General features: G+C 42.4%; 1 protein-coding gene and 1 long non-coding RNA gene across 2 annotated transcripts; one reads left to right on the plus strand and one right to left on the minus strand.

Moving 5' to 3' along the window:
- The first annotated feature begins 18322 nt into the window (after window positions 1–18322).
- On the plus strand, window positions 18323–120433 carry RSPO2 (R-spondin 2). Its single transcript, XM_073329352.1, has 4 exons — window positions 18323–18476; window positions 35983–36126; window positions 39609–39797; window positions 119763–120433. The coding sequence occupies exons 1-4, from the start codon at window positions 18395–18397 to the stop codon at window positions 119870–119872; spliced, it is 525 nt and encodes a 174-aa protein (XP_073185453.1). The 5' UTR covers window positions 18323–18394; the 3' UTR covers window positions 119873–120433.
- Window positions 92390–109845, minus strand: LOC140905858 (uncharacterized). The gene is made up of 3 exons (XR_012156966.1): window positions 109696–109845; window positions 100548–100825; window positions 92390–92491 (listed from the first exon to the last, which is right to left on the minus strand). It is a non-coding gene; the product is annotated as an uncharacterized lncRNA (long non-coding RNA).
- Window positions 120434–144179: the final 23746 nt, after the last annotated feature.

Raw genomic sequence — 144179 nt, forward strand, 5'->3', positions numbered from 1 at the left:
TTTGTATCAGGTGGGTCTGGGGTTAATGACTGTTGGGTGTGGGAGGTGACAGAAATCAGATGGTAATGGGAATTGTAGAGACTGAAGACTGAGTTTAATGGCTGCAGAAGGATGCTAAGTGGTGGGAAGCAGGGGTATAGAGTGGGCATGGGGGAGGTGCCCTCATCTCATGTTAGCTCCTCCCATTAGAGCCCTCTCTGTGAGACATCTCGTGTCTTCCTGTCAGTATCCCGGGCTGATGAATCTCCTCTGCACCATCAGACTGCTGTTCCTGTCTGGAGAACTATAGAGGGTTTGCTGGTGGGAGGAAGCTGTTTGAGCAGTAGGACTAGTGGATCTGCTCGCACTAGACCTTTCAGCACCCAGTCTCCCTGTCTCCTTGCCCCCTTATCAAAATAAGTCTGTGTGTATGTATGTTCGTATACATATATAGCTAGGTATATATAGTAGTGATGCAGGGGTCCTGAGGGCAGAATTTGGATTGCAGTGGAAAACTGTTCTGTTGATCCGTGAGCTAGAATGGATTGTATTCTAGCTCACGGATCAACAGAACAGTTTTCCACTGCAATCCAAATTCTGCCCTCAGGACCCCTGCATCACTACTGCAGGCAATGGGTTTGGAGGAAAATTGTTTATAAAGCACACTAGAAATTTTTCTTCACAGCCCCACCTCCTCAGTGCGTACGCTTTCAAGACCCTATATAGTGAACCTTATTTGTTCCCAATCAAAGACCCATTTACATTTCTAAAAGCTTTAGGCTCAAATCCACTCCTCTCTGCCAGGGCTGGCTCTAGGATTTTTGCTGCCCTAATCAAAAACATTTTTGGCCACCCCCACTTTTTTTTTGTGCCCCCCCAACTCTGCCCCTTCGCAGCCCCTTCCCCAAATCCCGGGCCCCACCTCCTCCCCCGGGCGTGCTGCATTTCCCCCCCTCCATTGCTTCCTGCAGCTCCCCCTCACAACCCCCTGCCCTAGCTCACCTCCGCTCTGCCTGCTCCCCTGGACACGCTGCCGCTCTGCTTCTCCCCCCTCCCTCTCAGGCGAGGGAGAGGCAGCGCATTCAGGGGAGCAGGCGGAGCGGAGGTAGAGGAACTGCTCCCCGCCCCAGCTCGCCGCTGCTCCGCCGCCACCGCCGCCTCCCCCGAGCGCGCCGCCACTTGGCTTCTCCTCCCTCCCAGGCTTGCCGCGTGCCTGGGAGGGAGCGGGGAGAAGCAGAGTGGCAGAGACGCGCTTAGGGGAGCAGGCGTAGGCGATCTGGGGCGGCGGGGGCACATTTCTAGGGGCAGCATGGCCGGTGCCGGAATGCCACCCCTAGAAATGTGCCACCCCAAGCACCTGCTTGTTTTGCTGGTGCCTAGAGCAGGCCCTGTCTCTGCAGGTGGAGGGACCTATGAGCACATCCTTTTGCATAATCATTAATGTATTTAGCTTCACAAAATGCCTGTGAAGTAGGGCAGTGCTATTATCCTCATTGTACAGCTGGGGACCTGAGGCACAGAAAGATTAGATGATTTGTCCAAGGTCACAGAGGAATTCTGTGGCAGAGCAGGGATTTGAACCCACATCTCCCAAGTCCTTAACCACTGGACCATCCACTCTCTCATGTGTAGCTTTTACTTTAAAATGGTTTATTTTTTTATTGTAAACTGAATTTGTATGGGGATTTTTTAAAAAAAACGTTTTACCTGCTGGTTGTGAATTTTTCCACAAAACATTTTTTCATCAGCTGAAAGGCTGTATGAGAATGTTATGGTTTTGACAAACTTCCTTTGGAAACCTGCCTTACTTCCTGACAGCTCACTGGGAACCCCAGGGCTGCCAGCAGGGACAGAGATTAGGAGAGTACGGGGGGACATTACTTCCCCAAACCAGAGGTGATGCATGGGGGGCACAAGGTGTCATGTACCCCCCAGATTTTTGCCTTCCATTTAGCATGCAGTTTTTCTACAAACTGTGTGGCGTGGCTGCCTAAGGTGATGCACCCCACAATTTGAAAACTGCCACCTCTTGCCAGGAGATGGTAGATTAGAAGTTGGTGGGAGCCACCCGGCCCTCTCAGGCCCCTGGCTCTCTGTGCTGAGGAAGCAGGGGCGATGGCTGGCTGGCCAGCAACCCTCCCTGCCATGTTCCCCCAGCCAGACCGCCTCTGCACAGTTGTGTGCTCCTCAGGCAGGGTGGGCGCCACAGCTCTGAGCTGCGCCCCAATCCGCTCTTTCCTCTCCCCCAAAGGAGCCTGCAGAGCCTGGCTGCCATGAGATGCTCCCTGAGGCGCTTGTTCACCACTGCCTTGGCACTTCTGGCTCTGCTGCTGCTCCTGAGAAGCCAGGGCAGCAGTGAGTGAGTGCCTCGGGGGGCATCTCATATAATTAAAATAAGATTCCTGTGCAGAGTCTTGTGTGTGGAATGACATCAACTCTTGAAGCAGACACATACAACTCTCCTTGGATTGCAGCAGGTAAAAAGTTCCCATTCAATGCAACTTTGTTTACTTTAATAATGATTGAAAAAACCTGACCAACACTACACATGCATCTTGTTAATATCTCATGATATATCACTAACAGCTTGGTATTTATGAACCACTGACAAGTGCGCCTAGTGCTGTACAATTGCATGGTCTCTGCTCACAGGAGCTTACAAACTAAGTTAAGTATTTGTATATTTCCTCTATATGCCAGTAACTGTTTATATATATTATACAATAAAAATCTGATGGCACACAATAGTTAAGAATGTGCTTATCATTTTAGTGATACCTAATATTTCTCTGGAAAATGCTGTTGCGTGTGTGTGTGTGTGTGTGTGAGAGAGAGAGAGAGAGAGAGATGCAACTTCAGATTCCAGGTGCGGGATCTATAAATTGTAAAATAGATCTTACTCAGTCTTTCATTTCCCTGCACATATGTCAATACGTGTAGCTAACAGGAGGGAGGATGAAGTCCTTTCTTTCAGTTTATTTTTCTGTTCCTTGCTCTTCGCTATCTTTTTAGGCATTGCTTTGTAATAAAATTAAATGAGAGAGTGAAGAATCACACATCTCTTTGTATGTCATACTTTGTTTCTTTACCTGAGTGTCATGGATCTTCACCTTTTCAGTTTTAATGTTTCAGATAATGTTTTTATCTTCTGTAGTTTGGGTGGATATGGGTTTGGAGCTGTGTTTTTGTTGGAATGCTGTTACTTTGGATCCCTGCAGTTTTCAGGGCTTGGAAAAAGTTAAAACTTACAATAATAGACAAAGTAAACACACTATTAAAGGGGAAAACATTAAATCTCTGTTTGTTCACCTGCATGTTGGAGATGCATCTGTGCACAGCAGCAACGGAAATACTCTAGATATTAAATTGGACAAAAATAAATTTGTTTAAATGCCCGAGACTTTGTTCTGATGGGATTTATGCCCCAGATTGTTGCTGCAAACTAACTTACATTGTGGCATGTAGAATATACGTTGGGGGGGGGGGGGAAGAGAGATAAACATAGATAATGACAGCTAGAATAGAGCTGTTAGTGCATGCGCCTGTGTGCGTGTAATTAAGAAATATGCTGTGACAGCCAGTGCATTTCTCAGTGATTATAGCATGTCTGTGATGTGGAAAGGCATGAGGCTGATGTCCAAGTATTATAACCACCCAAGAAGTGCAGTAATCCCCTAAAAATTACACAGCCTGCAGAGTCCTATGGACAGGCTCCCTCCCCATCTTTAGGATTTTTGGGTCAATGAGATGAGTTGTTGGAGGGTAGGGGGTTGTTGGTTCACCTCCAAGCAGTAACCATTGCTTTATTTAAGGCCTGAGTCTGAAGTGTGGTATATCTCTCTGGAATATCTCTCTGGAAGGAGACCTGCTGTCTCTGCTGCACTAGAAGTGGAGCCTGGCCACTTGCATCAGGGTCCATGTATACGTGACAAATCTAAATATAATGTCAAAGGACAGTTCTCTAAATGAACTGGGGAATTTGGGAACCACCATGTCATCAGCTTTCCCTCTCCCTCTGCTCCACGTTACTCTGCCTCTTTTTTCTGCCCCCCCCCTTTTCCTCCAGCTGCTCTTAAGGGCTGGTGTTTTGTTAATAGGTTCCCCCGTTATTCCCTTTCTTTTGGTTGCCAGTAGGTAGCAGAGCAGGCTCCTCCCCTTGTGGCCATGTTGATTTCCCAGCAGAGGAATGTGGCTAATGTGGCTGCATGAACTGTCAGTGGATGGGAAAAACCTCAGAGTGGCTCTATTACTTTTCTTGCCACAGAATGACTGATGACAACAGGCTTTGTGGGATATAGCATGGGTGTATGTGTGGGGGAGTGTGACTAACCTGGGAACACGAAACCTCTCTATAGCTAGCTTCCAACTTCAACAATTAGTGACGGCAGCCCTCACAAAGACTAGGGCAGGAAACTTTATCAGTGTTGCCAATGCTTGTGATTTTTTCATATTTTTCCTTAAAACCCCAGCTCCTAGAGTCATGTCATTAAGTGAGAATCTGTTGTTTTTTTTAAAGATACGTTTTTAGCCCAGATAGGTGTCTAGAAAAGCTTGAAAATGAAACCTAAATCCCAGAAGCCAGAAGGCAAATAAAAAGAACCAGTGGCATTTAACTGAGATGTGGGAGAAGCTGGGAGTGTTCAAGTCCCTGGTCTGTATCAGGATAAATACCCTAACCACTGGGCTATTGGCTACTGTCTGGTTTTGATCAGAAATTCCATTCTGGACCTGAGAAACCTAGCTGACTCATGTTTCCTCAAAACAAATACATTTATGCAAAAACGTATCTATTTAAAATATATCATCTCATGAGCTTTTTGAGGTCTGCCACATGATTTTTTTAAATGTTGGGGCACTCAGCACTGTATGAATCGTTTTGGGCATTGAAAGGATACCTTTATATACAAATTCATGATTATGAAATCTTCCTTTTCACTGCAATATATACAGCATAATTTAGCAAGATAAGAGAAGATATGATGTGAGCATAAGAAGGATATGACTCTACCCTCCTACTTAAAATTATTTTTTCCTGTCTGGCAAGTATTCTACCTTTCCCCCTATATTGCCTCTTAATTCCCCCTTTTACTTGCCCCTCCTGTATAGCTGGTACAGGAACTCCTCACTTAACGTTGTCGTTATGTTCCTGAAAAATGCAACTTTAAGTGAAATGATGTTAAGCAAATCCAATTTCCCCATAAGAATTAATGTAAATGAGGGGGTTAGGTTCCAGGGAAATTTTTTTCACCAGACAAAAAGACTACACACACACACACACACACACACACACACTCTGTAAGTTTTAAACAAACATCCTGACATTAGCCCCCCCCGACATTACCCCCCCCTTGCAGAGGGCAAGAGCAGCACATGGCGGTGGGGGGGAAGGACAGCTGAACTGCCAGCAATTGATAGCCTGCTGGGCAGCTGTTGCACAGGGAACTTAGGGGAGCTTCTAGGGGGGAGCTGCTAGAGCGGCTGTCGGTCCACCATGGTTCCAACCACCCACCCACTAACTACAATGGGCTGCAAGTAGTGGACAAAACAAGCGACTGCAAAACAACTTTACAAGGGAATAATGCACAACTTTAAACAAGCATGTTCCTTAATTGATCAGCCATGTAACACCGTTAACTGGGACAGCTTTAAGTAAGGAGTTCTTGTACCTCCGTTGATTTCCCCCCCAGGGGCATCTCTGCCAGATCCAAATTAAAAGCTGATGACTATTTATATTGCAGTAACATCCAGAAAGGGGCAAGATCTCATTGTAGTAGTTGATGTACAAAAAACTTAGGAAGAAATGGTCCCACAATCCTTGCCCCCAAAGAGTTTTCTTTCTGAAAAAGACCAAAAACGAAGGTATAGGAATCAAGGATAAAACAAAGGGGTCAGGACGACAACAGGCGCATGTCATGTGAGGTCTTTTTTGGTGGGGTACTGACCCTTACACACTGCTGATTCTCTCTGTTTTAAATGGTCATAACAGTCCTTTTCTAGTTATATTTTTAAGTACTTTGAATATATTTGGCACAGATATAGAATTAAAAATGTCGCTACTTGGTGTCAGATCTAAGTAGAGATGGGTCCAAGCCATTACTTTAACTTTGAGGGTGCTCAAAGTCTAAATGTATGTTTGGTTCTAGTGTGTGAGTACAGAACCACCTTTGCAATAGCTTTTCTTTAAATTGACATGCAAAGTACCCTCTCCTCTCTCCCCTGCAATTGAAAAACACGAGACAAATTTTTCAATGCTCTTTCATTTAAAACAGAGACTCGTGAGAACAGTCATAGAAATGATCTGTAAGAATAGAAAATACTTATCAAGTTGAAAGTAGGGAAGCGTGTGTATGTGTAAACTAACTTAAAGGAGAGGATGTTACTGCTGTGAGGAGCTTACAGTCTAAACCAGGGATCAGCAACCTTTGGCACGCGGCCCGTCCCGGAAATCCGCTGACGGGATGCAACAGTTTGTTTACCTGCAGCATCCGCAGGTTTCCCGCGGTTTGCCGTCCCCAGCCAATGGGGGCTAGGGGAAGTGGTGCGGGCCGAGGGATGTGCTGGCTGCTGCTTCCCGCAGCCCCCATTGGCCTGGAACGGCGAACCGCGGCCAGTGGGAGCTGTGATCAGCCAAACCTGTGGATGCTGCAGGTAAACAAACTGTCCCGGCCCGCCAGTGAATTTCCCTGACTGGCCGCATGCCAAAGGTTACCAATCCCTGATCTAAATAGTAGGGTTGCCAACTTTCTAATGGCACAAAACTGAACACCTTTGCCCTGCCCTGCCTCTGCCCCAAGGCCCCACCCCTTCTCTGAGGCCCATCCCCCCTCTCTCCATCACTTGCTCTCTCCACCTCACTCACTTTCACCGGGCTGGGGCAGGGGGTTGGAGTGCAGGGGGTGGGTGAGGGCCCTGGTGGGGAGTGCAGGCTCTGGAGTGGGACTGGGGATGAGCGGTTTGCTGTGCAGGAGAGGGCTACAGACTGAGGCCAAGCGGCTTCCAGGATCTCATGGATCCTGGAAGCCACTGGCATGTCTCTTCTCCAGCTCCTAGGTAGAGGGGCCAGGGGGCTCTGTGCGCTGCCATACCCGCATGTGCCACTACTTCAGCTCCCATTGGCCGTGGTTCCCAGCCTATGGGAGCTGCGGAGTCAGTGCTGGGGGTGGGGCAGTGCGCAGAGTCCCTGGGGCCGCCCCTGCACCTAGGAACTGGACATGCTTGAAAACCGGATGCCTGGCAACTTTACTAAACAGATAACCAGTGCGAGAATGCACTGAGAGACCCAGAAGATGGTACTAACTTAGATCACGTGTGAGTTTTAGTTTTGTTTTATGATTAAGTGCTTGGACCCTGGAGAGGATGCACATATAAGGTGAGGTGGTGGCCTTGGTGGGGGGGGGATTAGGAGGCAGATGGGAGGGGGCAGAGGGGTGGGGCAAATATGGGATGTGCAAGTAACACCTGTGCAGCTCCACTAATTAGGTGGGTGGCTCTTCATTTTCTCGTGCGCAGCCGTCCAGGCCGCACACCTTAGAGGGCACTATCTGCGGACCACCTGAATGGAGCTCAGTTTGAGAACCTGTGGACTAGGGTATAATTGTGATTGTTCTGTTTTACGGGGAGTTGAAAGGAGACAATTGATGCAGTAAGACTCAGTATCGTTTCCCAAGAAATTGCCCCCATGAGTAAAAATTCAGCAGCAGTAGCAGCAACAAAAGTTGGTGAAAACAAGCTTTGTGACACACAAATCACAGTGCCCCCTTGTATACAAAACACTTGTAAACTGTATTCAGTCACTTAACACCAAGGCAGGCATTCTGTTTAGGTCAGCAGTTCTTAAACACTTTCATAGAGTTAACTATCTCTTTCAATATAAAGATTATAACACATAGCAATAAAAGAATGGCCATACTGGGTCAGACCAGTGGTCCACATAGCCCAGTATCCTGTCTTCCAACAGTGACCAATGCCAGATGCTTCAGAGGGAATGAAAAGATCAGGGCAATTATCGAGTGATCCATCCCGTCATCCATTCCCAGCTTCTGGCAGTTAGAAGCTTAGGCCACCCAGAGCATGTGGTTGCATCCTTGACCATCTTGGTTAATAGCCATTAATGAATCTATCCTCCATGAATTTATCCAGTTTTTTTGAACCCTGTTATAGTCTTGGCCTTCACAACATCCTCTTGCAAAGAGTTCCACAGGTTGACTGTGCATTGTACTTCCTTTTGTTTGTTTCAAACCTGCTGCTTATTAATTTCATTGGGTGACCCCCCTGGTTCTTGTGTTATGTGAAGGGGTAAACAACACTTCTTTATTCACTTTCTCCACACCAGTCACAATTTCATAGACCTCTATCATATCCCCACTGAGTTGTCTCTTTTCCAAGCTGAAAAGTCCCAGTTTTATTAATTTCTCCTCATCTGGAAGCTGTTTCATAACCTTAATCAATTTTTTTTGCCTTTCTCTGTGCCTTTTCGAATTCTAATATATCTTTTTTTAGACCCCCATCATTGTGTATGTATAGTTGGGATTATATTTTCCAATGTGCATTACTTTGCATTTATCAACCTTGAATTTCATCTGCCATTTTGTTGTCCAGTCACCCAGTTTTGTGAGGTCCATTTGTAACTCTTCGCAGTCTGCTCTGGATTTAATTGTGTTGAGTAGTTTTGTATCATCTACAAATTTTGCAACCTCACCGTTTACCCCTTTCTCCAGATCATTTATGAAAATGTTGAACAGGCCCCAGTGGGGGACAACACCATTTACCTCTCTCCATTCTAAAAACTGGCCATTTATTTCTACCCTTTGTTTCCTATCTTTTAGCCAGTTACTGATCCATGAGAGGACTTTCCCTCTTATCCCCTGATTGTTTACTTTGCTTAAGAACCTTTGATGAGGGATCTTTTCAAAGGCTTTTCCAAGTACACTATATCCACAGGATCACCCTTGTCCACGTTTGTTGAATGCCTCAAAGAATTCTAATATATTGGTGAGGCTTTCCCTTTACAAAAGCCATGTCGACTCTTCCCCAACAAATTATGTTCATTTATGTGTCTGGTAATTGTTTACTATAGTTTCACCCAATTTGCCTGGCACTGAAGTTATGCTTACCGGCCTGTAATTGTCAGGATGTCCTCTGGAGCCTTTTTTAAAAATTGGCATCACATTAGCGATCCTCCAGTTCTCTGGTACAGAAGCTCATTTAAATGATAGCTTACGTTCCACAGTTATCAGAGTAGCTCTGTTAGTCTGTATCAGCAAAAACAATGAGGAGTCCTTGTAGCTCCTTAGAGACTAACAAAAATGTTAGTCTCTAAGGTGCCACAAGTACTCCTAGTTATTTATCCCACAGTTAGTAGTTCTGCAATTTCACATTTGAGTTCCTTCAGAATTTTTGGGTCAATACCATCTGGTCCTCGTGACTTAATTTTGTTTAATCCTTTCCACATAGGCTCCTCCTTTTCCCAAAAGTTCCCCAGTTCCTAATAAACCTAAACCCCTCTTCTTTACATCGTCATCTCATCCACGCATTGAGACCCTACAGTTCTGCCTGTCTAACTGGCCCTGCACGGGGAACTGGAAGCATTTCAGAGAATGCTACCATAGAGAACTTTCGTCTGGACTTCAGTCTCTTACCTAGCAGCCTAAATTTGCCCCCCCTAGGACCTCTATCTTCGTACTTATGTGTACCACAACCACTGACTCCTTCTCAACACTGCACGTAAGCCTGTCTAGTAACTCAGTGATCACAGGTTTCAGAGTAACAGCCGCGTTAGTCTGTATTCGCAAAAAGAAAAGGAGTACTTGTGGCACCTTAGAGACTAACCAATTTATCCGATGAAGTGAGCTGTAGCTCACGAAAGCTTATGCTCAAATAAATTGGTTAGTCTTTAAGGTGCCACAAGTACTCCTTTTCTTTCAGTGATCACAGTTCTTCTGGTGATCACAAAGCCAACTCTCTATATTTTTAATGATTGAATCCCAGTTATTAGGAAGAGATAGGTAATAGTCATGGGAGATTCACTCCCATGGAGAAGTATCCTCAGTCCAAGAGAATACAATGACATCATCTGGAAGGAGGGGTCCAACTATGGGATCATTTCCCTCCGTTCTTGTTTTATGTTCTCCTTTGCTGAGACTTTCATCCTCCTCAACAGCACAGAGGCTGTCAGACTGTGGGGCGGTAGGACCACTCTGCTGTGTCCTGGAAAGTCTTATCTATATATCTCTCTGTCTCCCTTAGCTCTTGCAATTCAGCCACTCTGGTCTCCAGAACTTGTACTCTGCCTCTAAAGGTAGTGTAGTGTAATCATACATGCTACATTCATTGTAATAAACTGGATAGCCCCCACTCTGCTGCTGGACTTTTGCTTGCATTCTTTTTGCTCCTGGAGATATTTTTTTTTTTGGGGGGGGGGGGGGGGCTAAATTCAGAGAATGTTAAACAGGTGTATCTGGCTCTCACAGTTCTCTAAAACTCCCTCTCAAAACCCTGTTAGCTTCTCCTGGCTGCTTGCGCCTCTGGTATCTTAGGAGTTGGCTTTTTAAACCCCTGTTCTCCATAGGTAGCCCTGCCCCCTAGTTAACAGTTAATGGATACTAAAGGGATTAGGGATCAAAGTTTCCTTTAGCAGCTCTCAGCTGTGCCTAGCAGACTGCTTTCCTTCCCATTTACTGTTGTGTAACCCTGCAGCAAAAGCTTATGTGGGGAAAAAGTTGGGAAAATATTTAAATGTATCTTAATATAACCTAGAAGCTGAAAGCAAGAAGGAGACTGAGCACCATGTGACTTGCATACACTTCAAAGATCACCAAAAGTCCATGGACTAGTTTGATAATCATTGATTTAGGTGGTAACAAACATTTCATCTCTACACCATAGAATCATAGAATATCAGAGTTGGAAGGGACCTTAGGAGATCATCTAGTCCAAACGCCTGCTCAAAGCAGGACCAATCCCCAACTAAATCATCCCAGCCAGGGCTTTGTCAAGCTTGACCTTAAAAACCTCTAAGGAAGGAGATTCTACCACCTCCCTAGGTAATGCATTCCAGTGCTTCATCACCCTCCTAGAGAATTTTTTTTTCCTAATATCCAACCTAAACCTCCCCCACTGCAACTTAAGACCATTACTCCTTGTTCTGTCATCTGCTACCACTGAGAACAGTCTAGATCCATCCTCTTTGGAACCCCCTTTCAGGGAGTTGAACGCAGCTATCAAATCCCCCCTCATTCTTCTCTTCCGCAGACTAAACAATCCCAGTTCCCTCAGCCTCTCCTCATAAATCATGTGTTCCAGACCCCTAATCATTTTTGTTGCCCTCTGCTGGACTCTTTCCAGTTTTTCCACATCCTTCTTGTAGTGTGGGGCCCAAAACTGGACACAGTACTCCAGATGAGGCCTCACCAATGTCGAATAGAGGGGAACGATCACATCCCTCGATCTGCTGGCAATGCCCCTACTTATGCAGCCCAAAATGCCGTTAGCCTTCTTGGCAACGAGGGCACACTGACTCATATCCAGCTTCTCATCCACTGTAACCCCTAGGTCCTTTTCTGCAGAACTGCTGCCTAGCCATTCGGTCTCTAGTCTGTAGCGGTGCATGGGATTCTTCCATTGTAAGTGCAGGACTCTGCACTTGTCCTTGTTGAACCTCAGAAGATTTCTTTTGGCCCAATCCTCTAATTTTTCTAGGTCCCTTTGTATCCTGTCCCTACCCTCCAGCGTATCTACCTCTCCTCCCAGTTTAGTGTCATCTGTGAACTTGCTGAGGGTGCAACCCCCACCATCCTCCAGATCATTAATGAAGATATTGAACAAAACCGGCCCCAGGACCGACCCTTGGGGCACTCCACTTGATACCGGCTGCCAACTAGACATGGAGCCATTGATCACTACCCATTGAGCCCAACGATCTAGCCAGCTTTCTATCCACCTTATAGTCCATTCATCCAGCCCATACTATTTTAACTTGCTGGCAAGAATACTGTGGGAGTCTGTATCTAAAGCTTTGCTAAAGTCAAGGAATAGCACATCCACTGCTTTCCCCTCATCCACAGAACCAATTCTCATCATAGAAGGCAATTAGATTAGTCAGGCATGACTTCCCCTTGGTGAATCCATGCGGACTGTTCCTGATCACTTTCCTCTCTTCTAAGTGCTTCAGAATTGATTCCTTGATGACCTGCTCCATGATTTTTCCAGGAACTGAGGTGAGGCTGACTGGCCTGTAGTTCCGCAGATCCTCCTCCTTCCCTTTTTTAAAGATGGGCACTACAGTCACCTTTTTCCAGTCATCCAGGACCTCCCCCGATCGCCATGAGTTTTCAGAGATAATGGCTAATGGCTCTGCAATCACATCTTCCAACTCCTTTAGCACCCTTGGATGCAGTGCATCCAGCCCCATGAACTTGTGCTCGTCCAGCTTTTGTAAATAGTCCTGAACCACTTCTTTCTCCACACAGGGCTGGTAACCTCCTCCCCATGCTGTGCTGCCCAGTGCAGTAGTCTGGAAGCTGACCTTGTTCGTGAAGACAGAGGCAAAAAAAGCATTGAGTACATTAGCTTTTTCCACATCCTCTGTCACTAGGTTGCCTCCCTCATTCAGTAAGGGGCCCACACTTTCCTTGATTTCTTCTTCTTGCTAACATACCTGAAGAAACCCTTCTTGTTACTCTTAACATCTCTTGCTAGCTGCAACTCCAGATGTGATTTGGCCTTCCTGATTTCACTCCTGCATGCCTGAGCAATATTTTTGTACTCCTCCCTGGTCATTTGTCCAATCTTCCACTTCTTGTAAGCTTCTTTCTTGTGTTTAAGATCAGCAAGGATTTCACTGTTAAGCCAATCTGGTCGCCTGCCATATTCACTATTCTTTCTACACATCAGGATGGTTTGTCCCTGTAACCTCAATAAGGATTCTTTAAAATACAGCCAGCTCTCCTGGACTCCTTTCCCCTCTCATGTTATTCTCCCAGGGGATCCTGCCCATCAGTTCCCTGAGGGAGTCAGTCTACTTTTCTGAAGTCCAGGGTCCGTATTCTGCTGCTCTTCCTTGTGTCACGATCCTGAACTCAACCATCTCATGGTCACTGCCTCTCAGGTTCCCATCCACTTTTGCTTCCCCTACTAATTCTTCCTGATTTGTGAGCAGCAAGTCTGCCCCTAGTTGGGTCCTCCAGCACTCGCACCAGGAAATTGTCCCCTACATTTTCCAAAAACTTCCCGGATTGTCTGTGCACCACTGTATTGCTGTCCCAGCAGATATCAGGGTGATTGAAGTCTCCAATGAAAACCAGGGCCTGTGATCTAGTAACTTCCGTTAGTTGCTGGAAGAAAGCCTCATCCACCTCATCCCCCTGGTCCAGTGGTCTATAGCAGACTCCCACCACGACATCACCCTTGTTGCTCACACTTCCTAACTTAATCCAGAGACTCTCAGGTTTTTCTGCAGTTTCATACCGGAGCTCTGAGTAGTCACACTGCTCTCTTACATACAGTGCAACTCCCCCACCTTTTCTGCCCTGCCTGTCCTTCCTGAACAGTTTATTTCCATCCATGACAGTACTCCAGTCATGTGAGTTATCCCACCAAGTCTCTGTTATTCCAATCACATCATAATTCCTTGACTGTGCCAGGACTTCCAGTTCTCCCTGCCTTTTTCCCAGGCTTCTTGCATTTGTGTATAGGCACTTGAGATAACTTGTTGATCGTCCCTCTTTCACGCCCTCTCCTCTTGCACTCTCCTGCTTGTGCTTCCTCCTGGTATCCCACATCCCCACTTACCTCAAGGGCTTTGGTCTCCTTCCCCAGTGAACCTAGTTTAAAGCCCTCCTCACTAGGTTAGCCAGCCTGCTTCCAAAGATGTTCTTCCCTCTCTTCGTTAGGTGGAGCCCGTCTCTGCCTAGCAATCCTCCTTCTTGAAACATCATCCCATGGTCAAAGAATACAAAGCCTTCTCTCCAACACCAGCTGCATAGCTATTCGTTGACTTCCATGATTTGATGGTCTCTACCCAGGGCTTTTCCTTCCACGGGGAGGATGGATGAGAACACCACTTGCGCCTCAAACTCCTTTATCATTCTTCCCAGAGCCGTGTACTCTGCAGTGATCCGCTCAAGGTCATTCTTGGCAGTATCATTGGTGCCCACATGGAGAAATAGGAAGGGGTAGCAATCAGAGGGCTTGATGAGTTTCGGCAGTCTCTCCGTCACATTGTGAATCGTAGCTGCTGGCAAGCAGCAGACTTCTCAGTTTTCCCGGTCAGGGCGGCAGATAGATGACTCAGTTCCCCAAGAAGAGAGTCCCCGACCACCACCACCCGCCTCCTTCTCTTGGGAGCAGTGGTCATGGAACTCCCTTCCCTAAGACAGTGCATCTCATGCCTTCCAATCGGCAGTCTCCTTCTGCTCCCTTCCCTCAGATGTATCATCTAGTCCACTCTCCGCAGTAGTACCTGTGGAGAGAACATGAAAACGAACATCTCCCATCTGAGGATCTTAATGCAGTTTACAAATGCTAATGAACTCAGCCTTTCAACAATCTTGTGAGATAAGAAATATGAGCACAGAGAGTTGACTTGCCCTGCCCAGGGTCACTCATGACTGAAAGCCATGAGACCTGGCTCTGATCCTTTCTCTCCTGTCTCCTACCCACCAGATCACCTTAAAGAACCAAATGCTCTGCTAGTTGCCTTCTTGCAACTGTGTACAACATATGAGTGGAGTGCTGTGGTTCTGTCTGGTGCTATTTGGAAGTATGTGCGGGAGGGCAGAAGACAGCGAGGGGAGAATGTGGTGTGCAGATGTGGGAGAGTGAGAGTAAAGCTTATCAGCTACTGGTTCCAGGGCTGTAAGGGTTTTTTCATCTGTTGGTAAAGTCCACCATTGAACAATTTCTATTAATCCTTCTCATAGGATAAAAGTACCTAAGCACATTATGGGCTGGGTGTGGGTATTTTTCATTTTAAAAATTATGGCAATTTAATGTAACCCTCATGCTCCTGGCAAGTTGCCATCGTAGTCTGCTGTGCTGAAAAACGTTTGACACCCCAAAAATCTTTTCCTTCTTTCGCATAATGTTTCTCTTTGCTTTCAGTAAGCCAGGTTTGAACTGGCAAATTTCAGTTAAAGCCTGTGGCCAATTTAATATTTAAAATAGACTTTTCAAGACATTCTCATTTCAGAAGCCTCTAAAGCCATCCTTCCTCTGCTAACCTGCTGTGTTGAATCAGTGCCTGGGAAATAATTTGACAGAGGGTGGTGTTTTTTGTGCAGCTGGAAAGAGGTAGTGATGAAAGCTGGCATGGAGGTAGGAATAGTGCAATAAAGGCATTTCAGAATCATTCTCCTAAGTTGTGTAAGGAGTAGAGATTGAGAACAAGAGGAAGTAGACGTCCATTTGGTCATATGATGCCTTCTTTTGGCATTTAGGCAGGAACTGAGTTGCTAGATTTATTGCACCATCATTTTTATTGTAGAAAAAAGAACATAAATCTGATAAAGACACAGCGGTTGGTAGTGACCTAGAATTGTTACTCTTGAAAGTTGTTTCCTGGCCCATGTGGAGATAAATTGGTTTCAGCCCACTCTGAATAGTAATTAGGAAGGCCAAAAAAGAATTTGAAGAACGGTGAGCCAAAGACTCAAAAAGTAACAGCAAAATGTTTTTAAGTACATCAGAAGCAGGAAGCCTGCTAAATAATCAGTGGGGGCAGTGGACGATGGAGATGGTAAAGGAGCACTTAAGAGGGATAAGGCCATTGTGGAGAAACTAAATGAATTCTTTGCATTGGCCTGTGAGGGATGATTCCCCAACTTGAGCCATTCTTTTTTAGGAGGACAAATCTGAGAAACTGCCCCAGATTGAGATTTCATTAGAGGAGGTTTTGGAGCAATTTGATAAATTAAACAGTAATAAGTCACCAGGGCCAGATGGTATTGATCCAAGAGTTATGAAGGAACTCAAATAGGAAATTGCAGAACTACTGACTGTGGTACATAATCTACCACGTAAATCAGCTTCTGTACCAGATGACTAATGAGCTACTAATTTAAAAAAAACACAACACTTCAGAGGCAATCCTGGCAATTACAGGCTGGTAAGCCTAACGTTAGTACCAGGCAAACTGGTCGAAACTATAGTAAAGAATGGAATCATCAGACACATAGATGAACATGATTTGTTGGGTAAGAGTTAACATGGTTTTTGTAAAGGGAAACCATGCCTCACCAATCTACTGGAATTCTTTGAGGGGGTCAACAAGCATGTGGACAAGGGGGATTGAGTGGATATAGTGTACTTAGATTTTCAGAAAGCCTTTGACAAGGTCCATCACCAAAGGCTCTTAAGCAAAGAAAGCTGTCATGGGATAAGAGGGAAGGTCCTCTCATGGGTCAGTAACTGACTAAAAGACAGGAAACAAAGGAAAGGAATAAATTATCAGTTTTCAGAATGAAGAGAGGTAAATAGTGGTGTCTTCCAGGGACCAGTCCTATTCAATGTATTCATAACTGATCTGGAGAAAGGGGTAAACAGTGAGGTGGAAAAATTTGTAGATGATACAAACCTACAAGATAATTAAACCCAAAGCAGACTGCAGTGAGTTACAAAGGCCCTCACAAAACAGGGTGACTGGCAACAAAATGGGAGATGAAATTCAATGTTAATAAATGCAAAGTAATGCTCATAGAAAAACATAATCCCAACTGTACATATGAAATTATGGGGGTCTAAATGAGCTGTTACCACTCAAGAAAGAGATCTGGGAGTCATGGTGAATAGTTCTCTGAAAATACCCACTCAATGTGCAGCGGCAGTCAAAAAAGTAAACAATGTTGAGAATCATTAGGAAAGGGATAGATAATATGACACATAATATATGGCCTCTATATAAACGCAAACTATGCTCACATCTTGAATACTGCATGCAGATTTGATTGCCCCATCTCAAAACAGATATACTGGAATTGGAAAAGGTACAGAAAAGGGCAACAAAAATTATTAGGGCTATGAAATGGCTGCCATATGGAGGAGAGATTAAGACGACTGGGACTGTTCAGCTTGGAAAAGAGATAACTAAGGGGAGGATATAATAGAGGTCTATAAAATCATGACTGATGTGGATAAAGTAAATAAGGAAGTGTTATTTACTCCTTCGCATAACAGAAAAACTAGGGGTCACCAAATGAAATAAATAGGCAGCAGGTTTAAAACAAAAGGAAGTACAACTTCACACAATGCAGTCAATCTGTGGAACTCTCTGCCAGAGGATGTTGTGAAGGCCAAGACAGTAACGGGGTTCAAAAAAGAACTAGATAAGTTCATGGAGGATAGGTCCATCAATGCCTATTAACCAGGGTGGGCAGGGATGGTGTCCCCTGGCCTCTGTTTGCCAGAAGCTGGGAATGGGTGACAGGGGATGGATCACTTGACGATTACCTGTTCTGTTCATTCCCTCTGAAGCACCTGGCATTGGCTACTGTTGGAAGAGAGGCTATTGGGTTAGACTGACCTTTGGTCTGACCCAGTATGGCTGTTATGTTCTTAGATATTCATGACTCAAAACTCCATCACAACTGGTCATGAATGCAACTATTGTTGAAATTTTCATCAGAGACACCAAGAAGTGACTACACAGAGACTGCGCTACCTTTGTACCCCAAGAGTTGGTCTCTTCAAGCAAGGCAGATGTGTGGGGAAGTTTGCACTGCCCTTATCTGTACTGTACCTGTTGTCTAGATGGAGGATTTCAGTGCCCTCAATATGGACCTTTTCACGAGTCATATAAATGCACGTCAGAACACTGGCATCAGTGTCTTTTTTAAAAAGACACTGCATTGCATTGGCATTATAGAGGAAATGGCACTTGCAGAAGTCCAGCAGGATGAACTCTGTGTGTCTGTTTCAGGATACCAGTCTCTGCTGTGCACTGCTGCTCTCATGGGCTTGCATGCTCAGGTTGAAGCTAGATTGTGGTCCATTGATTTTACTTGTGCTACTGTGACTAATCTGATTTCTCTTGGGCTCTAGTTGCATGTAAAATCATGCATTTAATTAATCTGGTGTGTAAGTTTATCAAATAGCATCACACACTAATGTAAAAAAAAAAAAAAAGATTGCATTTCTAGTAAGTATAAGTTAGACAGATACTTCCTTTTCCACTGCAGATGTGTTAAAATCTGCACACCCTATTGTAGGTTTTTTCCTTCCCAAACTATTTGTATTGATGCAGTAGATAAACAACATTTTTGTGTTCCAGGAAAACCATTTCCAAAACTATTAAAATTTATTGTTTTATTTTGCAGCTAGCTATGGACCAAATCCAATTTGCAAAGGATGTTTGTCTTGCTCAAAGGATAATGGGTGCATCAGATGCCAGCATAAATTGTTTTTCTTTCTTCGACGAGAAGGAATGAGGCAATATGGAGAATGCTTGCATTCCTGCCCATCAGGGTACTATGGACTCAGAGCACCAGATATGAACAGATGTTCAAGTAAGTTTTTGTTCTATCTTTATGACTGTTTTATTGATAGACAATAGTTCATTCATGGGTGACCCCATTTTTATGATGTATTGCAAAATATAACAATGATATTTTCACAGATGTCTCAAGATCATCATAAACATTCTTTCCTAAAGGAATCCTCAGTTAACTCATTCCAGGATGTACACCATTCAGCACAATCAGTGCACTGTTGCCCAGAGAATTATTACCTTTTTGTTCCCTTAGTTGGGGGATGCACAGAGAATGAGGTAATGTGGATCTAAACATTTCTCATTTTAATGAGCAACTTCTTAATACATTAAATTAAAAAGGACTAAGAATTAATTTAGTAATGTCTCATGTACTTTCTAGCCTAGGATATGTACACGTATACTGGTGGACAAAACAGATATCATAGACTCGAAGGGACCTTGAGAGGTCATGTCATCCAGAGCTCTGAGCTGAGGCAAGACCAAGTGTACCTAGATCATCCTTGACAGGTGTTTGTCTAACCTATTCTTAAACCTCCAATGATGGGGACTCCTCAACCTCCTTTGGAGTCCTGTCATAAGCCTAACTCTTATAGTTAGTTTTTTCCTAATATCTAACATAAGTCTCCCTTGCTGCAGATTAAGCTGATTACTTTTTATCCTACCTTCACTGGACATAAAGAACAATTGATCCCCATCCTTTTTCTAACAGCCCTTAAAATATTTGAATACAGTTATCAGGTCCTCCCACAGTCTTCCTTTCTCTAGACTTAACATGTCCAATTTTTTACAGTTACTTTCCTCAGAAGTCAGTTTTTTTAAAACCTTTCCTCATTTTTGTTGTTTTCCTCTGGACTCTCTCCAGTTTGTTCATATCTTTCTTAAAATGTGGCATATAGAACTGGTCACAGTACTCCAGCAGAGGCGCTATCAGTGCCAAGCAGAGCAGGACAATTAACTCTGACATCTTACATACAACACTGCTTTTAATACATCCTAGAATGATATTAGGCTTTTTGCAGCTGGATCATGTTGTTGACTCATATTCTGTTTGTGGTCCACTATAAAACCCAGATCCTTTTCAGCATTGCTACTGCCTACCCAGTTATCCCCCCATTATGTATTTGTGCATTTAGTTTTTTCTTCCTAAGTGTAGTACTTTGCACTTGTCTTTACTGAAGTTTTCATCTTGTTGATTTCAGACCAATTCTCTCATTTGCCAAGGTCATTTTGAATTTTAATTCTGTCCCACAAATTGCTAGCAACCCCTCCCAGCTTGGTTTTATCGGCAAATTTTATAAGCATACTCTCTACTCCATTATCCAAGTCAAGGAATGAAAATATTGTACTGGGCCCAGGACTGACCTGAACAGTACCCTATTAGATACTCCCCCAGACTGATAGAAAACCACTGACAACTACTTTGAGTATAGTCTTTCAATCAGTTGTACATTCATCTTATAGTAATTTCATCTCATTCACATTTCCCAAGTTTGCTTATGAGACTGTTGATGTGGGACTGTGCCAAAAACTGTACTAAAAATCAAGATATATCACATCTTCAGCCTCCCCCCCATCCACTAGACCAGTAACCTTGTCAAGGAAGAAAATCAGGTTGGTTTGGTATGACTTGTTCTTGACAAATCCACGTTAGCTATTACTTAAACCCTATTATCCTTTAGGTGCTTACAAATGTTTTGTTTAATAATTTGTTCCACTATCTTTCCAGATCTCAAAGTTAGGATAACTGGTCTATATTTCCCCGAGTACTCTCACCCACCTCTTTTTAAAGATAGAATGTCCTTTTTCTCCTCCCTGCTATTTGTTCCCACACAAACTTCAGGTGACCGAACCCTCACTCCAGACTTGTCACAACATGTGAGTGTTGCTACATTAATAAAACAGACGTACCATTTTTTTTTTAATAAAAAGGCTTTAACATTTGGTTACTGTTTTGTTTGAGATTTTGCAGCCCACTGATATGCAACAAGATTCAGATTTGCATGTTCGGGCTTGGAAACACCAGTGTATTTTAAATAGATGGGTACAAATAATTCCACCACTATCTGCTAGTTATGGGTATTCATGTAGATTCTCCATATGCTTATGCCAGGCTGTTATACAATCAAGATCTGTCAATGTGTACATTGTTCCCACTACTGCCTTGTGTTTTTGATTCTGTCAGATTTCAGTCTAACCAGAATTAGGTCACCAAACCACTAAGAAAAACCTTTTGTGCTTCTTGAAATGGGATTGTCACTAAGTATGTGGCACTCGTCCCTTAGAACTGAACTAATGATGCAGCGGTATGGTGTTGAGGTCCACCATGCTCGTAGAAGGTGGGTGCTATCTTTGAGATGAGACATAAACCCAAGGTCCACATGAGGTCATTCTGTGGCACTTTTCACAAGAATAGAAGCATTAACTTTGGCCAGATTCCAACTCATGTTATGAATTCTGCCTGTTTTCCTAAATTCCCTGTGCAGTTTCAGTTTGATATGTTATTTTTCACTTTCTGCTCCCAACTGTTATGTAATGTTGCTGAGCGAGGCTTAATATTTACCATGTGACTAATGGAGGATTAAATGATCCCAGTGTATATCTTCCATATCCCTTTTGTAAAGTGTATTGGGATTTTGGCCTTCATTTGCATAGTTTAATTGTGAACTCAGCAACCTGTCCGCTTTAAACCTTTTTTTATTTAAACTGGGCACTAAAAATTTGTCCATGTTGTTCAAAAACTATTTCCAATGTTGTTATGGGAAATATGTTTCAACATAACTGTGAGGCATGTAAGTTTGTTTCCTAGCAGTAATGTAATAGCAAGGACTTTGAGTTAGGTAAGGGTTAATATGTCTGTCATTCAATACCTTCTTCAAGGAAAAAAAAATCTTTGTGCATAGAGTTTGGCTTGAGAAATCAATTTAATTTCCTTTCACTACGTGATGTACGCAAGGTAATTTTTGGTGGTGGCAATGTTCTTAATACTGAATTATGGGGCAGATTCTTCAAAAGCACAAATGTAAATTGAGTGTCTGACTTCCCTTGATATTCATTGAGAGTTGGGCACCCACAGTGCTGTTGGAACAATTTTTATAGTGGGAGTGCTGAGCGCCATGGAACAAAACTGTAAACCCTGTATATGATGGAAACCACTTCAAGCCAGTGGGTGCTACCGCACCCACAGCATCCCTAGTTCCAGCACCCCAGGGCACCCAACTTCCCTTTTGTGCCTTTGAAAAATCTTCCCCTTGAGATTAATGATGGAACTATATTTGAAGACCAATTCTGGTTCCTCTCAAGTGATTTCTATGCAAAGATTATGTTAAAGAAAATTATCACCAGCTGTCATAAATATAAAGGGAAGGGTAACAACCTTCCTGTATACAGTACTATAAAATCCCTCCTGGCCAGAGGCACAATATCCTTTTACCTGTAAATGGTTAAGAAGCTCAGGTAACCTGGCTGTCATCTGACCAAAAGGACCAATAAGGGGACAAGATACTTTCAAATGGGGGGGGGGGGAGGACTTTTGTCTGTCTGTTCTATGTGCTTGCCGGAGAGAGATCAAGAAAGCAAGCAATCCAACTCCATTAGAATTGGTAAGTACTAGCAAGGAAATGCATTAGTTTTACTTCTGTTTTGGCTTGTGATTTTCTCTGTGCTGAGAGGGAGGTGTATTCCTGGTTTTCTTTTTGTAACTTTAAAGTTTTTGCCCAGAGGGAAATCCTCTGTGTTTTAAATCTGATTGCCCTGCGAGATTAGCTTCCCTTCTAATTTTACAGAGGTGCTTCTTTTACCTTTTTTCTTTCAAATAAAGTTCTGTTTCTTTTAAGAGCCTGACTGATTTCTCTATGGTCCTTAGACCCAGGGGTTTGGGTCTGTGATCACTTTGTAACCAATTGGGATATTATTCTCAAGCCTCCCCAGGAAAGGGGGTGTAAGGGCTTGGGGGAATGAGAACTCCAAATGGTCCTTTCCCTGATGCTTTGTTAAATCACTTGGTGGTGGCAGCGTACCCTCCAAGGGCAAAGAGTTTGTGCCTTGGGGAAGTTTTACCCTAAGCTGGTAGAAATAAGCTTAGGGGGTCTTTCATGCGGGTCCCCACATCTGTACCCTAGAGTTCAGAATGGGGAGGGAGCCCTGGCACCAGCTGATTTATATTTATGCCCCAGCTTTGTCTTTGTCTTTGTTTGGTGATCCCCTGTGACATACATAGAGACACAGCTAGCAATTGTATTCTTTAGAGGTATTCAAAGAAAGATAAATATAAGAAGAAGAATTTTATACTCTTTTTTCTTCATGTAGGATGTACTTTCTGAGTCTATCACCTTTTGATTTTATGGCTCAGTATTTTCTCAGTTAAAATATCAAAAATGCTGGCTAGGTTAAAATCCCTTGTGGGAGTTTCAGGGATTGACTTATATTAGTTAAAATTATTTCTGTCCTATTAATGTCTTTAGAGGCACAAAACCAGTTTAATATATTATTGGAACATTTGCCCATTTGTGCTAGAGGAGCAATAGAGCATATTTTTATAGAAAATGTTGACATGGTTTTAAAAGCATCAGTAATGCCAAACATAACACTCTAAATACTACAGCCAAATGTAACAGCTCCAAAATTATGGAAATTGTGAATTTCAAGACTAATTTTCTTTGCTAGATGCAACTGATTTATGCATTTTGAACTTGGAAGGCTATTTTAAAAAGTTTTTCTGGTCATGGTGAGTCATGTAATTCAAGGATGGTTTGTGTACAGAAATGGACACAGTTTCTGGTGGGGGAGGAAGACCACTAATCTCACTTTAAATTAACATGAATTCTTTCTTGAATATTTGAGGTATGAATGAACAATATATTGAGGACATAAAGCTGAATGGTTCTGTGTAATCTTTGCTGTAGAAAAGGAAATACCCAGGAGAGGAACAATGTTTTGTTTTCCCCCTAACCTCTGAATAGAAGAATCTCAGAAGGAAATAAGCTCCCAGGAAAGTCTACTATTTCTACTGGGGAATAAAATGAAGCCCATCACCTCAGTGTATTGGTTCTACTTTAGCTGACTAAGACAAGCCCCTCTTGAATCTTTTAGTTTAATCTGTGCCTAAACTGACCTTTGCCATTCCGCTTTTGGAATTTACAAGAGAGTGGTGACTCACTATTCTTTTCACCTTTGACTAGGTATTCAGACATTACATAACTCTTCTTTCCATCTCATACGTCAGGTCCCTTCTCACCAAGTTGCCAAATCGCAACATCCCCAAAGTCATCATTGTCAGAGCGTAGGACTACTGCACCTGTATTTCATCTCCATGGTTCACCAAAGACACACTGTAGGCTCCCAGTTCCTTAGCGATCACCTCTCTTGGTTGGAAACCTGCATCTCTCTCTCCCTCCTGATGGGTTTTTCCCCTGGTGAACAGATCCTGGCCTACATGGTAATATCCCCAGCAAGCCAGACTGCCTGAACAGGCCACCATCTGCACTTCATTTTCTCTTTGAAGGCTAAGAACAGCTTAATTGCCAGCAGTTATAAGTTACCACGCAGCTCTTTATAAGCAGGCACATTTAATCTTAAGGTGAAAGCATTACCAAGAAAACATTTTATATATGGATTTATAGTTCCTATATACATGATAGAAGCTTACCAGAGGTCCTCCATCAGTCTTATGGGCCTCAGTAGGCCAAAGGTCTTTCAGCCTCTACCAGGAAACATTTCCCCCCTTGAACAGAAGGTCCTGTCCATTTGCCAGATCAGGAAGAAGGCCCTGAATCAGTTTAAAGTCAGGCTATTTACCCAAAAGTCCTTTCTTAGTCTGTTGGTCGTCTCTGGAGAATCCTGTTTGAACTGGTATGTGCACACCTCTCTAGGTGATGGTACTTCTCTGGAGCGGTTATAACCCGAGTGAATTTTTTGAATCACTCCCCCCACCTACACACACACTCTGTTCTTAGTTCCTGGAGGACCTGAGCTCACTCTCCCTGTATAGGGTCTACTCACCCCTTGTGGCTGCATCTGGAGATTAGCTCTGCCCTGTCTGACACTCCCTTCCTTACTTCACTCACGCAGCAGCCCCTCTTGCTCTCTAGGTGTAGCAGTACTTCCTCTTCATGGCCTGGCCCTCCAGCAAAGTCACTATACAGTTTTCTTCTTCTAGGGTAACAAAGTCTCCCCAGACCAGCTGTCTGGGTGCCATTCCAGACAGTCTTCCAAGTCAAGACTGTACCACTTTCTCAGTGACTGATAGGGGAAGCCAGATCCAACCTCTGCTCTGGGTTCCAGCCCAGGGACCGTACAATCTGCAGCCAAGGTCTGCACTGTCTGAATCCCTTCTTACCAGGGCTTCTTCCTACTTTGCCTTCTGCAGGCTTTCTTCTCCACCCCCACCAGGGGTAAACCCTTTCCTAAGGATCTGAATCACAGGGCTTCATCCCCCTGGGTTTCCTCCTCTCCTCACTAGGCCCAGAGATTTCAACCCTGCAGCCCCCTTCTGTTCTCACCTTCTGGCTTTACACAAGCCCTGCCTACTCCTACCCAGATAGGCTCCATCTTCAATTAGTGCTTGTCAGTCAAGTCTACCTCTTCCCCAGATGCAGCCCACTAGGTTAATTACCCCTTCTGAGACACTTTAACCCATTCGGGGTGGTGTGTGGTGAACACCCCATCATACCGCCACCCTCCCCTCCTCCCCACCACATTGAATTACGTACAATCCCTAGACCACAATGATAGATACATTTAATACAGTAAGATTTCCCAAAGATATTGCAGGAAATGTCATAATCATCACGAGTCCCATCTGCCTTAAACAAAAATAATGTTTAGCACAGAGTAGACGTTAATGAGCAATTACAAAATAAACAAGTGTTTAATAAATATATCTAGTTAATTTACTATATTAAGAAATGCCTCCCAGTACAAGCTTGTGTTACAAAATATCTAAACTTTACTTCAAATAAACAGCTAAGTTTCTTGGCTAATGCTCATATAGGATAACCTATGGAATGCTATACTAAATTCTCCTGAAATCTATATAGCAACTACAACTCATAGCAAGACATCAGCAGATACAGTGACCAGTTGGAGGAAACAGTCAACTTGAAATCAAATCAATTTTTTTTAAGTTTGTAAAAAGTAGTTTTAGGTACTTCTGTTATTGTTTCCTTTAATTAAAAAAATGGCTTTAATTTAAAAACTGAAAAGAGGCTAGTCTAGTATGTGGTCTAAAAAAGTATTTGGGATTTTGAAAATAAAATTTAACTGCCAGGAATCTGAGGTTTAGATAAAATCTACTTTGCAGGCGCCTTATTTCCCCCCCCCCCCCCAACAAAAGCATGATAAGCATTTCAACACATCCTTCTTATTTTGTAACTTATTGGCCTAACTCTGTATCATTTCAGGAGGGCTGCCATAGATCTGTCTGGAAGCTAAAAATCCTGGCAATGATTTTAATTAAGATTCCTGAATCTGGAGTCAATTTAGATTTAAGAAGACAATTGTATATTTGTAAAATACTAATTTATGTCTGAAAAGATACTTCTTGTGGCTTGACAAGTATTTAAAAGATGCCTGTTAATAATGAATCCATGTTTTCACATAATTGAGCTATATTACTAAGTGTTTATTAAAGAATTCTAACAATGGCAAAATTCTCATTCTTCTAAAGCGGCTCCCAGTGAAGCAGTAGGTCCATTTTTAACCCCCAGACACTGATGTATCCACTGGGTTTGCAGACTCTTCAATAAGAGACTGCTGTACAGCCGCTATCTATGGCCCATAGGGTATTTACATTTGTATCTTGAAGAATGAGCTGCAGGTGCCTAGGCCATTTTTACTTAGGAGTTTAGATAGACCCCCGGCTTTTAAATTTTTTTGCCTGAAGTTTTAAGTTAAGCTGGGGGGGGGGAGGGGGAGGCTTCAGCCTCCGACCTCCTTTCTGGTCATCAAACTTTCTAGTTCTCATTTTGCTCCTTGCTCTTCACAGTTTATTTTTCATTCATTTCCCTCTCTCTCCAAAACCAGCCAAAGCTCACAGCATTCCTCCTTTTCTTGTCCTATCTCCCTTCCCAAAGCTACACTACTTAATCCTTCTCCATCCCCCTCATCAGCTTCTCCTTCATTCCCAATTTCTTGTCAGTCTAGGCTAGTCTACATTACAAGCACAACATCGGTACAACTGCGCCGATGCAGCTGCGCTGCTGTAGCATGTCTGGTAAAGACACTCTATGCTGATGGGAGAGAGCTGTCCCATCGGCATAATTACTCCACCCCCACAAAAGGCAGAAGCTATGTAGGCGGGAGAGCATCTCCTGCTGACATAGCGCCAATGTGGACAGTGCTTAGGTCGCTGTATCTTGCATCACTCGGGGGAGGGGGTCTTTTTCACACCCCTGAGTGACACAAATTTTATTGACATAAGCTGTAGTGTAGACCTGCCCCTTGTCTCCCACTTGCTATTCTTGCCTCTCTCCCTCCTTCTGCTGCATATACAGTAGATTTCTCCCCACTCTCTTTCCTCCTTGCCTTCCATCGAACAGTCCTCAATGTTGTCCCTTCCACACATGCAACTCCCCTCACACATGCACTCTTTCACCTCCCTGTCTCCCTTCTCTCCCCCGCCTCAAATTCTCCCTACTTTTGTCTGTCTCCCACATGCAGCTGTGGGCTAATACCATGTTAGCTATGAATAGCTTTTAATAACATTGGTGGTGATTGGCCAGCAGCTGGTTTTTTTTGCCTTATCACACATTTCTTTAAAGTAACCTTGTTATGAAGGGAGGGTAGGATTGACTATTCAATGACACTATGTACATTTAAAACCAAAACAACACAACAACAGCCGTCCCCCAGAAGCTAGATTTTTCATGAAAAAAGGTAGAGGCAGTATGATTGTTTACAAGTAGCCTTTTTTAGAATTGAAAGAGTATTTTCGGATCTTAAAATTCATTATGCTGTGCTTATTAGAACAGAAACCTACATTTGCAGGCCTTTCTTTCTCTAAACCTAAATGCAAATATAGATTAAAGCATTTGGAATTTAGGTCTCTCAAGTACTCTGTATTATGTAGAGCACTTTGGATTCCGCTGTGAGTTCTAAACATATTCCAGCATGACCTTTGCTTATTCCATGTTTTTTGTAAGCGCAATTCAGCTAATTTTGCATTACCAAACTAGCTGTAAATTGACCATGGAATGATTGTTCTCGCGTCTGGTGACCCTTCCGCCATTCACTGTGGGTATTTCTACACAGAACACTAAGCCCAGGCTCTGGCTCACGTTTAACCCAAACACACCTTCTGTCCACACAGATATTAGTCTGAGTCATGTCCCGAGGGGTTCCTGGCATGAGTCTGCAGACCATGATAGGCAGTGGGTCAGAGCTTGTGTTCCACTGTAACACAAGTCAAAGCCCATGCATTTTGCAGCGTGCACACAGCTAGGGTTGTCAACTTTCTGACTGCAGAAAACCGAACACCCTGGCCCCACCCCTGCCCCTTCTCTGAAGCCCCGCCCCTGATCACTCCATTGCTCCCTCTCCCTCACCCTCACTCACTTTCACTAGGCTGGGGCAGGGGTTTGGGGTGTGGGAGGGGGTGAGGGCTCTGGTGTGGGGCTGGGAATGAGGGGTTTGGGGTACAGGAGGGGGCTCTGGCTTGGGGGTTCAGAGCCCGGGAAGGGGTGTGGGCTCAGAGAGAGAGTGAGGGCATGTGTGTGTGTGGGACTCTGGGCTGGGGTGGGGGTTGAGGTGCAGAAGCAGGCTCCAGTTGGGGGTGCGGGCTCTGCGGGGGTGGGGATGAGGGGTTTGGGGTATGGGAGGGGGCTCAGAGTTGGGGGGCATGAGGCCTCCTGCTGGGGGGTGTGGGATCTGGGGTGGGGCTGGGGATGAGGGTTTTGAGATGGAGGAGGGGGATCTGGGCTGGTACCAGGGGGTGTGGGGTGCAGGCTCTGGGAAGGAGTTTGGGTGAGGGAGGGGGCACAGAGCTGAAGTAGGGGGTTGTGGTGCGGGAGGGGGTGAGGGGTGCGGGCTCCGGGTGGCACTTACCTCAGGTGGCTCCCAGAAGCAGCTAGCATGTCCCGCTGGCTCCTAGGCAGAAGTGTGGCCACCCCCGCCTGCGGGCGCCACCCCCACAGCTCCCGTTGGCTATGGTTCCCGGCCAGTGGGAACTGTGATGCCACCACTTGAGGCAGATGCAGCATGTGGTGCCCCTGTGGACACTCCTGTGCCTAGTAGCCGGACATCCCAGCTGCTTCCAGGAGCTGCACAGAGCCAAGACAGGCAGGGAGTCTGCCTTAGCTCTGCTGCGCCACCGACCAGACTTTTAACAGCCTGGTCAGCAGTGCTGACTGGAGCCGCCAGGGTTCCTTTTTGACCGGGTGTTCCAGTCGAAAACCAGACACCTGGGAACTTTAGATACAGCTCAAGTACAGGCCACCAGACTTTGATCTGGAGAGTCTGCACATAGTATCCCACAATCCTCTGAGCTGTACTTCCCAGCCCTTCAATTCCAAAACTTATCACTTGCTTCCCAGGAACAGGAAGCAATCTCTTGGTTGAAATGCAGCTGCTTGGCATTTAGCCCTTCATTTCCACATGGCCTACTCAAATTGGAAAAATAATCAGCACTAGGAATTAAGTTAGAGAAAATGATCACCAAAACACAGGCTCCATGCACTGGGATCTGGAATTAACTTAAGATCTGAATTTGTAGTTTGAATGTCTCCACTCTTGATTCAGTCTTAAAAAATGACAAACATATCAGTCCCTTAATGCTTGTTGTCTTTTAAAATCAGACTTAGCATTTTACTATTAGAGACAAGAAGACAAAACAGATCAGAAAAATTTATTAATATCACTTTGGTTCCTCTGTTTATTACCCTTGAATGCCACTGTAATTTGAGCATGATTTGCTAGTACAGCCTTTGTTCACCACAATTTTTAATGCCCCATTTATGTAATTGTCTATAAATATTAATTTTATTCCCCTTGGATTTATTTTCTGGCCTTCAAATAAACTGGCACTGAAAATTTAGGTCAGTGTTAATGGGATTATTAAGACTGAACTCTAATATTTTATAACTGGGATCTAAGGATATTTCTCATGGCAGATGATCAATTTGACCTTAAGCAGTCCTATTTGGAACAGAATGAAACTTGTCAGGAAACACTATCACCTTTGAAAAAATTGATGAATTTTGATAGGCAAAGCATTGTGGATAAAATTTTCAAAAACACCGTAGTCCCATTTTCAAAAGTGACTTGGGCACTTGGAGCATAAATCTCATTGAAAGCCAGACGTAGGTTCCTAAATCATGTAGCTGTTTTTGAATTTCTCCCTTGTGACAATACTACAAAGTTAGACCATCTTAAGTTTCTGTATACAGGCTCTTCCCTGATTATGATTTTGTCTTCCCCTCTGCTGCTTCTTCCCTTTTGAAAAAGGAGAAAATTCTGACCTAAGGAGATGAGTTAGAGTCCAATCAGCAGTCTTCTGTTAGTCATTTGACCCTACTGAGTCAGTGGGTATAGCTTCTGGTGGTTGGGTATTAACAGCAATTCCCTTATCATGAGACAGTGCAGTGGATAAAGCTCATGCTTGGTGGGCCTGGGTTCAAGATCTCTAGTAGCCAGCTTGTGTAGAGGGTGTGCTGTGGCTGCATCAAGGATGAGGAATGGTCACCGTGCACTACTCTCTAGTGATCCTTGGCTGCTGATGGCCCTTTTGGGGCTACTATAAATTATGGTGAGGATTGCCCCCCAGCAATCCTAAACTCATGGGAGTGTACTGTGCTGAGTGGCAGTGTGATACAGCTGAGTATCTGGGTATTAGAACTCTTAAAATAGTGCATAAATGTTTTTTCATTATTCTCCCCTTCCCCCCTCAAACTGAATCTGGACTAGGTTACATGGTAAGAGTCTGGTAATCAGAATCAGCCATCTTCATTAGAAAAAAAAAGAAAGAAAGAAAGAAAGAAAGAAAGTGAACTGGAGCCGCTCTAAGTGGAAATCTCAATTAAACCTTAACTATGGAGCTGCTACCAGTGCCTCCATAATAGAATTATAACACTGGGGACTTTGCGGTAATACAATAAAACAAAAACTCAAACCAAACCAACCAACCAAACAAACAAAAACACCACCCTCAAAAAACTCTGAACTGCCAAAAGAGGCAAAGTAAAGGATGGAAATAAGATAGGAGTTTTGAATTATGATCAAGAAACTGAAATGGAATAGAATGATTAATTTAATTTTTAAACATGCTCTTTGCAAATGTTCTGTTAAACCAAACCAGGGAAGGTTTTAAGGGAGTTTCCATAAAATCAGGCAAAGTGAAAATTCATCTAGCAAGAATATAATACTTTTATCAAAGGGTGCTTTTAGCAAGTGATTTTTCATTTAAAACAACAGTACACAAATGAGTCATAAGTTTAAGGCCAGAAGGAACCACCAGATCTAGAAATGAAATCAACTTCAAAACATGTTATTCCCTCCTCATTTTGTAAGTAATAGTTAATGCATTATTTCAAGTGTACATTTGCGTCACTTGGATGTGAGGGAGGGTCACATGATGCTAATTTTTCTTTTCATGCTCTGTTCTGCACCTCATCATTGGACTAAATTATTTGGAAAGACCTTGATGTCCTTTCAAACTGTCTTGTGTATGTGGGCAAGAAGCAAATGTTTTTATGAATATTTAAACATACTGGACATTTGATTCAAGCATTGCAATTAATGACATATTTGCAATGCATGTTAAATATAACAAACGTGCATTGCAATTAACTGTTGCAGGACTGTCATCAGAGCAAGTCACTTTATGGCCTCATCTTGAAAGTGCTCGTTAACCTGGGAGAGGCTCTGCAGGGTCAGGCTCTTAATTTGCAGTCCACGTGCATTGTAGATTAAGTATTAAGGGCATAGTCCTTAACCCAGACAAAATTCCTGCCATTATTAGTTATAATAATAAATATTTCTGTTATCTTCCAACCAAGGATCTCAGTTTATTCTGTGGACATGAAGCAATTTAGGTTGACTTTAACAGGAGTTTTGCCTAAGTAAGGACTGTGGAAATCTATTTCCTGCAGGGAGTAGCTAACTCAGGATCAGGGTTGATGGGTGGAAGCTGATAGCCAGTGAGAACATGTATCACTTCCTAGCCTTCTCCCCATACACAGATGCTAGGCCCCTAGGATATCCATTCAGGCATAAAAGTAGAGAAATGATACAGCAGGGCAGCTGACTATCCCCTTTTTGGCAACTAAATTTTGGGTAAGCACCCAAACCTTTGGGCATTTATCTAAACAGAGGATTTGAATGTCATTTTGAGGCTCCCCTGGGACTAATGCAAACAGCAGACTATGCACATAGAAAGACTGAATGGTCATGGGTTAGGGGATTAGCCTGGGATCCAGAAGACCTATGTTCAATTTCCTGTTCTACCACAGATTCCCTGTGTGACCTTGGGAAAATAACTTAGTCTCTCAGGGTTCCAGCTGTACAATGGAGAGATGCACTTCCTTACTTCACAAGGAGTTTGTGAGGATAAATACATTAAAAGATTTTGAGCGTCTGAGATACTACGGTAATGGGAGCCATGAGGCTATGTCTACACTGCGTTATGGGTGTGATTCCTCTGCCCGTGTACACATACTCACGCTAGCTCTCATTTAGCTAGTTTGAGTATAAGTAGCCGTGCAGCCAGGGTAGCCCGGGAAGTGGCAGTGGATGCACGGCTTAGCTGGGCTAAGTACATACCCCCGGGGTTTCCAGCAGGTTTGTACTTGTTATGGCTCAGCCTTACCTCCGCTACCACCACCAACGCTACCGAAACTACACTGCTATTTATACACACGCCAGCTTTATGAAAGCTAGCATGAGTATGTGCACACAGACAGGGGAACCACACCCCTAGCTCACAGTGTAGACGTAGCCTAACATAGATAGAGCTGTAAAAGGGAGGTAGAGCCTGAAGAGCCATTGCTTCCACATGGCAGCTGTATTATTACATATTGTATGTTGAAGACCCCAGTAAGCTAATTTTGAGCTCTGCATATGTAACCTTTGGATGGGCTAGAGTTCACTTCATTTCCTGTCTCCAGTGCCCTAAATAAACTAACCCAACTCCCACAGAAAGTAGCTGGAGACCCAGAGAACAGTCTCTAAGGATTTTCAGCAAGAATTGCACAGGGTGAACCTCTCCACATTCAAGTCCCAAAAGGAACTAAAGAAATGAATTTAATTAAATAACTTTATAAAATCTTATGGAAAAGAAACAACTAATAATCACACTTTTACAGCATGACATGGCTATTTTATAATCCCCAAACATTACTTTTACAGTTTATATATAAACACAAATAAAGAAAACAAATTAAAATCTGAACAGTTCAGTCCCCACAGAAATACAGTGAGAAGACACTGAGAGTTCCCAAAAGCTTAGGTTTTGTTCACCTAAGTCTCAGTTAGAGTCTTTGATCACCAAATCCATAGAGTCTGCTGAGTCTAAAACATCTTCCCTCCACTTGCTTGTAGGAATCTTTAGATGGAATCCATACAGACTCTTCCTCCGCTGATATCCCTCCTAGCCAATCAACTAACTCATTAACCAATCACTCAGTTAAGTGTATAGATTTAAAGAAAACCCTGTTACAAGAAGATACAAAACTTTCCCTATTCCTACATTTAAAGAAAAGTTGGTGAATCAGACTAGTTGAGACAATTTAACTAGAAGAGTTTGGCTAAAATCAATCAAAGCATACAATTAAAATAAAGTTATTTTTCCCTCCCAATTTCCCCTTGCTATAATTAGCATTGTCCATGCTTCCCTGTTAGAGGGTTAACAATATCACTGACCTGCTGCAAAATGCTTTAGGGTTAGGAACAACAGCCTGCCTGCTCCTGCTCCTAGGCTCAGCTTCTCCCAACCCACACAGGGCACGTGGCCTTCTGCAAAGTAGCTGCCCTGACTGCTTGCCCTCATGGAGTCTGACCCCAGCAACCGGGAACCTATTGGAGCAGACCCAAAACTATCACACCCAATTCCAATACGCCTAGCAACAATGACCCAGACACAACTCACTCCTACCTCCTCCCAATGGGTCTCTCAGAGATATCTCCCTATTAGGCACATGGGTTACAAACAATCACAAAGGGGTCCCAATGTTCAAATTACTTTTCCTGTGCAAACTGCTTAACTTATAGTCCAACATCACAATAAGAGTTGCTGTAAAATGCCTTCTGTTTCCCTAGCTGCTGCAGAAGATAAAACGTGCCATCAATTTAAGTGGCCCTATTGTAACTTTTGGCCCTCTAAGGTTCAAGAATAAATACTAAAGTCCTTGTATTTAAAGAATTTATAAACTTGCATAGGTCTTAGAGGAATTTACAAATAGCTATTTCAGAAGAAGCACACTGGATCAACTAGCTCCTTTGCATATATTGATGCAGTTTATGTATTTTAAAAAGGAGTAAAATATTTCAAATAATATACATGATTTATAATGTGTGTGACTCTTATTTTATCAATGGATTTTTCTGTTAGCTTTTGGACATTTTGCCCTGGCAATAGTGTGTGTGTGTGTGTGTGGCCTGCTAACCAAAACCTTGCAGAAAGAGCAATACTATTTTATTTAATTATTCCATAAAATAGCCTTTTAAGTATCCCTAGTTTTCAGACCTCTCTGTGTGTATATATCTAAATTTCTCTCTCTCTAAATCACCTGTTCCCCTTTTCATGTGTGATGGCTCATTTATAAACCAGGAAGTTATATTCCTGTTTTATATACTAACTCAATGTCTGACATGTCTATCTTAAAGGTTTTCATGGTTACTGATTTCTGAGTGTTTACCTTTTTTCAAGTAATAAACACCCTTAATCATCTTTTTAGTAATAGCTCTAATATCTGTATCAGAAAGCTAATATCCTAGAGGTCCAGTGAAAGTTTAGGAAGCACAAGACGAGGAGGATTGGTCCCTAGATGTGTTGCTTTGGGGAAGCAGAAGCCTCTTCCCTGCCAGCATCCTACTTTGTGCATAGGACCAGACCAGAGTCCTTGGGATAAGGGAGAGCCTATACTTTATCTTAGCTTATATACCCTCAGCAAAATTAGATTTAGTTACCTTTTTCCTATTTAAAACAGAGTGGGTGACCCATATATAAACTGGGTCATATGATGTCTTGTAAACAGAAGGTTGAGAAGCAATTTCTTGAGACCTTAACAGATTGCTCCTTGAATATTACTTCTGGGACACACATGAGCAGCAGCGATGTAGACCTAAGTAACACAAAGGCATCAGCTTGATATGTAACTATAGCTGGGCAGTCGGTAAAAGCAACCAGTCTATAATAGTTTCAGCACCCTCAGCACAGCTAGCACTGTGACTATATATTTTAGAAACGGGGAGAGAAAGCTAGTCAACAACTGAGGAAGGAAATCAAAATCCTGAGATGCAGCATGGAAGCTACTTACATATGCTGTAAAAGAGATGTATGGCATGTATATTTCTAACAAAAAGAGAAGCAGAAAGTCAGGATACTGGGTGCTAAATGCTATTTGCAAATAAAATCTGGAAGAACTGTGTATCTGTACCATAGCATATGGATTCATATGTGAGTTTAGAAATCAAAAATAGCATAAGAAAACATTCTCAAGTGGCTGCTAATAGTCTTCAGAGTAACAGCCGTGTTAGTCTGTATTCGCAAAAAGAAAAGGAGTACTTGTGGCACCTTAGAGACTAACCAATTTATTTGAGCATAAGCTTTCGTGAACTACAGCTCACTTCATCGGATGCAGCATCCAATGAAGTGAGCTGTAGCTCACAAAAGCTTATGCTCAAATAAATTGGTTAGTCTCTAAGGTGCCACAAGTACTCCTTTCCTTTTTGCTAATAGTCTATTCATGGTCAACTAATGGAAATTATTTGGACCCTGTGTGCAACGATAGGCAACAATGATATATGTTAGCACATTATCGATTCCTCTTTCTCCAAATATCTCGCTCTTCCCCCACAAATGTGTTTAAATACAGGCGGGGGGTAGGAGGAGGAAACCACAACAAAATATAGTTCTATTAAACCCAATGTTACCCCACACAGGAGGATAGTCAACTCAAAAGTTTCACTTTTTAAAAATGTTATTGTACCTACTGTTTAAAATCTAAGGCAAGACAAAAAATAGACATTTTAACTTCTTTATGCGTTTGGCAGCACTTTGTGCATAGTCAACTTCACAGTTTCCACTATTGAGTCAGTTTCTGTTGTTTGGGTGTATTTTTAATACAGCAACCAGGAAGAGAAAAAATATATGTTTTAAAAATAGGAAAATGTAGTTCTAAAATCACAGAAGATAGCATGAGGATTCTGGGGCAAATGTGGTAGCTAAAGGTAATTTTTTAAAAAAATACTGGGTGGATTTCAGGGTGACGGCATCCCTTTTTAAAATTCTTCTATTTTTGCTATTTCATTGCTTTACAACTTGTGTTTTCATGTTTGGCCTTATTCTAACTGAAAACTTTTAAAATATATCTCAGGATGCAGAATAGAAAACTGCGACTCTTGCTTTAGCAGAGACTTTTGCACCAAATGCAAAGCTGGCTTTTACTTACACAGAGGCCGTTGTTTTGGAGAATGCCCGGATGGATTTGCATCCTTAGAGGAAACTATGGAATGCGTGGGTGAGTGTCTTTGTACAACTCTATCATAGTAGTTATTTTAACACCTGTATCTTTATGAAATGCCTGCTGGATTTATTCTGCACTTCTGATTTCAAAATCAGAAATAAGTCCCCTTATTAATTGGGACTGAAATTTATAATAGTCTTGTGCTGACATTTTGAATTCTCTAGATATTAAAGGGGACAAGTTCAAGTAATTACATCACACAATTCTTTTTTCTTACTAACGTTGGTGTATATATACTACATGAAACTACTAATGTCATCTCTTTTTTATTTCAATAAATTAGTCACTGTTCTCAAAAAACCTCTCTCTCTCTAACATTGTGACTTTCTCTAGATTTTTAAATAGCACACTATGGGGTGCTCTGCCCTTCCCCTACATCAGAGTTTGGTCAATTTTGTTATAAGTCACCATCCTTAGTGTCTTGTACCTTGGCTTTTTAAAAACCTCATCGTCCTGAAAACTTATAAATCAGGCATTTACATATAATATATATAATTATGGGGTTGGTGCACTCCTGCTGGCTGAGTTCATACTGAGCAGGAAATTTTAACTCCGCCTTTATTCAGTTTTTTCTGAAGCCCTCTTCTCTTTTCCATGTCACATGTGTAGAGGGCAGGATGGGAGCAGAGAGAGGATTTGTATTTCCAGTTTCTGGTCCTTGCTGGGTGGCCCTAATAGTGCTGCTAATCCCAGTGTTTTCTCTCTGCCTCTCCCCTGTATCCCCACACTGTTGGAAGGAAAAATAGGAGCACATGAAACCTGGTGGGGGTTACTCCTTGTGAGGCCCAACAGCCAAGAGGAAAAATACATGCGCTTCCACATCCACACACACAGGGCACATGGGGTAGAATTAAAGGACAGAGATAGGGAACCTGAATTCACCTCACCACCTCCCAGTGTTTGAATCGCTCCCATATGCAAAAGTATGGTGAGTACTAATTGCAGATTCTGTAAAAGCTACTGAACTGAATTCCTGCCATGGCTTTGGTTTACTTCAGAAAAGGAGCGACTCCCAGTTTAAAGCATATAAAGTTTAAAGTTTATAAAACTGAGACAGCGTTGCTGACTCTGAGTGAGTCTCATGATATTTGATATTTTTGTTAAAGTTCCAACTCGTAATGTGAGGCGCTGTCTCCTGATAGCCTAGTGGTCAGGGCAGGCCTGGGCTGAGGGTAGCGCTGGGACTGAGATTCGAGGACAGGCTGGGGTCAGAACCAGTATCATAGTCTGTAGGCAAGCCAGAAGTAGTACTGTAGCCAAAGCCGAGCTGCAGGCCAGAGGTTGAAGCTGGGTGGTTAGAAACCAAATCAGTACTGTAGCTGGAGTCCAGATACAGGCCAAAGCTGGGTGGTCAGAGTCCCATGAGGTCAGGAGGTGGAGGCAAGGCCTGGAGCAAGGTCAGAGCAGGGCAAGGACAAGACTGGAACAGGGCTTGGGCAAGGCTGGGACAGCAGCAGGCTGAGAGAATCTGATACACAGGGAGACAGCAAGAGAGTTCCTGGACAGGTAATGCTAGTGTACAGACTGCTGTACAGCTCTGACTGGGCTGGGAAAATATCAGAGCCTGGGGGGTCATCTGACCCAGGCTCCACTCAGGGATAGATTGCTGCCACATGCTTGATGGCTGAGTCACTGCAGGCACTGGGAAAGGTAAGTCAGTACAGCTGGGTTTTTGCTGCATATCTGCATGCTCACTGCAGTTCTGTTGGAGGGGGATCCATTGAGGCTTTGGGGATGGGTAGCAATGGGCCTGCCTTTACTAAAGGCCCTCCCCTGCAGCATCAGAGGGAGGGGGAACCAGACCCAGGCATCAACTAATGACTAGGGACAACAAAAGAAAAAACAGGGATGGGAGTGAAGGTCACAGGGATAAAATCTGGGATCCAAAGGGGAACACTGAGCAGAGAACCTCGGACAGTACTCACTGCTTCTCCAGGGAGTCAGTGGACACAGCCCAGAGGAACTTTGCCTGGAGATGTGACTTGAAAAGGGATCAGAAATAGGCTCCCAGTTGCAACCCTCTCCTGCCCCTGCATCCAGCTTCCGCTTCCTGGTATGATAGAGGACCACCTTGGCCAGCACTAGGAGGAGGTTGACGAGGAGGTCTCATGACTTCATAGAACCACAGATGGGGAGTGTATAGATCAAGATGTGTGGGGAAAAGTGCAGCCAGAACTTAAGGTTTTGGAGGCGCTGGACGAAGGGCTTCTCCAGTCTGATGTACCCTATATAAATGCACCAGTGTCTTCCTCTCACTGCAGAAGGGGCAGGTGTCAGGGGAGGTGGTGAACCATTCCAGGTATACATTTGTGCTCACAGCTTCATGAAGGAGCCACCAACTAATATCCCCAGCAGGCCGTGGGATCAGAGTGGAATACTTACCCTCCAGTTGGTGTCAGGGTGGAACATGAGGGCAAGAAAATGCAGGATGTGGCGCACTAGTACATACAGATGTTTCCTGGGGGTGATTCAGAGGCAGATCAGCTGCATGTTGTGCAGCTGGTTCAGGTGGTATGTCAGGGGTGGCTGGGGAGGCTTGCAGGGCAGGGGCCTGATGGTGGGGTCCGGAGGGCCAGGTGCAGGTGGGCAATAAGGCTGCCCTCACCTCCTGGAGCACACGATAGGGAACACAAGGGTGGTGAGTCCCATGCACTGGCTGAGCACTATGGAGTCCACCCAGTCCCTTCAATCATGGTCTAGGAGATCTCTGATCCTGGTGGCACTAGCCAGGACCAACCTCCGGTGCACCGAGGGGGATTCCACCACCTGCACACCAAACAGGATGTTGTGGAGCAGGGGCTCTGCAAAGAAGTCCTCCTCCTCAGCAGCTGCCATAGACCTGTCATGGATCTGTTGGAGAGGCAGCTGAGTGAGCAGCCCTGGTTTGGTTGTGGATTTGCCTCACATCTGGAATCATGTCATGTGATGTTTTCATTTTTATAAAAACTGAGCCTTTACGTGAACAACACTCTCAGAATATGCCCACCAATCAAAGTTTCAAAAGACCATTCTTTTTGGTACAAAAACTACTTTGTACACTGCTTGAGTAGAAGACACAGATTGTAACTTCTGGATGAAACATTTTTAGTTTCAAAGGATAGACAACCTAAAAATACAAGCTAGAATCTTCTGGATACAATAGTGTCAAATATAAAACAGGCACCATTTGATGAGAGAATTGTTACAAAACCATGAAAATAATGAAAGTCATGAAGAGGGAATTGTTACAGAGAATCTGTGGTTGGGTAGTTGTTGTCTGTGTCAGTTTTTAGGATAATTCAGGTTTCTGATACAATTACCTTGTAAAAACTGCAAACTAAAATCATAAACTGAGATTTCACCGAACAATAAATTTTACAAGCAATAACTTCTAATTTAATACTCTTGCTAGTTAGAGTTGCCATGTATTGTGAAAGAAAGACACAGATACAGACGCGGATACAGACACTAATTTATGACCTGTTTTGCTTTATCAGAAGGCTGTGAAGTGGGTCCATGGAGTGAATGGGGAACTTGCAGCAGAAATAACAAAACCTGTGGATTTAAATGGGGTCTGGAAACAAGAACAAGGCAAATTGTGAAAAAGCCGGCAAAGGACACAATACCTTGCCCAACCATTGCAGAGTCCAGAAGATGTAAAATGGCTGTGAGGCACTGTCCAGGAGGTAAGAACACTCCCCCCTAAACAATTTTTTGAGCTTTTTCTAATTTAAGTCCCATTTATAACTGGGAAAACAAAGCTATATAGTCCAAGCAAGAGAGAAAATGGTGCCCTTATTCTCCCTTGTGCAGTTATGCATGGGTAAAAAGGCAGTAGAACCACACTACTGCACACAGAGCCAGTCCACTGGGGAGTGGGGGGCAGGAGGGGGGACAATGCATAGTGGCACTTTTTCTTCTCCCCCTACACTCCTACCTATCTCATCCTAATGGTTTAAAATTTCTCTCTCTCAATGCAGCGTCTTCATTTATTGTATGTACAACACATACAATATGTTTATGTGCTGGGTAAAAATGTTCAGCCCTTTAAACCACATTAAACAAAACTACTAGCTACCCTACGTCTTTTTTAAAAAGACAAGGCATACTGAATAAGTCAAGCATTATTGCTTAGATTTAGCTAATTTTATCTTTTACCACTTTCATTTATAGATTGTTAACCTAGTAAACCATAAAACTCAATATGTTGGATCTATGGATGATGACAGTGCTTTATGTGATCCAAATTTTGAATAGCTGGAAATACATATACTACTTGCAACTCTACTTTGTTTGCAAATTTAAGCGCTATTCTTACACAAAGTGAAAACATGGGAATTTTAATCCTTGTTTACAGAGAGGAAATGTGAGGCAAATCATTTTTACTTTTAATATAACGAATCAGCAATATTTGACTAGATTAATAGCCAATGAATATTGTTGTCACATCAATACAATATTTTATACCAATATACCTGTTTATCATGTGGTTAAAAACTTGTCAGCCTATAGTGTTCATTCAAAACCACTAAAGTTTTGTTTACAAAACTAGCAGCAGAACACTCTCTCCTTTGAAAAATAATTCGATACCATTTTGTCAGCAATTTAAATGTAGCCCAAACAAGAAGCTACCATACAGACTCCTGGTACTGCTTTAAAATTAGTTGTACTACACTTTAACATACATCCAGTATTAATCTTTTTTATTATTTATGTGTTTATTTACAATTTGTAAAGCCCTGCTCTTGTTTCAGAGTTGGGCTTTCCATTTTCCATGACTTTTTCAAGGGTAATTAGCTGACACATTAAGAAAGGGGAAAACTTTGTCTGAATATCAGGAAAAAAAACATCGTGGGAGTAAGATCTGTTATGGTGTGGAAGAATTGCCCAAAGGGAGTGATGAGAGCCCTGCCTCCTGAGACATTTAAACTAAACAGGGGGAAAACCCCACTAGAAAATGCACTGGGAGAGCAGTCCTGCATTGATGGATATTTGTGGGGGGAAGAGAGGAGGCAGGCAGGAAAGGCAGAATCGGAGGTTGAATTGGGCTGATTCATGGTAGCTCAGTGAGCTGGTATTTTTTCCAGGAGGCTACCATCTTGTGCCCCAGAGTCTATTCTTGCTAAATCTTTAGTGCTCCTCAATAACTTTCAGAATGCAAACAACATGTAAACCAATGTAATCATGTTTGCTTCCGTTTGCTGACAGTCTGAACTGATAGCTGATATATGTAAATTGGCCTGTTGATTTCAGTAGTGTGCTAATTCTGCAGCCCAAAAGTGATAATGATGAGATCTGATTTGTTAACTGTTTTTCTGCTGGTACAAAATAAAGGAAGGGGATTATCACATTATGAAGATCTATACAATGTACTTTGAATTACTTCTTGTTTTGAGGCCTTCTTTTGGTGTTTCTGGTGCATGGAGGTTAGTTTATGGGGTGGAGTTTGGGAGAATACCAGATTTTTTTTTTTCTCCAGTTCAAACTCTAGATAGGACAGATACAACCATATAGGTTTCCACCCCAACCCCTTCCCCCTTGTGATTTGAGACACATGGGTGAAGTTGTGTATTCAAACAGGAATTCATGCATGTAATGGCCAGTTATGCAGGGGTGCTGGAACAATTTGTATAGTGGAGGTGCTGAGAACCATTGAACCAAACTGTGAACCCTGGATATGATGGAAAGCACTTCAAGCCCCAGGGGTGCGGCAGTTCCATCACCTTTGCAGTTATGTTGAGAGTTCCCTGAAAATGGATTTTTACAGGTGATTTTCAGTTGAAGTCCTGATAATTTGCTTCACAGAATCTGCTATTGGCCCACAGTATTCATGTGGGTGCTTCAGTGCAGAAGCAACACTGTTTCAGAAATGTTTAATATCTAGGGTCTATAATTCTTATCTGTCTGAGTTTTAAAAGAAGGGGAAAAACCTTGTCTACCCATCCAGCCCATGGATTAGACCCTTCATCTCCTCTGTGTGACAGGAATCCTGAGGCAGGAGCTGACCCAGTACCCTGTCACTCAAATCCCCACTAATAAAGGTTAATTGGGACCTAAATAGAGGATCAATTAACAGGTGGAGCCACAGTTGAATGGCTAATTAGAGGGAGAAGCAGCCCCAGCAGCTAGGAGCAGATAAATAGAGAGGAAGGAAGCCCTAGAAGGGGGTAGAGACCCTGAAGGAAGGCAGAGCTGGTTGCCGCCGCCGCCGCCATCTTTCCCCCAGAAGTAAGAGGGGGAGCTGGCTGGGATGTGTAAATATGTAGACAGCACTACAAGCAATGGCCTGCTAGAACAGTATAATAAAGCACAATGATGATGGAAGTGGCCTGGAGTGAGCGTGGTCTGTATCTAAGGCAAGAAAGACTCACAGAGGACCCCCTATGGCACTGTTTTAATTGTAAGGCAGCTATGGTAAACCTTCTCATATTGAGTCAAGAAATGCACGGGTCATGCCCAAGTTAAGTTCTTTGACCATATATTGAAGATTTTATTCACTAGGTCAGTGGTTCTAAACCTTTCCAGATTACTGTACCCCTGAAGCCTGTGCCCCACCACGCAGAGCTGAAACATGTAACTTAGCTTTGTGGAGCCTCCTGTGGTGTGGCTGCCACCCCCTAATGCCAGACCTGCCCATGTGACCTCCCCTCCCAGGTTGCAACCCCCAGGTTGAAAAACATTGATCTGGATGAGTTGGTGAACCCCCTGGAAGACTTCTGCGTGCCCCAAGGGCTACACATACCCCTTGGTTGAGAACCCCCCACTAGATGACCAAGAAAATATGTTGTAGGCAAATGCAAGAGTTCCATTCAGTGTGGAAGGCCTGCAGTATTGACTGTAGTTGTGGAACGCTACTATTGCCAAGCATCTTATAGCTACTCAATATAGCAGCTATCTCTTGGCGTCCCACTTCATGGAGATTCCTGCTTGTCTTTCCGGAGTCTCAGGATTAAGGGCTCATCCTGAATAGTTTTGTACAGAGTACTTATGATAAGCAAATCCTGGTGTGTGATCCTATAGAACTCTGGACACCATTTAAAGGTACCCTCTCTCTCAAGAGACATTGGCTGGAAGAAGGTGGCCTTTTCTCTGTCCAATATGAGTTCAGCTCCAAAGCTGAAGCTGACTCTTTGCTGTATCTTTTATATTTTAACTGTTTGCACAATAGCGGTCTCAGCGTTTGTCTACATGGCAAGTTACTGTGCAGCAAGTCAGGGTGTGAAACTATAGTGCATGAGCTTGCTGCACAATAATGTCCCATTTAGACATTGCTGCATCACACTGAAAGTCCCAGAGTGGGCATACTGTACCTTCAAGTAGTAATATGCTAAGCTTCACTATGGACTTTTGCTGAGCTGCAGCAGTGTTCACATGGAACTTTACTGAGTGGTAGGCTGGTCCACCGTAGATTCACACCCTGGCTTGTCGTGCAGTAACTTGCCATGGAGATAAGTCCTAAGATATATGTATAAGTATAAGTAGGGGCATAGCGAGCAGATGGAGGGACGTGATCGTTCCCCTCTATTCGACATTGGTGAGGCCTCATCTGGAGTACTGTGTCCAGTTTTGGGCCCCACACTTCAAGAAGGATGTGGATAAATTGGAGAGAGTCCAGCGAAGGGCAACAAAAATGATTAGGGGACTGGAACACATGAGTTATGAGGAGAGGCTGAGGGAGCTGGGATTGTTTAGCCTGCAGAAGAGAAGAATGAGGGGGGATTTGATAGCTGCTTTCAACTACCTGAAAGGGGGTTCCAAAGAGGATGGCTCTAGACTGTTCTCAATGGTAGCAGATGACAGAACGAGGAGTAATGGTCTCAAGTTGCAGTGGGGGAGGTTTAGATTGGATATTAGGAAAAACTTTTTCACTAAGAGGGTGGTGAAACACTGGAATGCGTTACCTAGGGAGGTGGTAGAATCTCCTTCCTTAGAGGTTTTTAAGGTCAGGCTTGACAAAGCCCTGGCTGGGATTATTTAACTGGGAATTGGTCCTGCTTTGAGCAGGGGGTTGGACTAGATGACCTTCTGGGGTCCCTTCCAACCCTGATATTCTATGATTCTATGATATCATTATTTGATCATATTTTAGTATGTTAAATGATTGGTCACCAGAAATGTTTAGTTCAATTGTAATATTTTGGGAAGCAAGAAATCGAGTACAATCTGGCTTGGAGAGAATAGAGTCAGTGCTCTTTACAAATATGGCATTGTCCTAATATTACATGTTCTGAGTTTTTAACTTGGGAAAATAAAGGAAACTGTAAGGGAAATAATATTTAGTGACTTTAAGAATCATAATCTCTGTAAATATCTGTTAAGAGGGTATGGTAATAAAACTTTTCTTCTAATGTTCTGAGTGTATATACTCACAGCAACATGTGGGATATGTATTAGATTATATAACTAAAGATGATTGCAGATTGTGATGAATTAAACTGAACAGGAAATAAGGATATTTTTGGTGGAATAGGGTCAAGTAAATGTGCTTTTGACATATGTTTTCTATTTCTGTACATTTAGTTTACATTTCAGTTACTATTTATGTGGTCTGCATTGTACTTGATAACTTCAGAAGCATTTTTTTTTTCTGATTTCATAGATCCTTGCAGGAGAAGGAGTAGAGTTGCATTTACCTTCCATATTATTTGCTTCAGTTCCATATTTATGATGGACTGAGATGTTACCCATCTGTCTGTATGGCTGTGCATCACATATAACTTCTGAAGAGGAACCCTTCATCTCTTCCTCAGTGCTTGCAGATATAGCCTGGGCTGCAAGTAAAAGATGGTTTCACATAGGGCCTCAGTTCTTTCCTGCTTTAAAGTAGGGTGACACACTAATGACTTCAAACAGGTTACCTGACAATATTTTGATTGTCAGTTCTATAGATTAAACTATTATTTCCAATTGGAAATGTCACGTTTGTATTCTGCTAAATGTTATATATATTACCCTGTTGCATTGGTGTAACATGTCTCATAGGATCACAGGAGTTACAGATGGAAAAGACTATTTAGTTTATCCAGTCCATCCTCCTGCCAATGCCAAGCTGTTGTCTACAGTAAACTTTTTAGTGTTTCATCTAGTCTAATTATTAAGGGTCCCAAGTGCTGTGACTTGCATAGATCCCTAGCCAGAAATATTTGGAAGTTCTCTCTCAAATTCAGCATAAATGTTCCCTTTCATCTCATTAGTCATACTTCTGTCCCCTGTGTACCTCTGTAAATTATTATTCTCCTTAATGTTTACACCCTCCATCTATTTGTAAACTGTTCTCACATCCCCCATTAATCATTGCTTGGCAAGCTATACATCCCTGGCCCTTTTAATCTTTCATTGTAAGTCAGTCCCTCCAGCCTTTGAACATGTTTGTTCTTCTCAGAACTCCCTCCAGTTTGTCTGTATCATTATAGAAACAATGATTGCCATTTTGTGACTAATTATTTTGTAAGCGAGAAAGGAGGTGGGCCCAAGAGATGAGTGTCACATTAAACTCCTGAGCTTCAAGGGGAAAAGTCCTAAGTTTGAAGGGGAAGGGAGTTGTCTCTGTGACACAGATGTATAACTGGAGGGAGGAGGACTTCAAATTCTGTGCTGTTTGAGTTGGATTTTGGAAATTGGTTTTCCAGTACTCTTAAATTTCTCTGCAGCACTAGGAGCAGAGACTTCCTATCTATCAGGAACTGAAGGAACAGCAGGGTAAAGCTTCAGTTATTGCCTCTGTCCCTGTGTCAGTTAACTCCAACTGCTAACCATTGGGGAAACTTTTCTGTAAAATTTTAAAATGAAAAAGTAAATATTTATTTTGTTGGACATGTTATATTTAGAAAGCAAATGCTCATCTCTCCTAACATAATTTCAAAAAGTGTGTTAAAGGAGACACTTACATGCACTTTTATTCTGAAAAGCATCAGAAGGCCGCTGTGTATTCAACAACTTTGTGCCCTGGGTATATTCAGAGATCTGTTCCCTGTCTTTGGTAATTAAAGTACATTTGAACTGTTTATTTTACCTCTTGTTAACCCTACTAAGTGAGACCAAGCTGGATTCTGTTCCTCCATCATCATCCACAAAATAATTCAGTAAGTTCCAAGCTTTCTCACCTGTGCAAACATACTGAAGGCAAGGGTACTGCACCGGTGGCACCGAGGGCAGAATTTCAAAGACAATGGGATAGTATGGTTATAACTTGAGGGTATCTGGGCTGCAGAACCTTCGTTATTGACTGTGACGCATTAGGAGGTAAAAACTTGACTTTCAAAGCTCAGATTGCATTTTCACAGCTGATAGGAAAAAAGTCGCTTGTAAAGTCGCATGCTTTATATGGCAAGTATCAAGAACTAACAAACAGACCATTCATGATTCTATGTTTACAAAGGTAATTTTCAGAGGAGAACTATATATTGGTGTCTGTGAAGATACTGTCTCTATATTTAACAGCTTCTAATTATCCTACAATAATAATATGTCTTATAGAAACATTTCTTCCATGAGTACAAATCTAGATGTCTTTGTTTTCATATTTGCAGTAATATTTTATGTGGGAAAGTTTGTGGTAAAATAATTTGACTTCCACTCAACAAATTAGTCATGGGTAGAGCTGGTCAGATTTTTTTTCCATAGAAAATTTCAATGCGAAAAATGGAAAATTAATTTTCTTTGAAAAATTTCCAGGAAGTTGACTTCATCAAAAATTGGAAGTGTTCCATTGGGCAAATCCAAATGAAATATTTCAGTTTGTTGAACCAAACAAGGGTTTTGTTTCAGGGCAGTTTGACATTAATCTGTCTACCTGAACTTCTGCGGTTCCTCCTAGGAATTGTATTTCTTGTGTCTCATGCCCCCATTCTCTCATAAGGACTGCCCTCCTTTTTGGGACTACGTCACCCATTATTCACCACAGTCTCCCTTGTTGCTGACTCACTGCAGTGCATCATGGCTGTGGTGCATCGTAAGAGATTTAATCTAGGCCAGTGAGCCCCAGGCACATAGAGTGGAACAGAATTCTGAGGCACCAGAACTACGTCTGTCATGAGGCACTGGCAGTTCAGGAGAACACAGTTCAATGTTGAACTGAGCAGAAATGAAACATTTCAATTCAGGAAAGTCAGATCGCTTAGTTTCAATTGAAAACATCAACATGAAATGTTTTGTCAAATCCATTTTCTTTCAATAATAGTTTATGGAAATTTTTTTGATCAGCCCTATTCAGAAGTGTCTTTAAATGATATTGATAAAAAGATAACTGGCTGCTTAGCTGATTTAGAGTTAAATACCTTTCCAGCTACTCTGGAACCTTGAGAGCTAATGGTCTTTGGATGTCATCCAGTATCAGATTTTTTCTTGGGAAGAAAACATTTTGACAGGATTAACAACCTCAGCTAAACAGGGCTATAGCTCTGGCTATAACAGAGCTCCCAGGTGGTTCTGTTCTGGCTACATCATGAAATAAGAGTTCTGATGTGTCTTTGCCAACAGATGACTGAGTGTAACCGAAGCCCAACCGTTTCTCAGATGGCAGAGTATATATGATGATTAAAGTTTAATACATGCAGATAAGGCATTTTATTGTGGTTTCGTTACTTAACATGTAAAATTAGCAATTTTTAAAGGTTTACTATTTACCTTATTCTAAAATCAGATATTTAGAATAAAATATTGCTGTTTAAGTATATTTTATCAGGACAGCTGTAACAAATGTTTGGAAACTTCTGTAACGTGTTCAGCCACATTTTGATTATTTGGGTGGTTAGTTCTTAAGGAGAAATAGTTAGTAGCATTTATTTAACTCACATTATTGGAATGTGGAATTGCTGCTTTAGGTTCACTTTTCAGTTAAATATGTTCCTGTTATTTAGGAAAATAGTTTCAAAATGCCGTGTGGGTTTCAACAGTTTTGTAGTATGGATCTGCACCTTCCTAGGTAGAGACAGAGTTACATCAAGGAAAAAAAAGTTACATCAAATGTTAATTGTACATCAACACTTACTGTTACCCCAAGAACACACTCAAGGATCCCAGAGTAGCCTTCCTGTTGCTTACTTCTGGGTTCCCAAGATGTTGATCTATTAATCTGTTCCTGCAAGGTGAAATGAGGGGGCTGCCTGAGTAGAATTGCCAGGGTTTACCAAGGATTTCCCTATGTCCTTCAGGAAACTCTGATGAAGTGAGCTGTAGCTCATGAAAGCTTATGCTCAAATAAATTTGTTAGTCTCTAAGGTGCCACAAGTACTCCTTTTTGCGAATACAGACTAACACGGCTGCTACTCTGAAACCAGAACAGACTAGATCTGTTCACCCTGGGAGGACATGGATACAGCCATCTGCTCAAAGGACTGACACAAATGCAGTACTTTTCCAAAACAAAGTATTTTCTTTATTTAGTGTAACCAACCTTTCCTAATACAATTAATCTAAGCCTAAATTAAAATATAAATCCCTTAGCACAGGTATACAAATTAAACTACCCAAGACCATAGTGTCATAGGTGGAATGGCTTAAGGGATTATATTCTGCAGATATCAATCCTATGCAGGACACTGACAGCAATCTTAGTAAACTCTAAACTTTATATATAGTAATATAAACATACACACCACAAACACTCATTTTTATTATCCAAAGCATACACATTCATTAACCCTATCACCATGGGTTCTCAAACTTCACTGCACCGCGATCCCCTTCTGACAACAACGATTACATAACCCCAGGAGGATGGACTGAAGCCTGAGCCTGCCCACACCGTGCTGCCCAAGGAGGGTAGGCCAAAGCAGAAGCCCCATGGCTTCAGCCCCAGTTGGGGGGGACCTGTAAACTGAGCTACAGGGCCGTGGAGCTCAGGCTTTGGCCCTGGATGGTAGGACTTGGGCTTTGGCCCGAGGCCCCAGCAAGTCTAACCACCAGCTCTAGTGACCCCATTAAAACGGGGTTGTGACCCACCTTCGAGTCCCAACCCACAGTTTGAGAACCATTGTTCTATACTATAGATAACATGTTTGCTCTCTGTAGGCTTCTCTTTGCTCTGTCTTAAGGATCCTTCTACTCTGCCTCAGCAGCATTGCTGCTGTCAACCTGCAGTTGCTTCTGCTGCTACTTCTGATTCCTTTGCTCTTTTAGGTTTCTTCTGGTTCTCCTGCTTCTGACTTGACTGACTTTTGCGTGCTTGCTCTCTGTCTTTTATACAATTTTTGGCCTGTTCTGATTGGCTTGTTTGCCAATCCTAGTATTAGCATACCTGTTGTCCAATCACCTTCAGACCCTCTCTGATTGGTCTATGAGTATGGACCAATCATAAATGCTAAGTCTAACTGTCAAACAAAGACTTAGTGTTATGGGATGTTTACTACTGTGGTTTGGGGACTCTCACCTAGTTTTGGACTGAGCATGTCTGACTGACCCCCTCGCTTCAGTTTTGGAGTGACTTTTACCTAACCTCAGTCCTTACTCTCCCTCCCAACACACCAGCCATAGGCCAAACTGCTTGAAATTGCCAATTCACTGTCCTTGGCTATGTGCCAACATTGTACGCACACTTAAATTACCAAACTTTTAAACTATAACCCATCACCTTATTTCTTTTAGCATATGCTTAATTGTTAACTTATGTACTGTAATGTCACAGTCTACTGCTGCCACTCCATTTTTTTTTTTTTACTAATTTTAGTTAATTTTATTTCAGTTCTTCCCCTATTTTCAGTTAATGGTGGAAGAGCAATGTTTTCAGTACTGTGCTTAAGAAACAAAACAGAGCAGCTTAAAATCCTTTCATATGATTACAGGGTCTCGAGACTACTCTCCCCATTTCCCCCAAAGTATCCAATAGCGTTGTTGGGTGATGGTTTATCAACAAGAGAAGAGAGCATATCTTCTCTTGGTTTTTTGGATGAATAGCTTACTGTATTGCTGCACCTCTGACAAGTGATAGTAGATGTCTAGGGTCTTTCAGACTTGCTTCCGGTGGAGGAGGAAATGGTGACACTTACATTCTTAGGGCTTGTCTGGACTTAAAACAGTACAGCTGCACTGCTGCACCTCTTCCGTGGAGATGCTAATTAGGCTGATGGCAGGGCTTCTCCTGTCAGCATTGGTATTCCACCTCCCCAAGATGTGGTAGATGGGAGAACATTCCTGTTGACCTAACGCCGTCTATGCTGGGGATTAGGTTGGTTTATCTCGGTCACTTAGGCTATGGAGTTTTCATTCTCCTGAGTGATGTAGTTATACTGAATTAATTTCCTACTGTAGGCCAGGCCTAAGAGTAACTAGTTTTATTTACATGACAGACATCAGTCCAGGATCAGAGGTGGGTAGACAGCATATAGGGCAATTCCTGCTTTCAGGAATCTCAGCACAACATCAATACCCAGTTCCCAGTGGGTAACTCTGCCTCAAGAATCGACCAAGATAGAGAACAAACTCTCCTGCTGCTTGCACACCTTGGTCTCAAAGATCTTTGAAGACTATGTGTAAATATCTGCCATATGGTTACATCTGTGGTAATACAAAAAGCTTTCAAGAAGGTTGCAAGTGCAGTGGTGTAGGCTAGTAAATGATGTGTGAAAGAACACTCCAATTTTAATGAGAAATGCAAAGGTTTTCGTCATTTTAGTGTCTGACCAGGAATTGTGACCAATACTGTATCTTGCACATTAAGTTAAATTTTACTCCGCATGGTTAGATGCTCCTCTGAAAACTGTGGCAACATTGCAGAAAGGAGGGCTCCCCTGGATACTGCAACCAGGTCCTAATTGGTCACAGGAGTTTAGAGGGAAATTCTGACAAGTCTAATTGCAGTGAGCATCTCTTTATGCTGTTTTTATATTCCCCCTTCCCGGAGAATGGATTTGGGAGATCCTTATAGTGGAAAATCAGTCACCCTGACGTGTTCCAATCTATAGTGTGTGCTGTAGAAAGCTCTGTTATTTGTGTGCATTCTAGGCTGAAAGAAGCCTGAAGCTTTTCTGTGTTGAGAACCGCCTTTCTGTGTTGAGAACTTCTGCTGGTGTCTAATAGCTTATGCTTTCTGTTTAGAACTCTGGCTACAGAAACTTTGGCTGGGGAAAGCCTGATAAGAAAACTATCTATCCAGATTCCTTCTGTTCTAGGTTCTCCTGCTGTGGCCATTCTGTCATACTGATGCTAGACAGTAAAGAACAGAAACATGTTTAACACTTCTTGTGTAAAGATAAACTTCAAAAATGCACAAAATACCAATTAGCAGCTAGTCCTCCACTAATGAGAACCAAACTTGAATTTAAAAAGAAAAAGTCTAAATTTACTGTGTTTATGATCAATTATTTGGCTTATTCATTTAATGATCTCTGGTGAAGGCCACAAATGTGTAGTTCCAAAATCCTTGTATAATAGCTGAAGAGTATGTACCCTAAACATCTCTATCTTACAATACTTTATGGACTAAGAAAATATTTTAAAAAACAGTTTAGATACTGTAGAGATACAGGTCATAAATTGTATATTAATTTTAAAGTTGCTTTGATTTATTTTAAAAAAATCCAACCTCAAATAGGAATCCAGTCTTAACTTGTTCAGAACTTTAGAAACATAAGGGTTCCATTCCATTATTTAAACCACGCTTTAGATGTACATGGCACATTGTAGACAAAAGACAATGATCCCGCTTTCAGGAGATTACCATATAAGTTGAGATATGTGTTAATGGTGTGGGTTGTGAGAGAGTTAAGGTTTACAGCAATAAAGTTATGCTGTTGCTTTGGTTGGTAATGCATGTGTTCTGAAGATTTCAAAACATTTTTCTGGTGCTGTTACTAAGAAGTTAAAACTAGAGTTTATGGTTCTCATCAGCATTGTAAATGGAACTATGTACATGGAGTTGCAATAACCTAGCCTAGGTGTCTACTATAGTTTCAGTATTGGATGTGGGAGCAGTGTACCAAGTCTGGACATTTTCTGAGTTTTTTTTTTTTAAATGCCTCTGAACTCAAATCTGATTTGTGGGATAAGTTCTCATAACGGTGGCCTCCCTTTTCCAGGTACGAGCCATGTACACATTTATACCTATAACTAGTTAGAGGGTGAAAACAGATTGTGATTTAGAATAGTTGATTTGTGTATGTAGAGGTATCACTTCTCAGACTTGCCCACATAACTTTATGGGTGCCAACTGCATCCACAAAGAGGGAGGCCTGCCTTTAGCATGGCTGAAAATATACCCCATAATGTTCAAATACAGAGCATGATGCAAAGAAGCACACTGGTTTTTAAGAGGCAGAAAGGAAGTACCAATTCAGCAGCAGCAGATAGTCTTCAAGAAGTAGACTCCACCAAAGACACTTGGCATTTTACAAATGAATTCAGATTGGCTGGGAAGGAAATTATAATGAGCAAATAAATATTTGGCTATTTTAGCCAATGCTCATTCTGAACAGTCTGAGCAGGAATTAATAAGTGGGAGCAAGAAGGGACAAAATGAGGCTATCCTGGAGAGCTTCCAGAATACAAGATTTTTTTAGTATGGCTTAACCAGTGAAGCCTGGCATGCTTGTTAGTGCATTTAGTTCAGGAACAAGCTTTTCTCAGATGCTAAATCTGATTATCTGGACTATCAGCATATCAACATCTGCTTTAAATGGAGAACGTTGTACTAAGTTTTAAAATGTGTTTCTTCTCTTTGCTAAAAGATAAAGTTTAGGAATGATAATAGTGCTGACTGCTACAGAGAAACAGCCACTTAAAAAAAAGTCTACAGTTTCTCCTCCTGGCACGGGAAATGCCTGCCCTTGGATTGTGAGGGTTTTGATTTAAGTCACAAATAAAGACTATACAGTTATGTTGTTTGTAGTCTCCACCTCAGCATTCAGCTTCAAAAAAGAGCATACATATTTCTATTTCTTTAGGATCACAATGGGCAATCTGTAGCGTCACTCTACCAGTCTCCAACACTGAAATATTTTCCTGTATATTATTCACAGGATTAATCCCTATTCTACATACACACTAGTTTAATGTGTGCCCCATCTGTAAAAAGATAACAGCTAAATTATAGGGAAAATAATGTTTTTCTTCACTTTTGCATCAAGGTAGCAAAGTGCACAGTAAATTATAAGCCTCATTTTCATGACTGTGGTGTGAATTGTGGAAGGGGCTTTGAACTCTGCAAACTTAATATTTGAGTTTAATATTTTTCTTGAAATACTTCACTGCATTTGAAGAGCCCTAACTACTGGGCTATTTATGGTGAAGGTGGGCTCTGTGAACCTCCCCTGTTAAAGCTGTTCCACTTGCTATAAATAAATATTCAGCGGAAGAGGGACTTGAACATGGGACTCCTACGTGCGTATCCTCACCACTGACCTATAGAGTCAGGGTCGTGGCCCAATGACTGTTTCAGACAGGGGAACAAGTCTCTCACATGCTGGATGTTCCTTTTGCTGCCCACAGCAGGACTAGAAAAAAAATAATAAGATGATCTTTCCTCTATGCTTTCACATGGAGGAAACAAAGAAAACTGAGGAAGGTGGACAGCCATGCTCCCTCTTTCCTTAGGGCTAATGAATGACCAGTTGTGTTGCCTCCTGCATCCTGGAAGGTGGTGTCACACAGATGTATTGCAGTTTTCACTTCCAGTTCAAGGAGAGGCAAGACTTATAATAAATAGTATTTTGCCTAGTTTTTTATTCAGTCTTGTTTGCACATATCTCCTGCAACCAGATGAATGAGGAAGTATGTGGTTGAATGGAATATCTTCAATATCCTATTCTAAAGTTGCCTTTGCACTTAACATGTTCCTGTTGAATCTGGATAACAGTGGTTCTGGAGCTAATCTCAGGCACAGATTAACAAGTGTGCCTGCAACGCACTTGAACAGGGCCTGCAATATCAGGGGGACCCCTAACCACCTGGCTGATTTATAGCCAGCCTAGCTGTTTTTTCCCATGTGATGCCAGTTGTAATGTGCCAGGGTGGTTTTCACTGGTAAGTTACAACAGGAACTCCTCTCCTCCCCCGGCACACTGCAAGTGACAGCCATTGCTGTGTGCAGGGGCACTGGTGGCTGCTTCCACTACTGTGTGATGGCCACTGGGAGCACTGCTGCATGGCACCCAGGTCTCACTCCATGTGCCAGATCCTCAGCATGCTGATGCAGTGGTGGAGACTCCTATCCTTCTCTGCACTGGAAAGCTGGATGGACCTGAGGCTTACCAGCAGGGAGGAGTAAGGAGCAGGAACCAAGGTGGAGAGGGCTCCCAGGAGGCTCCTGGGAGTGGGTAGCTATAGGGAGTCATGGCCCGGGGAGAGGTCAGGCTGGTGGGGAGGCAATGGCCAGTTTCTCTATCTCTTGGAGGTGGCAATCCTACTTGGGTCCTGACCAAGTTTGGCTTGGCGACTACCCTGAGTCATGACTTATGATGAGGGAGCTTGGTGGGCCAAACTTCAGAGAGTAGCACTGCAACCTGGCACACGGGGTCACAGCATCGCTCAGGTTTGGCACCCTCAGCAGATGCACAGGCAGGTTTGGCGCCCTGGGCATGTGGGCCTTTGCTTGGTGCTCTCCTGGATGGCCACGGCAGTCAGAGCCATGTAAGAACAGGGGGGCTTCTAGAATGTGTCTGGTTTCTCAGGTCACTTTTCATGGTTCAGCTCATGCTTGGCTCATTCTGCCTCCTTGCTGGGATTGGTGTCATTAGCTATCGGAGCCAGAGTGTTCTCTTCAGGGTCCAGGTAGCTGGCCAATATGATACCTAAATTTGTATATAGGCACCCCAAGCGCCTATATACAAATGCACAAAGCCTTGGAAACAAGCAGGGAGAACTGGAGGTCCTGGTGATGTCAAGGAATTATGACGTGATTGGAGTAACAGAGACTTGGTGGGATAACTCACATGACTGGAGTACTGTCATGGATGGTTATAAACTGTTCAGGAAGGACAGGCAGGGCAGAAAAGGTGGGGGAGTAGCACTGTATGTAAGGGAGCAGTATGACTGCTCAGAGCTCCGGTATGAAACTGCAGAAAAACCTGAGTGTCTCTGGATTAAGTTTAGCAGTGTGAGCAACAAGAGTGATGTAGTGGTGGGAGTCTGCTATAGACCACTGGACCAGTGGGATGAGGTGGATGAGGCTTTCTTCCAGCAACTTGCAGAAGCTACTAGATCACATGCCCTGGTTCTCCTGGGCAACTTTAATCATCCTGATATCTGCTGGGAGAGCACTACAGCGGTGCACAGACAATCCAGGAAGTTTTTGGAAAATGTAGGGGACAATTTCCTGGTGCACGTGCTGGAGGAGCCAACTAGAGGGAGAGCTTTTCTTGACCTGCTGCTTACAAACTGGGAAGAATTAGTAAGGGAAGCAAAAGTGGATGGGAATCTGGGAGGCAGTGACCATGAGTTGGTCGAGTTCAGGATCCTGACACAGGGAAGAAAGGTAAGCAGCAAAAAACGGACCCTGGACTTCAGGAAAGCAGACTTTGACTCCCTCAGGGAACTGATGGGTAGGATCCCCTGGGGGAATAACATGAGGGGGAAAGGAGTCCAGGAGAGCTGACTGTATTTCAAAGAATCCCTATTGAGGTTACAGGGACAAACCATCCCGATGTGTCGAAAGAATAGTAAATATGGCAGGCGACCAGCTTGGCTTAACAGTGAAATCCTTGCAGATCTTAAACAAAAAAAAGAAGCTTACAAGAAGTGGAAGATTGGACAAATGACCAGGGAAGAGTATAAAAATATTGCTCGGACATGTAGGAATGAAATCAGGAGGGCCAAATCGCACCTGGAGCTGCAGCTAGCAAGAGATGTTAAGAGTAACAAGAAGGGTTTCTTCAGGTATGTTGGCAACAAGAAGAAAGCCAAGGAAAGTGTGGGCCCCTTACTAAATGAGGGAGGCAATCTAGTGACAGAGGATGTGGAAAAAGCTAATGTACTCAATGCTTTTTTTGCCTCTGTCTTCATGAACAAGGTCAGCTCCCAGACTGCTGCGCTGGGCAACACAGCATGGGGAGTAGGTGGCCAGCCCTGTGTGGAGAAAGAAGTGGTTAGGGACTACTTAGAAAAGCTGGACGTGCACAAGTCCATGGGGCTGGATGCGTTGCATCCGAGAATGCTAAAGGAGTTGGTGGCTGTGATTGCAGAGCCATTGGCCATTATCTTTGAAAACTCATCAATCGGGGGAAGTCCCGGACAACTGGAAAAAGGCTAATGTAGTGCCCATCTTTAAAAAAGGGAAGAAGGAGGATCCTGGGAACTACAGGCCAGTCAGCCTCACCTCAGTCTCCGGAAAAATCATGGAGCAGGTCCTCAAGGAATCAATCCTGAAGCACTTACACGAGAGGAAAGTGATCAGGAACAGTCAGCATGGATTCACCAAGGGAAGGTCATGCCTGACTAATCTAATCACCTTCTGTGATGAGATTACTGCTTCTGTGGATGAAAGGAAAGCAGTGGATGTATTGTTTCTTGACTTTAGCAAAGCTTTTAACACAGTCTCCCGCAGTATTCTTGTCAGCAAGTTAAAGAAGTATGGGCTGGATGAATGCACTATAAGGTGGATAGAAAGTTGGCTAGATTGTCGGGCTCAATGGGTAGTGATCAATGGCTCCATGTCTAGTTGGCAGCCGGTATCAAGTGGAGTGCCCCAGGGGTCGGTCCTTGGGCGGGTTTTGTTCAATATCTTCATAAATGATCTGGAGGATGGTGTGGATTGCACTCTCAGCAAATTTGCGGATGATACTAAACTAGGAGGAGTGGCAGATACGGTGGCAGGTAGGGATAGGATACAGAGGGACCTAGACAAATTGGAAGATTGGGCCAAAAGAAATCTGATGAGGTTCAACAAGGATAAGTGCAGGGCCCTGCACTGAGGACGGAAGAATCCAATGCACCGCTACAGACTAGGGACCGAATGGCTAGGCAGCAGTTCTGCGGAAAAGGACCTAGGGGTTACAGTGGATGAGAAGGTGGATATGAGTCAGCAGTGTGCCCTTGTTGCCAAGAAGGCCAGTGGCATTTTGGGACGTATAAGTAGGGGCATAGCCAGCAGATCGAGGGACGTGATCGTTCCCCTCTATTCGACATTGGTGAGGCCTCATCTGGAGTACTGTGTCTAGTTTTGGGCCCCACACTACAAGAAGGATGTGGAAAAATTGGAAAGAGTCCAGCGAAGGGCAACAAAAATGATTAGGGGTCTGCAACACATGACTTATGAGGAGAGGCTGAGGGAACTGGGATTGTTTAGTCTGCAGAAGAGAAGAATGAGGGGGGATTTGATAGCTGCTTTCAACTACCTGAGAGGTGGTTCCAAAGAGGATGGTTCTAGACTATTCTCAGTGGTAGAAGATGACAGAACAAGGAGTAATGGTCTCAAGTTGCAGTGGGGGAGATTTAGGTTGGATATTAGGAAAAACTTTTTCACTAGGAGGGTGGTGAAACACTGGAATGCGTTACCTAGGGAGGTGGTGGAATCTCCTTCCTTAGAAGTTTTTAAGGTCAGGCTTGACAAAGCCCTGGCTGGGATGATTTAATTGGGGATTGGTCCTGCTTTGAGCAGGGGGTTGGAGTAGATGACCTCCTGAGGTTCCTTCCAACCCTGATATTCTATGATTCTATGAAATACACCCTTCTTCCCAGGGGGAAAAAGAACCAGCTTTCCTGCTTTCTTGGCTTCTGAAGTTCAATCTCACAATCAGTGTCTCAGAGCCAATCCCTTATTTGTATTGGTCTGGATCAAGCTTGTGTCCAGAGCAAGCTGAGACTCAGTGGCCCTTTGTCAGTGTCCTTGTGCGGGGCTTGAGGTCAAATTTCTGGGCCCAGGTCAGTGCCAGAGGTCAGAACATGTGTCAGAGTTCCAGGTCCTGATCGAGGCTTAGAATCCAACGTAGAACCAAAGTCAATGCTAGGTGTTCAGGAGAAGAGAACCAAAGTTGGTTGTGGCAGCTCGCAAGGGATCTGCATTGTTGCCTAGACATTTCTTGGTATGCCTTGTGAGCTTATATGGGGCGAACAGTCCAATCAAGAACCTTCAAGGCACTGCTAATAAGGTCTCTTGGGCAAGACTTCCTGTAGTCAGCTGAAGGTGACAGGGAGTGGCCAGCCGCCAAGTGAGGGTAGCCATCTCCCGGTGGCGCTACCGACCCAGATTTGAGTCCTGCCAATCATTTCATCTATTCCCTCAGGAGCTGGTAAAGTTCCTCTCTCAGCCCTGCCTATTTTTCAAGAGGCAGCAAAGAGTTTCTGGCTTGGATATCCAATGCACTAATGTACTTCCTCTATTTGTATGGTCTCTGGCAGGTTCTGCTTTTATCAGGAACCACTTCCCCTATAGCTGGGGAGCCAGCTGGGCATGGTCAAATTTGTTTCTAAGTCACATTTCATAAATCTATCCAAACAATTAGCTTACTTAGCAAATATTTTCCAGTGCAAAAGGAGACAGAGTGTGTGTGTATGGGGGAATTAGATTTTTTTTAAAAAATCAAATTGCCGTGTTTGTTAAAGATATTAAATATTAGATGTTTAAAGTCTTCGCTCATCTATTAATAATCAATAAATTGAGATTTTCTTGTTCTCATATTTTGCAGACTGTATACCACATACTCTGAGTTTAAGGAAGGTGCCTCCCCCAATTTCCGTAGTACATGGGGCCCCAAAATTCTTTAATCTGGCCCTGGCTAATCTAACACATCTAGAAGTGAAAATGGATGATACACACAGACCAAGTGACCTTGTGGACTAAATGTCTGCTTCATATTCTTAAGGCTGAGTTAAAGTACAAACTTAGCAGGATTTGTGTTAAAATATCTATTAATCGCTCATCATGTTGTTGGGAAGAAGCCAATTCTTATCACTTTGCTAAAGAAAAATAATGCAATCTGATTAGAATCAGTTTTAAAAAAATAGAAGTAATTGTTCAGCCACAATATAAACAAAGGATGACAATTTAAAGAGCTAGCTCAACTGTCCAATAATTAGGAGTGACCTAGGCTTCCCCCTCCTACAGTTGAGGGTAACACTCCCTGTTCATATTGTACGTGTGAGCTAATTGCTATGTTAGATCATCCAAATCATACTTTTTCTAAAGCGGCTGTTTTTACAGCTATCACAACTTTGTTGTGACCAGACTGTTCTTTATAGCATTTTTTTATGCATGAGAAATATTTGAGACAAGACTGGATAAAATAGGAAGTGAACCAGAGAAGATTAAAAACACCCACTTAGTATTTTGAGAGGCAAACTCATACTCCTGTGCCTAGCCCAAGTAGCTAGGCATTCTGTAGGGGGAAGTGACCACATTTTCAACGTCCAAGACTAACCACAGGACAGACTTAAGTAGGGTGCAAAAGTCCATGAAGTTTACTGAAGTAGTTCTCCCCCTCCCCTCCCCCCCCCCCCCCGAGTTCCCTGGAACAGTTTCAGTAGGCCCTATCAGGGCCTGTCTCAGGCACTGCATACCACTCAGTAGTTTGTTTGTTTTTTTTTTGGTAGTAAGGCAAACAAATAGTCCCCAAAACAAACTCAGTAGTTCTGTGCTAGTCCTACCTTCCTCCAGAGGACTCTGGCAGTAAGCAGTTTCTGCAGAGGTTCTAGGCTGGTCCTTTCCAGCTTGGAGCAAAGAATAGGAAGCCTGTTCTCCTCCCTTTTTAACTGCCCCTCAATACCTGACAGCGAGTGCAGGTGGACCAGGGTGGGGCTGAGTGGGCCTACAGCAGCGAGTTAGCCCTTGGTGGCTTAGTGTGGAGTTGGCATACCCCATCACAGGGTAGTGTTTCCAACTTTCTGATTGCAGAAATCTGAACACTCTTACCCCGCCCCTGTCCTGCCCCTTCTCCGAGGCCCTGCCCCTGCACACTTCATCCCTCCTTCCTCTGTCACTCGCTCTCCCCCACCCTCACTCATTTTCACTGGACTGGGGCAGAGGTCTGAGGGGGGGCAGAGGGGGTGAGGACTCCGGCTGGGGGTGCGGGATCTGGTGTGGGATTAGAGATAAGGGGTTTGGAGTGCAGAATGGGGCTCAGGCTGGGGCCGAGGGGTTTGGAGTGTGGCAGGGGATGCGTGCTCTGGGAGGGAGTTTGGATACAAGAGAGGGTTCCAAGCTGGGGCAGGAGGTTGGGGTGCAGAGTGGGGTGAGGGCTCAGGCTGGGGGTGTGGGCTCTGGGGCTGGGGATGAGGGGTTTCAAGTGCAGGAGGAGGATCTGGGCTGGGGGGGGGTTGGGGTGCAGAAGGGGGTGTGGGCTCTGGAAGTGAATTTGGGTGCGGGGGGAGCTGGGGCAGAGGGTGGGGGTGTGGGCTTCGGGCAGCGCTTACCTCAGGCAGATTCTGGAAGCTGCCGGCATGTCCCTGCACCTCCTTTATGTAAGTGGGGGAATAGTCCCGCTATTATGGGGAACTTTCCTGGCTTCTGCACTACCCCGGTGAAGTGGGCTAGCAAAAGGATCGGAGTCCTCGCTCCCACTTCCTTTACCCAGTGACCTCCCTGCCCTTGAGGACTCCCCTTCCACTCTCCTGTCTGGCAGAGTCCTCGTAACCCCAACAAGGCTGGGCCCAGGATTCCTGGGGGGCTTGACCCCCAACCCTGCTGTGGTCACCTAGGACAGGGGCTAGGGTGTCCCCACTCCGGGGTACTCTCTCTGCACTGGGCACCTCTAAGACCCACTGACCATTACATACAAGTTAAAGCAAATGCAAGTTATTTAATCAACAATTAATTTTGAAAAGAATAAGGAAAAACGGGAAAGGTTAAAGGAAACTCATCAACCCGCCCTGTGGCAGGGAACATCACAGTGTCTCTGGAATGTCAGGGCAGTTCACAGTCTGTTCCTTGTAAGTCCCGGGCCTTCCTCTCAGGCCCTGGCTGTGCTGCAGGGATGCTGTGGGTTGGACACTTGCTCTGGTGGTGGCCACACGCTCTCAGGCTCTAAGTGGTAGGACCCTTCTTCCCAGTGTTGCCCCCGCCCTGTCGGGATTATGATCCACGCCTGGCCCGCAGAGCCTCTTGGCTGAGGCGTCTCCCTGTGCTGGGCCCGCTGCCCAGGGTCCCCCTCGCTCTTCCCAGCTGCTCACCAAACCCAGCTCCAGACTGCTCCAGCCCCAGCTGCACCACTCTGTCTCTGCTGCTCTGCCTCCAGCTCCCTGGGCTGCTTCTTTAGCCCCTCTGCCTCTGGTTGCTGCAGCTCTGCTCCCAGGACAGGTCTGCTCTGCAGGCTGCTTCTGTGACTCTGCTCCCAGCACTGACCTGCTTTGTGGGCTGCTTTTCTGGCCCCTCTGGCTCTGGTTGCTGCAGCTCTCCTCCCAGGGCAAGTCTGCTCTCTCTGGGCTGTGCCTCTAGCTTTGGGGCTGCAGCTCTGCTCCCAGGACAGAGTCTGCTCTCTCTGGATCTGGCACAGCTCTGCTCCCCAGCTCAGCTCAGGCCCCTGCTTTTTCCTCAGCTCGGCCCCACTCTGTCTGACCCAGGCAATTCCAGCTCACATGGCGGACAGGACCTCCCTGGCCTCCTGACTTCCTGATTAGCCTGCTCATCCTGTCATTCAGGCTGACCTGCAGCATTGCCCTCTCCCCATTGTTCCTGGGGGCTGTCAGTCTCAGGGTCCTGATTCCCCATCGACCCTTCCCCTTTTTAGTACTGGGAGCTAGCCAACCAAAACACCCCCACTGAATGTTAGTAAGGGGGCAACAGTCCCCTTACATTCCCCCTTGCTAAAATTCTGCCACAGCCACAATATTCACACCAGTACATCCGGGCCCCATAGTAACAACATATACTCACATCGTATCATATCAAAAACCCATTAACAATTAGCAAAAGAACATTTAACATATTTAACATTTCACATCTACTTCTTCATACTATACATAACAATATTCATTAAAACACTTCATAGAACCAATAACATAATCATCTCTAAGTCTAACAGGAAGTACACCCTTATTAGCCCTTTGGGACCTTCTTAAAACTGGTGGTTCGTTACTCTTATTTTCTACTTCCCTGTTCTCGAGTAATACTGGGTCAGCTTGAGGGATTTGGCCATTTTCATTAGGGTTTGTGTTTGCCCCACTCTGTTCCCCTCTGTATTCGGTTTGTGGGACTAGAACCATCCCCCAATTGGTTTCTGTCTCCTCAGGGCATGCTGATCTATGCCTCCTATGGTCCCTGACTGGACTAAGAGTGCATTGTTTTAGCTGGTCCCTATGTACTACTCTCTCAGGACCTCCTCGTTCAGGCCGGATGGTGTAAACTGGTAGCTCAGGATTGTTGTGAGTGACTACAATGTGGGGATTTGACTCCCACTTGTCCTGAATTTTATTACGCCCCCAGTATCTATGGTTACGAACTAGCACATGGTCACCAAGCCTGATGAGAGCCCTACTGGACTTGTGATAAGTCCTTTTCCTACTTTGGGTTGTGTCTTTAGTTGTATTGAGAGCAACTTCACAGGCTATTTTCAGCCTGTCATGATGACCTTTGACCCAGTCATCCAAATTGGTTACCTCATCCTCCTCAGGGCCCTCTCTGTCCAGAATATCCAACAGCAACCTGGGATCCCTCCCAAACATGAGATAAAAAGGAGCGTAACCTGTCGACAAATGGACATGGCTGTTATAGGCCAACACCAGCTCAGGGAGATGTTCCTGCTAGGCTCGCTTCTTTTCAGGTGGGAGTGTTCTTAGTATGTCATGCATTTTCCGGTTAAACCTCTCACACTGAGCGTTTCCCTGCGGGTGATAGGGTGTTGTTTGGCTTTTGGCTATGCCATAGAGCTCACACAATTCAGATATCACCTCTGATTCGAAATTCCTCCCCTGGTCCGAGTGTAACCATGCTGGACAACCATAGTACACAAACCAGTGTTTTATGAGGGCTTTAGCCATTGTCTGCGCCGTCTGGTTTCTAGTTGGAACTGCGACAGTGAATCGGGTGAACGTGTCTGTGAGAATCAGTACATTCTCATACCCCTCTGAAGATCTCTCTAACCGTGTGTAGTCCATCGCTAGGACCTCCATTGGGGCAGTTACGTTAGTACAGGTCAAAGGGGCATGGTTGGGAGGAAACACATCCTTGGCTAGGGCACACCGTTTGCACTGGCGGACCCATGCTTGCACGTCACTACCCATCTTGGGCCAGTAATAGTTTCTCCTCATCACCTCAAGAGTGCTCCTGTCTCCAAAATGCCCCCCCATGATCATGCCTGGCTTCATAAACTTGATGGCATAGTGACACAGGCACTACTAACTGCCACACTTCTTCGCCATCTCGGAGATGATATGTTACCTGGAACAGCACTCCACGGTGAAATCTAAGTCTTTCCCACTGTCTGGCTAGCTTCTTAGACTGGGGGTATCTGGCCCCAAATCTCCAGTCTGGCCTCCTTCGGCTCGTGACTGCCACTAAGACAGGTCCAATGTCACCATCTCGTTGCAGAGTCTGAATCTCCTCCCATGAGTATCCTGAGATCATTGCACTCTCCCCTTTTACCAGGTTTTGTACTGCATCCTTTACCATCACTTTGTCCTCGGGCGTTGGATTCTCTAGCCACATACACGTCCGCACAACATCTGCAGGAATGACTAGGAAGTCTTTCTCCAGATCCTCACCCTCTTCTGATTCCTCCTCCAGAGGCAATCTAGACAGGGTGTCAGCATTGATGTTCTGCCTTCCAGGTTTATACTGTACTTCAAAAGTGAACTCAGCAAGTTGGGCCACCCACCAGGGTTCAGTTGCGCCTAAATTAGCTGTTGCCAGGTATCGGAGTGGATTGTGGTCTGAGATTACCATGAATTTAGAGTACATTAAGTAATCCTTAAATTTTTCAGTGATAGCACACTTCAAGGCCAGCAGTTCTAGTTTAAAAGCACTGTAGTTCTTATTTCTTTCTGACCTCCTCAGCCCTCAGCTCACATATGCGATCACATGCTCGGCCCCCTCTTGCTTCTGTCTGAGCACTGCACCTAGGCCGTGCAGGCTTCCATCAGTTGTCACTATAAATGGCAGACTAAAGTCGGGATATGGAAGGACAGGTGGTGACATCAGCAGATGTCTTAATTCGTCAAAAGCTGTCTGACAGGCATCATCCCACACAAAGCATTGGTCCTTTCCCTTCTTCTGGGCCAGTTGGCCCACTAGTCCATATAGGGGTGTAGCAATGTGCGCAAACTTTGGAACAAATAGTCTATAATAGCTCATGAAACCTAGAGCCTGCCGCACTTGCTTGGCATTCCTGGGGACCGGCCAATTTTCCAGCGCCCTGGTCTTCTCCTCATCTACCTGGATTCCATCCTTTGAAATCACATGGCCCAAGAATTTGACTTTTTCACGTAGGAGGCAGCACTTGCTTGGCTTCAGTTTCAATCCGTGTTCCTTCAATCATGTGAAAACCAAGTCCAATTTTTCCATATGACTCTCGAAATCCTTGGAAAACACAATAATATCATCCAGGTATATCAGCAACGTGTCTAGGATATAGTCTCCCAACACCCGCTCCATTAGTCTCTGGAATGTAGCAGGTGCATTACACAAGCCAAATGGCATATGTGTCCATTCAAACAGCCCAAACGCAGTCGTCACTGCTGCCTTTTCCTGGTCTTGTTCTTCCACTGCAACCTGGATATAACCAGAAGTTAAACTGAGGATTGAAAACACTCTTGCACTTCCTAATGCATCCAATGACTCTTCCACCCGGGGTAGCGGGTAAGCATCCTTGTGCGTTACCTCATTCAGTTTCCTGTAGTCACAGCAAAATCGCACCCCGCCATCTTTTTTTATTACAATCACCACGGGTGATGACCAGGGGCTGTGGCTTTCTTTAAGGACACCTTGAGTCACTAGGTCCAGGATGTGTTGTTTTACCTCCTGGAACACTCGTGGTGAAATCTGTCGGTGTCTCTGTTTTATTGGAATAGCATCTCCAGTGGCTATTTGGTGGGTCACTGTGGTGGTGTAACCAAAGTCTTGCTCATCCCTGGAAAAGACCTCTTTATGCTTCTCCAGTGGCGCCCACAAATGGCTGGCTTGTGTAGGGGTTAACTGTTGGGGGTCCACTTGGACTAGAATGGGTAGCTCTCCATTGGGTGCCACTTGCGATGTGATAGCCTGTGTTCCCTTTTCCACTTTTGTCACCCGCAGCTCATCCCCATTTTCTTCCAGGGCCACCCTCACTGGTGGCACCACTCCTTCAGGTCGGTGTACCTCTGCCACCCTGGTTCTGGGGCACAACTTTATGACCTTCTCATTTGCGTTTAATAGCCTGACTGGCACTTTTCCTTTACTGGCATAAGCAAGTACATTTGCAACCAGGAGTCCATTAGGGAGACTGGCCCCGGGGGTTGGCTCGACAAGTACTCTGTATCAAGGTCACTTGGCACCCGGCAGCGCCCATCAATAATCTTCTCACTCCAGGGAGGTATAACCACTTTCTGTCTCTCTGCCATCTTAACATAGCCAATTTCTCCTGTGGGACCCAGGAAACGTCTATGTCTCTCCACCTGGGCCAGTACCGACTTCAGCGTAGCATCCTTCTTAGGCCGCCCATGATGGTTCATCTCCTGGGTTCCTTCTCCTACCAACAGTAATTCTTTCAGTTCTCTTAAAATATTCATCCCAAGAATTCCCGATACTCTGTTCTCCATTAAAGTTTTTTCTGAAGCTGTGTCCTCTAGGATAAAGATGCATTTCCCCGGGATTGTTCAACCCATGTACCCTAGATCGGCTTCAAGGCACCCCACAACAGGGATAGCAAGTCCATTAGCTGCTGTTAACTGTACAAATCGGGTATTATGCATGGTCAGATCTTTCTCTTTTAAGTAGTTTCGGAAACATGATTCAGAAATAGTGGTGACTTCTGAGCCAGTGTCTATCAAACAGCGGGTTCTCACCCCTGCTAAGGTTATTTCCACTGTCAAGCAGTCCCCAAAAACTCAGCTGCAGAAGTCGTCAAATACACTAATATCATCATGGCCCTCTTCCTCACTGCTGACATGAGGTCCTTTTCTTAGGGACAGCTGTAGAAACCCTTCTGTCCCCACTCGACCTTCCCCTGACGGTGGGCTACTCACTCGTGGTGTCTCTTGGATTTTAGGCGCCTGGGACTCCGGTCTCCTTCTCAGTGTACAATTTCGGCTAGTATGCCCTGGCTTTTCACAAGTGTAACAGATGTACTTTCCCAGCTCATCCTTTAGTGGGGCTCTTCGGGATCCCGGTGCCCTTGGATACTTTGACATACTAATGGGATTTTTTTCTTTCATTAACTCAGTCATCACTTTTATCATCTCCTCCTGTTGGATCGCCAGTTTTTGGACAGCCTCACTTAAACTTTCCAGTGTTAACTGTGTTTGGGGCAGGGCCTTTTCCCCAGCAGCTGCATTTACTAGGCCCCCACTTCGTGTATGGGAGTTAGGCTTGGCTGTCTCTGTCACAGGAACTTCCTCTTCTGACCACATAATGGCAGCCTGCATGAGTTCACGGAACTTCTTACTGGGCTCTTCCTTAAGTCTCCTTTTCATTTCACGGTGGAGGGAATCATCCTGGAGCCCCAGCACTAACTGCTCTCCCAGAACTGTATCTGGGTCTGGAACTCGTTGAGGGTCTCGCCACTCCACTTTGCTCATTCTTTCCTGGAGATCATATGCATATGCCCGGATAGTTTCACCAGGCTCCTGCTTTCGCTCAAAGAACTCCTTTAGTCGGATTCCAATAGGTACCTTATCTCCATACACTTCCAGGAGGAGTTCAAACACCTTTTCCACATATTTTTTGTCTGCCACTGCCATGAACTTTACTGTGGCCTTGGCCTGGCCCTTGAGGTGCTCCTCTGTGAAGTCCACATGATCTTCTTCATGTACTCTTAGCACACGCAGAGCCGCCTTCACAGACTTGACCCACTCCTATACTGTAATGTCTCCTTTCTAGTCGGGAAGCCATCAAACTCCGTGACCTTCCGCTCCCATGGGACATAAATAGTAGGGGGTTTCTTAGCTTCTGCTGCCTGTTGGTCTATTACCGCCTTAGCCAGTGATAGGGCTTCTCTCTGTTCTATTCTAGCTCATTGTAATGCCTCCGCTTGGTCTGATAATCTGCGCTGAAGTTCAGCAAACTGGGTCCGTAGTTCTTCAGTTCCAGCCATGGTAGCGTTCTGGACCAGGCCTGGACAGTGCTACCAGAACTCAACCAGTAAACCAATAGGATGGAGCCTGTGGATAGGATCCTGTTTGTGACGCCAATTATGTAAGCAGGGGAATAGTCCCGCTCTTGTGGGGAGCTTTCCTGGCTTGGCCCCACTCTGTCTGACCCAGGCAAATCCAGCTCACATGGCGGACGGGACCTCCCTGTTCTCCTGACTCCCTGATTAGCCTGCTCGCCTTGTCATTCAGGCTGACCTGGAGCATTGGCCTCTCTCCATTGTTACTGGGGGCTGTCAGTCTCAGGGTCCTAATTCCCCATCGACCCTTTCCCCTTTTTAGTACTGGGAGCTAACCAACCAAAACACCCCCACTGAATGTTAGTAAGGGGGCAACAGTCCCCTTACATTTAGCTCATCTGGCATGTAAATATCTTGCAACTCCAGCTACAAAAATGCCATGCAAATACCTGTTCTCACTTTCAGGTGACATTGTAAACAAGAAGGGGGCAGCATTATCTCCTGAAAATGTAAAAAAACTTGTTTGTCTAGGTGATTGGTTGAACAAGAAGTAGGACTGAGTAGACTTGTAGGCCTTAAAGTTTTACGTTGTTTTATTTTTGAATGCAGTTATTTTTTATACAAAATTCTACATTTGTAAGTTCAACTTTCATGATAAAGAGATTGGACTACAGTACTTTTATTAGGTGAATTGAAAAATACTATTTCTTTTGTTTGGGTTAGCTGCGCTCCTAGTGTGCTGTATATTTTGTTTGGCAATAGACTTGTGGGATTTTACCTTTACGATCTAACTTCCTCTTCAGGTCAAAGCTGGAAAAGACTGTAATAAATGCCAGTCGGCAGAGCTATAATTCCTCTCCAAGTTCTTACTTGCAAGCTAAGACGAGTGACGCTTCTTTTATAGGAAAGAATAAGCATAGCTAGTGGTTGGATCACATCTAAATGATAAGGCTATAGGGAAAAGAAGGATCTGTTCTTGCACGACAGTCTATCCACCACGTGTTTTTTTGTGTGTGTTGATAACCCTTATTAATGGGATAATCTACCATAGGATTGATTAATCACAGACCAGATGATGACTGCTACATGAATGAATTCCCAATAATTGATCTGCATTTAATGATTTGATGTTATGGGGCTTCATGAAGAAATAGCAATGTTAGAATGTTAATAAACTGAATGGCCTCTTTAAAGAGAAATAGCTGTGACCATGTTGCTTGTTCTACTAGATTTGTTTTGAGGGCTTTGTGTATTACAAGTCAGCCTCAATTACTGTAGTTATTCATTAGAAATGAAGCATATGTCTTGATGGGCAGAATCCTGCCCTCTGAGAGTGGAAGGGAGCCAAGCCAGAAGTAAGGTGTATCCCTGAGCCATCCTGTTTATTCAGGGCAGGTTTTTGTTATTGTCATTAATTATTTGTATTACTGTAACACTTAGTCATAGACCAAGACCCCATTATTCTAGATGCCATACAAACACAGCACAAAAAGATGGTCCCTGCCTTAAAGAACTCACAATCTAAGTATAAGACAAGACATGACAGGTGGATACAGACCAACAAATGGGGGAGCACAAAAAAACCCCAATGAGACAATATTCATCACCATGGTAGGCAGGCTGTGGTCTTAGCACACCAGCAAACTAACCATTGTCAATTTTTTTCTAGGCATAATTAAAAATGAGCATTTTAAGGAGGGTTTTGAAGGAGAATAATGTATTAGTTTTGAAGATGTTTATGGGAAGCCCTTCCCAAGAATGAGGGACAGGATGTGAGAAAGCGCAAAGCTGTTTGCTGGAAAATTTAAAGCATGGGCAATGGAGGTTAGTATTACAGGCCGATTGGAGTTGGCATCTCAAATAGTGAATGAGAGATGTAAGGTAGGTAGGGTGGGGACAGGCCATGAAAGTGAAGATGCAATAAAGAAGGGAGAGCCTGTGAAGGAATGCAAAAAGAGAGATGATGTGGTCAAAGTGATGGGCAAGGCGAAAGATCTTTGCAGCAGCCTTCTAAATTGATATGGGTAGGGGAAGATTGCATTTGTTAGGAGCAGAGAAAAGGATGTTGCAGTCATTGAGACGTGAGATGAGATTACACAGAAATAGGTATAGAAGAGAAAAGATGGGAACCAAGGACAGAGTGTGGAACCCCCAATGAAAGCTGGAATGGGATTGAGGCACATCCATTGAAGGACATGCTGAAGGAGTGATTGTAGAGGTAGGAGATGACAAAGTCATGGAAGCCAGGAGGACAAGATTTCAAGAAGAAGAGCATGGTTGACAGGGTTAAAGGCAACGGATAGGTGAAGGAGGATGAGGATGGAGTACTGGTTGAGTTTTGGCCAGGAAGAGATCAGAGACTTTGGAGAGAGACATTTTAGTGGAGCACAAGAGACAGAAGCCAGACTGGAGAGTGTCTAGAATACAAATGGAGGGGTAAACTCCAGACAGTGATTGTAAACAGCATGTTTAATGATCTTAGAAATAAAAGGGAGAAGGGAAATGGGGTGCTAGTTGGAGAGGCAATGGGATCCAGGGTGGGTTGTTTTTGTTTTTTTTTTAAGATAGGAGTGACTAAAGCATGTTTGTATTGGGATAGAACGGTTAAGGAGAAGAGTAAGGGAGGGGATGAGTGCGGGAGCAAGGGAGATTAGCACATAAAATAAAAGCTTTAAGTCTAAGATCATATCTGCCACTTTTCCCCAAACTACTCCTCCTCCTGGAGAGATTTCAAGCCTCAATGGATTATTTCAGCCCTCCTCCTGATTATATGAGTTACCTATGCCCATGCAGGAGATAATCAATTATCAGCAAGGGTTTAGGGCTTGTCTACACAAATATTTAGTTTGTGGTGTGCTGATGTGTGCACATACCCTGCACTAGCTTATTGCACACTAACTATCTGTGTGGACCCTGCTGATTCTCATTAGCAGTTCATTAGTGTGTTTTAATCTAATCTATTTCAAACTGGGGGAGATCAAAATTCACTAATGCATGGCAGTAGGGCCCACATGGACAGTTAGTGAATGGCAAGCTAAGATTCACACCCCAACTTGCCACAAACTAAATGTTAATGTAGACAAGCCCATAGTTTCAAATAGCAAATATTGGATAATTGCAGTTCACTGTTTTTAATCAATCCATTCTCTTCTGCTCCTTCTTACTCCATCCCTCCATTCCACCCCCAAATCAGAATAATTTCAAATAGTGAATGAATTCATCACAATCACTCCTGGTCATGAACTTTCTGCAGGCAGAAAGAGATTAAGGCCTTATTTACACTTACATTTTGCAGCTTTAACTATGCTGGCACAGTAAAATGGCAAGACTCCTTAGTGTAGATGCAGCTATACCAGAAGTGCTTACACTGGTGTAGGTTATTCCAGTTCAGTGAAGTGAAATAAACTATACCCTCACAAACACTTTTATACTGGTCTTACTGCCTCTAATGTAGGGCTTTTCCAGGTGAAAAAATCACACCTAACAAACATAGCTATGGCAGTAAAACTTGTTAAATGTAGACCAGGCCTGAGTTTCCCTGAATAAATCAGTTGGTTAGCCCTAGTAGATACTCAGGAGTTGTAAATATCTGACTCCAGTGATTATTCCTTTCTAGGTCCAATGATTATGTAACTGATTTTTGTGCAAAGAGTATGGTTATAATGAATTCATTGACTCAACCCTATCAAATTCTTACATTACTTACTTACAAGGCAGCGAAGGTTCTGACCTCTAGAGTACACCCTGAAAAGATATCAATGGATGTACTTTTGCAGCAAGTAGTAGTGGTCCTCTGAATGACTTTTTGTTGTTTTTCTTCAGTGGTAACTGCCTCCCAAAAAGTTTCTTGACAATATGGGAGCAGACTGTAGCCATATGATCAAACACTATTGCTATTATTTACGCTATCAGGATGATTCAGCAGCTGCAATTTAGGTACTGTTTTATTTCATTTCAGCGTGATAAATCTTCAATTTTGCTATTGTCAAAGGAGCAGCAATGAAATACAAGCAACCAGTGTATGTATATATATATATACATATACACACACCAACCCAGTATATATACGCACATCTTTTCCTTCCTTCCTTCTGCCCCTTTATTTAATTAAAAAAATTAAGTAATAAATATTTTGTTGGGAGAATTGTCACACAACTACTTAAAAAATTAAAAAGCTATCTGTGTTATTAAGAACATATGTTGCCATTACTGTATCTTACACCAGATAACTTCTCTTCCCATGTGTGGTTCTTTAAGTGTACTGTATTTCAGAAGTAGAGTGAGTATCATGTGATGCAGGGGTTGTTATGGGAGTTATCTGTTTTTAATAAATAACTGGATAACGTACCAGTTGCTGGTGGAAATCCTCAAATGACCAGAGCATGAGTTAGAGCCATCTTGGGCAATTATGCAGTTTAGGATCATTTAAAAATGTTGAAAGAGAGCCAGACACTAGTCCTCATTGAAATACTAGTACTGAAAACAGTTGTAGTTGATCTTTGTGTGAATTATACTTTAGTAGAAAGGATCTGCATGTATTTTACTGTATGTAACCTTTCTCGGTACCTTCAGGTAGTGTCACCTTTTGACCACTCTGTACTAGTAGGTCCCTCTAGGTAAGGAAAGTATGCACTCATTTTTGATTCACAACCAGCTAGTTACTCACATCAGTTTTACATGCCTCGGACAAGAAGATGGAGGTGAAGTTTTCTCTGAAAGTGTCAGATATACCTCCCCCACCCCAACTAGAATAGTCATTTCAGAGAAACCAGCAAACATACAGAAAAATATAGATTAATCCTAGATTTCTCCCCTTGAAAAGGTCTGTCAACCACAGTGCAATGTACGTATAATTTATGAGCACATGACTCAAGTTCAAAACTGCCTTCTTTCGGACCACAGGACTGTGGCACATCACCCTCTTGGAAGGAATGTTGTCCCTTTTCCCAGAGCCTGGGTTCGCTGTACCTAATTGTCTAAAGATTTGGAACATGCACAAAGATCCTGATTAAGAGGAATATACATGTTGCAGCCCCAGTTTTTACACAGATACTATTTATTATCCTAGATTTAGTACAGTGGCAACTTCCAAGTACATTGACAATATGCAAAAAACAATTAGCCCTAAATAATTGGCCCACTCCAAACACAGCATCTGAATGTCAGACCTCTCCAACTTTCATTCACTATCTCCTGGCTGTTTGGTCCTAGAACTCTTATCTTTTTAATGACTTTTCTCTCATTGGCCATCTCCTGAAATTAAGAAATACCACCGAGATCCAGCTAGGACTGGTTTGGCCAATTATGGGCAAAAGGGCATCTCGAAAGTAGGTGGCATTTGTATAGTTAATCTTGCAGCGTTATATGAGGTAAGGGAATGCTACAGGCACTAAAAAAGAGAGTGCTCATTCACAGAAAAAACATTGTCACACCAATAAAAAATAAATATGGCTGAATTATGACAACTTTACCTTAATATATTCTTTATGTCAGTGGTGTCCATTATGTGGCCCTCGAGGGTGACTGTTAAGAAGAATATGCTTATGAATTGAGAATATGTTTCCTGAGCTATGTCCTACAGCTCTTAAACTGAACATGACTCCCCAGTTACTTCCCAGATCACCCTAGGCCAGTCCTGATCTGAACTGAAAGCACTCAGAGTAGCAACACTTCTTCCTCCCTGGCAATGCAGCAGGGGAGGACCAGTAGTTCTGGTTTCTCCATTGCCTGCTTCCCTACTGGGCAGCGGGAGCCCCAGAGAAACCAGGATAGGAGCTTCACTCGCTCTGATGGAGTTTAGAGGAGCATCTAGCAAAGGATGGCTCCCGCCCTCTCCCCCACCAACCACCCGTGGCAACTCAAGTGAATAGGATAAAAGAAGCTGAGAACCAGCAATCAGTCATGGCTCCTGTTGTGTCTTTAGCTCTTTACACAACATTAGTAATATGAAGAAGCCACCCAGGCACAGCTGGGTCCCAAATAACCATGTTCACTTGCTGTAAACAAATATGCAAGGCCTAGCTATACACATACTTCTGCTCTGACTGATTTCTGACAACTTCTAAACCATAGAACACAGTGAGCACCACTAGGGGGCTCTCAAACTATTTAAAAGGCTATTACCCTTTCCTATACACTACAGCTCCCCAGTTCTCTGCTCCAGCCCAAGTTAAATCAGCCTGGGGGACGCTCTAACTTGTGTCAGCCAGCTATGGTTCTCAAGGGACTTTACACCAGCTGGGGATAGCTGGAGCAAAGGTTACCCCCCATTCTCCCCTCCCCTCCCCCCCCCCCGTGTGTCAGAGGCTGCAGAGAAGGAGGAAGAGGAGTCAGCAGTGCTGGCCCTGCACCCACAGGGGACTCCCACATGCTGGGGTATGCCTGGCAAGGGATTTGCAGGTGGTTTCTGTTCCCATTTCACCTCCTGAGCAGCACAAAGGGAGTGGAACCAGGTAGAGAATCTGCTCCTAAGTATCCGTTGTGGCCCCTTGACCTTTCTAAAATAATATGTTCATCCCTCACATTCAAAAGGTTGGGCACTACTGATTTATATAGTATCATAGTTGTACCTGGTACTTCAGAGGTGAGCAAAAGCATGACCTTTCCCTGACATGCTCAAATTCCAAGTTAAATCCAAAGCCTTACAAACACGACTGCAGATGATGGTAGTGAAGGAGTAGGGATGTGGCTTGTGAGGGGCGGCAGTGGGAAGAATACCATTCGTGAATAATGTAGTTTGCTGACTGCTGATCATGTGCATTGTTTAATCAGCATCTCTCTTGATTTTCAGCTTCTCATTAAAAATAGACATGTTTTAATAACTTTCTGGGGCATGACCTTTGAAAAGCTTCATTTAACTTCAGCTCCAAAAGATACAGTGCCAAAGTTAGTGCTAATGTGTAAGGTGATATAACTTAGACCTTTGCACTGAGTCCTCCCTCTACTTACTCTACTCTATGGATATTCACTCTGTTGATGTGCAAGAGTCTAAATAGGTGCTTGGAAAAGGTATAAACTAGAGTCACTCCATCCTATTTTAACTTATGCTATATTACATCTTCTTTTGCCATCTTGGCTTTAGCTAAATCAACTCAGACTTTTTGCATACAGTGACTTGGCTGCTCCATGCAAATTCATTTGTGAATGTTTTACCTTTTTCCTTGAGGTGCAATGTATTGGTTTCTTGATAACATACTTTGACATGCTTAACTATCAGAAACATAAGACTCATAAATCCTGAGACCCCCATGTGAAGTCAGACTGTTGGATGGCAGACACGCATGCAGATATCTAGTTGCAAAGCTGCAGCAACAGTAGGACACTAATGTGAGTAGTTGTGTTACGGAGTGTCAGATTTATTGAGAACTTTGTTTAAGAAGTTCAAACAAGGGGCATGACTTTAAAGCATCCATGTTTGAGCTGTTTCACCATGTGGCATAAAGATCACTGATATTTACATGCTCATTAATACCATATGATAATATCATGGATATTATAGCAAATGCGCTATAAAAATGATGGCCAATTCAAATTGTTTTACTTATCCTTCAGATATAGATGTGTACATTTTGAACTTGATGTTAACAGTGCTTTATATTTACAAGCATGTTCATTATTGTTTCAGCACAATTGAAACAATTCTATGACTATCAAACTTTTTTGTTTGTTTCATTGCTTCTTAAACTGCCTGATGAAATCTAGTCTGCTGACAGGCTGTAAATTTCTATGCAAGTGTCAAGTAGCTTTGATGAGATCTATCATAATTATTATTAAACTAGACTTTATTTGGTTTTAATACTATAGTATCTTCCATATTGAGAACATTACAACATTTAGCTGCTGCTGGAGATGACATGCCTAAAGAGCTTCTAAAACAAAGATGGTTAAAATACAATATACCACAATTATGGTTAAATTCCAGATTTATATTCTTGCTCTGAATTTATGGATCAGATTGTTTTTGACCTTCTGTTTTACCATCTGTTCCTTATAATACTTAAATAGGGAGACACTACTTTTATGCAGCCTAGCAAAAGAAAATCCCCAATTGGAGAAAAACAGGGAGTGAATTTTAATAACTGATTAAGTATATGAAAGAGGCAAGTGCTCAGACTAAGGTTTTACAACACTGTCATATTGATAGGACTGTTAAATGGATCAAAATCTTAGTTACAACAGAAGAAAGGAGAGTGATTGTCTTTGATCATTGCTGCCCTGCAGAGAAGCTTCTTGGTCATATGGTATGATTTTTGTTAGAAAAGATGTGCTGAGAAAGATCCTGTAGAGATAACAGAAACCCAGCATACCATGGATAAGGTGAATGCAAGACTTTATTTCTTGTTTATGCAGATTCTTACCTCCATGTTCTGTGCCCCCTAGTGGCAGCTATAAACATTCACAACTAACAAGGACAGATACAATGTCAGTTGCCTAAAAGAATTATACTAGTTACACATCCAGAGTGGATGATTGAAGGTTTCAGGTCCAAAGAAAGAAAACATGAGGGAGCAGATTTTGAAACAAAAGGAGCTAATCTGAAAAACAACAAATGGCTGAATTTCCAATGAAATGGCCAGTGAAATAAATAAAGATTTAATTTCTGATAACAGTTGAGAATGATTCATAGAGATATGTGATCCCCATGCAATACCAATCAACAGGCCCTATAAGTTTCAATACTCAGGTTTCAGTTCATGACCATCTCTCCACAGCATTTTTCCAAACTGTTCTGCCATGCCATGCCAGTTTGCATGAGGGTAGTAATATCTTTCTGGAGTGGGGTGAAGCTGAGGGATGGAGGAAGGTCAGAGAAGAATGGATAGAAAAATTCCTGTGAAACAAGAGGAACAGGAAGCTTTCAACTTTCTCTAGCTGAAACCATGTAAAGGGGAGAAGAGTTTATCACTTCTGCAGAGCTTTGTCAGCAGTAGACCCAGTCCAAAAAGGAGAAGCATGTTGCATGCAAAATTTCAACACCTAACAAAATTTAATTTCCCTTGAGATTTTAAATTAAATTATTTTTCTTTTTCTGTGAAAAAATTGAAAAAGAAAAATCTGGAATTGTTTACAAAATTGGTTTGAAAATTTTCATTTTAATAGGGGACCCCTTTCCCCACCACCACATTTTTTAATTCCTCAAATCTTTTTCCAGTGGGGGAAAAAATGTGTGTGTGGGTAGGGAGGAGTTAAGTGAGTGAGAGAGAGAGCGCGCGCACCTCTCTCATTCTTTTCCAAAATGTTGCTGAAAAGTTTCCAAGAAAATAAATAAGTTTTAATTTTTTTAAATGTTCATGATAGATACTTACCCTTTTTCGATTGGCTCAGATGACAGAGCTGTGCAGAAGAAAAAGGGTGTTCTGTAGATGTAAGAAGAGCCATTCCCTTTGACCAAAGTTGCGGTAGGTCCAACGATGCATGTAACCACATGGTCAACAGCAGTGGATGATCATTAGTCCAAGCACCTTGCCTAAATGGGGGTGAAGCCAGACTAATAATGGTTACCCTTGGTCTTGTGGAACTTTTTTGGTGTATTTACTTCCATTTTGCCCAAAAGTTTCTATTGTGAACTTTGGTCACTATTTGTTCTATTCTAGATTAGATCTTTACTTTTCTAGCACAGACCTTTTTTTTGAATGTCTTTATCAAAAGGAGATAAATGATTTATAATTCATTTTACAGTGTGATAAATTATGCCCCAAATTATCAAATCAGCCAAAGTTTATAAAATGTTTAGTGTTCCAGGAGCCATAGGCCAGTTCCTCAGCTGTTGTACATCAACATAGTTCCATGGATCTAAATGTTGTACAGAGTTAGTGAGCCTGCTTCCCTTCTTGTGTATACTGTGGTAAATCAGGAGTAAACCTATGGGTCATTGAAGATATACACATGTGAAAAATGATGTGGTTGATGTGAGTGAGCCCAGTACTCAGTGCTGAATTTTCACAAAGCAGCTTGGTCACATTTTAGTTATTTGTTTGTTTTTTGGTCAAAAACATGTGGTTCTTAGAGATTGTTAAATTTTGGCTTCTACCTGGAAGTCCATAATCTTAACTACAAACCTTCCACTTTACTGATCTGATTCTGGAACCTCTTCCTTTTCTGGAGAAGATCATTGAAGAAGAAATGATGAGTATATCAACTCTCTTTTAATACCTCCATTGGATCCCTCTTCTCTATCATATCAAACAAACTACTTCACCATCAAGGCCCTTATGACCTATCCCCACCCTACCTATAATCTCTCATTAAGAAAGGAATGGTCAACTCCAGCCTCTGATCACCCAATGATACCAACCTCTATCTCCCACTTCTTAAATTTTCAAATAAGCACCTTCATGTTCTCTCACATGCTACCCCTGATGCTTAAAAGAAGCTTCCTGTAAAGTTTTACAGAATTATCTCATTATCTTCTTTCAAATCCCTCCATAAAATTCTCCTTTGCCACAAAGACTTCAAAACACTTGACAACTGTCAGACTTCTGCAGTGTAGATCACCTCTTGTCAGGCTGACCAATAATGTCCTATTATTTCCTTGTGCTCCCGCATCTGTCTGCCTGTATCCATCCATTGTCTCTTGTCTTGTACTTAGATTGTAAGCTCCTTGGGGCAGGGACTATCATTTTGTTCTGTGTTTGTACAGCACCTAACATAATGGGGTCCTGGTCCATGGCTGGGGCTCTTAGGTGTGACAATAATACAAATAAGTAATCAAGGCTCAGCCATCACATTGATGAGTGTGGAATAAGGACCTAAATGGAATAGAATTGCTGGGCTTACAATATAATCGACTATATGAAGGAGTATGCTTTGGGGTTGGAAGGTGATTTATTTTAAAGGGAACATTTGTTATTAGAAAATTACCCAAGTCATCACCTCCACATTGTCTTTCAAAACTCTTCGAACAGGATGTGGAATTTGTCAGGATGTATATGTGGGTTTTTTTTGGTTTTGGTGTGTTTTTTGCATTCAGTAAAACTTAATCCAATTATGCAGTTAATTACACAGACTTTCTATAACTGTCTAGTATGTGGTAAGGATGTCATGCTTTATACACCAAGCATATATAGATAGAAGAGGGTGATGGGGGACAATTTAACTCTTGTGTATATATTACCCACCAGCAAGCCTCATTTTCCACTAATTGCCTAGATCTAGGAAGAAACTAGTCAGGGTGTGGCACTTAGGACAATATGGGATTAGTGCTATATGAAAAGTTTGTGCAACTAGCCAGAATATAAATGATTTATTATAGAGACACTGTTTGCCTGGATATGCAAAACCCAAACATCGTCATAGTCGCACTGCTTTATCTACTACAGCAGGGGGCAAACTTTGTAGCTCTTTGTGAAACTTTGTTTTTGTGAAATTTAATTTTGGCTTTGTAGCTAAAGTAAATAAGGCTGGGCCTGGCCGGCTTCATAAACCTAGACTGGAGAAAATAGGAGGTGAGCCCTCTACAAACACTCATAGAATGACTGAACCACTTATTTTAAAATGCCTTTAGACTTCTGGGTGTTACTATGGCCCAGATCCATAAAGGGACTTAAGTGTTGCAACACCCAACTTTTAGGTACCTAGAAAAAAATGGAATCCACCAAATCTGGGCTAGGTTCCCTATACCCTATCCCTATACCTATCCTCTCTGGGGAGAGATCAGCACCTTAGAATGCAATCAACAAAAGCCAGCACATGAGGTGGGAAGCTGCCTACGCTAGCCATTGGCAATACCAATGAGAGGGGTATCCTAAGCCCCACCCCTTTCACAGAGTTAGGCAACTTTAGTCTGGGGTGGAAGGAGGCACTTATCGCTGCTTGCGAGCAAAGGCTAGGAACTGCTCTCCTGGAGTCAGGAGGTTTACATGCTTAAGCCATTCTTGCAAGAGCTACTAATGCCTCCCTTATAAATTTTAGCCTAGTGGTTAAAACACTCACCGAGATCCAGGTTCAATTCCCTACTCTGCCTGAGGGGAAGAAGGAATTTGATCAGCAATTTCCCATCTTTTAGGAGATTGCCCTAACAATCCAGTTATAGAGTCATTCTCTCTGGCCTAATGACGCTTTAGTCCAAAGAGGAACAGCTTCAACAGGAGAGACTCCTGTATTAGAGCATCCTATAGCCAGGTGACTAGGGTACTTTTCTGAAAGTTGGGAGACCCCTGTTCAAATCTCTTCTTCCCATCAGGCAAAGTGGGAAATTGAACTTGGGTCTCCTGTATCCCAGATGAGTGCACTAACCACTACAAGTATGAAGGAATAAGTACCCCTTGGATTTTGAATGGGTCCCAATCTGATAGGTGTGCTCTGAGCATGACTACTGGCTTAGGGCAAGATAGGAAGGAGAATGTCTATCTCCATCTGATTTGAGGATCAGACTGGGGCTTAGGCATGAGACAGGTATCTGGACACCTAGAAAGAGGTGTTGTGTGCATGACTCAGTGGCAGAAACTTAGGCACTCAGGTAACTTTTACAGTAAAAATTTAGGCAATGAGTCAGTCTAGGCACCTACAGGGTTAGGTGGCAGCTGAGAAGCAGTTTTGTGGATAACAGTGGAGCCTAAAACTGGGACGCAGGCATCAAAATCTGGAGTCCCTTTGTGGATCTGGCCAATGTGCTTACATCCCAGCAGCCTGCCATCAAAAAGGATATAGTCTTCCAGAGTTTGGGGGGGCTCTTTACAAAATAAGTGTCTACTTGAGGATAGTAGCAGAATGTCCCATATGTTGCTAATTCTTATGATTTTCATGTTTGGTAATATCATGAGTCTTGTGATAGTCGGTATTTTTCTTAAAGCTCCAGGAATCAGGTTATTACGTGAGAATGTCAGTTTTCATTAAAAAAAAAAAAAAAAAAAGAAGCAGCTCACCCTAATGGCTGCAGACAAAGGCTTGAAAACATGAACCCTAAATACTCCAACAATAAAAAATTTATTGTTTTTAAAAGTCTCATGATTTTCGAGACAATCTCATCATGTTTGAATTCTGATATCCAACTCTAAAGGATGGCTTATTTAAATATGCTCTGGTATACAGCCTTCAAGGTTTTCCAGACTTCCATGTCTCAGTTAGGTACATGCTTAACGTTACACATGCAAAACTCCTATTAACTTCAGTGTGTGGGAACATGCTTTAAGTGTTTTGTGGAGAAGAGAATTTCATCTTGTAGCATTGTCAGTTTGGCATGATTCCTAAAAACTAAAAATTATGAGGTTTTTTAAAGTTATAACTGTAGCTACAGTCAGCAGCAGCAGATCAAGAGTTATTAGTGAAAGAAGAACATTTCAATGGAACAATATAGCATGCTGTAGAGGGGTTCGGCCAGAGCTCATCCCTCTCCAGGGCAGCGGGGAACCACACTGCCTCGCTAAGTCTGTCTGGTTCTGTCGGGGAACTAGTTTGCCGCAGGGTCTCGCACCGCGGCAGAGGCAAATCAAGGGCTACGCACGTCCGGTTGGCGGGCAGTAGCAAGCCTCACGCTCCGGTCCTTGGACAGGGATGGAGCAAACCGTTAAGCAATAAGCTGAGGCCCTGGGCTAGGGCAGGCGGCAAAGAGTCCGTGGCTCAGGCCCTCAGGCAGGGGCTGAACAAACAGGTAAGCAACAACAAGCCCAGGCCCTGGGTCAGGGCATGGCAGTACGGGGTATATGGCTCAGGCCCTCAGGCAGGGGCTGAGCAAACAAATGATTTTGGGGGGCCCAGGCCTAGGCCACATTGGGTGGCAGGGGGGACACAAGCCCACCCACTCCACTGCGTCCCAGCCCGGGGCCCTAGCAGCAGCAGAAGGCCTGCTGCTTTGTCAGTGGGGATCCTGGCCGCAACACACTGACATAGGCTCTGGGTGTGCTGCATCCAGACTAGGGTCTGCTGCCCCCAGGCTATTTCCTACCTGCCCCTCTAGAGGTACCTGTGTTGGGACTGTGTCCTCCAAGGCATCAAGCACCATGGGCTCCTCAGGGTACCTAGCAAGCGGTAGGCTTGGCAGCTCCTCTGGGTATCTTGCCACAGGTAGGCTTAACAGCTTCTCTGGGATCTGGCCGGCATCATGCCTCGGCTGGTCTGGCCAGTCTTCAAGTTGGTCGCCAGTTGCAGGAGTCTCCCAACTGGGAGCTAGGCTACAAGCATCTGGCTTCTCCAGCAGCTGAGGCTCTAGTGAGCTCTGGGGTGGGGCTTTTGTACTTCCTGTCCTGCGCCTTGATCTCTGGGGGGTGGGTGCAGGCTCCGCTGGCTCTGCCCACTTTGGCATCCAGAGGGGCTCATCCCTCTCTGGGGCGGCAGGGAACCACACCACCTTGCTACACATGCTAATTTGAGAAGATTAGAAATTCATATTCTAGCATAGACTCTGGGGATGTGATAACACAGTGCATTGTGACAAGCTAAATGGTTGGTAATTTACTTAGTCAGTTCCTGTCAGCAGTTTCATCTGTGTTGAATAGGTATAATTGTGTCTTAGAGAAGGCCCCCAATGCGGTTAGGACAGAGCCAAACTTTCCCAAATTCATCATTAGCTACAATTTCCTGCTACGGATAAAAATGCTTCTGCCTCCAGTATATATTTGTGTTCTGCTAATAGAAAAGTAACTTGCTGTAAAAACATATTAAGTACAATCCCAGTCTTCAAAGTTAATTTGATTTAAATTGTGACACTACATAGTTATCCCATTAGATTTGTGTGTGCACGAATGTGGCATTCAATCGAGCAATGTTAATATGAAAACATTCACACTGTAAAAGGCCCTTCAATACTCAGCTGTGCCACCCAGCCACCAAGTGTATTGGATTTTGAAAGCAAACGCTTCATGAATGTTTAACGATCCAGAGTATTTTCATGGGGAAAGTGTGGGAGGTTTAAAGTTTCTGAACCATTTTGCAGAAAATGAAGTGAAAACCATTACTCCTGTTGGCCATATGACTCAATAATAACTTGGAGACAAAAATTGTTTATGTTTGGCAGAAGTTAATACCAAACAAGATCTATAATCTCATTTTTGCTCACAAACATATTTCCCTTTAAAAGAGGAGCTAAAATGTCCTTACTATGATCCTACACTTTCAAAGATAAGGTACTTTGTCTAGGTTGGAATTTTGTTGTGTTTTCCTGCCAAATCTCTTTAAATAAAATAATAATAATTAATAATAATCAGATCGGGATCCCTCCAGCTTAAAGCTTCATACAGTGTTTATTATGGCCTTCCTTTATTTTGAAGAGGAAAAACAGCAGGAAATTGAGTATTTAATCATGTATATAATGTTAAAAATTGGAAACTTTTTTGTTTGAATTACTATAGTTTAGGAGCCAGCATTTATTACAATGTTTTGATTTTTATAACTTTCAACACATTTGGCTCAGACTTGTGAACTTAGATTTTTTGTTTGTGTTTAAATTCTTTCCAATTAGGTTTGCTGACTCCTACAGTTTTCTTTTTAGTTTATACCTAAGCCTATCATTGTGTCATCTTCAGAGTTAGTGTTTCATTTGGGAGAGGTTGGAACAACAGTTGTTAGATGTATTTCCAGGTCTGCAAATGTTCAGCACTGTTTTCTAGATCAGAAAGATACTTATATCTAAAATAATGTGAACTTTCTGATTTATTTGATTATTATTATTGTTGTTATATTTTGGTAGTGCCAGATTTTCAACAGTGCTCTGCAGCTCCTATTGCTCAAAATGGGAGCTAGTGGGTGCTTAGCACTTCTGAAAATCTGGCCAAAAAACTCTTGCAATAAATTATTTTTTCTGTGTTTTAACCTTTAGCATTGAAAGTGAATCCTTTTCAAGGAAAATCTCAAGGGGACATTTTCCAAAGTGCCCAATTGCTGTTAGTGAGTCTAGTGCTCCTAAATCCCTCAGGAACATTTGAAAATCTTCCCCTTAATCTTTCCCCTATTCTCTCCAAAATCATAGAACTTTGTAGCTCTGCTTCTATCCATATGTTTTATGCAGAATAATAGCCTGAAGGTTAATTAAGGTCTCATGGTTGCAATCACTTACTTACTATGAGTACTCCCACTTAATCAGGCTCTAAATTTGTACTGAATTTGAGGCATTCTGTTAGGTATTGTTAAACCTTTATCTACAGTTACACTCATTAATCCAAATGATACAGGCTAATCCGTGGTCATTCATGATGAGTGACTCAAATTATCTATTAGAATAAACTCTCCACATTTGGGGTGTTTATCCAAAAGTCTTTGGTATAGAAGATAGACTGGAAACCACTTGAGGACAAACCTGATTACACAATTGCTGATACTTCCTGGATCAGTGAAAACATACTTGTTTTTTTAGTTTTACTTTTAGATGTGTTTCTCACCAAATATAGATGGGAGTGAGGTAGGAGAGAAAGAAAGGTTCTGCTCATTGCAGCCATCTGTGACTTCCATAGCAGCTGGGAACCCAGAAGCACTCCCTGGAGACTAACCTCAGTGAGGGTCTCAGTCATGGAGATTAGCCATCTTCCCTTTGACACATTCTCAGAAAGAACCAGAGGTTGGCACTGAAGAGAAACATAATGGAAGTGAGTGGGGAGAGACGAGAGAAGCAATCAGATTAAGAAAAGGGAGGATAAATTGGTTTGATGCCATCTACCTCTGTGAGGGACTGTGTTTCAGACAAATTTTAATGGTCAGTGGTAGAGACAGAAAGTGGTGATGGGAGGGAAGGGATCTGCAAAAGTTATGTCCTGTTTTCAGTTGGGGGAAAAAATTTCAACAGATTTTCTGAACATAATTAACCAGTGGTAGCCAACACTCTCTATAGACCTAAGTGAATTGGTAGCATGAATCCTTGATTTTTTCAGGAGAAAGTCATCAACCAAGAAGTCTCTGTATCTAATTATATTACTCAGTATGCAACTATTTTTCTAAATGTCAAAATGTGACTAGTAAATAACCCTAAAACTCAATTTTAACGTTAATACAATAAAATAGTTTTAAAAGAGAATAATGTCGGCTGGAGAAGAGACAGCTCTGTTGTGCACACTGAGCATTTTTGTGAGGATATTTCTCTCTCCCCTTACCCTTCAGCCCCCCCACCTCCATTTTTTGACCTAGTTCTCTAACATAGCCACAGAAGCATACAATATGTTGTTTAAAGTCACTTAAGGGGGAAAAAAGGCATGGCAATATTTCTTAATGTCTCCTTATGCTCAGTTTGTCATTGTTATATTAAGACATGTTCTGGTATTCTTGTTTTTATAATCTATGCTACGTTTAGAACATCTGTACAGAGAGAGACTAGTTGGAGACTCTTTTTAACGGAATTATTTACAGTACATGCTACAAATGGGACTTGCAGGTAAAGCACCACATTCCAATAGCTTTACCAATAACTGCCGAATGCCTCCAATAGCTGTGCTTAGCAATATATTTCCAAAATCCTTACTGTACCTTTATCTTCTAAACAAGTGGGCTAAATAGATTTCAGGCTATTGTCTTTTTAAGGGGGTGACAGAAAAGGTAACCTAAATTCACCACATCATAAACAGCCTATTGGCCTCCCCCTCTTCATTTCCCCCATATGGCTTTCAGACTCCTAGCATATTTTTAAAAAATTGTATCTAGAAATCCCTACATCCCCATGAGCCTTCTCTTTCCTACTCCTCTGAAGTATCTCTCCCTATGTCTCCCCATCTGCATCGGTGTCTCTCCCATCTCTGCTCCTTTTTCTGCTTCCTATGTATGTCAACTCTTTTCTATCCTAATGACTTCCGATTCTGTCTGCCTCAGACTCTGGCTATTAGTGACACTGGAATTCAGTGCTTTCCCTTTTCAGGTCATCTTTCAACTTTTACTATTTGCCTCTGGACTATGTGAAATACATTTATTAGTATAGCTCATTTAGAACAAATAATATCCATTGCTGCAGCCAGGTGCCTTTGTTTGGTAGGTGGATGTAGCTATATCATTTTGTGAATCTTTGACTGATCCTTTGTATAATTCTCTTGACATCCCTAGAGATTTTACAGTGTGAAATGTATTGATTTGTATAGACTTTCAATGCCTTGGATTCCAAATTCAATTTTAAATGACCGTAAATTAACTATAGAGTGTGTTTTATTACACATATTGGCTAGGAGGAGTGCTGATGGGGATAGGAAATTAATAGTTTATTAATACATTTCTTCATCATACATTCAGGTAATAAGATTATTTGTAACTCCGAGGGTATGTCTTTGTGGGGAGTTAAGACAAATTAATTTAAATTATGGAGTTAATGCACATAAATTACTGTGCTTTAAACCCTCATGTGGACTAAGGGCACATTCAGAAGTAATGTGCCCTTAGTTTGTTATAGCTTAATCCTCCAAGAGTTTAGTGTGTTTTAATTTATGTGCACTAACTTCACTGCTAGATAATTCATCTGAACTTTCCTAAGTGTCTGTCCCGTGTAGACAAGCCCTTAGATGTTGCCATGTGGTTGGTGCTATGGTCCCAAGAGCACTTGACATTGAATTCAGCTGTAGCTGTGACCCAACAAATGTCTTGTAATATGATTGCTGAAGTTGGTGTGTAGGAAGCTGTAGGACCAGCTGGAATGCTATGGAAGAGCTGGGGATGCTTTAGGGATCTTTAGAGATCTCTGAAAAACACGTTTATTAAAAGAGAAGTTATTCAGGACATGATATTGCTCATAGGCAGTGTGTGACTCTTGCATTTGGGGAGGCTGGGTGTGAGTGCTGGAAGCTCCCTAGAAGTATGTGGGGGCCACCAAGCCCCAAGTCCTGCCCACACTCCGTCTCCACTCTGCCCTGAGGCCCCGCTCCACTCTGTCTCTTTCTGCCCTTGCTCTGCCCCTTTCCTCAAGGCCTCCCTGGCCCACTGCTCGCTTCTCCTCGCCCCCTCTCCCGAGGCCTGCCTGCCCACTGCTTACCCTTCTCCTTCCCCTCCTTCCATCACTTGCCCCTTAGCTGAGTTGCTCCACATCAGCCCAGCAGGAGTCCCACATCTGGGCCAGCCAGTGAGAGGCAGAACCACTTTTAAAAGTGATGAGGCCATGTGGCCCCTTGTTCTCCCCTGTGCTGGCAGGCAGAGGGGCCTTAGGGGAGGGAGCAGAGAGGCACAAGTAGCAGGTGGGAGGGCCTTGGGAGAGGGGATGGAGAGGAACAAGCAGTATGCGGGGGAGGGAGTCTTGGGAGAAGGGGTGGAGAGGGCCTAGGGAGAGAGGGCAGAGAGAGAGGAGCGAGCGGTGGGCAGGTGGAAGCCTCGTGGGAAGAGGCAGAGTGGGAGTGGGAAGAGGTGGAGCAAGGGCAGGGCCACGGGGGGAAGAGGCCGAATGGGAGTGGGGCCGTGGTCCAGGCGCTGGTGGCCACCCCATTTCTTGGGAACTTCCAGTGGCAGGAGGTGGGCTGCATATTTGGGGAGGCTGAGCCTCCCAAAGCTTGTTATACCCACTGCCCATGGTATTGCTAACTAAGTTCCTGTGACCTTGTGTTGTTTAGACAAACTAAAAGCAGGACAACCCTCCTCCTGACACCATGGATATTCCAGCATGACAACTTGCTTGCTAATGCTATTTCCTTCACTTTCTCTCCAGCCCACCATGATACCTTTGCAGTGACTGTCCTTAACCTTAATCTCCTTCATAATTATAAATTTGCCCAGAACCTAAAATGGTTCATTCAGTCTGGAAACTTCAGCTTTCCAGTGTTCAAAATTCTTCAAGGCACTTTCCTGCTATCCCTGTTTCTAAAGAACCCTAAATTCCAGGGTCTTCAAAATAATTGCAACTGAAAGTTTTAATTTAGATTTGTTTTACAAATAGGCACTGTGTTCAAGTTCTCTTTTTCAAATATTTACCATGTCCCCTCCCCACATCTTCATTTGTATGTAATTTCTCGGTGCAGCAGAATGAATGATTTGGCTGCATTATACTCATAGAAACATCTGCAATAAACCATTCTCATTAGCATCTGAACAATAGCTAATTGAATGGCTGAGCCTTGACTTAAAATATTAATTTCTTCTTTTCTGACCTTATCAAAGCAGATGGAAATAAATTTTCATCCTCCCTTCCCAAGTACAGAGCCCTTCTTTTAGAAGATCACTCTGTGCTACCTGTTGATTTATGGAGTGTTACTAGTTTAAAAATGGAGAATCTGTAAATATAGTCATAGGTGTGTGACAGACTGACAATATCCTGAAATATCCCCAGCAAACCTTATGGAATTAAAATAAACTTTGTTGAATTAATCTAAACCTTATTGAATTAGGATTAATACCTTTGGGATACATTGTATAAAAAATGCAGTTGTGTATGTGGTGTTGTGGTGTCATATGTATCTTCTCTAGTAGAGAGGGAGGGATGTTAATGAACTTCTTCCATTATCAGCCTTTGAAACCACCACCTGGGGAGATATGCATATACTAGTTCAAAGACCAACAGAGAAAGAGAAGACTTTTGGATAAAAACCTGGTGTCATGGTTTTCTGGGGGTGCAATCCAGACCAGTGAGGGGTTGTGTCACATCTTACTATGTAACTCTGAGTGCCTCACAATGCTTTGCCGCTATGGTTCTCAGCCTGGGATGCTTACAATCAGCAATAAACATACAGATTATGTTTGTCTGTGTGCTTTGCAGCCAGCCCTGATTCAGCAGCTCTGACCCCAGCAGCCTATCTACAGCCCCACAGTCCAACTCTGGCTTCCATCAGACTTGGTTACAACCAGCAAGGTAACCCCAACACACTCCCAATCCTGAATTTTCCCCAAACTGCATGCTCTGTAATGGCCAGCCTGCTCCTGGACAGTACAGAGAAATAATAAGGTTTGTTTGTTCCTTTAAAGAGGCAAAAGCACATCACAGCTATTAACTGGGCTAAATACACCCTTCCTTGCAAACACAGCATGGAGTTGGTTTATAGTAAAAGAAAACAAATTTATTAACAACAGGACATAGGTTAAGTGATACCATGAAAAAGGAATAAAGCCAGAAAGGGTTACAAGCAAACACAAGTGAAAATATGCATCTAAAACTCAAACGAGAAAGGTACAGACTTTGTTCAAGATGGTTTCTCTCACCAGTCATTCTACTTCCCAGCTCTGCTGACTTTCCCCTAGTCAGGACCTTCCACAAAAGTAAAGATGCTGGCTTCCCTTGTCTTCCGAAGGAAAGATCTTTGCCTAAGCAGGTTTCTCACCTATGTTTAGTCTCCAGAGACTTCAATCTCCCCTTGTCTGAAGGACCCATCTTACTCAGCTTTCAAGAGCTCTGGCCTCTTTTGTCTAATGACGGATTACAAAGATACTGTCTGTCTTTGTTATATCTTCCAAAATTCATTGACTTTGTCTCAAGAGACAGGATGACCTCATGCTGTTCTTCCCATCCTCTGGACTTCCCATCCCCTTGCTGATTTCTATGTAAATAGGGCTTCCATTATTTTTGGTTACACCTTGCTTAATCTCATTGGAGACAGGGAGATAGCTGCCTTCTCTCCTGTCTGGGAAGGAACCTGTTTCTTCCTGTTTGGTCACAGACATTAAAAGCATACAGAATCCATGTTTTCTCATATAGTGTTAACACATACTAATAATATATAATATCATTCACAATGATACTATTCACCAGTGTGTCATTAACTTTCAGAAAAGACCTAATTCTATACATTTTGTAATCCAGTAAAAGTGTACACAATCAGTTGGTTCAATTTGTCTATTGCTTGAGGTCCACGCCCCCCACCCCGTCTTTATAGACCATAAACCCTTGTAAAGCATTATTTGAAAAGTAAAACACAGACCATGCTTCTCTCTCCTGCTGGGGCATAGATGCCATGCTGTCTCTTCCACCACTTGCTAGTTCCATATATTAATCTGATATGTGAACATGCCTTCATTACCTCTGCCTGACAACTGGGCTGCTGGTCAGAGAAGCAAACACATTCCTTTGCCTAGGGCAGACCTGTTTACCAACTCCCCTTGACATGCCTGCTTTAAACACACTATATTCATAATTCTAGCATATATCCATAACTCTTAAGACAGACTTTGTATACATTATGCAATAGTATTAGTGATCAGTGAGTTCTTAGGTTTCAGAGTAACAGCCACGTTAGTCTGTATTCGCAAAAAGAAAAGGAGTACTTGTGGCACCTTAGAGACTAACCAATTTATTTGAGCATAAGCTTTCATGAGCTACAGCTCACTTCATCGGATGCATACTGTGGAAACTGCACACTGTGATCACTTTAGATAAGCTATTACCAGCAGGAGAGTGGGGTGGGAGGAGGTATTGTTTCATGGTCTCTGTGTATATAATGTCTTCTGCAGTTTCCACAGTATGCATCCGATGAAGTGAGATGTAGCTCACAAAAGCTTATGCTCAAATAAATTGGTTAGTCTCTAAGGTGCCACAAGTACTCCTTTTCTTTTAGTGAGTTCTTAGTTTCAAATAATATCTCACAAGGTATATTTTATACAAAGATTATTACAATAGGGTGTAGGGTGCGAATATGGGGTTGCTGAGAGTTACACTTGATATTTAAACTGACTCAGAGACTTCTTCCTGGTCCAGCAAACGGGCAGGATCCCTGGTCTAATCCTTAAGGGGAGGATTGGAAGAATTGGCCTACTGAGACCCCATACAATTTTTCTTTTTCTTTGTGCTTTTTCTGAGATGAAACTCTGATGAACTTGTAACCACAAAGAAATCCCTACTGTGGGGTGATGCCTGGTAAGCTTATTAGCATGCATAACTGCATATAGGCTTTCTTTTACTGTTTATAATACTTTTTTCTGTAATGCTTTTTACCTTAAGAATAAAGTAACCTTGCTTAGAAAGAACTGCGGAGCAATCACTCTGTTATTAGTCTCTGAAGAGAAACAAGTACGTTTGTTTAGACTGACTGACTTTGCTGGGAAATGCACAGTGAAGGCAGGGAACTGTGCAGCCTGGAAATACCCTGGTCAGAAGGGAGAAAGACATGGGTCTCCACCCAGAAAGGCAACAGCTGGGAAGTTGCAAGCTGAGAGTGGGTGACCTTGCTGAACCACTAAGGGGAAATATAGGTGTAGTTGCTATAAAGTGTATGATTTATGGAACAAGATTCTGTCATCTGTCCAGTCACTCTCCCTGACAGTAATACCTCCTCACACATGGGTCTTTTGGAAACAACATTACAGGCCTGATTTTCGAGGCACTTGAAGCCGCACACAAAATCATACATGCAGTTCCCACAATTGTGCACACAAATCAGACACATGTTGTACAATTTGCACATGTAGTTGTGTAATTTGGGTATTTAAATTCATGTGTATATATACACACACAGTTTTGGATGAAGATCCTGGTGCAGGAGGTTTTGAAAATCAGCCTTTATATTGGGACAGGTGGCATGTGGCTTAGTATGCTAGCCTGTCACTTCTACAAAACAGAGTTATTTGGGTGGTTTGGGTGGCTATGGGAAAGAAAATGGTCTTTGTTTCATTTGGAGATCTCTTTTTACAGTCAATCTCAGCATGGCTTTTACTCCTGGCTCAGCCAAATGGAGGCTTTCTTGTGGCTCACCTGATGGAGCAGTTGCCGGTGCAAGTTTGCTTATATCGATGTGCAAAACTCATGAACAGCATGTTCAGCCACTGGATGGGGAGATTCTGTTAGTAATTACTGAAGTCTGATCTACTGTCTGACTATTTGAACTGCTGAAACCTTCACTTCCTCAGCTTTTGACAGAGAGTGAGAATAAATCAGCATTTTAAAAATGGTAACACATTTTTGTTGCCAAATGAAATGTGATAACTGAATCCCTTGTAAAATAATATTTTTGGAGAAAAAATGAGATCAGGGCCAGATAAAAACAAGTTATTTACAATTCAGATCATGGATTAATATCAGTCCAGTATAGTACTATTAAAAATAAAACATAAAAACAAACCTTTATAATCTATTGCCTTGTTTAAATAGTTCTAGCTAGTTCAGTGATAGTTTTAGCTTCTGTTCCTGGCATATTTCTAGATCTACAGTCCCATTACAGTGGCGCCGCTTAGCACAAATACAGTGATGGTTTTGCCAGTTTTTCTATGATAAACCTTTTTTCCAGGAATTCATACATAATCATAAAAATTCCCTCAGAGTTGAAACTTGGCATGTGAGGAATTCACAAGGATTTTCTTGTGATTTCTTTCTGTGTACAAATGTACAAAAATAAATCAGGCTGGTCATTTAAATGAGAATTATTTCAAAATAATATATTGGTAAAGTTCATAGAATTGTGTTAGATGGAGATGGATAAGACCACAGCCATCTAATATAAGCACACACATTCCCTGCCAATGAGTGATTGTTCTGAAGACGATGGTTTGTTGCTTTTCTATCACAAAGGCTCCAAATTGCATATGTATGTGTGTGTGTGTGTGTGTGTTGGGTGGAATCATGAGATTTGGAAAGCAATTAGTAATTTAATAAGGCCAAATTTCTTTTGGTATTCTGAAAAATATACAAATGGCCAAGACATTTTCGTTTGAAAAGCAGGTTCTATATCTATAAAGCTTTAACTGGCTTAAATAACTAATAACTTAAAAATAGATATGACATATTTTAGGCTTATTAAAATTTATTCTGGTATATTGTATGTGTATTTCATATTAATTGAAACCAAGTATTTTTCAGAGCTTTATAATTTGACATCAATAACTATTGCAGTATTGTTTTGAAAGGATGTCCAATACTAATAGGTGCAAACCCCAATCTATTTTGTTTTTCGTAATAGTTTGCATATGCTAGTTTAAATATCAGATGTTTCAGTGAAAAGAAAAATGTGAATCTGAATAACTAGTAACCCTTTAATAACAGACCAGTGGGAAAAAAATAATTGAAGGAAGTTATTTTAATGAAACGGAGATTTCCACAATTTTAACAAAGAAAAAGTGTAATATTGAGAGTCACCAAGTACAAATAGTCTTACAGGTTATGTTGAACTGACTGTATAGACAGTTAGTCCTTGGGAGGAATGCTTATTTTTAGCTGTGGTACAATTTTTTTTTAAAGTTGTGTATTTCACATGTAAAATATGTCAACTGCTTTAGCCTCACTGACTGAATCATTACTTAGGTACAGAGCTACTGCCTACAAGGTATGCATACACAAGGTAAAATAAAAGACCTGTGAGTGCAGCAAAAGCCTAAGACAATAATTGGCTAGTAGTAAGGAGTAAGTTAGAATCTAGCTGCCCAGAATGAAAACTGGGAAGATATGAACCTTCCTGAGGAGTGGAAGAAATTCATGCAGGACATAGAGGTCATTTTCAAGGGTCTCCTGAAGTCCACAGATGATGAGGGGAAAATGCTGTTATCTACCAATCCAGATTGGAGAGAAAAGAAAGAGGCATTAATAATATTTGGTAAAGTATTTCAGCAGAAGAGAAAGAAGACTCAAGTGCATACTACAATTAATTTGTTGAATATGTCACCCAAAAATTGACCCAGCGGTCACACAATATTAATTTGATAAGAAGGTCCAAGTGAACGCACAAACCACTTTTGATAAAATTAAAGATGCTGGATAAGAATTATGCATTTACCAACATGATGAAATGATTAGAGTTTAGTACAAATTCATTACAAGTCTGTAAGTAGCTGATAATCACAGAGCTGAGCTCGATTTAAATAAAGCATTCGACTTTGCTCAAACACACAAACTGGCATACACTCAGCTAGAATCTATGGCCAGTGTTTTTACATTTGGGTACCTAATTTAGACTGCTAAGTCCATATCTTATTTCAAAGGTTCTGAGCACCCATGGCTTCCACCAGAGTCATAAAAAAACTACTCAACTGATTTTTTTTCAAGCCTGCCTCATCCCTTAGAACTCAATTAAACTTACAGAGCAAGCTATGTTTAATGTTTCTACAGTCAGCTTTTGAGCTTATGCAAAGGCACCATTTCTGATTGGAACAGTGTGTGGTCAGTAGGAACCGTGCTACCTTTGAAACTAGGACCTAAATATAAATTCAGAGGCGTAACTGTAGTTTGAACATTTTGGCCAATGTCTAAAAGGAAGCAGTATACGGAGTTGCAAAACCTCACCAACCTGACAGCCAACCACAAAACAGAAAATATTTGATGCACAAAGAAGACTACAAACCAGTAACCAAAGGGAGAACATGAGAATAATACACAAGTCCGATGACTATTCAGCTGAAGAGTAGATATGTTTCAAAAGTAAAAGAAAGAGAAATCATAGAATCATAGAATCATAGAATATCAGGGTTGGAAGGGACCCCAGAAGGTCATCTAGTCCAACCCCCTGCTCGAAGCAGGACCAATTCCCAGTTAAATCATCCCAGCCAGGGCTTTGTCAAGCCTGACCTTGAAAACCTCTAAGGAAGGAGATTCTACCACCTCCCTAGGTAATGCATTCCAGTGTTTCACCACCCTCATAGTGAAAAAGTTTTTCCTAATATCCAATCTAAACCTCCCCCACTGCAACTTGAGACCATTACTCCTCGTTCTGTCATCTGCTACCATTGAGAACAGTCTAGAGCCATCCTCTTTGGAACCCCTTTTCAGGTAGTTGAAAGCAGCTATCAAATCCCCCCTCATTCTTCTCTTCTGCAGACTAAACAATCCCAGCTCCCTCAGCCTCTCCTCATAAGTCATGTGTTCTAGACCCATAATCATTTTTGTTGTCCTTCGCTGGACTCTCTCCAATTTATCCACATCCTTCTTGTAGTGTGGGGCCCAAAACTGGACACGGTACTCCAGATGAGGCCTCACCAATGTCGAATAGAGGGGAACGATCACGTCCCTCGATCTGCTCGCTATGCCCCTACTTATACATCCCAAAATGCCATTGGCCTTATGCAAACAATGAGCATCCCAAAGTGTACCATGTGAGTGAGAGGCCACGCTATAGGACAGAGGTTGTTTTGGCAGAAGCAGTCATCCATGCAAGGGCAAGTGTAGCAACAGTTCCATTGTCCATGACGAAGTGTTCAAAGACACTGGGAAGAAATCTCTCCAGGTTAAGATGAAATGGATAATGGTGCATAAGAGAATGTAATCTCCACAAAAGTTAAAGCCCTCAAGCTTCTCACTCCAGTATGCAGTAGTTGTATGCTTATGAATATGACCCAGTGGATGTGTAAAGTACATGCACTCCAGTATGTAAAGGCAACAAGAATATAAAATATAGCATAACATTTTTAGATGTACAAGTGCCTGGGTTCAGATCTTTAACTGATCAAATTGGAGCTGGCATGTTCCCCACTGACATTACCAATATCAAAATAGCACCTGCTAAGACCTAATGAAATAATACAAAGATATATCTAATACATTTTGTTCCCATGGAACAAAAGACGAATGTGGCAGCCACTATAGGTCCCATAGTAAGTTTTAGCACCTTCTCCATGAGAATGTCAGTAGCAGTTGACACGAGATTTTGAGATTGGAAAATGCAGGTATAGTTGTTTCTGTAGATGATCCTACAGAATGAATAAATTCCATAGTGGAAAAACCACATACAGGACAGGAGGGATTGTGCCGAGAACCATGAGACCCAATTAGGCAAGCAAGCAATAACTTTTGATGGTGTAATTAATAAAGTGTTCTCTCAGTGGACACTGTGTTAATTCATGAAATGTCAGTGCCACTGCCTTACTCTTATAAATCTATTCTCCTTAGCCCTGTGTGACATCACCTCAAACATTATGTAGTACATTTTTTCCTCTAGGACTTTTAAGCAAGTTCAACTGGCAGTTTACCTTCATCCCTCCAAATATGGCAATTCAGTGTTCTGGCTGGCCACCAGAACTACAGGATTTTGTTTTATATGTGTATATATATAAAACCGGCATGATTTTCCCTACATGCCTGGGCCGCTTTGATTCAACCTCCGCTTGTTTTCATTGTGAGGGATCGTCTCGTTTTCCTAGATTTAGTTTTCTTTCTGTGTTCATGGTAAAATAAACATGTACGGCTTGATTAGTGTTAGTCCCAGCACATATCAGGCAGCTGCAGTGGCATTGCCCACCTTCAGATGTTCCACTGTGGAGAGCAGTGTCAGAGCTAGATTTTCTGCGGGTGTAAACTGGCATTGCTTCAAGCTCTGTAGGTGCCAGGGCCTCACTGCAGAGCCTGCAAATCTACTTGTAGATTGCCTCTGGCCCACAGAATGGAGTGTCCTGTTAACTGTTGGTATCAGGACTATGGCATGCAAACTGGGTTGGTATCAGTGCTTCACCTTAATAGATGCTGTAGACTCTAACTGTTCTTCAGTTTTATGCTGATGTCACCATGAAATACAGAAGTCCACCAGAACTCTCCCAAAGCCAGGGGCTGCTGTCTTCATTAGAATGTGACTGTATCCGGGGGAGGAGAAGGGAAAGGTGTGTAATTGTTTAAAGAAGGTTCCCCAGGGAATTTTTTAATCTGGGTTCTTAAGGCCTAGGAACAGTGATACAAAGCATAGCAGATGCTGAATCTGTGTATAAAACCTAAGGTTTCACTGTTATAAGAATAAAGATATTACTAGGTTTTTGATTGAGTGATATAACAAACTGATAATTACCCTCCTCTGTGTTTCTAGTTTTGAATTTCGTGTCTGCATCAGGTTTTTAAGTATATCTGTACTTCCAGTGGGGAAGATCCTTTTATGGCAAGTGGCCTTTTTAGCTGCGTGTCCTGTTTATTTAATTTTTTTTCTTGGTCTTTTAAATCTCCATGAAATCTTTTCAGTGTTATAAGTTCAGAAATATTTTTAAATGTTTATACAGAAAAAGTCTTAGCATTTCACTTGTTTAATTTAGACTGAATGTTTGGTTCAGGGCTAGAGGTGAAAGTACCACATTTCTTACGGATTTATATTGGGAAATTAGAAAACAATAAAATAAACTTGTCCACCACGGAATTATTATTAGATACCATGTTATGTTGGTTTATATACCTCATGCTGTCATGCTAACCCTATCAAAAGCACTTTTACTATGTCTCTTGTCACATATCTATGACATCATTCTTGCTTCTAAGGACTGATCTAAACATGCAAATAGTACAGACAACTAAAATTGGTTTAAAAACTGAGGTGCAGATGCCTGTGCGAACCATCTTAAATGAGTTTCCAAATGGTTTATATTATTTTACTTCATGTTGGTAACTTTCTCCACTGAGGTTTGTACCAGTTTAATTGTATCAGTTTAAAATAATACCTTTAGTAAAATCAGTGAAAGTTTCTGTGTAGGTGAGGCCTTAGTTCATTGTAATGTAGAAGCTCCTCTCTGGAAATACAAACTATTTGCCCTTCACACTTCACATTCTAGACCTAGGTTTTTGTGGATAAAGGGAATAACAAGTCTAGTTTCTGTACCTTTGTTCTGTAAGCTCAAATATCAGACAGGTTTTTGTATCTATAACATTTCGAATGTACAATTTGTTACAGCACATACAGGTAGTACATTAGAGTAATATGTAGTTAATGCATGCTGTAGATAAAGTGGAGTTTCACTCTGTTCTACCACCTTTTTTTGTCAGTGGCCCCCAATGTACCCAAACAAAATTTCTTTTGGGCTAAATTATCCACACTGCGTTTCAACACACTCATACGTTTATTTCATGCAAAAGCATAGGCAAAATCAATTGAGTTACTTCTGAATTAATATTGGCCTATTGTTGGGGGCGGGGTGGCTGTGTGCCCCAGGTCGGCAGTACCGCTTAGTGGTGATATTCTGGACTGTATCGCCTAATGGCAAGAGTCCAGGGCCACTTTGCCTAGCAGCTATGATACACAATAGTGTCACCCAGGGGTGAGAGCCCAGGGGCCACTCTGCCTACCGGCTGCAGTCTACGATAGCGTCACCCAAAGGCAAGAGTCCAAGGCCCCTTTACCTAGTGGCTGCAGTCCACAATAGTGTCACCCAATAGCAAGTCAATGGCCACCCTGCTTATTGGCTATAGTGCAAGGTGGGTAATGAAACTTGGAGTCACCCTACTCCACTGGGCTCCAACCCAGGACCTTTCAAAACAGTGGTCCATATATGTGGTTTAGGGTCTATTACTCTTATTCGTGTTCCCTGGGTATCTTCCTGACCTTGTTTCAGTACTTCTGTTGGCATCACAGCTCTGTCTTGTGATCCCTCCTGGCTTCCTCCCAAGTTCGTCTCCAGACTCCCTTCCCCTGGTGATAGCAAATTGTCACCCTCAGTTCCCACAGTCAAAGGGCTCCCAGTGGCTCGGTATGAGGCTCAGCCCCGAGCGGTTGGAGTCCAAGTGGCTTCTCAGTAGGAGGCTGCTGCATCCAATTGCTTTTCTCCCCAGTCAGCCCGCACTGAGCTGAGCTGCTCCCTTTGAATGCTCCATCCAGTGGAAGCGGCTTCTTACCCCTTGCCTCCCCAATGCAGAGCCAATACACCCTGTCACACCTATATATATGAAAAATGGCTTCTTCCAGCAATTCTGTGCAAAAAACACTAAAATTTCATTCAGATCTAGCTTTTTAAAATAGATCTACAAAAGATTATTTTTTGTCTTTACCACTATTTCAATAGTAGTACAATATTACAATATTAATAACATACACATAAAGTATTTGGTTTTCAGTGTATTAGGTGTTTATTGTTTAATCAACAAACTTTGAAAACACCCAAAGATTTTAGATAATATGGGTACAATGAGCCTCAGATAAGGACAACCTGGTTTCAGCTGATTACAAGGCAAATAGTGCCAGATCAAGGAACTCAAAGGTATTAGTGCAAATATAAAGTTTGAAAAATCAAGCATTCGTTATAGAGTTAAGGCTGGAAAGCTTAGACATAACTCTATGAAACACGCTTATGCCTTAAAATATGATCCCTTAACACAAAAGCAGCAGTCTGGCCTGTCACCCTCAGCAAGTGTCAATGCTTACAAGTAAAACACTTGCTAATGGATCAGTTTGGTCCAAATACCGTAGGACTGTCAGAGGCCCCAGAATTACTGGGAACATTGGAAATGCTTCATAAACTCCCCAGGCCCATTTCCACTATGTACGTGTTATTAATGAAAAGGAGCTCCATTGGCCATTATCTTTGAAAATTCGTGGTGATCATTTCGGGGGAGGTCCTGTACGATTGGAAAAAGGCAAATATAGTGCCCTTATTTAAAAAAGGGAAAAAAGAGAACCCGGAGAACTACAGACCGGTCAGCCTCACTTCTGTCCCCGGCAAAATCATGGAGCCGGTCCTCAAGGAATCCATTTTGAAGCACTTGGAGGAGAGGAAGGTGATCAGGAACAGTCAACATGGATTCACCAAGAGCAAGTCATGCCTGACCAACCTTATTGCCTTCTATGATGAGATAATTGGCTCTGTGGATATGGGGAAAGTGGTGGATGTGATATATCTTGACATTAGCAAAGCTTTTGATACGGTTTCCCACAGTATTCTCACCAGCAAGTTAAAGAAGTATGGATTGGATAAATGGACTATAAGGTAGATAGAAAGCTGGCTAGATTGTCGGGCTCAACGGATAGTGATCAACGGCTCGATGTCTAGTTGGCAGCCGGTATCAAGCAGAGTGCCCCAGGGGTCAGTCCTGGGGCCGATTTTCTTCAACATCTTTATTAATGATCTGGATGATGGGATGGATTGCACCCTCAGCAAGTTCACAGATGACACTAAGCTAGGGGGAGAGGTAGATATGATAGAGGGCAGGGATAGGGTCTAGAGTGACCTAGACAAATTGGACGATTGGGCCAAAAGAAATCTGATGAGGTTCAATAAGGACAAGTGCAGAGTTCTGCACTTAGGAAGGAAGAATCCCATGCACCTCTACAGGCTGGGGACCAACTGGCTAAGCAGCAGTTCTGCGGAAAAGGACCTGGGGATTACAGTGGACGAGAAGCTGGGGATATGAGTCAGCAGTGTGCCCTTGTTGCCAAGAAGGCCAATGGTATACTGAGCTGTATTAGCAGGAGCATTGCCAGCAGATTGAGGGAAGTGATTATTCCCCTCTATTCGGCACTGGTGAGGCCACACCTGGAGTATTGAGTCCAGTTTTGGTCCCCCCACTATAGAAGGGATGTACACAAATTGGAGAGAGTCCAGCAGAGGGCAACAAAAATGATTAGGGGGCTGGGGCACATGACTTACGAGGAGAGGCTGAGGGAATTAGGGTTATTTAGTCTGCAGAAGAGAAGAGTGAGGGGGGATTTGACAGCAGCCTTCAACTACCTGAAGGGGGGTTCCAAAGAGGATGGAGCTAGGCTGTTCTCAGTGGTGACAGATGACAGAACAAGAAGCAATGGTCTCAAGTTGCAGTGGGGGAAGTCTAGGTTGGATATTGGGAAACACTATTTCACTAGGAGGGTGGTGAAGCACTGGAATGGGTTACCTAGGGAGGTGGTGGAATCTCCATTCTTAGAGGTTTTTAAGGCCTGGCTTGACAAAGTCTTGGCTGGGATGATTTAATTGGTGTTGGTCCTGCTTTGAGCAGGGGATTGGACTAGATGGCCTCCTGAGGTCTGTTCCAACCCTAATATTCTATGATTCTATGGTCTGGAGTTCCTTGTGAAAGCATGGGAAGGGGAGTTACCACAGCTGTTAAAAGAGCCCCAAATGTAGAGCATGTTATGGAAAATTAAAATGCTTCTGATGCAGCAAAAGATTCTATTCAGAGGGTATTTGACACCACAGAGTCTTTTCAAAATGTGGGTCTTGTCCTCTTATGTTTGTTGGTGCTGTAATAAAGAAAAAAGAACCCGGATGCATCAGCTTTGGGAATGTCCAACGGGCAGGCAGCAGTGGAAGGGGGTGAACCCAAGAGTGAAAACAGTGCTTGACGTCAGCAACCAAACCTCAGCTGAAAATTATATCTGAGGTTATGTACCACAAAACCCACAAAAACTTTAATTTTTGAGGATTGTAGTGACTTGGAGTGGTTCCTCCCTGTCTGCGTCAGAGGGAGGCTACTCCGCCTTGCTATGCCACCTAACTGCTGAGGGCAGATCAACAAGGGATTTGGACTATAAATCAGTAAGGAGTCTATTGCCAACCCTCTGGCTGGGGTAAGAAGCAAACAAAGCCAGTCTCAGCCCTCTGGGCCGGGCCAAGTAATACTAAGCAATCAGGCTCAAGTCCTCTGGGTGGGGCAGAACAGAGGCAGCCTGTGGCCCCGGTCCCCTGGGACAAGCAGCAAACGAATGCAGGCTGTCCAGCTTAAGGTGGGTAGGCTGTCACTCCAGTGGTGGGGTTGGCAGCAGGGGGTAGGGGGACCCAGGCCCAACTTATTCCACTGGTTCCCAGCCCAGGGTCTTAACCGTGTTGGGGAATCCCACCACTGGGTCAGCGGGGATCCTGCCAAAACACACTGACCGTGGCTTCAGCAAGCGCAACTGGACTAATGTCTGGTTTCCCTGGGCTACTTCATACGCCTACCTGGTCATAGGGCTTTGTCGCTCACGGGCCCTTGGGCTCTTTGGGGTACCTGGCAGCCGGCAGCTCCAACAGCCCTTCGGGGTATTTGCCGTGGGACAGCTTCTCCAGATGCTTGCCAGGTGGCAGCTCCTTCAGGTGTTCCTCCAAAGGCAGGGTTTGATACAGCGCAGTCACTAGTTCAGGGGACAGCAGCATCTGACTCCTTTGCTGGCTCTCCCTAAACTGTTGGAGTAGGCATACACCCAGAGTAGAGCAGTGGTATCTGGACCTGTCTGAGTCTGCAGAGAAAGAAAGAATAGCTTCATTGATGTAGAGAGCAATGGTATGAATTCAAATAAATTTTATTTAATTTCTTGATATATTTGGATAAAAAATGTTGAGATAGCTCAAATAATGCCAGACTTTCATCCCACCTGACCTCTCTGCTTTTTCCTTCCCACTCCCCCCCGACCCCGGTCCCCTCCTTCCCTTTTTTGCTTATGTTTTTTATTGTTACCCCAACCCTAACATGTTATATCTGTGTAATATTATCTGATTTTGTATTGTTTAGTCTTGCTGCTTTGACAAGTTGTAAAGTAGCATAATTGCATGTTTTTATTGGCTATCCTGTGAAATGTGTGGTATTTGGTAACATATACTAGTTGTAAGTCGTTTACCTTTTAATATTTTTTTTATTGCTTGTTTCTTTATGAAAATTAATTAATAATTACTTATAAAAATAGGATCCCTTCATTAAGATATTATTTCAAATATTACTACTATATACAGATTAGAATTCATTGAGACTCTACAATAATTAAAAGAAAGTACAGCACAATTTTACTACACATACATGGGACTTCTTACTTTAAATGGTTATAACCTTATAACTAGTCAATTGATTTCTTTCAAATGTGGCTCACGTTATCAAGTTCTGTAAAAATCTGCCAAAGTTACGTCTGATATTTCTTCTTTTCAGTTTCTGTTACCCTATGTTGCAGCAAAAAATGTTGCACACAGATGTTCATTTAGCAGCCGTGTTAGTCTGTATTCACAAAAAGAAAAGGAAGACTTGTGGCACTTTAGAGACTAACCAATTTATTTGAGCATAAGCTTTCGTGAGCTACAGCTCACTTCATCGGATGCATAAATCTCCTCACTGTATTTTCCTCTGAATGCATCCGATGAAGTGAGCTGTAGCTCACGAAAGCTTATGCTCAAATAAATTGGTTAGTCTCTAAGGTGCCACAAGTACTCCTTTTCTTTTTACAGATGTTCATGTTGCTTTTGTTGTTCGTGTGTAAATTAGGAAAATAGGTGGTGTTTTAAAATATGCTAAAACATGTCAATTAAAACCTATTAGCTAACATATTTTTAGGGCCACTACAGCTAGGGTGAAATCCTAGGCAAAACTCCCCTTGACTTAAATGGAACCAGGATTATAACTCTAGTGTACACAGGGTTTAACACCTTTAAGAAAAAAAAAACAAAAAACAAAACAGAGCTGGTTCTACAGTCTGCCCTATTTGATGGTCAGTTATTGTGGGCCTCAAATGTAGGCCCATGGGGTTACTAAGTAAGAGCCCTACTGTCAGTGCCGCAAGTGCAGAAGAGGGAACTGCAGCTAATACCCCACCACTGGAGGTTACACCAGCAGATTCAGTGGGGTCAGATGGCTAGCAGCAGACTGTGGCTGGACACCACCAAGTATAAAGATTCCTGTTCCTGGCCTACCCTTTGTCTTAGCAACTAGTTGTTAGGCCTAAACCATGGAGTCCAAGTCTCTTCCTCCTTGCCTGATTCCTGCTGCTTCACCTTGCTCCCTTTTCCCAGGACCACATATTGTCCCACTCACATTACCATGCCTTGTTCCTGGTTTTAGCTTTCTTACCCTGAACCAAGTTGCTGACTGTGGCTTGACGCTTGGAGTGATTTCTGACTCTGTTTGCCTTAATAGTTAGTGTGACTTCTGACTCTGCCCCTACTCTTGTCCCTTGATTTGATTTCTGACTCTGGCTTGACTTACGGCATTACCTCTGAACTCTGACCCTGATGCCACACCCAGCTCTGCCCACTAGGAAAGACTGCCCTGTTACAGACCTTGATGTTGACTATGACAAATGGACACAAGTTTTAGAGGTAGTTAAATCCTACCTATAGCAAGTCCCTGATCCAGTCCCACTGAAGTCAACAGGAGCTTTACCATTGACTTCAGTGGGCACAGAATCAAGTCCTAGGTGCCAACTGGTGAATTCAACATTAGCTAACAATAATTATTTTCATCATTGAGATTTGACCATACAAGAAACAGATTGTAGGGTGTTTTTTCTATGCAAACAGCTCAACCAAATATTGTTCAAATATTAAATACAAAAATCCATAAGCAAGTTTGAAGAAAATTGGTTTAGTAGTTTTAGAGTTATGACAAATGTTTTAACATGATGATTAATGTTTTTAAAGTTGAATGGGCCAGACGTTGAAGTGGCCTCCACAGACATAGTCTCAGTGCCAGATGCACTCATGGACTGAGGGCCAGAAGTACAGCAAAGCTCTAGGCTCAGGGCATATGAAAATACAAATAGGCTTAATGCTACTTCTTTTTAAAGTAAAGCAAAATAGCTGCTGGCTATACAAACTCTTTTCCTTTTCCTGTTCTAGCCTAATCTGTAGTGCAACATCAGTCACTGTCCAATATGTTAACCATAAAATGTACCTCTGTGTTGTTTAAAACAGAAGTTATGTGATGTTTTAATACACACTGAAATGGAGTCATGTATTGATTCAGCTTTTATGCAGTGTTGTTGTAGCTGTGTTTGGTCCTAGGATATCAGAGAGAAAAGATGGGTGAAGTAATATCTTTTATTGGACCAACTTCTGTTGGTGAGAGAGAGAAGCTTTTCAGGTCCTGAAGAAAAGCTCTGTGTAGCTCAAAAGCTTATCTCTCTCACCAACAGAGGTTGACCTAATAAAAGATATTTCCTCACCCACCTTCTCTCTCTGATATTCAGATTTTAGTGAAGCAATGTGTTTTGGGTTAGGAGAATTAGTTTTTTAAACAATTCTCTGTGGTACTGGAACTCACCCCCCCTGCCCAGTCACTCCTTCCCCTGTACCTCTCCACAGTGTATGTGTGTAGGGTGGAGAGATAGCATCACCGAGGCAACTAACAGCCCCTCTTCCACACATAGAAGGTTCCCCTCCACACAAAGATCTGAGGCAATAATGGGGCTTTCATGATCCAGTAAAGCACGTAAGCATTTGCACAGTTTTAAGCATGTGAGTGACCATTCAGCTTGAAAAAGAGATGACTAAAGGGGAATATGATAGAGGTCTATTAAATCATGACTGGTGCGGAGAAAGTAAATAAGGAAGTGTTATTTACTCCTTCTCATAACACAAGAACCAAAGGCCACCAAATGAAATTAATAGGCAGCAGGTTTAAAACAAACAAAAGGAAGATTTTTTTTACACCTGTGGAACCTGTGGAACTGAACCTGTGGAGTGAACCTGTGGAACTCCTTGCCAGAGGATGTTGTGAATGCCAAGACATTAACAGGGCTCAAAAAAGAACTCGATGAATTCACGGAGGATAGGTCCATCAATGGCTATTAATCAGGATGGGCAGGGATGGTGTCCCTATACTCTGTTTGCCAGAAGTTGGCAATGGGGGACAGGGGATGGATCACTTGATGATTACCTGGTCTGTTCATTCCCTCTGGGGCACCTGGCATTGGCCACTGTTGAGACAGGCTACTGGGCTAGATGGACCTTTGGTCTGACCCGGTATGGCTGCTCTTATGTTCTTACATGCTTAAGGACTTTGCTGGATCAGGACATATGTCAGCAGGATCATGGGACAACTGTGCTGGCATTAGCTCACGGCACACGCTATGCCCCCTCCAAGATGCAAAGCAGAGTTCGCATGTCAGCATTGACTGTCCCCAGATGTCATGAGAAGGGTGCCAAGAATAGCGTCTGTCCCCCACAGTTCCTCCCTCCCCCACTTCCTCCTCCCTTATGCCCCCTCATGTGTTTTGTGTTTACATGTATTTCATGGCAAGAAAACAGAGCCTGTAAAGCTTGCCCAGACAGAGTTAATGGGACACAGTCAAGTAGTATATGCTCCTAACTTAACTGAATTTAAACTAGTTATACAGGGATATAGTATGTCTTACAGTCAGACTGTTTAAATGATCCATGTCTCACTGTGGAGCGTTTTGAAAAGAGCTCAGTATCCATACTTTATTATTATTATTTCTTTGGGATGGATCTCTTTGCTGGCTGTACTGCAGCAGACAACAAAGCTATTCCCAAAGCTGTGCTAGTATTATTGATTATACGAGTGCACAAACAAATGTTTGGGCAAGATAAAATGCTGCATACGTTTCAGTAGGGGTTTTTTGTTTGTTTGTTGTTAAACTGTCCGTGTGATCTTTAGCTTAATTTGAAATAGTGAAAAATCAACACTTGCCACTGGAGAGAAAAAGAGAAAGCTGTAGGGACAGAAATGTTGTATTCCAGCTTCTGAGTGGGACAGAGAGTGTATACATTTCTATAATTTTAGTGATGTGATTAGAAGCAAGTATAACAGCACTAGTCAGAATATGGAATGCCATGAGTACCAATATGGCCAGCCATATAGTAGCTCATAGCTCCCTCAAAGAAGTTTGTCCAAGTGAAGTACCTCACTTGTAAGTCGGAGAGAGAGAGCTCTGCTAATACACTGGACAACAAAGCCATATAGCATCTAATTTTTGAGTTATCATCTTATCCTTTAAATCCAAGCTGACAGCGGCCCCAGATAATTTATCACCTGGGTGTTCACTAATCATTATTGTCAGAATGAGGTAAAATATTCAGGTTTTAGAGTAGCAGCCGTGTTAGTCTGTATCCGCAAAAAGAAAAGGAGGACTTGTGGCACCTTAGAGACTAACAAATTTATTTGACCATAAGCTTTCGTGAGCTGTAGTCACAAAAGCTTATGCTCAGATAAATTTGTTAGTCTCTAAGGTGCCATAAGTCCTCCTTTTCTTTTTGTAAAATATTCAAATACTCTGTATTGTGTGCAATATTTTGGTGTTAGAAGACTTTCTAGTTTTGTAGAAACTCCAAAGGCATTTTACTACTGGCAGCAGGAGACCCCCAGCATATGTCCTCCAGGCTGGAAAACCCATGGAATTTTTTTTTTTTTTTACATTATAGACAGATGCTTAAGGAGCAGCTCATCCTGTTTTCTAATCTGATGTCATAGTCAGTAACATCCTTATTATCCTGGATCAATACCCTGTCATGTGATTGATCAGTTAGAAGTTTGATCTTTAAATATTTCAGGTCTTGTGCTTCTGAATTGCCAATGAGACTAAAACAGATAATGGTATCTTTGATTTAGTGTGCCAGCCAGTCAAATTGTGCCAACTCTGTTCTTCAGACATATTTTGTAACCAGTGATTTAACATTCGAGTTGTATGAATCCACTCACCAGTTTTCAATAAAACCAACTATGTCATTTTTACTCATACATGAGCTCTTCTGATTCCTTCTGTTTATTACCCAAGCTCCAAGCACTGGTAAATAGGCAATTAACTTTTCTCTTCATGTTTTATGATTCTTTGATTCATTATATTCATAACACCTTGAGTGTGAGTTATATTTCTGTGTTTGCCCCCTTAACATCTTCCCCCTTTGTTGTTAGTTTAATGTCTTTCTAACTAGATTAACTAGTTGGTCATCTCGAAAATCTCTTGCTTTTGACATAGATGCCATCTACACTGTACAGCCCCATCTCCTGTAGAAGAAGGTGGTCCAATGTTACACAGAACCAAACCTCTCTATTTTACATCAACCTAACTAACCATTCTCCTTTGCTACTTTCTGTCAGCTCTCTTCCCTTGCTCAGGTGACATAAAGGATTTGCAAATTGAAGACCCAGACATTCCTCTTCTCCATTTCGCTTCTGGCATCCTGGAAGTCTTCAATAATCTGTGAAATATCACTTGAAGCTGTGTCATTAGTATCATCATCCATGGTGTCTCACTTGTTTTGTCTTTAGAATCCCACCAACCTTGTAGCCAAGCCCTTTGTTGGAGCTCCAGGAAGAAAGCATGCCATGCTGCTGCCTTTTTGGCCATTGTAGAGTGTTCTATCCACTCTCCTTAGTACATAGGCCTTGCTGCGGATTGTCTCTTTTCTTTATTACAACCTGTCTGTTGAGCACACTTGAGGTCCTTGTGGAATGAGCTGAGCAGCCAGGTGTAGGTATGACCCCTGAAGTTCTCTGTTGCTTTTCTTCATTTGAGGCCTAACAGACATTATCTGCGACTGCCATGCTGAGTAGTAGATTTGTTACCTCTACCGCTGTGTAGAATTCCTCATGGTGCTCTCTGTCCTGGGGGTCCCAGACTACCCATCATCATCTCTATTTCTTAGAGGATTTGATTATTAGAGATGTCAATAGGTGCGTATCTGATGACCTACCTACAATGTATGAAGGTGGCAAATCCCACGCAATATCTATACAAACTTCTAATAAGTTCTGGGGATGAGCTGGTGGCTGTAGCATATGTGGATACCAATAACCTAGAGATGGGTAGGAGAGAGATCCTGGAAACTAAATTTAGATTACTAGGATAAAAAGCTTAGCCCTCGAGCTCCTATACTAGCTTTCTCTGAAAAGCTGCTAGTTTCATGAGCAGGGTCAACTAGATGGGAGGAGCTTGGGTCTCAATAAATGGATAAAAGATGGTATAAAGAGGTGTGTTTTAAATTTTATTAGGCACAGGGAAAATTTGAGGGGAGAGAATCTGTACAGATATATGGGTGCTGATAGACTAATATTCTGACTGGAAGTTCATTATATCCATCAGTGACATTTTAACCAGGAAAAAATCTTTAATGTGTTTCATCTGACATTACTGAAAGATAAATTTGTGCATCCTCAGATACGATCCATCTCACCTATATGAACAATTTAAAAAAGACTGGGTGATGCTGTGCACCAATATTCTTGATGAAGTTAATAATAATTTAACTCCTAGCTGAGCTAAAGAAGTGGCCTTCAACATTAGATAATTGGTAAATATTACGTGTACCATTGTTACAACAGCAGCATTCCTGATGGATAATACTTTGTTTTTGTTTCCAAGGACTTGATTCTGCCACCCTGACTCACACTGAATTTTAATGGCATTACTTGTGTATTAAGGTGCTAGTCACTGTAAGCGTGGCTGAATTGATCCCTGAACATTTCTGCTGTTTCAATAGTAAAGTTGTGGGAATAAAGCAAGTGTGTTTATTGTGTTCTTGATTAAAGCTCTTAAAAGGAATTTTAAAAATTTGCAACTAAATAGTACTTTGGAAAATAAAAATTGGCTGCAAAATAGTACCTTCCCAACATAATGTGTATGTGAGGCCCTTAATGGAACATAATCCAATTTCTAGTGCCAGAATTAAATCTTGCAGGTGCCACAAATCATTGGTATCTTAATAGAAAAATTGTTTTTCTTTGCAATTTATAAAGAAATGAAAAGTAATGTCAGTAAAATAGGTAAGGAGAAGGGGAGATGGAAGAGAAGTGGAGAACATGTTTTGAAATACTAAGCAGAATTCTAAGTCAGAACATCAGATCAGAGTCCACTCCAGTTTTGGGGAAGTTCACAACCAAACTTCAGTACATTATCAAATAAAGCCATGAACTCTAAGCATAGGTAATGTGTATATAGACATAGTTATAATCTGTGCATGAACATATTGTTAATTACAGTACTTTCAAATTTGTTTTTATACTTGTATTATTTAGAGGCTTAATGATAGGAAATTGACTTTTGACTATTGTAAATTGTTGTCTTGGTTTCCATGATCTCCCCTCTGAAACTGAATGGTCAATACAAATTGTTGTTAAAGTGATTATTCTTTTTGTGTTGGGGAACTATTGTGATCAGCCCCCTCATTTAGCTGCTTGTAAGTATCTTAATAGATACATAACGGTAGATGCAACAGCAGACCCCTCATGGTTCAACAGCTCTGTCTCACATCCTGTAAAACTTTCATTTTAGCACTGAACCATTTTGTTACATAACAACATTCATATGTAATTTCTTAGGTGTCAATTTGATCATCAGTTTGTGGGGAAACAGACACAGGAGCTAAGGCCAAAGTTGTGCATTGGAGTTACCTAAACTGGGCACATAAATCCACCTGTGAGCACCTAAAGAAAAGTGTCCTGATTTTCAGATCGGTAGAGCCTACTGTTCTTTTAAAAATCAGAACATTTTGTTAGGCGCCTATCTCTATGCACCCAAACTAGAGAATTTTGTCTAGGGCCCCAACCCTGCAAATGTTTTACTTTAAGAGTAGTCCCAATTGACTTAAGTGGAATTTCTCATATGAATAAATGTAAACATGTGAATGAATGTTTGTAGAGGCCTATATGACTTGCATTGGGAGGCATTGTATTTTAGTGGATTAGACCTAGATCTGATCACTGGAGACTTGGATTCCAGACCTGGTTCTGACTTGCTGTGTAACACCGGGCATGTTACTTGAATTCTGAAAACACCTGTAAATTGTGGATACTGATTTGACAAATGTTGTAAAGTGCTGTATGAAGTGGCAGTATTAAGGCTTGTTAGTAGAATTCTGGACATCCTGGTTCTTAGTGCTTAATCCTCTAGACCATATGGCTTTAGGGGCAGCATCATTTCCTCCTCCCAGCTTTTAAGTATTCACAAGTGTGGAATTTTTTTAAGCAAAAGTGGATTTTTTTAATTTAAAAAATAACCCTTTCAGACAGTGACAAATACGTTACAAAAACTAACATTGAGAAGTGTTATTAGATCACCCCAAACTCAAAAACAGACAAATTTAAAAAGGAAAAAAAACTTCACATTACAAATGTCTTGCCTAGCTCTACCTATGGAGGGCCTGATCTTACATTGTTCTGAGTGCCCTCACTAAGTGAGCTGAGTGTGACCAGCACCTTGCAGGATCAGGTTGAGCCCTCAGCACCTAGCACATGATATCCATAATACAGGAAGTTTAATTCTGATTGAACCTGCAACAGACACCTATATTAACTGCAATGGAGTTACTCCTGATTTTACACCACCATCAGGGAAAGGAGAATCAGGCTCAGCATTTCTCAGATTATCTTGCTTCTCAGTTAAACACCTACCTTGACTGTGATTTTTCTGAGAAGTTTTGTAGCACTTTACAGCTGACAAACTCTCTCCCCCTTCTTTCTGCTTCTTCCATTATCCTCTTTGTGTGAGGTCCTTATTTTTTATCTTATTTTGTAAAATGAGTCAGTTGGCTTATATTCAAGGCAGAGTAAGTGGCTGCTTCTGCAAAGAAAATTAATATTCTTGTTTGGAAGAGTGAAAGTAAATTATTAACTGGAAGGGGAGGCAAGCCTGCAATTAGTATCGCCATTGCCCTCTACTGTGCATGCTGCAAAACACATTGTGTATAAAGTTTCCCTTAAGCTCTCCCTACCAAAACTCTTATTGTCAGTGAACTTTGTACAGCTTTGGTTTCCTTATCTTGCTGTAAACTCAACAAGAGAAAATCCACTGAGATATCTTTTGTTTGATGTTTTTTGTTTTTGCTTCTTGTAAACTATATTATTTCTGTAGGACTCAATATTCCCTAAACAGACATCCTCCTGAAGATTTTTCAGTGTCAGCCAGAAGGGAAGTTTCAGTGATAGATTTTTATAGGTCTTGCTTCCAGTTTCATGTAGATGGTTCTTTCTATATAGGTTTTCATGGGCCAAAAGGAAAGTGGACGCCTACTTTGAGAGGAGCAGGAAATGGCAAAAGTCTGTCTTCAGTTTACTTCTTCCCTTTTCCCCTTAGATAAAAAAATGAATATTTTATTTTTTACTGGATGTGGCTCAAAGTAAAAAGAATCCTTTACCCAGTCCATAGGGCTGGCATGCAGAAATTTGGAACAGCTGGAATATTTCTTTCACCTGATAATTCTTTGTTCTTCTATATCACCTTTAATCAGAGTAGCTGTGACCTGGGCTATATAAACACCTTAGCTAGAATGAGAGATAGTAGCTCAGAGTATTAACAGATATATGATTAAGTCTGTCAGTGTACCTGTTCACTATACCGTTATTATACTTTATATTTATATAATATTTATATATCATACTTTTTCATAAGTAAAATGTAGTCATTTGGCCAAGTCATGCAATGAGTCCCTAAGGGTATATCTACACAGTAGAGAAAACCCCGCAGCTGGCCTGTGCCAGCTGACTAGGGCTCTCAGAGCTCAAGCTGTGGGACTGTTTCATTGCTGTGTAGACTTCCAGGTCTGGAATCCTCCCATCTTTTTTGTGGGTGTGAGGGAGATCTTGGTGTAATTTTTTAGTTATTTAAACCAACCAAAAAAATCCATCATACAGTTTCATATTGACACTCACATGGATTATCAGCAGGGTTGGAACCTTTAGATCCACCACACAGACATCTGCCACTTCAGCTAATGGAGTACCTGATAGCAGTAGTCGGTTGTCATCATGTGTGAACCATCACTGGAGGGGGATCAGACACATACTTTGCCAGAGGGTTTTACAGATACTTTGTGTCAGCATCAGAATGGTGAGACTCAGAAATCTTGGGATCCATTCCAGGCTCTGAAGGGAGTGTTCTCTAGCAGGTGCAGACTGTTATGTCCATTTCCCCCAATCCCCTCTGATCTGTTCCTATGCCAGCTCCATTCTCCTTGCCTACCCAGTCTCCACTCCTCAGGTTTCTCATCCTAGTTCTCTTTCCCAGCCAGTCCCTATTCCCCCTGCCAGCTCCTCATCTGATCTGTCTCTCTGCCACATACATACTGGATCTTAGAGTCCTTCTCTGAGCTCCTCATCCAATCTCATTCTCATCCCCCTCCCTCCTTCCCCCAGTACACCCATTTAGGTTTTTCGCAGGAGTGGTGGGTGAAATTCTGTGGCCTGCGTTGTGCAGGAGGTCAGACTAGATGATCATAATGGTCCCTTCTGACCTAAATATCTATGGAAAAAAAAAACCCTCTGTCTCCCAGCTCTTTCTCAAATCTGTCTCCCTATCCTCTCATAGGTTCCTAGTCCCAATTTCCTTGTCTCCCCAGTCTGAGTCCTTTTTTCTCAGATTGTCATCCAATTTCAGTGTCTCCCTTCCCAGCCAACTGGCTCCCAGTCCCTCCACTCATTTTAATCACTGGTTCTCAGTCTCCTTCCCAAGTTCCAGCCTCTCCTCCTCCATTGGCTCCCAGTTCCGGTCACCTTGTCCAATCCATCCCAAGCTTCCCCCACTCTGATTCCCAGGTCCAGTCTCCTTACCCATCTGGTCTCAGTCTCCACCTTCCCTAGCTCCCACTCAGAGATTTTTTTCATTCAGTTGCAGTCATTTGTGGATTCATCCACCCATGCGGGTACTGTAGCTAACAGCTTTTGTCTGTATTTATCCTGGTTGCTCACCAAGGTTTTTGAACAGCCCTGTTGGCAGCCACTTCAAAATATCCTTTGAAAAGGGTGCTTGTGAGATTGGTCACCCTCATGTCAGTGGGAATTCTTATCTTTCAATCTTCATGTGTTTGTGATACTCCTTTTGGTGGAACTTGCCACCACTGCATTGCACTGGCAGTGTGTTAATGCAATTTAGCACCCAGGATTTATCTTTGTATGTGTTTGTATAGCACCCAGTACAGCAGAGCTCTTATACTGGTGGGTCCTCCAGTCACTGCTGCAATATGAATATGAAATAATTGAAAAGTTTGCCTAGTTCCTTTTTGGTAACCATCTTGCATTCTCTCTACAGCCTGGTTTTGTGTATTGAGCATTCGGGTGGTGATAGCACCTAGACTAGGGTGCTGCTGTAAGTTTCGTAACACAGCAGAGCATTGTGAGTGCTGGCCAGCGCTCAAATGACTCACTGTGGAATTACAGCTCCTGACACCCGGCTATATCCCTAAATCTACACCAGGACATGGAAAGTTGCCACTAATTCCTGCAACTTCTTAACCCTGCTGAGAGTACCAGGAAATGAATTGCCTTTGGATAGCAATAAGATTTACACATCAGCTTTTCTTTTTCTTTCTATCTGTGGTCAATTTGACTATTTGGCTTGCTTGACTTTTCTCCATTATCTCTGGCCTTTTTTTAAGTGAATGTTTATAATGTCTAGAGGATGCAAACTGTAAATCAAATGTAAATGTCCAAGCATCCAAGCTTTTAGGCATGATAGTGCCAAGTTTTAGGAGCTACCATGCCAATCCTGCCTCTTCAAAAATGTTCTCTTGGCATGTTTCTCTCAATTTCTGATCTCTCTAGTTATTCTGTGGCCAAAAGGGCTAATGTGATTTTTGGATGCATAAACAGCATAAATCTTGAGTTAGAAGTACAGAGGCTATTTTACCTCTGTATTTGGTACAGGTGCAACCGCTGCTGGAATATTGTGTCCAGTTCTGGTATGCACAATTAAAGAAGGAAGTTGATAAACTGGAGAGGATTCAAAAGAGCCATGAGAATGATTAAAGAATTAGGAAACATGCCTTATAGTGAGAGACTAAAGGAGCCCAGTCCATTTAGATTAACAAAGAGAGGGCTAAGGGGTGACTTGATTATAGTCTATAAGTACCTACATAGGGAATAAATATTCAACAATGGGCTTTTCAGTCTAGCAGAGAAAGGTATAACATGATCCAATGGCTGCAGATTGAAGCTAGACAAATTCAGACTGAAATAAGGTGTAAATTTTTCACAGTCAGAGTATTTAACCATTGGAATAAATTACCAAGAGTGATGGTTGATTCTCCATTACTGGACATTTTAAAATCAAGAGTGGATGATTTTCTAAAAGATATGCTCTAGAATTATTTTGGGGAAGTTCTATGGCCTGTGTTATACAGGAAGTCTGACTAGATGATCACAGTTTGTCCCTTCTAGCTGTGGAATCTGTGAATCTCCAACTTCTCCCCTTCCCCTATTGCTTTTACGTTGTTGTTGATAGCTGATTGTAGTTGATACGACACTCAAACGACATGATTTGAATGGGATAACCACTTCTTGCTCATCATACAAAGGAAATACTGCCCCAAGTGTCCAATTTAGAACTGCAGCAACATGGCAGAATGATAGGAATAGTTTACAAATGTAAAAGCACTGAACCCTCAAAAGCAGAATTGAGAGAGAGGGAAAGATCAGGAGGAATATATTTAGAAAGATCTGCCTCATGCCCCAGCCACTGTTGTTTTAACTTAATACTCATAGCTGCCAACATGTGAAACCTCTAAATATGTAAATATGTGGATGGGAGTGGGAAGAATAGGGATGCACTTTTATGCCCTATTGATAGAGCAATATATTGAAATAGAAATTTAAATTCTAAATTTTAAAGAAACAGCAAGAGCAGTTTAAATATTTTCCATATATATTATATAAAAGAAAAAAGAACAGCTGCAGCAACAACAAAAACAGTTGGCATGTATGGGCACCCCCAAATTATAATAATCTGAGAAACAAATCATGCATACTAGAAATAAATTGTAGTTACAGTCATTGGCTTTATGCTTTAGTATTGTTTTTAAATTCAAATACTTACTGCCCTCGTGTGGAAAAAAACTGTATTTTATCAATCTAGAGAAGCCAGATGGAGAAATCTTATCATCCATCCATCTTTCTGCGTGGGCAGAACATTCAGTTATTCCCCAGATAGAGGATGGATCAGATACTAAACTGATACTACATGTCATAATAGCCATGGAATTAATCAGATTGTAATAGCTCCATGAGAGCAGTTTCTTGATAAGCGTATTTTATACATTAACAATGTTGTCTCAGGCTCTGAGGACATGGCTGGTGACGGCACTGTCTGTACTTTGTTTTCTGGAATGTTGTGGATACTCCTGTGTTTCAAACACCCCTCCCTTAAAAATATGCATTAGGAAGATCACCTCTCCTCTGAAAAGGGTTGGATGCAGCTCCCTTCATTCTGAGTTTAGTAGCATGTATCCTAAACTAGGCAGACAGGTCCATTCAGAAGCACGTGCAGCGTTTCCAAAGCCCGATGGCTCAGGAGGTGAAACCCCTGAACAGGGAACTGAGCACGATGTGTCTTGCATGGAAGTGTGCAGCAGTAACTACAGGACTAGAGACAGTCAGATGGTCAACAATAAAATCCTGATTCATGAATAAAAGTATCAGATTAGGTTTGATGCTTTGTGGGGCCATTATTCACCGGTATAGGCTCAGCAGCTGCTTATTCGTGAATATTAGCACCAGCAATATTATTGTGAGTATTAGCACCAAGAATGATTTGTCCAGAAATACATGCTGGAAGTGCATTATACACTGTTTGCTACTGACCTGCTGATTGGTTGGTCATCCAGGCAGGGGGCAGAAGCAGTACACTGCAACCTGAGTGACCAGCCACACACTATAAATAACCAATACTGTACAGTTAGTGAACAGTTCATAAGGAACACTAAAAATTACTAGCTCAAACAGCTTTAGCTAGTATTTCTAAATAACAAATACATTAGTAGAAAAGAAGGATTGATTCATGTATAATTTGGCACTGAACAAAAAGCAAAAATTTAGAGCTGCCAAGCAATTAAAAAATTAATAGCGATTAATCATGCGATTAAGAAAATGAATTGTGATTAATCATGTGATTAATCACACTGTTAATAATAGATAATAATAATTAATTTATTTATTAATAAATAATAATAATGTATTTAAATATTTTTGGATGTTTAAAAACGAACATGTGCTGGGTCATCATCTGAGACTGCTGTATCATGAAATATATGGCAGAATGCGGATAAAACAGAACAGGAGATATACCATTCTCCCCCAAGGAGTTCAGTCACAAATTTACTATATATACTATATGTTACTATACCAATCCATTTTTGAAAAGTGTTTAATTACCATGCAGGGAAAAAGATCTTAAAAATAAATATGTGTCCACACACCACACACACAGAGAACAGTCTGGGTGATCCTGTCTTTGCTTTGTTCAGTTTAATTTGTTGTTCACTCTAATTCCATTGGTGTAATGCATCACAGACTTTCAAGGAGAATTTGACCACAGTAATAAAATAATTATTGAAGATTAGTCTTGATAAGGAGACAGCTATCTTGGAAAACAGAAACAATGGCTATGGCTATATGCCAAATGACAGGCAGGGGTGTTATTACTAGAAATAGTGAATAGCCACTTAAAGAGCAGAGCTGGCCATAGATCCTAGCCTGCTGTGCCAAACTACTTGCATGCTTGAATTCTTTCTGAGAAAGATGGTTTTATAAACAGTGTGGATCAGATTTAATATCTGAGCTATTGTCACTTTCAGTCTCATGCAGTGACACCATAAGCTAAGATGTATAGTGGTGCCTTGGAGCCATGTTGGGAGGAAAGACTTAGGGTCACATTGCAGCGTTTAGACACTAGCTGGATTGGAGAGTGGTGTGGGGCACACTACCACATAGGGGATGTTGAGGGGGATTGTACCAGGCTCCCCACCCTGAGGAGGATGCAGGCTGTAGCACCATTTAGGGAAGCTGAACCATCCTTTAGAGAGGTGCAGCTTGTTCCCGCCACTCTGAAGTGTGGTGCTGAGGAGGGGTTGGGACAACCATGCTCCTCCTCCTCAGCCCCTTTGGTGGGGACTAAAGGTCCATGTGGTTTCCTGAGTTCAGAGAGTCCTCTTGCCCTCTCTCCTATGTAGCCTCAGGAGGGCCTGCCACAATCCAGCCTTTAGCCATTTCTCTCTGTGTAGTGTGCTGGGCAATCTGTATATGTAATGGACCCTTGGTAAAATCTGACACTCACTTCAGCAGGCCCCAGGAACCCCAGGCCCTGGAGCCAGTGTTATTCTGCTCTGATGGAAGGGGCTTGGATTCAGGGGGGCTCTAGCAGCCCAGGTCCTTGCTCAGCAGCACATAATGGATGGGAGCAGGACATGGGTGGAGTTGTGTCAGGGTAGGTGCCAGAGTATATTCACGGCTGTTTCACATCCTCCCTCTGCACCAAGGTTACGTCACCCACACAGCTAAAGAAACTGCTGCAGTGCAGTGGCAGGGTCTCTCCCTGGCTATGCTGGGGAAAATGCCTTTTCCTCCTTCCTCCTACACGTCTCCCTGGTGCCTGCAAGCTAACTGGTTGGCTGAGATTTCACATTTTGTGCTTGTGTGAAGACCTACTTCCTCTACCATACATACAACACCATAACACCCTGCAATAGAACAGTCTGTAGCAAAATGTAAGGAAGTTCCTTCTCTTCTTCTTAGCATTTGTTTGCTGACAGAGTAAACACCCTAAGATAAGTCTGAATTCAATGAAACTTTGCATGCATGGAGGCATTGGCACCGCGCTTTGAATTCTGTAGCCTTCACATTCAGTACTCTTTCCACTAGTCTCTAAGAGTCTATTGCATTCTAGGAACAAAACGGGCTAGCCAATAGAATGCCTTTTAAATTACCAAGAGCTCTCCATCTAAAATTCTAAATGGACTTTGGGGCTGTGTGTGTGCAGACAGCTCACAGAACTGATGCTTTCCCAAGGGAAAGTCTGTCCATTGCGCTAGGTCAAAAAGGTAGTGTGTGGTGTGAGGAGGGCCAACACAGCATTACATGGGGGCACTCCAGAGCTGCAACTCTTTCCTTGACTCAACCCCCTCCTTTCCAACCTGCAGGAGTTACTTCGGATCTAGGGCTATTTTCAAAAGGAAAACAGTGAAACTGTCGTTTTTGTCAAAATCACTGTGTTTTTAATAGACTAGCTGAATCCCATCAAAATACTTGAAATGGTCTTTGTTGCAGCTCTGTACAATGATATAGAATCACTGAAGTCTGTTATATTTCACTGTTTCTTTACCATGGGGTATCATATTCACAGAGCATGCTAGCGATGTGATTTGTAAGGGGAAAACTGATAGAATGCTGAAACAAGCGGATAAAGAGTAGTCCTTTGTCTGTCATTTTAGCAGTGAGTTTCAGAGTTCACAGTGAAAAAGTTTACATATTTTACTGAATTAACACTCCACACAGCATTCTGTTTACTTCTTTGGAGGGGAGGATAAAGAAAACAAGATGTGATGGTGAGCGCATATTATACTTCCTTTGCTGAGTGGTGTATGCACTCGTCCCAGTAAAGTGATAGAAGAGTCAGGTACTGATCAGCTTCAGTGGAAAAACTCCAATGAAGGCACGAATGCACCCCCTGCTCTTCTGACTAGCAGCTTTGTCACCCCTTTCAAAATTGCTTCTCTCCATTTGCCAGTTAATAATTGAACGCCAAGATTCAGGCTTAAAAACTATTTTGAACATGTAAAATATGAGGAAAAAATACAATATGCAACTGTTTAAACATCACTGTTTTGATCCCTGGATCAAACCAATATAATTGCATGAGAAAATTATGATAGTATAGAAATTTTTATAATTGAAACCATCTCTGTTTTAATGCAATTTAGTGTCAAGTTTTTCATCTTTCTGACCTCATTAGATGTGCCTGGTCATTAGATACGGTGTTACTAATTAGTTTTAACTTAAAGGCTGCTCCGGTTAATGATTGGTTGGACTAAGGTTTTACTGTGTAAGATTAACTACATTTAAGGATGGCAAAATGCCATTGTAGCATTAATGCCAGACTTTAATGAGAAGCAGAAGTAAACTCCTAGGACTCTGACGATTTTAATGTGGGACCACAGTTGTGCTCTCATTATCTTAAAGCCCTGTTATATTTTAAAAATAAAAATAAGTATTCTTCTCCCCACCAACTCCTAATGATGATTACACTGAATGGTATAATGCTCAAGAATATATAAAGTCTTAAAATCATATGTGCATTAGATATATAACCCCCAAAGCTGTTTCCTTTTGAACCATATCCTTTATCTAAACTCTTATAATCAAATGGAGAAAATGTTTCATAACTTCTCATCGTGTCTGCCTTCATTACAAACCATATGAAAGCAACACAAGACCATACTGACAATCTTCTCTACTGCTAAAGAATACTCTCTCTCTCCCTCTCCTTATATTTTACTATTTTTTATATTATAGGACACTTTGATTTTTCTCCATTCTCATCCTCTTAAGTGAATTAAGTATTCCTGAAAGGTGCTGGATTCGCAGGTCTAGAGACTGAACTCCTCAGTTTTTCCACTGATCATATACAGCAGTATAAATGTATCCTATACTCCTTACACAGCATATCTCAGTAGGACCTGGAGGCTTCCATCTAAAGCCCTATTCCTTCATACCTAAAAGCACATTAAGCACATATGTAAGGCCCTGATTGAAGAAAGCATCCTTATTCAGGACTACATTTTAGCACCTGCTTAAGAGTTTGGTTATTCATGCACCACACTGAACAATTGCCATTCTGGTGACTAACATACTAACACAGTAGCTGTGGGTATGTCTACACTGCAAAAACAAAGTCACGGCAGTGATTCTCAGAGCCCGGGTCAACTGACTTGGGCTTGTAGGGTTTGTTAGGATACAGATATTCAGGCCTGGGTGTAAAGGCCTATACTTTAAGAATTTACATGTATTCTTATCACTTAGCTAGTTATAGAGGTACAAAACAAGAATCAAAATCACTGTCTGCATGTGTAAGGGCCTTCTCTTACTGTGACAGTCTGAGGCTGTGTTCTTAGGCTAAGATCTTTGGCTAAGGAGCAGAGGCAGCCGTAAGCTGGGAAGCGTATGGTCACATCCTCACATTTCAAACTAGTCACATTGAAATAAGGCAATCTGGGGCTGTTAGAAATGTGATCTGATCTATCACCTCCAGAGAAAGAGAAGAGCCTAGAAGATTTAAATTCTTGTTTTGTACCTCTATAACTAGCTACGTGATAAGAATACATCTAAATTCTTAAAGTATAGGCCTTTACAGACAGACCTGAATATCTATATCCTAACAGGGTTTGTACCACAGGGCTAAAAGTAGCCATACAGATATTCCAGAGAGGGGTGTAGATCTCAGAGCCTGGGCTCCAGCCCAAGCAGGAGTGTCTATACTGATATTTTTAGCCCCGAGTCAGTTGTCCTCGGCTCTGAAACGTGCTGCCGCAGGGCCTTTTCTCTTTTCTTCAGTGTAGATGTACCGTGTCAGCATTGCCACACAGTACATATTTTCCCAGCAACTTCTAGAATAATTTTTGCATTCTCTGAAAAACACAACATAACCCTTTACCTAACGATTGTTTGTTTTATTTTTGTGCTTTTTTTTTTCCAATTAGGAAGGAGGACAGCAAAAACAAAGGACAAGAGAAAGAAGAAAAAGAATTTAATGGAAAGGGCTCAGAAGCAGCACAGCATCTTCCTAGCTACAGACAGAGCTAGCCAGTAAAGACTTTTCTGTTTGTTATATTTTTTGCAAAGTGCACAAAAGCTGCTATATGCTCCTGCATATGGATGCACTGCAATTCAGCTGCTTTGACAGTATTGGTTGCAAATAACTTGTGAAAAATGTCCACAAGTTTGTTTGTGTTATTTATACTTTTTATTTTTTGAACCTGAAGACTCCAAGGGCTGCAGTGCACTGAGTTGAATCAGTGGAATTGGTGCCGAAGTGTGTCAAAGACTTTGCATTCAGTGCCTGGGAAATGGAAATGGCCAATGTGTAGACATAAAAGTGAAACAGGAAAGAAGGCTGCAAATCACCATTAGATAATGGACTTGTGCATATTTATATAAAAGAGGAGGTCTGGGTGGTGTAGGTACTCTTGCATTTATGGCCTTTGTTTCTCATATTTGTACATTTCAAGAGTAAATGTATATGAATATCTTAGTGTTAATGTGCATTATTCTCTGTATTGAAACAGTTGTATAATAAAACTGCTTTAAGAAGATATACCACAGGAGTTACTGCTTAGTGTTCTAGGAGCACAATAGTCCTCATGTGTACATATTATGCGGTCTGTGAGTAAATAAACTTATTTACTGTACATTTGTGCTTTCATTCTCATGTGTAACATGTTATGTATGTTTAAAGTTATGTCACTTTGGTTCCAGTAATTTCTAAACATAGTCCAGTAAACACTTTTTACTATGTTTTGAATGTTTTTACAGTTTATCATTAATTTTAAGGAAGCCAGGTGTGTTTCTCATTTGTTAAGGCACTTTCACATAGCTAAACTAGATTGTATTGGCCTCAGAACACAGTGTCAGATTTGGAATATTCATGCCTAAGTCTTTCAGTAAAACTAAAGTCTCTTCAATTACAGTGTAACCTTACCTTGGTGTTGCTTCTCACAGAAAGAAATCTGACATCTAAGAGTTAAGGTAAATTATGGCGGTGACGGATGTTCAGGGAAACAAGATTGTGAATGGGGAATTATATGAATAACTCTCATTATCCATCACAGGAGTTTCATGCATAGCTCTCTTCATACTGTGACCAGTACTTTATCCCCACCAGTCCTAATAATGATTACTTCAAAATCCTAGCCTTACTGGTTAGCAAAAGAGGCCTTTACCATGGGGATTAGAAAAGAAATTGCCACCAAACATTAAAAATTAGATAATTTGTAGGTGAAGGGGATTCATTTCCTGACGCTGGCACTCAGTTCAGGAATTTGTAGCAAGTTTCAACCTTGCAGTGCATCTGGGTCTGTTTATTTATTGCATTTCCCCATTTAGGGAAGGAGAAATCTCAAAGGGTATATTTCAGTAGTCTTGCATTATTGGGCCAGCATTCCAAGTGAAGGCTTTTGAAGGCCTGACTTGGAAAAGCCTGCACTAACATTGCTGCCTGCCTTCACTCGTGGATTATACTCTGGCTCCAGAACTAAGATTGTATGTGCATCATGACCTTAAGAACTAGAGAAAATATAAAGTAAAGAAAAAAGGCTTTGCCACCTATCTCTTTAGAAAATAAAACAGTGTTAGTTTTAGGTTTACTGGTTCTACTCTTCACAAATAAACTATGAAAGAAAAGTATAAACAAACACAGATATCGTATCCATGCTTAGCTATCTAGGAGTATTTTTACTACAAGAAATACACAGTATTAAGCCATATATGAATGTTGTATGAAACTTCTTATGGATTTTCACTTAATCCTGAAGTTCTCAACTCTTTTCATTCTAGAGTATGTTCCTATTTAGCTTGAACAAGTTACATATAGTACCTTATTGTTGAGACTAATAAAATTTTTCTATTCCTGGGATGTTGTTTTGGGCATTAAATAGCTGACTTGAAAAAATGTAGCTGCCTATTTTGATTGTTGGTTATCAAGTTTGGTTATAGATGCAGTGAAAACCTGAGCAGAATTCCACTGGCAGAGATTACAAATATTTTATTAGCCATGTCATGAAATTTATTCTAAAAAATACAATAAAACTTTATAGTCAACCTCTGAGTAAAATATGTTGGTCCTTTTTTAATTTAAAGAATGAATTTCCTATTAATGGAATCCAGAAAAAATATTCAAAGAAGTTTGGTGAGTAGAAATGTGTTTGCCCACGGAAGATGAATAATTAAGAGATTTTTAAACCAAACAAAATTTTGTCAGGTTTCAGAGTAGCAGCCATGTTAGTCTGTATCCACAAAAAGAAAAGGAATACTTGTGGCACCTCAGAGACTAACAAATTTATTTGAGCATAAGCTTTTGTGAGCTAAATCCACTGAATGCATCCGATGAAGTGAGCTGTAGCTCATGAAAGCTTATGCTCAAATAAATTTGTTAGTCTCTGAGGTGCCACAGGTACTCCTTTTCTTTTTGCAAAATTTTGTCAGTTATTTACATGGTATTGTAAATGGGCCTGGCACCTTAAAACAGGTTCTGTATGCTAAACATAAGCTAAAGAACAATCCTCCTTTCCCAGTGATCTTATACTCAGAATGCACCTGTACAGTGTAGATAACACATAGAACAATGTCCCAGATTCAGGACAGCATTTAAGCATGGGCTTAAGTATATCCTTTTTCAGGATTCATTGACTTCAATGGGACTTAAGCACATGTTTAACTTTAATCACACAATTAAATGCTGAATAGGGATGGTTTCTTGAATTGGGTCTGTCACATTGTCTGCAGTGGCTCACTACTCTCAGAAACAGGGCAGAGATCCCAAACTGGAGGTTCTAGAATTAGATTTCGCTAAGTCAGTAACACATGTGAATTCCTGGGTCGCTATAACAGTCTTACCATGGAGTCACAGCCAGTCCCTGAGACTATTCAGTCTATCTTGCCACCCTGACAAACTGGACTTAATGATAAATGGTCACTTCCACCAAAAATCACACCACATTCAGGTTGCTTCCAGTCCCAGTCATTTACCCCCAGATCAATTGGTGCCCAGTTTGGTCTTACACCAAAGACAGTGCCTGTAGCCAATCCTGTAACAAACTACTTAAAGGTTCATTAACTAGGACAAAGAAATGAGAGTTATTTACAGGTTAAAGACAGCTAACATACCCACACATGAGTTACCATCTACATCCTCAAAGTGACAGAGTTATAGTGATCTGTCCATTTAAAGTGTCTTTCAGGGCAGACTAAAGTGTCTCTGGCTCAGCGTCTCTGGCCCTTCAGAGTTCAAAGAGCCAAAAAGATGGAAAATTTTCCTGGGTCTTTGTTTTATTTCTTTCATTCAGCTTCCAAGCCAAAGGACAAGCTTGCTTGCACATAGTATTGCCCAGGTGTGGTAATAAGGCCATTAACCAATCCTTTGTATTGCGCTGATCCTTGATGACCCTTTTGATTTTAATAGTCCTTCTGGATGGGTGGTGGGGACAATTCCTGTGCCTAGGTTCACAAGTTTAGAGCAAACATTTTCACAGTTATAAAACAAAACTTACATATTTTCTTATTGCATGGAATACAGACATTGCAAGTGAGATTAAGGCATACAGCAATTTACAAACATTTCATAGAGTATAAACACTAAATACATTCTTATAAGACTAATATCTCTTTTGAGCAAACTAACATACAGATGAACTGGCCTGGTCTCCAGTCCTTAGCTTACGCTTACAGCCAGGGCAAAAGCTGGCATCTGGCCTTCCACGGTCACAGGGTCCAGTGTGAAGAAAGTGGCCAGATGTTCAATTGTAGAAGAGGAGCCCTTGGGATGGTTGACCTTCTCTGCACCAGGCCAGGCCCCAGGACAGATTAGAGCTGCCTAAGGTTGCAAGACTTCAGAACAGCCTACAATTAGATAAACATTTTAAAAAAGTTAACCTGAAGTTGTTCTCTGACCTCAGCTGTTGCATGGAATTCTGATCATAATAGGCCTGATTCAAAACCCACTGAAGTCAATAGGATTCTTTGCAGTGGCTTCAGCAGGCTTTGGATCAGGCCCACTGCAATCAGGCCCAGGATACTTGTTTCTTCCACTATCTGGGGAAGCACCAATATCTACAGTTTCTCTTGGCCAGCACCTGTCAGGCCTTCTCCAGAGCTCCACAGTCCCAACTAGCAGATGGTAAGAGAGCACTCACCTGGTGAGACAGAGTCCATCTCAAAGAACCAAGGAAGAGAAGAATGAGGGGGGATTTGATAGCAGCCTTCAACTACCTGAAGGGGGGTTCCAAAGAGGATGGAGCTTGGCTGTTCTCAGTCGTGGCAGATGACAGAACAAGAAGCAATGGTCTCAAGTTACAGTGGGGGAGGTCTAGGTTGGGTATTAGGAAAAACTATTTCACTAGGAGGGTGATGAAGCGCTGGAATGGGTTACCTAGGGAGGTGGTGGACTGTCCATCCTTAGTGGTTTTTAAGGCCCAGCTTGACAAAGTCCTGGCTGGGATGATTTACTGGGTGTTGGTCCTGCTTTGAGAAGGGGGTTGGACTAGATGACCTCCTGAGGTCTCTTCCAACCCTCATCTTCTATGATTCTTTGATTCTATGAAACCATGCAGCCCTCTTTCCTGCTGTGTTTGTCTGGATAGTTCACTTTTACTTGGTGTTTTCTCTGACTGAGATTCTTTTCATTTTCCTTCTGAGAAACTGAGTAAAAAGCTGGTCAGGTGCACTATTGATGTAAGCAGGGTTTGAATGAGCTCTCCCCTAACATCTAGTGATGCACTGGGGGAAAAGACTTCAGGAGCAGACTGTGCATGCATACAGTGCCTATTCTATCTAGATGCATGGCAGCTGGAGCTGCTTTGCCAGAATGGTCACTTTTTGGCTGGTTTTGGGTTACAAATCACTCTAGTGTTTGAATGCAGGGGTAATGGGATGCTGTTATCCTTATTGCAGGAGTAAAGGGTCACAGAATTGTGTTTACCATGCCCTGATTGAGGGGGGTCACCCTGAACCTCACATGCTAATCAGGGGGTAAGGATGCCAAATCACAGTGAAGATGTGTGTGAGTGAGTCCTGGAAATAACTGCACTACTGATCAGGTCTAAGGGCTAAGCATTAGATCTTGGGTGGGGACAGTGTTGCTGTGAAAGACACGGCACTGGCAGTGAGGTTCTCCGCTTTCTGCTGGAATCACTGAAAGCTGGGTCAGGTGGCGGAACCTCAGAATGTGACGTGAGAGAGGTGGCGGCGGCAGCAGCCGTGGCAGAGAGACAGCGGCCGCTGTGAGCCAGTTGCAGATGTGGCAGCAGCAGAGGCATTGCTCAGGCCCCCCCACCCCAGGGTGGGAGGTGAATCCCTGTGAATGCACCTCTGAACTCTGGGTCTTTGCTAAGCAAGGCCAGCCTACTGTAAGTAGGCGGGTGGTGGTGGTCGGGGACTCTCCTCCGGGGGACTGAGTCATCTATCTGCCGCCCTGACTGGGAAAACCGAGAAGTCTGCTGCTTGCCAGGGGCTAGGATTCGCAATGTGACGGAGAGACTGCCGAGACTCATCAAGCCCTCGGATCGCTACCCCTTCCTGCTTCTGCACGTGGGCACCAATGATACTGCCAAGAATGACCTTGAGCGGATCACTGCGGACTACGTGGCTCTGGGAAGAAGGATAAAGGAGTTGGAGGCGCAAGTGGTGTTCTCGTCCATCCTCCCCGTGGAAGGAAAAGGCCTGGGTAGGGACCATCGAATCGTGTAAGTCAATGAATGGCTACGCAGGTGGTGTCGGAGAGAAGGCTTTGGATTCTTTGACCATGGGATGGTGTTCCATGAAGGAGGAGTGCTGGGTAGAGACAGGCTCCATCTTACGAAGAGAGGGAAGAGCATCTTTGCCAGCAGGCTGGCTAACCTAGTGAGGAGGGCTTTAAACTAGGTTCACCGGGGGAAAGAGACCAAAGCCCTGAGGTAAGTGGGAAAGCGGGATACCGGAAGGAAGCACAGGCAGGAATGTCTGTGAGGGGAGGGCTCCTGCCTCATACTGGGAATGAGGGGCGATCAACAGGTTATCTCAAGTGCTTATATACGAATGCACAAAGCCTTGGAAACAAGCAGGGAGAACTGGAGGTCCTGGTGATGTCAAGGAATTATGACGTGATTGGAATAACAGAGACTTGGTGGTATAACTCACATGACTGGAGTACTGTCATGGATGGTTATAAACTGTTCAGGAAGGACAGGCAGGGCAGAAAAGGTGGGGGAGTAGCCCTGTATGTAAGGGAGCAGTATGACTGCTCAGAGCTCCGGTACGATACTGCAGAAAAACCTGAGTGTCTCTGGATTAAGTTTAGCAGTGTGAGCAACAAGAGTGATGTAGTGGTGGGAGTCTGCTATAGACCACCGGACCAGGGGGATGAGGTAGATGAGGCTTTCTTCCGGCAGCTCACGGAAGCTACTAGATCGCATGCCCTGATTCTCATGGGTGACTTTAATTTTCCTAATATCTGCTGGGAGAGCAATACAGCAGTGCATAGACAATCCAGGAAGTTTTTGGAAAGCGTAGGGGACAATTTCCTGGCGCAAGTGCTAGAGGAGTCAACTAGGGGGGGCGCTTTTCTTGACCTGCTGCTCACAAACCGGGTAGAATTAGTGGGGGAAGCAAAAGTGCATGGGAATCTGGGAGGCAGTGACCATGAGTTGGTTGAGTTCAGGATCCTGACGCAGGGAAGAAAGGTAAGCAGCAGGATACGGACCCTGGACTTCAGGAAAGCAGACTTCGACTCCCTCAGGGAACGGATGGCCAGGATCCCCTGGGGGACTAACATGAAGGGGAAAGGAGTCCAGGAGAGCTGGCTGTATTTCAAGGAATCCCTGTTGAGGTTACAGGGACAAACCATCCCGATGAGTCGAAAGAATAGTAAATATGGCAGGCGACCAGCTTGGCTTAATGGTGAAATCCTAGCGATCTTAAACATAAAAAAGAAGCTTACAAGAAGTGGAAGGTTGGACATATGACCAGGGAAGAGTATAAAAATATTGCTCGGGCATGTAGGAATGATATCAGGAGGGCCAAATCGCACCTGGAGCTGCAGCTAGCAAGAGATGTCAAGAGTAACAAGAAGGGTTTCTTCAGGTATGTTGGCAACAAGAAGAAAGCCAAGGAAAGTGTGGGCCCCTTACTGAATGAGGGAGGCAACCTAGTGACAGAGGATGTGGAAAAAGCTAATGTACTCAATGCTTTTTTTGCCTCTGTCTTCACGAACAAGGTCAGCTCCCAGACTGCTGCGCTGGGCATCACAAAATGGGGAAGAGATGGCCAGCCCTCTGTGGAGATAGAGGTGGTTAGGGACTATATAGAAAAGCTGGATGTGCACAAGTCCATGGGGCCGGACGAGTTGCATCCGAGAGTGCTGAAGGAATTGGCGGCTGTGATTGCAGAGCCATTGGCCATTATCTTTGAAAACTCGTGGCGAACTGGGGAAGTCCCGGATGACTGGAAAAAGGCTAATGTAGTGCCAATCTTTAAAAAAGGGAAGAAGGAGGATCCTGGGAACTACAGGCCAGTCAGCCTCACCTCAGTCCCTGGAAAAATCATGGAGCAGGTCCTCAAAGAATCAATCCTGAAGCACTTGCATGAGAGGAAAGTGATCAGGAACAGCCAGCATGGATTCACCAAGGGAAGGTCATGCCTGACTTATCTAATCGCCTTTTATGATGAGATTACTGGTTCTGTGGATGAAGGGAAAGCAGTGGATGTATTGTTTCTTGACTTTAGCAAAGCTTTTGACACGGTCTCCCACAGTATTCTTGTCAGCAAGTTAAGGAAGTATGGGCTGGATGAATGCACTATAAGGTGGGTAGAAAGCTGGCTAGATTGTCGGGCTCAACAGGTAGTGATCAATGGCTCCATGTCTAGTTGGCAGCCGGTGTCAAGTGGAGTGCCTCAGGGGTAGGTCCTGGGGCCGGTTTTGTTCAATATCTTCATAAATGATCTGGAGGATGGTGTGGATTGCACTCTCAGCAAATTTGCGGATGATACTAAACTGGGAGGAGTGGTAGATACGCTGGAGGGGAGGGATAGGATACAGAAGGACCTAGACAAATTGGAGGATTGGGCTAAAAGAAATCTGATGAGGTTCAATAAGGATAAGTTCAGGGTCCTGCACTTAGGACGGAAGAATCCAATGCACAGCTACAGACTAGGGGCCGAATGGCTAGGCAGCAGTTCTGCGGAAAAGGACCTAGGGCTGACAGTGGATGAGAAGCTGGATATGAGTCAGCAGTGTGCTCTTGTTGCCAGGAAGGCCAATGGCATTTTGGGATGTATAAGTAGGGGCATAGCCAGCAGATTGAGGGACGTGATCGTTCCCCTCTATTCGACATTGGTGAGGCCTCATCTGGAGTACTGTGTCCAGTTTTGGGCCCCACACTTCAAGAAGGATGTGGATAAATTGGAGAGAGTCCAGCGAAGGGCAACAAAAATGATTAGGGGTCTGGAACACATGACTTATGAGGAGAGGCTGAGGGAGCTGGGATTGTTTAGTCTGCAGAAGAGAAGAATGAGGGGGGATTTGATAGCTGCTTTCAGCTACCTGAAAGGGGGTTCCAAAGAGGATGGCTCTAGACTGTTCTCAATGGTAGCAGATGACAGAACGAGGAGTAATGGTCTCAAGTTGCAGTGGGGGAGGTTTAGATTGGATATTAGGAAAAACTTTTTCACTATGAGGGTGGTGAAACACTGGAATGCGTTACCTAGGGAGGTGGTAGAATCTCCTTCCTTAGAGGTTTTTAAGGTCAGGCTTGACAAAGCCCTGGCTGGGATGATTTAACTGGGAATTGGTCCTGCTTCGAGCAGGGGGTTGGACTAGATGACCTTCTGGTGTCCCTTCCAACCCTGTTATTCTATGATTCTATGGGCTACAGCAGAGGGAGAAGAGAGTGATGTGTTAAGGGACATATTTTGTCAGATTTTCACACCACAGGTGAGAAACTGAGGCAAAGGAAACTGCTCAATGCACTGTGCTGTGGGTGTTTGCCTGTAGCAATCATGGTCCCCTTTTCCTTTTAAAGAAAAATTCTCTTCGTTATACACAGACTCAGTGCTCATGAGTGGAGAAGTATTGCCTCTAAGAGGTGCCTGGGGTGGTGTTAAATTGTCCCAGATTACTGGGTGAGGTCTTGAGCCAGTTCTGTTTTGTATTGTTAAGGGGGACCCTTAGATAGTGAACCTGGCCCTTGTTACAGACAACTCCACCTAGCATCAATGTCATCTTTCTGGCTATTTCCAAAAGTCCTTTGGCATTTGTTTGCATCCTCCCTTTATCCATCAGGATCCCAACAAAGTATTCAGAACACTGACTGGTTATCAAGATTTGCCCTATGTTTCCTTGTGCTTGTCTGGATTCCAGGAGTGATCCTCTCAGGGGCAGAGACTGAGACCTCCCACACTCAGCCAAGAGGATGTTTCAGGGAGTATCTGTGAGAGAGGTTTTGTCTACACAGATATGAATTGCAAAGATTATTTGTGGGAGGGGGCGGGAAAGGAGGAAAGAAAAGCCCATCTCTCAGAGGTGAAGATAGAAACAGTTTGTGTTACTCCAGAGGCTAAGCCTGCTTCCTCTACAGATCAGAAACAGGCTCTTTAAAGAACTTTTCTAATGAATAGCTTACTTCCCCCTAAGGCAGATTCTACCTTTTTGTTTTGTATGAAGAAAAGTGACTATCTATTGAATCAAATGTTTTCTCTCTTAAGACAGGAGAACAGAATTTTTTTGCTATTTGTTTTGTTTTTGTCTGTTTGGTTTTTCTTTTGTTTTTTGTTTTGGGCTGGGGGAAGTGGCTACTCACATCTTCACAACAATTTTGTATGTCCCCAGGTCAGCAAGCTATTGATTGTTTGTGATCCATGGTTTTAAACTAGAAAAGATTGATGGTGTTATTAGAGAAAGCTTCAAATATTGAATATGAGCTTATATTGTTGTTAATTTTAAAATATCACTGTTGACATAAAGCACTTTCCCCCAGGAGTCCCTTCTTTTATGCTTGGCCTTCACTTACTCTTTCCAGAGCAGGTTTGCCTTTCTTTAAGAACTTTCCCCCCAGCATGCCTTTCTGAGAGCAACTCTTTAAATTTGGCAGAGTCAAGCAGCTGCAGCACTAAAGCAACCATTTTGTGACTGGCTGCTATTTGCTTCATCTCTTCCTGCAGGTAACTTGTTATTTTTAACTCTTGGTATGTTTTTCCTTCCTTATTCCTAAGGTAACAGGTCTCTAACTCACACTACTTCAGTTCTACCTTTCTGTGCTAGGAATATAACTGTTAAGTTACAGGATGAAAAACATAAATTAAGAATAATTTCTTAACTAAAATTTGTGATATGCAAATGGTAACTGCATCCTTAATCGTAAAGGCTTCTGTGGGATAAAATGGAACATTTTAAACACAAGACGCAAAATCAGCCGCTTCCTTTAGTTACTTCCTCTGGAGCTGTTTTGGAAGGAAAAAGTTTTTAAAAGTGGATTTTCAGCAGAGCTGGTCAAAAACGCAGCAACAAAATTTTACAATCTCCGAAGTCTTTTCTTGCTGCTGCCGTTGCTGCTTTTTTCCCCCAATTCAAAATTTTAGTAAAAATGTTAAAGGAAATTTCAAAGTTCAGAAGATTTTGATCAACTCCAATGTTAGGGTTAGTGGTTCAGCTTCCTTTGTTGCCACTTAATAAAATAAAATTTGGATTTTAATTTGACAGCATTTGAATATCTGACTTATTTTATCATCTGCTTTTATACCTTATATAGTACATGTGTTCACTGTGAATCTGAAGAATTTTTGTCATTCAAAATGCTCTTTCTTTCTTTCTTTCTTTCTTTTCAGGAAACTGTGTGTATCTCTGAATTGAATTCCTCTTTCATTTCTACTGGTTTAAATCAGAGAGACTCCAGCTACTTCATTAGAGTCATTCTGGATTTACACCAGGGTAAATGAGAGCAGGATTTATCCTTCTGATGTAACCTGCAAACCAATTGCCATGAATTGACTAACTCTTCACTAATGGACCTACACTGCACCTGTAATTGTATTGTTCATGCCAGCTCTCCCCCCAGGAGTGAAATAACTGACCTGGCAGCTATTAGAGTAACCTGATCCCCTTGACACTTGCTAGTGTAGACATACTCTAAAAGAGAATTGAAGACCAGTGTTTAGAGAGCAGTGTCACAGAAAATGACTGCACAAATGACATTGTGGGGCTTGTGTTTGTTTCTCATTCTTTCTATTATGCAAATTGGCTCAATTTACAATTTATTTTTTCTCTTTTTCTAATTGTCAAGCCTGTAAATCTACTTTGAGCTCAGATCAAGTTGGGATCTTTCTTTCTCCCACACCGTCATTTATAATAAAGGTTCTGTGGGCCAAATTATAGCCTCTGCTACGTCTGTGCAACCTCTTAGTTTTCAAGTGTTACATTTGTGTCACCTCTGCAACGCTAGTGCTTTTGCCTGGGTTATACAGGAGTAACTGATTGGAACTTAGTAAACGAGTTGAACACACCCCCAGAGGATGGATCCAGTGAGTCAGAAGGTACAATTTTTTCCAGTCACTTTTCCAAATAGAACCACAGGTTTAAGTAAATGAAGCAATTGTCCAAGCAAAGGCAACCTGGCAGTAGCATGAGACAGGACTACACATCCACAGAAACAGATGATAAAAGGAGAGTTGTGAGGAGAAAACCAAGAGTTTTCCTCTGCTTTGTGCTCTGTCAGGCTTCCCATTTGCTTCTGGGTGAACTGTAATGTATTGGCCTTCATCTGTAAAGCTCCATATGGTTTAGGACCAGTCCACACAAGAGACCATATCTCTCCCTCGGTACCAACACGATAGTTGAGGAACTCCAGCTAGCAGTAGCTACATTTTAACTTGAGAGTTGATGGCAAGGTCTGAGGAACTATTCTCTGCCCCAGTGGAAAAGCCCTGGAGAATTTAACAGGGATGAAGCCAACAGGAATCAACAGAATTTGTTCTTAAAACATAAACATGATAGCCTTTCTATGTTTTTGCACCATCCTGTAGAAATCAGTGGCAAATTGTATCCCTGCTATATAATTCTATTCTTTCTTTTCCCTCCTGCAACCCTCCGTTGAATCGGGTATCTACCAGTTTCCTCAGTTTATTTTGTTCTTATGCTGGTCTGTTTAGACTTCTGAGTGTCATGTTGATCGATTTGCCTTTTTCTCTATTGTTTTGTGTAGTGTTTCTCTAGGTCACACTCTTTTCCTCTTCCCAAGTGGTGTCCATATTATCTTGTGATGTGGAAGTTGTGTTGGTGGCATCCTTAAAGCATGCCCTAAATATGTCCATTGTCACCTTACCATGTCTGATGCTTTAGGTTGGTTTGCTGTACTCAGAATTTCTAATGTTGCAAGAAACTCTTTACAATGGACTCTGAAAATCTTCTTCAGCCTGCATTGACTTTGGAATAAGTTGATCTTTTTATGAATTTCTGTTGTAGATTTCCCTAGCTCTCCTCCATAAAGGATGAAAGACATGATGCCAGTGTTAAAAATTAGTATTTTTGTCTCAGTGCCAGTCATGCTAATTTTCCAAAAGTTTTCAAGTTTGTGAAAATTGTTTGCTGCTTTGATTTCCTTTCTCGACATCTAGCATGGTGTCATCATCCTTGCCCATCACACTCTCTAGACAGGTAAAACAGAACACTAAAGGATGGTTCCAAAATGTATCGAATGGTTGTCAATCTCTATTAAATTCTATAGGGATCCCTCAGAAGGGTGTGGTACTTGGTCTTAATCCAAAAGATACCAAAGCTTTTCTGAAATGGTACAAGGCTTATCTTCTCAGCCATGCATGTATTTGACCTTGGCCTAAAATTAGGGAGGGTTTTTTAGCTTGAGTATTGGGGTGGCTTATAGGAAGACGGTAGTTGTTGCTGACAAATGTGAGAGAGGCAATGATTGGCTAGTGTTTTGTTTTAAAGGATGTTATGTGGCCAGCACAATAAACTGTTATGCTCTGATCTCCTTACAGCTCCCTTCAGCTCCTTTTCCCAGTTGCTGTATGTTTCCCTTCATGCAATCCCTGTGCTTGGTTCAGTCACTCACTCCTCTGCCAAGTACCCCCTCTCTTCTTCAGGTCCCATCTTACTGGCCACTTTCTCATTAATTCTTCTTCCACTGACTCTTCTCACCCTTGTGTAGATGTTGAGTGGTCCCATGTTTTGTCCTATCTTTTAGATTGTAAGCTCTTTGGAGCAGGGGAAGCTCTTAGGGCACTCCTGTGTGGACAGTCAGTGTGCAGCAAGCTGGGGTGTAAATCTTCCTAATGGGACATCCCTTGCTAATGGGACATCTGGACCCTGCGACTGCACACACAAAGTTCTATTTGGAAGAGCAGTAGATCAAAGCACACTATGGAACTTTTAGTGCGCGGTAGCAGGTCCAGATAGCCTGTTAGTGAGTGGTGCCCTGAAACGCTGTAGATTTACACTCCAGCTTGCCATGAACTAACTCTCAATCTGGACAAGGCCTTAGTCTATGTTTTGTAAAGCTCTCTGCGCAGTTAGGGTTGTGTGCAAATGCTGAGTGGCAATATTAAGATACCTGGAGTAAAATGCCCAGGATTCAAAATTGTATTTCTTCTTCCTTTAAATAGGAACTGCAAACACTACCAAGTTGATGCAAAGTTGTCTTGTTGAGCTATTGCTTCTATAGCCCTCTCTCCATTCTCTGCTAAAAAGCTATTTTGTAAATTTCTGGAGCTGTTCTTAGTGAATCCGTATGGCACCTCATGCTAATAATGTAATGTGAGGATTATTTTTTCTTTCCCTTCTCCCCACACCTAGTTCTCCCTAGGACCATAATTCAGGGAGCTCCCATGAGCAGTGTGTGCAGATGCTTCATAGCACATAGCTGACTCACAGATGTTTTGGCTTGTATTTTCTAGGTAGGCAGCCAGCCACTCTGGAGGAAATCCAGCTCTAATGCAGAGAGAATAGAGGTGGTGCACATATGGTGAAGAAATGTATTAATTCTCACTAGCTCTCTGGTCAGCATCATTTTCTGAGGTGTGATGTAAAAGGAAAGAGCAGATGTGGAATCTGTGAAATGTCTAGCTTCATCCTTTTAAAAGTGAGACCTTTGACAATAATGGGCCAAACGGTATCCTCGTGTCTGTAGAAATAGCACCAGCACCACTGAACAAGTGCTCTGAATATGTGCAGGAGGTGAGGCACTCAATTAGAGAACAGCATTTTCTACCATAAATAGCCATGGCTGTAACATCAAACTTCCATTTCCCTATTCTAAATAACTATTTAACAGGTATAGATACAGATGAAGTTTTCCTTTACGTGGAGGCTGCCTGAACAGAATACTACATCCTAAAACTATGGGGGCTACAATCTACCTAGGAGCATAGGACGCACCTATCATCTTGGTCACTGGGTGACCAACATCTTCCTGATGCTGGTGTCAGTGCAACGATTGCTTTTTCATTAGTCTAGTCTGTCTGGGCTCCCTGATGGAGGAGGGAGACGTTGGATCTGGCAAAAGGAGAGAAGGATGCTCTTACCTGAGGAATCTCGAGTATGAGACAACTGTTTTAATATGATTTAAGACCATATTTATGCTGATTCTACCTCTGCTGCCCTTGAGTTATAGGCCCAGCACATACTCCCATACTCCTTCCTCTCAAACTACTGATCATCCTGACCCGAAGCAGTTCTCCAAGTTACGTCTACAGTGCTGCAGCTGTGCAGTCATGCTAGAGCATACACCCTTTCTATATTTATGGAAAGGGTTTTGCCACTGATGTAGTTAATCCACCTCTCCAGGAGGCGGTTGCTAGGTTGAGGGAAGAATTCCTTCAAAGTAGATGCGTGTACCCCAAGGGCTGGGTCAACCTAATTATGGCTCTCAGAGTGTGACATTTGTCACAGCCCTGAGTGATGTACTGAGGTGGATCTAACTTTTTAGTGTAGACCAGGCCTTAGCTAGAAGGTGTTCTATCAGCTTGACTGTACCTGCATCTCTTTTAGTTTCAAACTGATTTTGAAGAATGTTTCCCAGCAAGCACTGCAAATGAGGAAGAAGAGAGTAGAGCACTGGACGAGATGTGCTTTCGGTGGCCTGCATTTCTAAACAGCTGGGCTGTTATACTCTGATGCAGCTGTAGGTTATTTAAGGCTGGAGGACTCATTCTTAGTAAAGAGACTTATGTGCATTCCAGCCTTGATTATTGTCTCTCCATGGCTACGTCGAAATAAGACAAAGTCATGTAGCCAGCATGTGTGTTCTTTAAATGGCTAGCAGGATGGAAGTTGGGAGGGGTCTGAGGAAGGCGCTAGGCGGGAGTTCTATAATGAAGCAGAGAGGGAGGCACATACACATGTGCTTTAGGGATTACGCTGTTTTCCTTCAAATCAAGGTCTTTGTTCAATGTTGGAAGAAATTCATTATTTTTTGTCATGTCAAGCTCACAGTGGGAGCTCCTTCCCTTAAGCTCACATTTTAGCGAGCTTTCTTTCTGCAACTGTATCTCATTCCTTTGGCCTAACTGGATAGCAAAAGTGTCCACATTCCATAGGCTGTAGCATTTACCAAGCCTCACTTATTTTCGTGCTATGGTTACTAAGCAGAAGCTCAAGCATGACCAATATGGCATGCATCACTTTCCTTTTCTGCAGAAGCTGAGCTGCCACCGCTGTCTTCTTCAAACAATTTGAGACTTGTGGGTAGATGGCACTCCGAAATAGTGCTGCACTCTTGCTCTTGATTTACACCAGTGGTGGGCAACCTGTGGCCCATGGGCCATGTGTGGCCCACCAGCGGATTACCCTGACATGGGCCACACTGACATGCTAGCCGCCGATTCCTGAATCTCCCATTGGCGAACTACAGTCACTGGGAACTGTGGGCAGCCATGCCTGCGGACAGTCAAATATAAACAAACTGTCTTGTGGCCTGCCAGCTGATTACCCTCATGGACAGCAGGTTGCCCAACACTGATTTACACCAATGAGGCCTTTTCCAAACAGTTGAATACATAGTACTGAATGTTTTCTGCTCACGTTTGGAACTGGGCAAGGCAGGGTTGACGTGGCGGATTGGAACATTTGGATACGCATATTGAGTCAGATTTGGAACTCAGTGACGGTGATGTAAATTGGGAGTAACTTCATGAAAATTAATGAATTCAGATCAGAATCTGGGTCATAATCTTCAATTTACATGCTAATGTATTTCTCTTCATATCAGGCATTGTTTGTATGAATCCCTTCACAGAGCAGTCAGAAAGGAAAAATTATCCTCAGGCATACTACTAAGGGCAATGATTTTACAATTTATATAGCACCATTCATGCCTTAGGATCCTCAAGAGACCCCTCCCCAACTCACCCACCTATACCCATTTGCAACCAGCTCTGTGGTGAAACACAGCAACACTACACAATTGTTAGGGCAGCAAAGTGAAGAATAGCTTTTCCAGCTGAAAGTGTACAGAAAATTTAGCAGGGCAGAATTCAATTACCTTGCTGGAATTTGGCTAGTGCATCAGTGATAACAACACTTTTCCTGGCCTGGCTTGGATTTAAAGGATAAAGAGGAATTAGCATGGCCTGTTTAAGAAAAATAGGGCAAAACTAGCATTGTCCACTTAAAAGATGATGGGGTGAGAGTGGAGTTAAAATAGCAATGATGAAACCCTACTAACTGAAAGCTAAGCAATTTGTAAGAGCATTTGATTGCTTGAAAGGAATGCTTACTGAGTTTGTAAACCAAATTAGGAAGGGCGTGGCTGTGGCCAGAGAAACAGAACTGTAGTGTGTAGCAGCTAACATCAGCTTCACACGGATACCAGTATGGCTACGTCAATGTAGAAGATGTGGCTGAGACACCATTACCTCTAGCTGATCTGCCAGTGCAGGAGTGGTCGCTTGGGGCTATAAATATCCAGGCATGAGTTGAAGCAGCCTGAAAGTTGTACTAATGGACACTGGAGCCTGATGCAGTCACTGGTGTCCTGTGATCACCCCCATTCTCCAGTCCGGGTCTTAGAGAAGCTTGCTTGGACCATAGAATCTGGGCCTACATTTCTACAAAAGTCTATAGGACATTTTCTGTAAAAGTTTTCCTCTTGCATGTTCAAAAGAACAGCACAGAGAGAAGAAAAGTGCAAGCAGCTGAATCCCTCAAAGCAAAATCCCTTTTAGTAGCAGCCATCCGTTCCAAAAGCCATAGCTCTTGATCTTGTTAATTACCCTGCTAAGAAGGAAAACACGGCTGGAAAAGGACATAAAATCCAAGATGCACCGTTCTACCCTTGGCAGCAATATGTGTACAACGCCGAAACTATAATGCCTGTGTCTTTAAATTAGTGCGTTACGAACAGAAGTTCATAAGGTTTGGGAAAGGCAGAGAAGTGGTTAACTATGTGTTTCATCTTATTTTTGAACTGTTATTTTGGGGAACCATATTGGATAAAATGGATGTCATGCAGGTTTCCCTTTATTTAACTCCTCAGCAGCAAAGCTGCACTCTAATTATCCTGTTTCGTTTGGGCGGAATTCTCTCATTAAACTTTCAAAACCCTGATTAAAAATCTGTAGAAGAGGAGTTGGAAGGGCCACAATTGAATTTTGGCACTAATGATATTCAACTTTTCCGTTCAAACGGGAATTGGTAGGGGAAATGGATTTAGTCATTTTAAATGTTTATGTTAAGTGTTTGATACAGTCATGCTACTTAAGCATCAGCATCTTGTTCATATATTGGAACAACACATTTATATTCTCTTCTGCTCTTGCAATATATGCTTAATAGCTGGGCCTAAATATACCTAGAATAGGTCTTGGAATATGTATGAAATTTCTGGAATTCAAATTGCATTGATTCAGGTGCAGGTAAAATACAAAGCCAAATACAATCTGAAAAACTTCTGCCCATGATGAGGAATGGTGCAATCCTTTGGACTAGGAAGTCCTTCTCCTAGCCTCTCAAAACATGTTGGTGAACTAACATTAGGTTGAAACCAAAGGCACGATCCTGCAAATCCTTATTCACACAAATAGTCCTACTGAGTCAATGAGATTTCTCTTATGAGCAGCAGTTTGTAAATTCAGCCCCTATAGAAAGAAAATAAGAGAGAAGTGTAGTTATAATTACACCTGTACAATGGAATAACTGCGATAAGGGTACTTTTGTTAGGTATGTGACTATGTTGGTAATGGAAGATCCAATCCTCTAAGGTCCTGAGAAGTCAAAGGGAGACGAGGTGACTCAGCGCTTGACAGGCGAGGCACCTCATACACCTATATAGTAGTACAGAGCTATGCACCTATATATTATCCACCTATCTAAGTATTTATATGGCTCTTGTAATATGTTGCACCGATGCACTTTGTGCATCTAAATATAGTGCCTGCTCTGTGAAATAAAACAAAGCTTCCTCTTCAGAGTGCCTATAGAAATACTGTAGGGACATCGTATACTTTGGATGGAAGTGCAGCATGATTTTTAAACCGATAAATTTAAATACGACTTGTCTTTTAGAAAGCTGCACTGCCTGCATTCTTGGTTACTCCTTCAGAGACGCAAGCCTGCCAGTCTCCTTGTAAACACAATCACCTCCTTGATGCTCAGACTAAAATCTCATTACTAACACAATTATTAAACCCAGGGGTACCAATAACAAACATACCAAGCCCTTGAGATACTGAGAACCCTCCCATTTCATCATAATGGCTTCACTATAAACATCTTTATGATGTCGCTATCGATATGGACTTACTTGGCTGCAGTAGAGAGAGCAAATGCATGCACTTCCCAACAAAATTAAAACCATGGCATTGTGTGCAATATGTTACATATTTAGGTCAATGACAGTTTTGCAAACTACTAGTTAGATGATTGTAAGCTTCATAATTGTTGCTTGGCTTTTAGAAAGCTAACAAGCCTTTAATTTATGCATTTTTGTTCATACAAAAGGAAAAAAATATTTTCTTCAATGAGTTGTTTGCTTGAGGAAATGACTCAAAGGGTTCTCATTGCTAGCTGCTAACTAAAATTTAGTTATGACTGATACCTGTCAACTGACAAATTCTTTAAATTGTAAAGAACAAAAAGCCCACTTTATAAGTACATGAGAAATCAAAAGGATTCTTTTGAATTAAAGTAGTTTTAGAGTGTGAAGCATGTGGCATGGCATAAATATTTAGGCTTTATATAAATGCAACATTGCTTTCACAGTAAGCCATCAGATGTAATTACTCTCTCTTCTTTTTAAAAGTCTCATTTTGTTTTCCGTTAATTTTCCAGTGTTGGCACAGGATAAGCAGCTAGTGTTAATAGAAGCAATAATGCTGAATGCCCAAAATTCAAATGCTTGTTTTCTTTTTTTTTTTTTTTTTTTTTTTTGGCCACATAGCATTTTATGTTTGGTTTTGAGAAATATTCTTTAAAGCTGCTAAGTCTTCATGGAAAACTTTGAAAGACATTTGATATAGAAACTATTCTGCCTGATCCATGCGGTACATTCTGCTCTCGTTTCAGTGCTATAGGCACAGTATTATGGATTGCACAGATTCTGCACATTCTTATTTGTGTTAATGTGACTACTTGTATCAGTTTGCAGGATCATTCCCTGTGATTTCTGGTTTATATAGCTCAGAAGTAGTTTAAAGAAATGGATGAATGCAAACATCCCTAGTAACAGATAAGGGCAGCAAGATTTGCACCTTACTTAGCACTAAAATATTGCAACAAAAGTCTTACAATTAATGGCAATGGTGTTGAGTTGAGTGCAGCTGATTGGTAAATTCAGACAAAAGCAAACAGACAAAAATCAAAACTAAAATTCACAAGCATTTTGTAATTTCTCCCTGTGTTCTGACCATTTCAGCTAAGGATAGAGAAATAATACAAAAGGAGCCAGAGACAAGGGAAGAAAACAACAAAATGAGATTAAATCTGAAAATATTAAAACCAGTTTAGTTACCTTTAAAGAGTTAGAGAAGTGAATAGCCCTGGGTGAATAATGAATTTTTCAGTTCACTGTCCATTCTGGGGGGGAAAAAATTTTTTGTTTTGGGTTAACCGAAAACGAAAAGTTTCAAAAAGATTTGGGAAATTGAAAAGCAAAAAAGAAAAAAAAAATTTTGATTTTAGACATTTGGGTAAAGCCAAGGAGGTACTAGGTTTACAATACCCTGGGAGGCAGAATTGGTCAAAGGGCTCCCTTACAGCTGTTAGCCCCATGGGGAGGGCTCTCAACTGGGATGTGGGAGATCTAGATTCTAGTCTTCTCTCTCTGCCTATTGAGGAGAAGGCATTTAAACTTCGGTCTTCCTCATGGCAGAAGAGTGCCCTGAACTGTGGGATATTCTGATAGGGCACTTTCTCAATCTCCTCTCCTGAACCTGTTCCACATTTTATGAATAATTAAGTCGTCCTTAGAGCCGGGCCCTGAACTTGGGTTTCCCACGTTCTAGGTGAGTGACGTTAACCCTGCCGGGTTTTAGAGTAATTCTAAACTCTTTCCCTGGCCTCGTAATCATTCAATGCCTTTGAATTCCTACTATGAATAACAAACTGCTGAATTTTTTTTTTTGCCCAGGTCTAGAAGTAAGAGAGCTATGTTTCAGTTTGCTGACAGTCTAACTTTTATTTCATTTTCAGTCTGCTTAAATTGATATCCGAGGTTGTATGTGAATATTTCCACCTACTTTATGATATTTAGTAATGCATTTGGCAAGACTGGGTTAAAACAGAGGGATTTTAATCTCGGAGTGCAAGTCTAACAACAGTGCTGAAAACCTTCAAGTGTTTTTTATAAGAAATTCTTTAGTAGTTCTTCATTTCATTGGACCACAATATGTGTGATATAGTTAACAAGCAATATTTTTCACTGACAGTAAAAGGCTTAGGATGGAAACAGCTGCTTAACTTTACAAAAAATAATACTATCAAGTGCCCTTGTGTTACTGGATCTCTGACTGTGTTACTATGGCTGGTAGCTGTCCCAATTCAAATGGATTTAGCCTATAAGCACAATTTGCTGTCTCTTGCTGTATCTGAGGCATGGCAGCATGGCCAAATCATAGAAGTACATTTGTAGTCTGCAAGCAACAGCCTGAGTAGGTGAGGTAATTGGAAAGCTCCCACTGGCTGAGGCAGTAAGGGTTGTGCTAACTTTTCCCAGCTGTGGGACACTGCAATGTTAATCCCTTTCCCACAAGTCAGTTGCTCTAGTGAGTAGAGGGAAGCCACAATGGTCCTCAATAAAAAGCTTGTACAAAACTGTCAGTTTATTTAAAAACCCAAATTAAAAGGCAATACAAGATTGAGGAAAGTGTGGCTGGATCCTGCATACCATTAACAAACACTAACTAGCTTAGCTGGCCTTCTCGCTGTTAGGACTAGTTTTCACACACAGTTATGCCAGTTTGCTGTGATGTTGCACCAGTTTAGTTTAACCACAGCACGTTGGTGTGTGGATGCTCTTATATCATTTCAAACTTGGCTTATATTGGTTTAGTTAACATTGGTAAATTTATAGGCACAAGCTAAACTGATATAACCAGTTTTAAACCAATAAATCCATATGCAAAAGTTGCACTAGTTTAAGTAAACGAATTTAAATTAAGCTGGTACAACTTTGGTGTGCAGATAAGCCATTAGGAATGGCAAGTATCAGAGGGGTAGCTGTGTTAGTCTGGATCTGTAAAAGCGGCAAAGAGTCCTGTGGCACCTTATAGACTAACAGACGTATTGGAGCATAAGCATCCGACGAAGTGGGTATTCACCCACGAAAGCTTATGCTCCAATATGTCCGTTAGTCTATAAGGTGCCACAGGACTCTTTGCCACTTTTAGGAATTGCAAGACCTTCTTGCCAAATCTGATAATCTTGGTATAAGAGAGTTGTTGCTTATGCTCCATGTAACTATAGTTGCAGATTTCCCATCCACCCACACCCAATTCAGATAACTCGCTGTTAGCTAAGGCTTTAGAGCAGACTCATTTAATCTTTCTCTCTGTAGTCTCGGTGCCACTATCTGGGACAGAACACCACACCCAGAAGGTGTGTGGGTTACATTTGCATGGCCCAAATGGAGGTATTTTTTTAATTGAGTTAGGCTAATATGATTGCAAAACTCCTATAGCACCTATGTAGATACAATTTAACAAATTTTCAGTCAGGTGAGCTGGTGAGTTCTTAAACAGTGACTGTTTCTTCATTGCAAAATTAGGTCTGTTTTTACATTAAGATAGTTATGTCATAATAAAAATTATACTGCCTTTCCCCCATTATGATTTTATATAAAGATAGCTAAGTTGAGATAGGCATCTCAGTGAAAAAAACACACCTTTTTTACTGAACATCTTGCTGGAGTCTATACTAGGCACAAGGGATGTGTCAAGTCATGTTACTGTTAAAAAAAACAACAACTTTTTTTGTAGTCAGGAAAAGGCAATGAGTGGTATTGGTGACCTCCCTCTCTTTCATCCACTTCAAATGTGAAGTTTCTTCTTTCAGGTGTTTTGACTTATCTGGGTGAGTGCACTGTATGAGGATAAGGGAAGTTCTTTTTGGAGTATAAAGAAATATAAAGAAATTCAACTCATTTCTTGAACTTAAAAAAAAAAAAAGCCCTAAACAAAAACAGCCATGTTTTGGCTTTGGTGAAAATAAACAGTAATTTTAACCCAAAAGGAGTTTGTGTGGGAATATGAGCACTGACAAAGCGATGTGCCACCTTAGATAGATGTTGGAACTCTACTGCAACTACAGTGTATGCTGTCAGAGCCTGTTATCTAATGTGTCATAGAAGATGCTAAATAAATATATTTTAAAATTTATATCAGACCTATCAAAATTAGTGATAAACAGAATTATTCAAGAGGGGGGAAAAAGACTTTTTGTCAAAGCGTAGGACCGCTTTAAAGAACATTATTATTTGATAATTATTATGTCTCTGCATCACTTTTTCCAAACAATTCAAATGTCTCACATCAGAAAGAAACATTATATTTCATAAGAGCCCACATCAGACAAATCTTCAAAAGATAGTTTCAAAGGGACAAGGCCTAATTACACACTTGTTGAAAATAAGTTAGTTGATCGGAACTGACCACTGCTTCCTTTGGAGGTGATCAGACCAAGATTTGTGGGTAATAAACATCCTGTGGAGGCAACAACAGTGTCTTCGCTCTCACAAAAATATGTCTATTAATGAAATATTCATATGTCCCTCATCCTATTAGAGCCAAATTAGAAAAGGCAATAAAATATTGAATACAGAAAATAATTTTCTCTTTCCAGCCCAAGGCATCACTGCTACTGTAAAAATGAAATATAGGTTTTAATTTTTTGTTTGTTCAAGCTTAACTTGTGCACAAACTATAGTCAAGCTTCTGCCACCATAACTCCTTGCCTACCATGTAGTCCTACTGATTAAAGAAAAGTACTATTCACCATGAATAAGGGTGGCAGAATCTACCCCTGTATTTTTGATACCTAAACAGAGCCTTGCTTTTGCTTGGAAAAAAGCATTTTGATAAAAATATCACTGAGCCTTGAGGTGCCTGATATACCTTCTAATTTACCATTCACTAACACCAGAAAAGCTAGGATGAACTTTGCATTGTGTAATGGCACTGTCTGTGTAAGTGGCACTGTCTGTAAAATACCTTGATAAAGCTAACTTTAGTAATACCTAGCAGAGCATTAAAATATCTTATGATGAACACACCTGGTATGTATAAGCAAGCTCTGTGACCAGTCCATATCTGGTATAGGAACATGACACGGAGTCAGAAATAAACAAATAACAGAAACAGAATGAAAACAACAATAAAGGTTGCAGGATCTCATCAACATGCCACTCTTCAATGCCCCAGAGAACTTCAACTTGGACAGACTGGAAATAATATTTTGTAAGGTTTTGCACTGCTACCAAGCTCCACAAAGAAACTGGAGATATACTGGAGATATACAGATACCTTCTTTAATTTATGCTTTGGGGAAGTAAGCAGAACAAATCTTTAAATCCTTTGACTTTACTGAAGACAATCACAAAGATGTCTGTGAAGGGGTTTTGATGATGTTTGATGCATAATTTATACCCCAGAGAAATATGGTTTATAAAAGAGCATGTTTTCAGCAGAGAATTCAAGGATCAGGGGAATATGTTGAATGTTTGATAAGAGCTCTATGCAGTACAGTTGTAGCTATGTTAGTCCCAGTATATTAGAGAGACAAGGTGGGTGAGGTAATATCTTTTATTGGACCAACTTCTGTCAGTGAGAGAGAGATGCTTTCAAGCCACACAGAGCTCTTCTTCAGGTCTGCATACACTGGTTGAAAACTGATTTTTGAGAATGCAAAACGTACAGAATATCTGAGACAGGCTGTT

The sequence above is a fragment of the Lepidochelys kempii genome, chromosome 2 (genome assembly GCF_965140265.1).
Source record: "Lepidochelys kempii isolate rLepKem1 chromosome 2, rLepKem1.hap2, whole genome shotgun sequence".
NCBI lineage: Eukaryota > Metazoa > Chordata > Testudines > Cheloniidae > Lepidochelys > Lepidochelys kempii.

Excerpts from the sequence above, each read along its gene's own strand:
- RSPO2 (XM_073329352.1), top strand. The coding sequence starts at position 18,395 with ATGAGGCAATATGGAGAATGCTTGCATTCCTGCCCATCAGGGTACTAT. Across the intron at positions 36,127-39,608 it reads GGAAACTATGGAATGCGTGG|AAGGCTGTGAAGTGGGTCCA; the intron begins GTGAGTGTCTTT and ends TTGCTTTATCAG. Across the intron at positions 39,798-119,762 it reads TGTGAGGCACTGTCCAGGAG|GAAGGAGGACAGCAAAAACA; the intron begins GTAAGAACACTC and ends TTTTCCAATTAG.